We start from the raw sequence: 137,136 nt of genomic DNA, 5'->3' as shown, positions 1-137,136 counted from the left end.
CCCCACTGCTCATGCTCTTTCTCTTGCTTGTTGTCTCTCTCTCAAATAAATAAATAAACTAATAAAAAAAGGTTTGTGAATGGAAAAAAAGTAAAATAAAAATGAATAAAAGTTTGTGAATGGCCAAATAGATTTAAAAGGTTTGTGAATAGTTTAAATTATTAATATAAGTATAATTTAACATGATATAATTGTGGATACACTTTAATAATTTAAGTATAAGTAAATTATGAAAAAACAAAGGAATACAATTAAGTCATTAGACTTAATTAGGTAGCTCTTTAAAATACCATCACAGAGAGGTGTCTATAATAATTCTGAAGTAAAAAAGGTAATTTTTTTTTGGTAATACAATTTTTATTTAAAAGAATCCTGTGGGGGCGCCTGGGTGGCTCAGTCGTTAACCGTCTGCCTTCAGCTCAGGTCATGATCCCACTGTCCTGGGATCGAGCCCCACATTGGGCTCCCTGCTCTGCGGGAAGCCTGCTTCTCCCCCTCCCACTCTCCCTGCTTGTGTTCCCTCTCTTGCTGTGTCTCTCTCTGTCAAATAAACAAAATCTTAAAAAAAATAATAAAAATAAAAGAATCCTGTGTAGGGAGTGACATTAGCATCATGGCAGCATAAGATATCCCTTACTTTTGTTCCTCTTACCCCAACAAAAAAAATTTGGCATCCATCCATGGATAAAAGTGCCTTTGAGGGAGCTGTGGGAACCAGCCCCAGATGCCAAGGGCCCCGGGAGGCATCTCGCCCACCTGTGTTTCAGGTACTAGGCAGACAAGCATTGGTCCCAGCTGTGGACCCCACAGTGGCCTATGAACCATCTCCAATCACTCTTGGCTGCTGTGCCCTCTAAAGAACACTGACTTAGACACTCACTGTTGAGAGAAACTTTGTGGACATCTAGGTTTCCAGAGGAAAAGTTCCAGCATTCCATTGAAGAAAAAAACAAAACAAAGCAAATTTGGAAACATTTGAGTTGGTAAGAGGAACAATTTGACTTTGCCTGCATTACTCCTACTCCAGGGTGGCCCAGCTCAGGGTCAAAAAAGATCTTTCTCCAACCTGTGTTTACCCTGTGGGAGAAAGAGAAAGCGTGGGAGTGAACGCTCAGTTTCTCTAGCTGTGTGGGATGCTGCCAAAGGGGCTCCCTTCTCTCTCACCTCCTTCAGAGTACTGAATTGTGAGCTACGTGACTGGGGGAGGGTGGGGTGGGAGGAGGCTGGGAGAGCTCTTGGGGGCAACTATGTCATAGATTCCATCAAGAAGCCCATCCCTGACCAGTGGGAATGTCCACTGGCCCATGGGCATCCCCAGGGCTCTATGTCTCACCCACACATTCTCCCTACCCTATGGCCAGCTCCCTGTGTACACTTCTGATGGCAGCATGAGCAGGCTGGCTACTGAACAAGTGCAGAAAGTCAGCCAAATATGTGGGCCAGAGAGAGCTACAAATTTGAGCCTTAGTGTCAGCTTTGGAAAAACAAGAGAGGCTGTCAGCACTTGGCCTCAGATGTTCTCTGAGACTCCAGAGAAAGCATACTAGCTTAAGAATTCTGCCACAGAGGGAGCCAAAAGCATGAACAGGTACACACTTACAAGGTCCGAGATTGCCTCAGCATCCCCAGCAGGGCTGACGGAGAGTATTCCTATCCTGAAGGCAGTTAGCAAAACTGGAGGAGATAACTGCTATTTTTGCAAAACTTCAAAGAATGTGAAAAATCAAAGGAACATGACACCACTAAAGGATCACAGTAATTTCCTGGGAACCAAACCCAAAGGCATAGAAATCTACAATTTATAAGATAAGGAATTTAAAAAGTAAAAAAAGACGAAAGAAAACAAATGCTGGTGAGGATGTGGGAAGAAAAAAGAGCCCTCACAAGCTGTTGGTGGGAATGCAAACTGATGTAGCCACTCTGGAAAACAGTATGGAGGTTCCTCACAAAGTTACAAACAGCTACCCCATGATCCAGCAATCCCGCTTCTGGGTATATGTCCAAAGGGAATTAAAACCATCTCAAAGAGAAAGCTATACCACCATGTTCACTGCAGCATTATTCACAATAGCCGAGATATGGAAACGACCTCAGTGTCCAGTGATAGTTGAATGGATAAAGATGCACAAACCCTCACCCATACACAGACACACACAATGAATTATTATTCAGCTGTGAGAAAGAAGTAAATACTAAAATTTGCAAAAACATGGGTGGACTTTGAGGGCATTATGCTAAGTGAAATAAGTCAGACAGAAAGATAAATACAGTTGATCCTTGAATGACATGGGTTTGAACTGCACAGGGTCCACTTATATGTGGATTTTGTACAGTACAGTACCGTAGAGATTGATGCTCACCTTAAACTTATATAATGTTATATGCCAATTATATCCCAATAGGGCTGGGAAAAAATCCTGTATACGTGTTTCTGTATACATAGGGAAAATTCTGGAAGGATATATAATGAACTTTTTTAGCTTAGTGAGAGTCAGGATCCCATTCATGGGCTCCATCCTTCCATTCTTCCCAAAGTAACCACTGTACGGACTTAAATAGGAATCACTTCCTTGCATTTCCTCATGGCAGTGGTTCTTAAAGCGTGGTCTGCAATTTCCAGGCGCCCCCACACCTTTCTGCGCATCTGCAAGATCAAAACCACTTTCAGGATAATCCTAAGACATAATTTGCCTTTTTGCCATGTTGACGTTGGCACCGCTAATGCCAGGGAGGTGGTGGGAAACCTGTTGACACCAGCAGCCCTGGCAGCCCCTATACTCCTCAACACCAGGCATACGAGGTTTAAAAAAAAAAAAGCCAGCTTAATGTCAGTTTAAAAATTTTATTAAATTTTGAGCCTTGAGTACATGAATTTTTAATATTCTGTAAAATCAGTTTATTTTTTTCTGAATATTAATTTAATATTCTGGAGAAAATGAGAAAGTGTGCTTAAAGCACTTCTGCTGCTTACTGAGGTATTGTGTTTTTCCTAAAGAATAGCTCATCAGCAAAAGCCCTTTAGGGTTCTCGATAATTTTTAAGAGTGGAAAGGGGTCCTGAGACCAAAAAGTCACTATATGTGAATCCCTACACACTTTAATCTAGCTTTCCCATTTTCTAACTTCATGCACATTTTAAGCTTCCCCTCCTCCTTTTTTTTTTTTTTTAAAGATTTTCTTTATTTATTTGAGACAGAGAGAATGAGAGAGAGCACATGAGAGGGGGGAGGGTCAGAGGGAGAAGCAGACTCCCCGCTGAGCAGAGAGCCCGATGTGGGACTCGATCCAGGGACTCCAGGATCATGACCTGAGCCGAAGGCAGTCGCTTAACCAACTGAGCCACCCAGGCGCCCCTCCCCTCCTCCTTTTAAAAACAGGTCTAACTGACAAAATGAACTTTGGATGGTTTCGTAAGTTTTGACATATGTATCTACCTGCGAAACCACATTCACAATTAAGATCATGAATTTATCCCCCAACACTAAAATCTCCTCATGCCCCTTGATGATCCATCCTCCCCAGCTCTCTACACCCTATCCTTCCCTCTGACCTCAGAGACTCACAGGTCTGCCTTCTGTCACTGTACATTAGTTTGCATTTCCTAGAATCTTCTGTAAATCTATCATATGGTAGTGTAGTCTTTTTTTTGATCTGGCTTCTTTCAGTAAGAATAAATTTTGAGATTCATCCATGTTGTGGAGTATTATCAATAGTTCGTTCCTTTTATTGATAAGTAGTATTCCAATGTGTGTGTGTGTGTGTGTGTGTGTATAACAGTTGTTTATTCATTCCCTTGTTAATGGACATTTGGGTTGTTTCCAGTTTTAAGCTATAACAAATAAGGCTTCAATGAATATTTATGTATTAGTCTTTGAAATTTCACTTTCACTTCTTTTAAGTAAATACCTAGTAATGAAATGACTAGATGACAAAGTAGATGTACGTTTAATTTTTTAAGAAATTGCCAAAAACTGTTTCTCAAGGTGATTGTACCATTTTATGTTCTCACCAATGGTGTATGAGGGTTCCATTTCCTCCATATCCTTGCCAACACTTGGTGTGGTCAATCTTTTTACTTTGAACTGTTAGGTGTGTGTTGGTATCTCAGTGTGGTATTACCTTGCACTTTCCTAATGACTAATACTTAGCATTTTTTTTAATGTGCTTGTTTGTCTTGTATATATTTTTACTGGTAAAATCTGTGCTTAAACCTTTTTCCCCATTTAAAAATACTGAGCTATTTTCTTACTGAGTTTTAAGAGTTCTTAAATATTCTAGATGCACGTCCTTCTACTAGGTATATAATTTGCAAATATTTTCTCCTAGTCTGTAGTCTTTCCATTGTTTTAACAGTTTCTTTTGAAAGGCAGATATTTTTAAAGTTTTAATCTTGCTGAAGTATTAACTAGGCTTTAGGTCAGAGTTTCTTAAACTTTTGTGTACATCTTTATCACCTGCAGGGCTTGTTAAAACAGACTGATGGGCCTCATCCCCAGAGTTCCTGATTTTGTACTCTTGGATGGGGGCCAAGTATCTGTATTCCTAACAATTCCCAGGTAACATTGATGCTGTTATTCCTGGGACCACACTATCAGAACCAGTCATCTGGATCAGAGTTTCTCAACCTTGATACTAATGACATTTTGGACCCAATAATTCTTCGTTGTGAGGGCCTGTCTTATGTTTAGGAGCATCCTCAGCCTCTACCCTTTGGTAGAGATAGCACTCTCCTCCTGAGTTGTGAGAATCTAATATGCTTCCAGACATTGCCAAATGTCCCCTTGGAAGGAAAAAAAATCACTCCAGTTGAGAACCACTGGTCTATATCCATGGTTCTCAACCTTGTTGCACATTGAAATCACTTGGGGAGCTTTAAAAACCATTGAGGACACCACCTTCAAAAATTCAGATCAAACTGGCCGAAGTGGAGGCTAGGCATCAGAATTTCTTTAAAGCTCACAGGTGATTCTATTGTGCAACCAAGCTTGTGACCACAGTCTAAACTCTAATCCTATGGTAACCATAGACCTTCAAAAAGAAGACAAAGAAGTATCAGAAAGTGACACCCCACATTCTGAAGGGCTCCCCCCAGAGTAAGGACTTTGATTACATCAACAATTAATGGGACTCTCACCTTGCCTACCTACTCCCCATAGGCTCTCTGAAGAGGATCCCTTATGTTCCTTTATAGAAAATAAAAATACAGTTGACCCTTGAACAAGGTGGGGGTTACAGGCGCTGACCACATGCAGTGGGAAACCCATATAACCTTTGTCCGCCCCCCTCCCCGGCAAACTTAACTACTAATAGCCTACTGTTGACCAGAGGCCTTACTCATAACAGTCAATTAGCACATTTGTATGTTATATGCATTATATACTGTATGCCTACAATAAAGTATCTCGAGAAGAGAAAATGTTATGAGGAAAATCATAGGGAAGAGAAAATGCATTTACAGTACTGTACTGAAAACAATCCCCACGTCGGCGTGCACCCAGCGGTCCCTCAGATCTGCCTCTTGCTTCAACGGTGTTTGGGCAGAACAGCCCCGGGGACGCCCCTCTTCCAGCCTCGCACCACCCGCCAACCGCTTTTCCAGTCACAACCTTCAGAACCATCTTCTCAGCCACCCTGTGCTTACAGGGCGAGCAACACCGTTTTCTGGGCTTGGCTTCTGATTGCCCATCAACCATGAGGCCCCAGATTCGTCAGAATTACTCCACCCAAGTGCAGGCCACCCCCGCCAGCCGCCTGGTCAACAGGCATCTGCCGGCCTCCGACACGCACCTCTCTCTGGGCTCCATTTCCACGGTGACTTTGTGACTCTGGAGGGCGTGGGCCGCTTCTTCTGCGAGCCGGCTGAGGAGACACACGGGGGCGCCACGCCCTGTCCCAGGACTGCAGAAGCTGGCCCAGGACAACGGGGGCAAAGCCCCAGATGCCATGGAAGCCGCCGAGGTCCTGGAGGTGAACCTGAACCAGGCCCTTCTGGAGCTGCGTGCCCCGGCTTCTGCCCGCGCAGACCCCCATCTCTGTGACTCCCTGGAAAACCACTTCCTGGGTGAGAAGGTGAAACTCATCAAGAAGATGGGGACCACCTGCCTCACCTCCGCAGGCTGGCCGGCCCCCAGGCTGGGCTGGGCGAGGATCTCTTGGAAAGGCTCACCCTTCCACATGACTGGGAGCCTCCAGGGCCCAGCAACCCTTCAGGGGACCCTCTGGCATCCTCCTGGCATCGGAACTTCTGTCTGAGTCTCTCCTGCAGCCACTAGGCAGCTTTTTAACCACCCTGGAGCCCTCTCCTAAGCCATAGACCAAATGGAAATAATAAAGCTTTCACAAGCAAGGGAAAAAAGACCCTAGGAAATTAAAAAAAAAAAAAAAAAGTATAAGTGGACCCATGCAGTTCAAACAGGTGTTGTTCAGGGTTAATTAGCATCTTGAAGAATGTCTATAACTTAGCAATTAGGTAATAAAGAACTATATTTTATTCTAATTTTTTAGAAAGAGTAAAACTTATGCTAATTACTCAGTAGACCACATATGATTCAACTTGATATGTGGACAAAGCTTTGCATTTCTGGGGTAGGAGTCTGCACTTCCTCTAATTCTTTGGGTAATCTTGGGTAAGTCATTCAGCCTTTATGAAATGTTTTCCTCTTCTGTAAAATAAAGGAGTTGACTGAATGACTTTGAGAACATTTAGGTCATACCAATTCACCACTGCTCATCTTTTTTTTTTTTCTTCTTCTTTTTTTTTTGAAAGTGGGGAGGGGTAGAGGGAGAAAGAGAGAAGGAATCTTAAGCAGCTCCACGCCCAGCCCAGAGCCCGACATGGGGCTTGATCTCAAGACCCTGAGATCATGACCTGAGTCGAAATCAAGAGTCAGAGACTTAACCATCTGAGCCACCCATGGGCCCCTCACTACTGCTCATTTTATAAGTTAAATGATTAGAGGAAAATCACTTAAGGGGAAATAGATGGTTTTTTGAATGCTGGATTTTCCCTCTTCTGTTTTATAACACAGGGTGACTTGCTTTTTCTACTTCTACAAATTTCATTCAACATGAATCCAGTAAATATAAAGTGTCATGTGTCTGGTCAATCTAAGGTTATGAACCCACATCATATATATTTTTTAAAAACAAAACTTCTCTACCAGATGTGTGTGTGTGTGTGTGATTGTGTGGAGGGAGAGAAAACTTACCTCCTTTATTCCCTTTCCACGGTTTTCAAATGGCAGAGAAATTAATTTACCAATACGTTTAAAGTATATGATAGTTAGAGGGATTCCAATTGCAGCAAAGACAACACAGAACATCTATCCACCAGCAGTTCTAGGAAAAATTGTCCCATAACCTGATAAAAGAAAAAAAAAATGCAATGCCCCTCAAAATATGACATCTTGGTATAATTTGCACATTTGACATTGGGCATTGAGGACAAATTTTTAGTCATTGGTATTCTAGGAGCCCTAGCATACATAGCACATATTAAAAAACAAACAAACAGAAAACCCAATAACTCTTATTTCATCCTAAGAAAACAATCAAGAAATGTGAGTGAAAACAAACAAGATTTTTCACAGTATCAGTATTTCAAATTAAAAAAAATTGGAATCAGTGTAAGTTCAGCAATAAAGGAGACTGATGGTGGGCAATCTGGTATATCAATGTAATGAAATATTGTGATATCTTTCAGGACAATAATGAAATATTTATGACTAGAAAGATACTCAGGAAATATTGCTCTGAGAAAGCAGTCTAAAACTGAATACTGTCATTTATAGATGAAGAACTTTCTATCACAAAAGGTTGATAGTTAATGTGTGTGGAACTGTGCGATTACACTTACTAGTTTAAAAATTGTGGTTTTCTATGTAGCACATTCTACTCTTGCAATTAAACAAGAAAGTGAAGAGCATTCACTCTAGGAATCAACTAATTTTTAAAATGCGTGCTGCTGTTTATGACCCAGATTCCTTTGCCCCTTCTGGTACACTCATTCCCATGTGCCATAAGTATCAACTGCTAAGGCAGGACTTCCTTCTCTCGAGACTTGCCCTTAGCCCAGTGGAGCCGCAGCACCTGGGAGGTTTGACCACACCCCTTCTTGGGAGGCAGAGAAGTAATCATCTGAGCCACCCAGGGTCCCCTCAGCCGACTGACAGAGGGTTATAAAAAACCATTTGTGGGAGCGCCTGGGTGGCTCAGTCAGTTAAGCGGCTGCCTTCAGCTCAGGTCATGATCCCAGGATTCTGGGATCGAGCCCCGAATTGGGCTCCTTGCTCGGCGGGAAGCCTGCTTCTCCCTCTCCCGCTCCCCCAGCTTGTGTTCCCTCTCTTGCTCTCTCACTCTCTGTCAAATAAATAAATAAAATATTAAAAATAAATAAAAAAATAAAAAACCATTTGTGGTGCAATCCGTGCTTCAGAGCTACTCTGTTGGATGAGACTAATGTATATGGATTACATCCATTTGTTGATTTATCAATTTTAGGTATTTTGTAATTGAAAGATGGGGATTCAATTCCTATAATCACCTTCTTCCTGCTCTCCAAGTTTGATATTTATATTGCCTCTTTTCATTCTTCTATATTTGCCTTTGTACTTTAAAAAAATATTCTTTTTTTTTTTAAAGATTTTATTTATTTATTCATGAGAGATAGAGAGAGAGAGAGGCAAAGGCAGAGGGAGAAGCAGGCTCTCCGTGGAGCAGGGAGCCTGATGCGGGACTCGATCCCAGGACCCTGGGATCATGACCTGAGCTAAAGGCAGACGCTTAACTGACTGAGCCACCCAGGCGTCCCTAAAAAAATATTCTTAACCCATTTAAATATTCTTTATAAATTCTCAATTCTTAATATTGTACATTAAGGAATTTATTTATCTCCCCTATTATTTTTTCTCTCTCTTTCCTTCCCCTCTTAGTCATTTCACATTCTGGTTTCCTTTCTATATCATCCTGTGATAATATTTGCACCCTGCTCCACAGCTCCAACCTACCGCATTTGGGGAGCTCCTTATTCTTTTTTTTTTTTTTTTTTAGTATTTTTTTTTATTATGTTATGTTAATCACCATCCATTACATCATTAGTTTTTGATGTAGTGTTCCATGACTCATTGTTTGCATATAACACCCAGTGGGGGAGTTCCTTATTCTAAGAACTTTTTTTTTAAACCTTTCTCCTGGGTCCTTTTTTGTCCAAGAGTTGATGACACAGCTTTGCGAGGAGTGGGAGAAGAGAATTAAGTCCCATTTGACTTATTTGGGAACATTTTATAGCTTTGAAATCTTTTTTGTTGAGATGGAGTCGGGGGGGACAGCTTTTCTTACTCCCCACACTTTCTGGTCCAGAGAACATAGTCTTAAGCCAAGATTTTAAGAGATCGAAGTGTAGGGAAAAAGAAAAACAATGTCTTTTTCACAGAGAGCCAAGAATATTGACAGCTTCCCTCCTTTACCTTAGTAGACCTAGTTCTGGAAGGGTATCTGGTCCTTTACTACTTTATTTCATTAAATCTAAGATACCAACCATACAAAGGTATGGGCAGTATGTAGGCAGTCCCATATGCAAAACATATATAAAATATTTAACATCCTAAGTATAAAAGAAAAAGCACAATAATTACCTACTATGGATACAATAATTAAGGATGTCATGAAAGAGTTTCTAAACGTCCAAAAGGAGGCATAGTCTTATTTCCTAGGGGAGGTATTCCTGATAATATTAGAGAAGTCATCATCTACAAATTAAGAAAAAAAACAAAAACAAAGTTTGGGGTTGCATAATTTCTATTTCTTCAAGTAGAACACTAAAGAAAATTAGTTCCATTTAGCTGGATTAAAACCAAACCCGTATTTAACTGGGTCAAATTAGACATTTGCCTTAGGACCAAGTGAAATAGAAATGTTTATGATGAGAACTTGTGATGGAAAACCTTGTTTGTTTTAGCGGCGTATGGGTTAGAAGTTGTGTATGGGTTAGATATGTGACTATAACAATAGTCTCTGAGGAAATTTGGGAGAGTGATGTATATAAATTTAGCATAATGATTAAAATGTTAATAAAGTTCAATTATTTTCAAGTACTTAGCAAATCTGGGTCAGATAGCTATAGAGAGACTTCTGGTTTAAGTAAACCGAAATCATGAGAGAGAATAAGAAAAATGATAGAGGAGCACAGTAATTTTATCACATCATTGGAGAATAAAAAAGGAGTTAATGACAGGGCCAGCAATTTCTGGAAAGTAAATTATTTTTTATTTTTAAATTTAATTTATTATTATTATTTTTTAAGTAGGCTCCATACCCAACATGGGGATTGAACTCATGACCCTGAGATCGAGAGTCTCATTCTCTACTGACTAAGCCAGCCAGGTACCCCTGGAAAGTTCAAAATACATTTAAGTTTGTTGGTGAAAGAACCTTGGCCAAATAATTTCACAATCTAAACAGTAACAGTAGCAGCCTCTTCAAGTGGTCAATGCCTTAATTCTCTAAACACTCCCAAGAAACTGCAAATACAAAGTCAAGGAGAAAGGAATATGGAAGTGGAGAGTGGTACAATGAGCAGAATAATTAAAAGATTTTTTTCTGTGCTTCCTGATTCTTTATGGAATGCTTAGAATGAAGCTGATACTAATATGTCAAAAGCAGACATGAATAGCACAGGTATAAAGGAAGGAAGGAGGGAAGGAATGAAAGAAGGAAATTATACACTGCCTATAAATATAGAATCCAAAATTCTAAATAAAATATTATTAAATAAAATCTAGCAGAATTATAAAAGGATACATTATGACTAAAAGAATGTACTAAAGTTTAGTAATAGGAAATCACTAAAAATATAATAAAGATGAAAGCATATGTTAATCATTTTAATAACTACAAAAATAGATAAACTGAAATAGTTTTAGGGAAATATCTTGTAAGTTAGAAATAGGAACAAAACGTTTTAATTTTTTTTTTTTTTTTTGAGAGAGAGAGAGAGAACACAAGAGCAGAGGGGGAGAGGCAGAGGGAGAAGCAGCCTCCCCACGAGCAAGGAGCCCAACGTGGGAATCGATCCCAGGATCCCGGAATTACCACCCGAGCCGAAGGCAGATGCTTAATGGACTGAGCCACCCAGGCGTCCCTATAAGAGGTATTCTATTTAAAGTCAAAAGCAAGATAAGAATGCCGCCACTATGGGAGTCACAGATGAATCTAATAGGATTAAAATCCTAAAATTTCAAATATTGCAGTAATTGGACACAGAATATAAAATATGTTTAAAATGTTTAATGAAACAAAAAGAATTAGAGACATGTAGGAATACAATATTATCAAGAAACACTACACAAATTTAAAGAGGATAAAATAGAACTTCCAGAAAGGAAAAATATAATTATTAAAATTAACAATTTAAAACATAAGAAGATGGAGCCAAAAAGAAAATAAGGGAAGATATATCTTATTGTATTACTGAAAATATAGCAAAAAAGACAAAATAGTGGAGAATAAAAAGAGGGGTTAAGAGATGACAGAGGAGAGAAATAATAAGCCAATCATATTGGTCATTTTAAAAAAATTAATGAGTTTCCCAGAATTGATAAGAGAAATGGCTATGAAGATTCAGGAGGCAAACCCCAAGCAAAATAAAAACAAAAGTTACATCTAGACTGTTGAATTAAAACAGTGAAATAGCAGAGATCAAGAGAAGTTCACAGAATCAGAGAAAGTCTCTGATGCCAGAGAGAAAAGATAAATCATCTACAAAGTATAGGCAATTAGATTGACAGAAAGCTTCTTTTTTTTTTTTTTTTAAGGATTTTATTTATTTATGTGACAGAGAGAGACACAGTGAGAGAGGGAACACAAGCAGGGCGAGTGGGAGAGGGAGAAGCAGGCTTCCCGCCGAGCAGGGAGCCGGATGCGGGGCTTGATCCCAGGACCCTGAGATCATGACCTGAGCCCAAGGCAGTCACTTAACCGACTGAGCCACCCAGGTGCCCCAACAGAAAGCTTCTTAAAAGCAGCTGAAGGAAGCCATAAAATAGTGAAATAATGTCTCCCATGTTCTGAAAGAAAGCAATTGTCAACCTAGTATTGCATACTCTGCTAAAATAAATTTCAAGAAAAAATATGAGATGAATAAACATTTAGACCAAAACAAAACAAACTAACAAAAAAAGAGAAAGAGTGTTTTCAACTAGCAGACTCTCACGAGAGAAATGTATTAAAGATCTATTTCACTAGGAAAATTATCCCTGGAAGAACCTCTGAGATGAAGAAAGAAATAATGAATACAGACACCAATAAAATGTGGGCAAATCAAAACAGAAACTAAGTGTACAATAATACATATGGGAGTTTTAAAAATGAGATTGAACAAAACCACTCTGGGATGACATGCTAGAGAGAACAGGGGTGATGGTCATCAGAGGTACAATACCCTTAGAGACAGGCTGTAATCACTAAGAAGGGAAGCAAATGAAATGAGCACTACCACTGCCCAGATTGTTTGGAAGTAATTTCTAGACTGAGATATAGACAGGGGGGATCCCAAAGAGCATAATAATATTTCTGAGTTGGGGAGACAGAGATGGGAGCTCAGTAAAGCCGAGGTGGCTACAATTTGAGGGCAGAGTTTCACAGAGGAGGAAGCTACACAGAGAAAGAGTTCTAGAAGTCTGCACTGAATCTTTGGCTGAAAAACATTGTGCACATGAAAAAGATGAAACTTTGTGAGGCTGGTCAAAAACAATTTCCCAAGCATGGCAGACAGACTCTCAAAGTGGCCCCCATGGTCTGGTGTTTGTGCCCTGAGGGATTCCCTTCCCTTTGACAGTGGGTGGGACCTGCAATTTATTTCTAGTGACACAGAATATATCAAAGGTGGCAGGACAGCCATGATTCCACTTATGGTGATTAAGTCATATGAGACTGTGTGCTGATCTTGCTAGTCTCTCTCTACCTTGCTGGCTTTGAGGAAGGAAGCTGCCATGCTGTGAACTGCCTATGAAAGGACCATGTGGAGGGACCTGGTGGTAGCCCTGGCAGACAGCCAATGTGAAACTGGGGTCCTGGGGAGGACTGCCTGAAGGAACTAAATGCAGTTAAGAGCTACATGAGTTTGTAGGCAGGCTTTCCCTCATTTGAGCATCGGATGAGACCACACCCCTGTCTGGCACCTTGACTATAGTCTTGCAGAGGACCCAGCTAAGCTGTGCTCAGACCCCCGACCTACAGAGACAGATAATAAATGTGTTTTAAGCTACTAAGTTTGTCTTAATGTTGTTACTCAGCAATAGCTAACTGATGTATTGGGAAAAAATATTCCAGTTTACAGGCCAATTACTGTGGCCTGTAAACTGGAATATTCCTAGAATTCATACCAGGTTAGGAACCGTTTGAGCTTTCTCAGCTAGGGTGAACAGACCTCACTGTATGTTCAGGACATTCAGGAGAGAACCCAAAAAGGCCGTGACTGAGCAGTGCAGCAAAATTCACTTCAGAAAAAGGGCTACTTTAAGCCTGAAAGAAGCCTAAGATAAATCTTGAAAGGATTAAAGTAATGTTTAAGTAACTTACTTAATTGCCTGTGAGAAAAAGTTAAGGAATTTAAAGGAATATAATAAAACCAAGCACCTTAAAACAATTCACAATGTTTATTATCTAATTTTTAAAAATTAGTAGACATACAAAGAAGCAGGAGAAGGTTACCCATTACCAAAAGAAAAATCACTCAAGAGAAACAAACCCATAAATAACAGTTTCATTAAAATGGTGGAATTACCAAACAAGGACCTTAAAAGGGCTAAAATAAATATACTCAAAGATAAATCATTAACATAATGAGGAAAGAAATGGAATATTTAAGAAGTAATCAAATAGAAATTCTAGAAATGAAAAATACAATATTCAAAAAGGAATATTTCACTAGATGAGATTATCAGCAAAAGAAAAGATTAATAAAATTAAAGGTATAGCAGTGGATTTTATCCAAACTATCATAAGCTATGGAACCCAGAAGACTATGGAACATTTTTAAAGTGCCAGACTAGAATTTTATATCCAATGAAAATGTCCTTTTAAAAAAGGCAAAACAAAAACTCTTTCAGACAAAACCAGAGAGGATTTATCACCAGATTTTTGTGGTTCTTCATATGCTCAGTCCTTCTGGATTGTATCCTCGACATTTTCAATCCTATGTTATGAGACTGTGAGTCTAATTCAAGTCCTATGGAGAATGTTGATATTTTCACGTTGGCAGGCAATCTACCTGTTTAGATTCAGACTGCAAGTTCCAATTCACACTCTGTGGAATGTGTTCAGCTCTCATGGCCTCTATCATTCGGACCTGTCCCACACATCCATCACTCTGGTCAATCTGAGATCTAGATTCAGGCCTACGCACTAGTTCCATCCTCAAAGTCTTTGATGTGTGAATTAGGGTCAGATCCATGCATGTGCAGGTCAGGGTGAGTCCAGAAGATCTTAAGCAATCTTAAACACTGATTGGAAAAGATACATGCATCCCTATGTTTATTGGAGCATCATTTACAATAGCCAAGATATGGAAGAAGGCTAAGTGTCCATCAATAGACAAATGGACAAAGAAGATGTGGTATCTATCTATCTATCTATCTATCTATCTATCTATCATCTATCTATCATCTATCTATCTATATAACCGAATATTATGTAGCTATAAAAAAGATGGGATCGTGTCATTTGAGACAACATGGATGGACCTAAAGGGTATCATGCCAAGTGAAATAAGTCAGACTAAGACAAATACCATATGATTTCACTCAAGTGAAATATATAAACAAAAACAAAAAAACAAATAAGCAAAAAGCAGAATCAGACCTATGAGTGCAGAGAATAAATTGATGGTTGCCAGAGGGGAGAGGAATGGGGTTTTGGGAAAAGTGGGTGAAGGGGAGCAGAAGATACAGGATTTCAGTTACAGAACAAATAAGCCACAGGAATAAAAAGCATAGCATGAGGAATACAGTTGATGATATTGTAATAGCGATATGTTGACACAGATGGTAGCTCCTTGTGGTGAACATAATGTATAACTTGTCAAATCACTATGCTATACACCTGAAACTAATGTAACGTTATGTGCCAACTATCTAAAAAGATCCCCAACCTTCCCTGAAACCAAACCAAAATCATGCTAAGTGGAAGAAGCCAGCCACAAAAGATGATGCATTACATGATTCCTATATACTAAGAGATTCCATTTTGTGTTTAAGAATACTCAATATCGGGCGCCTGGGTGGCTCAGTTGGTTAAGCGACTGCCTTCGGCTCAGGTCATGATCCCAGGGTCCTGGGATCGAGTCCCACATCGGGCTCCCGGCTCGGCAGGGAGCCTGCTTCTCCCTCTGACCCTCTCCTCTCTCATGCTGTTTCTCTCTCGCTCGCTCTCTAATAAATAAATAAATAAAAATCTTAAAAAAAAAAAGAATACTCAATATCATCACATAATAATTCTCCCCAAATTCAAAGAAATCTCGATCAAACCCCCAGCAGAGTACATTATGGAATGTGACAACCTGATCTTGAAATTCATACAAAAGAGTAGGAAAATTTATTCCAGGACTCATTGCAAGGCTATTGTAATTCAAACAGGAGGGAATAGAATTGAAAGCCCAGAAACAAATTAATGTACAAATGAGAACCTGGCATATGACAGAGATAACACTAAAAATTAATGAGAAATAATGAATTAATAAATTGTTCTGGAGCAATGGGATCTTCATATAGAAAAATATGTAAAGCTAGATCCTACTTTACATATACAGATACACACACAATCCAGATTAATAATCTAATTAAAAATTAATGATTTAAATGTAAAACAAAATTTTAAAAATTTTTAGAAGAAAGTTGAAGAATATGTCTTTATGACATTAAAGTTGGGAAAGACAAACTATACAAACACTCAAGGAAAAGAGGAATCAGAATGCCTGCATTAAAATTAAATTTACTCTACCACAAAAGGTAGCATAGGGAAAATTTTAAGGACAATGTGTCCAGAATTTAGAGCATGACAATCTCTGGAAAAAGTGGAAGGGAAATAAGCCAGATTTCCTGCCAAATTCTTATCTCCTTTTCAGAACATCTGTCTGCACTTCATCTGAAATAATGAAAAGGATCATTTCAATCAGAATATTTTTAGTTTTTATCCTCATGTAGTGATTGGGTTGTAATCTGTTCCTTCTCTGACTTTCACCTCCTTCCACCTTCTTATCATCTGCTGCCTTCCTTCTTCTTTCTAGTCTGCATGATTTCTTATTCCCACTCTTCCCTGTCTGGCTCAGAGCTAAAATGAAGTTTCCTGTTTGGGTAAGCTATCAGTAGTCTCAATGAAGGAAGTTATTTCACATAATTTCCCATTCAAAGCCTTCTCTGCATCTGAAAATAACCATATCTTCATCTCTTATCTGCACAGAGTTCCACATCTTCTTGAGTCAGATTAGAACAATTTTTCAGAAAAGCAATTTCTGTATTAACTGCCAACTGGCACCACTGTACCTCAAAGTCTTTCTCGAAGTCTTGAAATATCATTGCTCCAAGCACAAGGTACAATATGTAGGCAAGCGAAAGCGTGCCCTTCTGGACTTTGGTGTTTGTCTCCTCTTCATATAGTGGAATGAGGGTCAGAGAATTCACATCACTTCAATGTCCTCTAAAAAGAAACCCAATACAACAAAGCAAAACAAAATTCTCAGATACAGAATGTGAACTCACTTTTATTTATGAACCTACCTTTAAACAGCTATGCAAAAGAGACCAATCCTAAATAGTCATGACAGCAAAAAATAACTCCACTTTGCTCCTGACTTTAACTTCTTTATTTAAAAACAAAACAAAAAAATGATGGGGACACCTAGGTGGCTCAGTCAATTAAGTGGCTGCCTTGGGCGCAGGTCATGATCCCAGGGTCCTGGGATTGAGACCCACATTGGGCTCCTTGTTCAGCGGGGAGCCTGCTTCTCCCTCTGCCTGCCGCTCTCCCTGCTTGTGCTCTCTCTCTGTTTCTCTCTCTCTGACAAAGAAAGAAAGAAAGAAAATCTTTTAAAAAAATTTTAAAAAATGATGAATTGTGCTATTTGGGGAGATAGGGAAATATTGCAGGGTCAAAGTTCGTCAAATGACTCGTCAATTACGCCCGTAGAGGAAATGTTACTATGGAGTTACATTTTGAAGTACATCCCAAGTGTACAATGTTGATGCTTTAATTGTCTGATAAACTGGATTAAGTCAGATCATTCACCCTCTACCTGTTATTAGTGGTATGAATATAGGCCACTTCTATATCCTTGCTGTGTTTCGGATTCTTCTTCTGAAGTTACTCCGGAGGGTTGTTATAGAGATTAAATGAGTTAATATATTTAAATCCTTGGAATGAGGTCTAGCAAATAGGAAATGCCAAAGACATCTTAGCAAGTGGTTGAAGAAGTGGTGGTGTTTGTACGAGCAGTAGTGATATGAGGAGGAGTATCTACTCTGCATCCCGATTCCTCTACCCCTTGGCTCTGCAAGCGGGAGGCAGAGAGGAAGAGCATGATTGCTGGCAAGATGAAGGAGACTCTTAACTGAATGAGGTCAGATTCTAATATTAAGAAAGGGGAAATCCGTGTGTGTTTCCTATGACTCTGGGATCTGGCTTGGAGACAGGCCTTCTCCACTTGGAAGGAGCAGCGCTCCGCACTCGAATCTGCCTCTTCACAGACTCTTCCACTTTAAAGAACAGGGTGAACCTCAGTGGCACCCCCACCCCTTGGGTGAACTTCCTCTCCCAGTGGGATTTTTAAAAAGAAAGCACATTATGCATTTTGTATGTGATGCTCAAAACTATGAGAATTCATTACAATAATAAGCATGGTTAAAGTCCATATGCTTAGAACATCCAATATGTAGCCTAATACAATATTATACAATTAAATATATCATAGTCAGTTATTAATATACATTTCCAATGTCAAATAATAAATTTAATCATACTGAATGTAAATAATTCAGAGGAACAGTGAAACAGTATGGTCTCCCCTAAGTAGCTCTTTTCCTTTCCATTTCCACCAGAATAATCATATGCTTTTATGACCTGCTATTTTCATGTTTAAACTAACTGTAAATACTGGGACTAAAACAGAAGACATCTGAGTTGAACTGAGTCTTCCTTAGGTCTCCCTGTCTTCAATAAAATACTGTGAAGAAGGAGCAATCAAATAATTCTGGTGTACACCTAAAACTAAAACAATGTTATATGTCAGTTATATCTCAATTTAGAAAAAGAAAAAGAATACTTTCAGGAACCATTACTTAGGAGAGCATTTACAAATGCGTCTAATTTGGCCATGTTTCGTAAGTGCACTTTCATTGATCTGTTGGGATAACACACTGCACTGGAAGATTTTGAACTTTTGAACTTTTCATTAACACCCCAACATTTGGGGGGGTGTCCTCTCCAGTCATACTACCAAGGCAAGGCTGCTCCCCACCATCCCCACCACCCAAGACTAAAGGCCCCCACTTTAGCGAAGCAATTGAAGTAATCGTACCGCTAGATTGAAAGTTTTGCAATGCAAAAGTGTAAGTTGGATGGCTGAGAAGGAACATTTTGAGCCTGTCTAAACGAGCCTGTCACTCTACAGCTCCATCCAGAACCTTGGGGATGGCTAGTTCTACATACTGTCGCCTCCCCTGTACTACCACGTCCCTCCTATGGGCTGTGCCCAGCTCCTCTACCCTGTGATTCACCTTCTACACCCACACTCCCCCCACCTGCTACATCTTTGCTGTGACCTCATTCAGCTCACCCTTCTTGTTCTATCAGTCTCCTGCTGATCCCTTTCATGGCAATGACCACCCATCCTGTGGTCAGGGAAACTCTTTATATTCACTCCTTCAGACTGCTTGCTGCTTCAACTCCTGTCCCTTCAGACTCATGCTCAACACTGCCAGACTTCTGCACCTTACCTATGCTCTTCCTACCCTTCTCCACTTGCTGAAATGCTCCTCAGCCTTCCAGACTTGGATACCCGACATCATCTGTGATACCCTCTCTGATCCTACGTAGACAGAAGCTTCTCTGCTGTTAACCCAATTACAGCATTTATTTGTACTGTATTCATGCACAGTCCCCTGCAGAAGGTATAGATAGACTTTACCTTATTCAAGTTAGACCTCGTTCAAACACCTAGCAGGGTTTCACATACTCAGAAATGCTTCTTGGACACAACTGAATAATTTCCATATAACGTGTATTACTGACAAACTTCATATTTCCCCCTCTAGATTATAATATCCAGAGACAATATGAAGTATTGCAAAAATCACAGGCTTCGGAGTTTGGCGGCACTGGGTTTGAGTCCTGGCTCAGTCACTATGTAGTTTGTGACCTTGGATAGCTATCTTCTCTGTTTTCTCATCTGTAAAGTAGATTTCTGTTTTCTCATCTATAATGTAGATGGCATCATTCCCCTGGACTATCATTTTGGATTTGAGTTCCTGTGCAGACTGCCTGACACAAGATAACTTGACTTTATGACTAGTTGTAATAATTGTCTTCAGGCAGAAAGAATCTGCATGGCACATTTTATGGTGACTTCCCTCTAGTGTTTATTTTTTTAAAAAAATGTTTGTTGAGTGAATGGAAAATGTGGTAATGAACAAACTTGGAGATGGAGTCTTGACCAGAAGTTTTTGGGAATTAGTGTGTGAGAAATATGAGTGGATCTTTTCTTCTTCTCTCTCTCTCTTTTTTTAAGATTTTATTTTATTTATTTGAGACAGAGAGAGAGAGAGAGAGCACAAGAGGGGATAGGGTGAGAGGGAGAAGAAGATTCCCTGTCGAGCAGGGAGCCCGATGCGGGACTCAATCCCAGGACTGCGGGATCATAACCTGAGCTGAAGGAAGTCGCTTAACCAACTGTGACACCCAGGTGCCCCTTTACTTCTGCTCTTAAATCCCAAAGAACCAAATAGGACTCTTCTACTAATTTATCCCTGGTTGCTATGAACTAGGAATGAGACAGCCACTTGAGTGTCTGAACTTAGAGTGTGGCTCCCAAACACTCAGGGAAACAGTGGAGGTGTTCAGGTCTTCGGGAACATGAGTGACTTTAAACCTGGACTAACCCAAACAGTGTAGAAGGAGGTCACAGTGTCCCTGTATTTAAATGTCCTAGTGCCAGATCATTATTGAATTGGCAGTGTTACCTGCATTGTAATGCTAGGATACAATATGCATTTTGTATATATATATTTTCATACTCTGGGTAAATACCCAGTAGTGGAATTACTGGATCATATGGTAATTCTATTTTTAATTTTTTGAGTAATCTCCATACTGTTTTCCACAGTGGCTGCACCAGTTTTCATTCCCACCAACAGTGCAAGAAGGTTCTCTTTTCTCCACAAGAAACTTGTTATTTCTTGTGTTTTTTATTGTAGCCATTTTGACATGTGTGAAGTGATATTTCACTGTGGTTTTGATTTGCTTTTCCCCGATGATGAGTGATGTTGAGCATCTTTCCATGCGTCTCTTGGCCATCTTTATGTCTTCTTTGGAGAAATGTCTGTTTGTGTCTTCTGCCCATTTGTTAAATGGATTTTTTGTGTTTTTTTGGTGTTGAGTTGTAGAAGTTCTTTATATATTTTGGATACTAACCCTTTATGGGATATGTCATTTGTAAATATCTTCTCCCATTCAGTGGGTTGTCTTTTTGTTTTGTTGATGCTTCCTTTGCTGTACGGAAGCTTTTTAATTTTGATGTAGTCCCAATAGTTTATTTTTGCTTTTGTTTCCTTTGCCTCAGGAGACATATCTAGAAAGATGTTGTTATGGTGGCGGCTACCATTTTAAATGGCACAATTAGGGAATACCTCACTGGCAAGATAGAATTTGGGCAAAGACCTAAAGGATTAAGGAGGAGAGCTTTGGGAATCTAAGGAGAAGCTTTCTAGGCAGTGGCAGTGGCAAATGCAAAGGCCCTGAAACTGGAATATTTTTAATTCATTTTTATGTGTGTGAAGAACAACGAAGCCAGAGTAGCTGAAGCAGATTTAGTGGGGGAAGAGTGGGTATTCCTAAAAATCAGGGTGTAGTTGCAAAAGAGAGAGCATGGATGTTCTATGATCAGAAACATCATTAGCACATACAGGATATGTGGAGGAAATTCATAAGAGAAATAAATGAATAGAGAATGTCTGTGATTTACCTCCAAGGAGTTGAACTGGAGGTAGGAAGAAAAGGATAGGATGGAATTTATACTTTTCATTTAATATGCTTCTGAGCCACCCAGGCGTCCCTGCTTCTCTGATAATTTTTATACCAAGGTTTATTTCAATTTTAAAGTTTAATTAAACAAGGGAATGAGTATTCATATAAATGTGCTTAAGTGCATGCATGAGAATATTTATTTCTTCATGTTTTGTAATAATAATGAATAGGGAACCGCTTTTAGAAAATGGACTATCCATAGAAGGAAATATAAAGATAATGATAAAATGGATCTACATATTGATTTGGAAAGAGGCCTAAAATCTAGAACTCAAACCACTGGAGTAAGAAATTTATTTTATAGATGTAATTGAATAAGTGTGCCTGTTTATTTGTGTGCCAATGTACAAAATTCCTCCGAAGAGTTGTCCTTACAGCAATAGCAAAACACAATGGAAACTATCTGTTTGTAATTATGGAATTGGATAACAAATTTATGGAGCATTCAAATGCAAAACTGTTTTGTTGTTGTTGTTGTTTTAAATTTGATTTTATTTTGTTAATCACTATACATTACATCATTAGTTTTTGACATAGTGTTCCATGATTCATTGTTTGCGTATAACACCCAGTGCTCCATTCAATACGTGCCCTCTTTAATACCCATCACCAGGCTAACCCATCCTCCTCCCCTCTCCCCTCTAGAACCTTCAGTTTGCTTCTCAGAATCCATAGTCTCTCATGGTTTGTCTCCCCCTCCAGGCAGGATATAAAATCAATGCACAGAAATCAGTGGCATTTCTATACACCAACAACAAGACAGAAGAAAGAGAAATTAAGGAGTCGATCCCATTTACAGTTGCACCCAAAACCATAAGATACCTAGGAATAAATCTAACCAAAAGAGGCAAAGAAACTGTACTCAGAAAACTATAGAATACTCATGAAAGAAATTGAGGAAGACACAAAGAAATGGAAAAACGTTCCATGCTTATGGATTGGAAGAACAAATATTGTGAAGATGTCAATGCTACCTAGAGCAATTTACACATTTAATGCAATCCCTATCAAAATACCATCCACTTTTTTCAAAGAAATGGAACAAATAATCCTAAAATTTATATGGAACCAGAAAAGACCCCAAATAGCCAGAGGAATGTTGAAAAAGAAAAGCAAAGCTGGCGGCATCACAATTCCAGACTTTCAGCTCTATTACAAAGCTGTCATCATCAAGACAGTATGGTACTGGCACAAAAATAGACACATAGATCAATGGAACAGAATAGAGAACCCAGAAATGCACCCTCAACTCCATGGTCAACTAATCTTCATCAAATGCTAAACTGTTAAACAGACATTTAAAATTACTTCAGGGTGCCTGGGTGGCTCAGTTGGTTAAGTGTCTGACTCTTGACTTCAGATCAGGTCATGACCTCAGGGTTGTGAGATTGAGCCCCATGTCCGGCTCTGCACTGGACAATGGAGCCTGCTTAAGATTTTCTCTCTCCTTCTCCCTCTGCCCCTCCCCACTTCTCTAAAAAAAGAATAATAAAAAAATAAAATTACTGCACAGATCTCTATTTAGCATGAAATGATGTGCAAAGTATATTTTATTTAGATTTTAGATTTTATTTATTCTGAGAGAGAGCAAGTGGAGAGGGGGAGGCAGCGGGGCAGGGGGAGTGGCAGAGAGTGGAGCCCAATGCAGGGCTTGATCTCATGACCCTGAGATCATGACCTGAGCCAAAGTCAGGAGTTAGACGCCTAACTGACTGAGCCACCCAGGTGCCCTGCAAAAATATTTTAAATTGATAAAAAGCAAGTTGTAAAATTGTAGCTGTGAAAGAATTCACTTTTTATAAAAGATACTAGAACATAAGCTCCATGAAAGGAAGGACTTTATTTTCAGCACTATATTCTCTATACCTAGTTCCTAGAGCATGGCCTGCACACAATAAATACCTGTTGAATGTTGAAAGAATGAATAAAAATGTACACCCGCACACAAAAACACAAAACCAAAGGACCTATCACAATATTGTAACAGAATTTATCTTAAGGTAATAACATTTAAATGGTTTTTTATTTTTCTTCATACTTATCTGTATTTTCTAACTTTAAAAATTAACATATATTATGTAACAAAAATACCACTTTTACTTAATATTTATTTAGAGGATTAGAAGTCTCAATACATTTCAAGGCTAAGAGTTTAGAAAACATCCAATATTGAGAATAACTATAATTCATCGTTTTCTAGCTCAGGACTCAAACAGAGGGTTGGTTGCACTCAGCAGGACCATTGGCTTCTATTGGGTTGAAATGGCAGTTTTGCAAGTGGCTGAGAAGGGGAGACTGAACAAATAAAAAGTAAAAACAAAGTAGAGTTTCGAAGCCAAAAGAATATCATGGTGCTGCTGGATCCTAGAAGGCATGCAGGGTGCAGACAGTTCCAATCATTTGGGAACTTGGCGAGTACTGTTACTCTTGATTTACTTTTAGATGCTGCACTCGCAAATCGGATAGCTGCCCCTTGTGGACTACCCAGTTAGGATTCACGAAGCACAGGTGTGATTTGCACATGATTCTGTCAATTATGCATTTTCTCTTGAATAATGCTGCCTTTTTATTCAAGAACAAAATGTGGACTTGCCAGTCTGCCAGAGCAGTGATAAGGCAGAAGCTTTGCATTTCCACTGGGGCCAGAAAAGAGCAGTTGGAGCTGGGCCAAAGTTAGTTAGCTGTTTCTTTAACAGAAGGTTAAAAAAAAAAAAAAAGTCTGGAGATACCGTCAGCATGAGCCTATAGCAACACCTTTTCTTATGTTTCAGAATTCTGTAAGAAATTTAAGACATTTTCCGGTCTTCTATAACTTCCACAGCCTAAAGAGCTGTAAACTAAATCAGAGGAACCCCAGGCTTTCTGGAGACATTTCTTCTATTTTTTTTTTTTAATCTTGTTTTAAGTATGTGCACTCAATTGAATTTGTTATATACTATATTTGATCTTTTTGTTCTTCTGTTATTTCTTTTTAGTCTTTACCCATGTACCTGCTGGCATTGCTTTACCCTGTTTATTTTCTTCCTCCTTCTTCAAGTTTTTATTACAATATTTACTTATTATATTTATTCTTTATATTATCTTATTTTTAAAAATATTTTATCTTACCACATTATCTTAATAAATCCTTTTAGATAATTCTATCCCTCTACTTTATAAAAAGGTAATCACCATATTCCGTTTTACCAGCATGATGTGTGGTCACATTTATTTTAAATGTTCCCATGAAGCCACCTGAATCCCACCTGGACCTTCTTACCTGTGATGCCCAGAGCATCAGGAATGCTTCATCTCATCCAGGAGGTTGGTCCCGACCCTCACCCCGATTCATTGTTATGTTCATCCAGGGTGATTTATGCCAAATCTGGTGGGGGCTCCCAATTTACAATGTTACAGTTCTTGGAATACACAGCTGTGTCACCTGAAGGACCAGGCCAAGTTCTACTATTTACTGTATCACCCAAAAGAATTTGTGCAGCAATGTTTGTTGCCTACTCAATGGCCATTTCCCTTTCCCTACATTCTTGCTGGAATTCTTTCTTCCTTCCTTTCTTTCTTTCTTTCTTTCTTTCTTTCTTTCTTTCTTTCTTTCTTTCTTTCTTTCTTTCTTTCTTTCCTTCTTTCTTTCTTTCCTTCCTTCCTTCCTTCCTTCCTTCCTTCCTTCCTTTCTTTCTTTCTTTCTCTTTCTTTCTTTCTTTCTTTCTTTCTTTCTTTCTTTCTTTCTTTCTTTCTTTCTTTCCTTCTTTCCTTCCTTCCTTCCTTCCTTTCTTTCTTCCTTCCTTCCTTTCCTTCCTTCCTTCCTTCCTTCCTTCCTTCCTTTCTTTCTTTCTTTCTTTCTTTCTAAGATTTTATTTATTTATTTTAGATAGTGTGTGTGTGTGCGTGCATGCACAAGCAGGGTGAGGGGCAGAGGGAGAGAGAGACTCTCAAGCTTGGCATGGAGTCCGACAGGGCTGGGGGTGGGGCTCAATCTCACCACCCTGAGATCATGATCTGAGCTGAAATCAAGAGTCTGGCACTTAACCAATTGAGCCACCCAGGCACTCCCCCACTTCTTCTTTAAGTAGGCTCCACACCCAGTGTGGAGACCAACATGGAGCTTGAACTCACAACCCTGAGATCAAGACCTGAGCTGAGATCAAGAGTCAGAGGCTTAACCAACTGAACCACCCAGGTGTCCTGCTGGTGTGCTTTCTTGACCAATGGAGACTAATGGGAAGAATAACCATAGTAATAAGAAATGCATGGGGAAAAATAACTTTTCATATATGTCGAATGTGATTATGTCTATATGTGATGCCATAATGAGGCAATGGAGGGATATATTGTTAACAACATGAAGATGGCGAAGGGAAAGATGGAAAAGTACCAGAGTTCATCACTGCATTGCATTGCTGAACCAAAACTGGAACCACTTTGCCTCTAGACTTCTTTGAGAGATAATAAATGTCCTTGTTACTGAAGCCGATTGTAGTTAGGTATTGTGCTGCTTGTAGCCCAAAGTCTCCTAACTGGGACATGCTGTTCCCATGTGAAGATGTACAACATCAGGAGTCACCCCACTGACCTCATCCCTTTTCTACCCTGATGGTGATTTTCTTTTACAGACCTCAATTGCATTTTACTGCTCATTCTCCCTGACAGGTTTCAGTAACTATGAATCACTGATAGAAGGAGTCAGATGTTAGTTCTTCACCTTCCACCAAATATTTGGGCTACATGCACATCTGCCTATAAACTTCTAAGCAACTGCCAAGTTCATCATGTCAAAATTTCTCACAGAATACAAATGGAAAGTTCCTCCTCACTACATACCTGCTACATAATAACTTCATAATTATAAAGGCAAAGTATATTCATATAAAGAACTAGAAAATGCCAGACAATAAAAAGAAGAAAATCTCAATTTGCCATGCAGAAATCTGTTCAGCTAACATTGCAGTATACTTCTTTTGAATCTTATACTATTGATGTTATACTACATGTATAATTTTGTATCCTGGCTTGTTCATTTAACATATTGTTTTAAATCTTACATTACTATTCCTCAAAAGCATGATGTTTAAAGGTTGGAAACTATCCTATGGTGAGGATGTACCAAAGTGTATTTAATCATTCCATTGCATAAAAAGAAGCTATATAATACATAATAGGATGCTAAAATGATGGGTTCTAGGGTGCCTGGGTGGCTCAGTGGTTAAGCATCTGCCTTCGGCTCAGGTCATGATCCCAGGGTCCTGGAATCGAGCCCCGCATTGGGCTCCCTGCTCAGCAGGAAGCCTGCTTCTCCCTCTCCCACTCCTCCTGCTTGTGTTCCCTCTCTTGCTGTGTCTCTCTCTCTGTCAAATAAATAAATCTTTTAAAAATAAAAAAATAAAATGATGGGTTCTAGAGTAACAATTCCAACTCCACTTTTTAGATGTGTGGTCTTGGACCTCATGGAGCCTTAATTTCTTCATTTGTAAAATGGGTATGATAATAACACCTACCTCCTAGGTTTGTTGTGAAAAACAAATAATGTGGAGGCTTAAAATGGGATCTGGCACAAAGTTAACACCCAACAAAGGCTTATTATAATGAAATTTTTGTGTTGTTTTCCATTTTCTCAAATATAAATAAAACACCCATGTTTTAAAACATCATTAAATATAAATGTTTTTGCTCTGATCATTTTTGGGAATCCTTTCCTAGGAAGGGAATTCCTAGTTAATGTCTATTTATTTTTGATACCTTATCAGAGTTTTATAGCAATAAAAAAGCAGGGAATTCAGGTCTCAAGAGACAATAGTGAGAGGAATACATTTTCCATTTTAGTTGCTCTTTTGGTCCCAGCATTATAGAGTAGATTCACCCATGTCCTCTAAAGCTGAACTTCCTACCCTTAAATTGAAGTAATCCAGTCCATTCACAGGTCAAAACTAACTAATAACAAAACAACATGTCTATTCTGGGGGCCACTCGGATGACCTACTAGAATGGTATCTTCTTTCTCAGTTATGGATTCTCATCTTCCTTTTTGAAGAGAAATGTGATTTACACAAAAATCTAGGCTTTTTCCTCCATATAATTTTTTAAAAGATTTATTTATTTATTTTAGAGAGAGAGAGAAAGGGAGAGCAGGGGGAGGGGCAGAGGGAGAAAGAGTCCCAAGCCGACTCCACACTGAGCTCAGAGTCCAACGCAGGGCTCAACTCAGGGCTCGATCTCATGACCCTCAGGACCCCGAGATCATGACCTGAGCTGAAACCAAGAGTCGGTCGCTTAACCAACTGATCCACCTAGGCACCCCATCCTATTTTTGAAACTCATAGGAGCACAAGGAGTGGGTAAGGGAGTCCTTTCTGGAAGGAGCCTTATTGTAGCCCCCAGGTATAATTTTAATTAAGTAGTTTAATTAACTACTTAATTAGGCAATTAAGTAGTTTCATCAACCAATTGTCAACCTCCTTGAAAGTTATGCTTTCATTCATCCTATGTTTTGATTGAAAATGTTAGTATATCTTTAGCTGCCTGCTTGCCACCACATCAAAGAAAGGCCACAGTATTTGTCCTGAATTCTTAATTACTAATCCTAGAATTCTCTAACCCTCAGAGCAGACAAAGAAAATAATGGAAGGAAGAAAGCGTCTTCTGTTTTTTCCCTACTCAGAAAATCCTTTCACAAGACCCACTTCTCCTCCTTAACTCTTTGAATCTTTAAACTAAATATAAAAGTTATTTTGGATCAAATTATATTAAACTCATGAAAAAATATTTCACTGACTCCCAGCAGTTTTAAATCTGGATTATGCGATAGATTTGTATCTTTCAAAAACTTATGCTTTCTTAAAGGACACTCAGGAACTTCCGTCCGTGATGCTTTTGCTGCCCTCCCGTGGCTACCCTGGATCCTAACAACCTGAAAAGCCTTTTTTGTCCAGCTGCCTGGTCTCACCCTTTGTCATCTGCTTTCTCTGCCAATGAGACTCCTCCTCACCCTCATCTACAGTATCTGAAGGAATTCAGCCCTTCAATGACTCATCCATATTCATGGCTCCATTTTGACCCAAGACTGTAATGTTATCCTCTGCTAGACTCTTATCTCCCTTCCGGCATTGGTTCTCCCATGTGTGACTAAATGCTTGCTTCCTCTTTGATGGAGAGTGTACGTTCTTAGTAATGGTGCATTCGGTTAAGTGATCATTTATTTAAAAATGATACTCTCAGTCCGTGCTTATCATAAGGCCCTTCATCGACCAGATTATTAGGCTGGATGCATTTGTTAGCAAATCTTGGCTTCTTCACTGAACATTTTATAGGCATCTCTGGGTCTACTTTTTCTAGGGGGCCTTTTCCCAGAAGGCTTTTTCCTGGGTTTTTGTCTCTCCTCACCTCAATATGCCTTTTCCTGGTTCAGACAGCCTCACAAAGATTTTATCTCCAATCTAAGGAAGGTTTCTAATTCAGGATCATCTGCCAAAATGAAATGCCTGATGCACTTTATGGGAAATTAATCATTTAGCTTTTCCTGGCACTTTCTCAAGTTTTTGGAAACGATTTCCTCTCCTCCCCCGATGAAAACAGCTTTTTAAAATTAAAATTTAAAAATATTTACGAGTGGGGTGCCTGGGTGGCTCAGTGGGTTAAGCGACTGCCTTCGGCTCAGGTCATGATCCTGGAGTCCCTGGATCGAGTACCGCATCGGGCTCCCTGCTCAGCGGGGGGTCTGCTTCTCCCTCTGACCCTCCCCCCTCTCATGCTCTCTGTCTCTCATTCTCTCTCTCAAATAAATAAAATCTTAAAAAAAAAAACTTATGAGTGAAGACACCAATTTCATTAAAAGATAAAGCCAGCACTAAAAATGGGCTAACAAATAGGGTGACACAAAGATTTCAGGATAAGAACAGTTCCCTACTCATCATCTCTTAGCTAAACACATCAGTACTAAAAATGCAGGTAAACAATAGTAGGTACTAGATATATGACACCATACTGTGATTTAGCAGTTAAAATGGGTACTGAATTCTAGTATTATTCTAGTATTCTCTACTTCTGTGAGCAGGTCACTTAACCAGTGCCTCGGTTCACTCATCTTTAAAATGGAGACAATGCAGGGCATCTGGGTGGCTCAGTCATGATCCTGGGGTCCCCGCTGAGCAGGGAGCCTGCTTCTCCCTCTCTCTCTGCTGCTCCCCCTGCTTGTGCCCTCTTGCTCTCTCTCTGTCAAGTAAATAAATAAAATCTTAAAAAAAAAATAAAATGGAGACAAGACTACATACTTTTCAGTTTTGTTATAACAAACATGTGGTGCTTTTACAAACTGTAAATCAAGATACAAATATAAAATAGCACTGTTTACACTCTATCTTTTGGGGGATAAAATTAAAAGGAAAACAACATCAAAACAGCCAAATCAACAAAGATCCTCCTCTAGTGGGTCCTTTATAAAAACTCAGCAACTCGGAGTGGATAATTCATATAAAAACATTTTATTCTAAAGACAGTTTCCCATATTTTCCTGTCATAAATCTGAGAACATTTGTAGTGTATACAACTGATGGTTTCTTACATTAAAGCAAAACTTCCAAGCACTAGTAGACATTAGGTTGAAATTCATAAAGCAATGAGGTTGGATTTTAGGGAGAAAAATGGGTGATGCCTAGTTAGATACTGCCTGTTAGATATTGGTCAGTCTGAGTCCGGTTGATTTTAAGCAAAACACTGACCTGAAATGGTCGAAGTGGTCCTCCGGCTAGAGAAAACGTGGTCTACAATGCAAGAGGATCATCTTGGAATTAATCAACTCCTCTACAAGACCTGGAGAAAACCCTCAGGACAGGCCACCCCCCACTCAGGAGCCGCTTTCCCACTTCCTATGCTACTATTAGCTTCCGCGTGGGACCCCCTTGTCTGGTCAGCCTTCATTCTGCACAGCTGCTAACCTTTTCTCACTCACTTGGATCTTAGGAAATCTTAACTGTCGCTTTAAGAGTTAGATATTCCAATGGCTTAATTTAAACACTGCAGTCATTTTTGGCACAATAGCCTATGCCAGATAATATTTTAAAAGAAGCAGAACCCCTTTTAAAACCAATCCCACATGGAATTCCAATTTATAAAAGAGTTCAAAGGGAAGCTGGTCCAGTTGAAATAGGAGTTGGAGGATTGTCTAGATTTCTCTGAGATTCTCCTTCAGCTCTCTCTCCAATCTCACAGTGGCTCCCAGACAATTTTCAAGGATTTTTAAGACTCTAGGAAACCCAGGTTGGAAACATTATGTGCTAATGTGACAAGTGGTTTTCTAAATAAGAAATTAGGATAAACTTTAAAATAATGGAAGGCATCATGGGAGAAACCAAATCACTCTCTAGAGAGGAGAATACCTGAGAAGAGCAAGAGAACTTTCTAGAGCGATAGCAGTGCTTTGTATCTTGACGGGGTATAGGTAGGTGTAAGTATTTTTCAAAACTGAACTGCAGTCTTAGGATCTCACAATATGCCTCAATAAAAGAACAAGGCCAGAGACAGGCTGAACCTAGTTAGTTCCTGGATAAACACTGACTCATGTTCACTTAACTAAAAAGATGCTCTGTAACTTCAATGGGTTTCATCTATGAAGGTCAAGCTCATGTTTATGGAGCAGCCACTATGGGCTAGTTAATACTGTAATTCCAAATCAAGTAACACAGTCCAATGCATCAGCTCAATGGTTATAATATGTACCATCGTTTAATCTCTAGTCGATTTATCTTTGATTGAGATAAAGAAGGATGTTACAGTCCTTATTAAACTAATACTTTGCATCACAATTATGGTGAGAGCTAACCATGTAGCACCCTAGAGACCATTCCCAGAAAAATGATTCCATCAGCCTCGTTTCAGGTCAAAGTGAAGTGTTAATTCTCAAGTGGCATTAGGAGTTAGGAGTTTCACTCCAAAACAGTGGTTCATATACATTTTGGCTCTTATACACGTTTGTGAATCTGATGAAATATAGACACTTCCCCTCAGATATGTGCATGCATATGCACACACACACACACATACACAAACACACAATCTAAATGCTGGATACATTTCAGAAACTTAGATTCCCTGAAGCCTATTCATGAATTCATGGTAAAGAAACCCTTCTCTGGGGGCGCCTGGGTGGTGCAGTCAGTTAAACATCTGCCTTTGGCTCAGGTCACGATCAAGTGGGATCGAGCCCCATCCTGGGATGGAGCCCAGAGTCAGGCTCCCTGCTAAGCAGGGAGCCTGCTTCTCACTCTCCCTCTGCTTGCTACTCCCCCTGCTGTGCTCACACGCACTCTCTCTCTCTGTCAAATAAATAAATAAAATCTTTTTTTTTTTAAAGAAGAATCCCTTCTCTGAATATTTTCTCGGCTTCAGAAAGTCTCATTTGAGAATAATCACTATAGTGTGGTAGAATGATAAAAAAGTTGTCCAGGGGGCAATGATTTGTGCTCTGTTCCTGAGTGAGGTTGTCATTGTTATTGTTGCTGAGAAATTTATTTTCTACAAATTGGCTCATGTCTATTAAAGGAATATCTAAGAAGTATGCAGCATTGTTTGATTTTCAGACACTGGCATAAATACCACATGATTTACCTTTACATAATGGACATCTACTGAATTAAATTTTAAAAACATTTTTTTAAGATTTTATTTATTTTTTGATAGAGAGAGAGAGACACAGTGAGAGAGGGAATACAAGCAGGGGGAGTGGCAGAGGGAGAAGCAAGCTTCCCGCGGAGCAGGGAGCCGGACGCGGGGCTCGATCCCAGGACCCTGGGATCATGACCTGAGCCAAAGGCAGACGCTTAACGACTGAGCCACCCAGGCACTCCTACTGAATTAAATTTTAAACTCATGATTTTCCCAACAATTCTAGAAGGTTTCAATCTCATTCATGGATAGGAAACCTCACATATAGAGATATCCAAGGTGAATTGGTGGGTCAGTGCAAAGTTCAATAAAAAAGACCGAATCCTTGCTCTGGTGTTAGCCCCTTTTCTTTCGGCTATGTTGCCAACCAAGTGTTTTAAATAAATAAACAGCAACAACAATAATAGAATAGTTATCATTTGTTGGGCAGTTCCAAGCATGAAGCTAAGAAATGCTCAAAAAAGTCCACTCTGAACAATAAATTTGAAATCAGAATTTTAAACGTGGATTCACACTGAATGATGATCTTTAAAAAATAATGTGAACATATTCTTCATCATCTGGTGATTGTCTTAACACTGAGTGTCGCTACTTCATTTTTGTGTTTGAGCTTGCACTTACGCCTGCCATTGTGCTCATGCTGTGTGAGAGCTAAATAATTTCATGGCATCCTACACAAAGAAAGGTTTCTGGCAGTTCCACTGGAGAAATGTAATGACAGATTTGTGTTCACGGAGCACAAAGTAGTTTGAGAAATGTGCTCAAAAAAAAAAAAAAAAATCCCTGTTGTTGACTGAATACTTAGTCTTCAAAATAATATTTAACTTTTCTTCCACAATACCAGTTTAGCAGTAAGTGTTATAATAAAGAAATTCTGTTCCCACTTTCAGAAATAAATGGATTAAGCTCCCATTTAATCTAGATTTCAATTCCCTAAAAATATTAACCTTAATGCTAATTTTTAGTAATTAATAAAACTGGCACGTAGGAATTTCTGGCTTGCAGAATTTTGACAAATTATAGCATCTGACTAACCTGAACTATCAAACAAAATCCTTGGAGTTTTAAATTTCATTTTGTACAGCATATTTATGCAAGTAAGCCTTTTCTGCACTGGAAACGGTGAAGCCAGGATGCTGAGAGTTATAGAACCTGACATGAAGCCTCATCACTTTAATATTAAATTCAACATCAGTGTCAGTAAACAACATTATCTGTCATGTCAAATGAATATTATTAACTTAGACTGTGTTTTTATTTGATTCATGTGTTTGTGATGATTTTAAAATATTTATTCTTGAATAGGGCCTGGAAGTGTGTAAGTTACTTATTTCTAGTTTTAGGTTTTTATGCTTGACTAATACTACAATAAAAATTTTAAATCAATATTGGGGAGGTCTATGAATATATATTTTCTTTAAAGGGGGTCTACATATATTAATCAAGTCTGAGAAACACTGGTCCGGAATAGCAGTGGTTAATTTATCAGTATTCTTGAGACATGTTTTTATCACTCAGTGATCCAATTTCTCAGGCGATACACTGAGGATACCATGACAAAGTTTGTCAAGTACTTTGATGAAATCAGTACATTTTTGGTGCCCCTTTAAGCATTTCTGGTACATTTTTTAGCATTCTGGTGATCTTTTCATTTAGTGATGCTATTAAAAAAATAAATTTTGGAATAAAATTTAGGGGGTAACTTTGTCTCTCTGGAGACTCAGGAAAAGCCATATTTGTTTCCTCTGATTCACTCTGGAACCCATTCTTCACTGCAGAGAAGACAGAAGCCAAAATGACACTTTGGGAGCTTTGGTATCATGTGGCAAGCTTAGGAACCGAGTGCTTCACTGTGCTTCAGATAGGAAAGGGTGATAAGGGAGAGACGGTCCCAACACTGGGGGATAGTGTCCACTCTCTCCTTCTCTTTTTCGGTAGAAAGAGTGATGGTGCCTCTAGTGGGGGCAAAGATCTGCCTGTATGTCAATTCTCAACTACAAGTGGCTGTGGTGTTCTGCCTCATTCTGGAAAGTGGTCACATCTACCCATCCTAGGTGCTGAGATGGGGATTCTATTACAGCTTCAGACTCTAGTCTCTGCTGGTTTCTGGACACAGAGGCCACATGGACATGAAATTTCACCTCTGTTTTCTGGTTTTCTTTGAGGCTGTGGGTGCCCATGGAAACTGTCATCCATGGCTGCATATTCTAACTGACCCACTGACCCTAATTCTGCCCAGTTCCTATTCCAGCCTGTGATGTACCACGGCCATTCTAAACCTTAGAACTAACAGAATTCCCAGACAATTTTATCTCTGCTAGCTGTAAGGCCTGTGAGGGCAAGAACCTAGTTTCTTTTGCTCATCTTCTTATTTTGAGCATCGAGCTTGGTACCTAGCAGATAATTGGCTTTCAATAAATATTTATTAAATGAATGAATGAATAAATGAATGCAAGCCTTGAAACATGTCCAACCCTACCAATTAAACGGAGACCTGAAGCATTTTCTCCCACTTCAGAAATACAAATGATTTTTTTTAAATCCCAGGTTATTTCATTTGTGTGGTCTCCAAATCCATCAACTCTTTCCTTGTGGTCATCCTAGCTTTTAAAGGACTGAAACGAAGTCTTTCCTCACACCTTTCTCAATCATGGAGCAGGAGGAAGTGCAATATTCCCAGGGCCTGGAAGTCGGCACCCTTTCTCTTCCAGGAGGTTAAGGAGAGAGTCCCAGCTGTCCAAACAGTGGAGGCAGAGACCTCTCTTTTACCTCAAGACTGGAGGGAATTTTACTTTATTCTGCTCAGAAGTCCAGAAGTCCAATGTGAACACAAAATAGGATTTAAAAATCTATGTCCAGGAAAACTTCTGTGGTTACAAGAACCATACTGCTTGCTCTCATTCTCTGCTTCAATAGAAACACTCCCCCCTCCCCAACCGCTTGCCCTTTGTCACACATGAGGAAAATGTATCCATCTACTCAAGTAATCTTATTTTTTACCTTTGCTTGAAAATGCACCAATAATGTTTGCTCATTTTAATTCTCATTTCAAATAAATTTTCCAGAATGAAAGGGCATGATTATGATCTAACTCTTGAATTTCAACTAGAAATTCAGATTACTCTCCAGAAATCCAGGACCTTTTCACACCAGAAAAAAACTAATTTCTTGCTATAAAAGGTCACACTGACATTAAATAATGACATATTTGAGGAGAGGTAACCTAACCAGAAACAGAATGATTAATAACACCTAGCCAACACCTCATCTTAAAATAAAAATTATGTCAAATTTTCAGTATCCCATATGTGCCAGTATGGTAAATAGTATTTTCAAAAGAAGGCCACAGCCATATTCCTGGTCCTGCACACCACTTTTCTTCAAGGAGTAGAGTCTATTTTCCTTCCCCTTGAAGTTGAGTTGACCTTTGTGAATGAACGTCTGCCTAAATGATTAGAATATGGTGGAGGCAACACCGCAAACTTCCAAGGCAAGATCAGAAGAGTCCAACTGGCTCTCCATTGTGGGATGTCCACTCTTGGAACCCAAGGATGACATTGTGAGAAAGCTCAGGTTACAAGGGGAGGCCACGTGTAAGCATCCTGTCTGGCTGCCCCTGCTAGTCTCAACTGAGAGCGACATCACTCCCAGACCTGTGAGTGAGTTGGTCTTTGGGTGATTCCAGGCCTTGATTTTGAACTACCCCAGGTGAAGCTCAAAGGAGCAGGAACTGTGCTCCTGCCTCACTGTGCGCTGCCTAAACAGCAGCTCTCTGAGCAAAATAATTATTGTGGTTACATCAGGCCACTAGGTTTGGGTTCTTTGTTATGCAACAGTAGACACCCAGACTAATCAAATGCTATATTATCTCAATCCTGTGTTCATTTAACCCTCATAAGAACTGAAAGGTAGGTATGATTAATTCCATATTGCCAATGCATAAACAGGCACTGTGCTGAGCCCTGGAAATACGTTAGTGAACACAGCAAACATATTTCCTGCCTTCACAAGCTTATAGGGCGCAGTGACTGTGTTCCTTTCCTTTAGAACCATGAGCCATTGGGGGCGCTGCTGACCCTTCACTATACATAGGAGAACAAAGATCATGCGTTCCCTAAGCACTGTCTTAATCATAATATTCTCCAGCAGGGATAAATTAAATCATGTGTTTCTCTTGGCTTCAGATGCAGTGTGTGTGTGTGTGTGTGTGTGTGTGTGTGTGTGTGTGTGGTGATCTTACATTAGAATTTTATAGACTGAGTCTTAAAACTATGATGGTTGGCTTTCTATTTTTCACTTGATCCTTTTAAATATGTTTTAAGCTTTCTTATTATTCAATCAGAATAAAGATATAAGTAAAGATATACTTATAAAACCTAAAATATAAAACATAAATATATGTTTATTGAAGGGCAATTGGAAAATATAATTAATGAAAAACAAAAAATATACAAAAGTGACAATATAGACATATAACCGAAATATTTTAATAAATAGGCTTCCAGGAATTTGCTATTCCTATGTATGTATATTTCTGTCAAATGATAGGATATTGCTGAGGACACACCAGACTTAAAATGTCTTGCCTTTTAACCTCATTCACATTGGTAGAATGAAATGATAGATGTTTAAAATCAATGCAAAAAAAAAAAAATCAATGCAAGTAAGATCAGCTTGGCTTTGAAAAGTGTGTGATGAATCTAGAGAGCACTCCCTTCAAATATTTTTTATATTCTCTCACTTTAGGAAAGTAAGATAATTCAACTAAAATAGAGTACCTTTAAATGTTTTAGGATTTAGGACTCCTCAACTTCTTGGCTTATGCATGTTCCTATATATTTACAATTATCTCAGATCTCCAGGGTCATTAACACATTGGCTGTGACTTTGATGCCTTGGCTATGGAAAATGTACTTCACCCATTAGCAACATCCCACATTCTCAAATGGCAACCTCTGAATTTTGGTTTTAGCTGATTGTGGCAATCTGGGTTTCATTATTTAAGAGAGATAAGATGACAGATTGGGCTGGTTCCCACTATCTCAGAATAGCAGCCTTAAATATTTGGAAAATGTGAACACAAAAATATTTAGGGATTTGAAGAGTGTATGCTATTTGCTGTCTGAAAGAGAAAAAGCAGAAGATTATCACCCAAACAGTTTTGATATTGGGTTTTATCTTCCTGAAACAAGCAGACTATGGTTGAAAGAGTCTGTTGCCATTTACTGTGAGACTGTGGACTTACTCATATCTCTAGCATCTCTCATTTGTTTTTAGCTTCATGTTTAGTTAGTAACAGTGGAATCTGGGTGCCAACATGTTTTTAGCAAATACTGTCCAGATCTGCCAGCGATTTCAGCTGCTCGTGGCCATGTAGAAATACAAAGCAGGAAATGTAATGAAGAGGAACAGAGCTTTCAATGAGGGAATGTTCAGAAAGTTTTCACAGGTTAGAGTTCAGCTTCAACTGTGAGTTTCAATTTACTGCACCTTTTCTTTTCTCTCTTATAGTATTCACGCCTGAAGAAATGATCCTGGAAAAGAAGTCATTTTGGATTATCTTTTTCATCACATGGAGGGATATTTTTAATAGCCAATGGTTCATATCTTGGGATCTTGACTTCTCAAAAGAATTCTATTTTCAACCACTAAACACGGCTCTGCAGTTAAGAGACCGCCTTCCCTCAGCAGTGAATGGAGGCCATGCACATCAGGCCTTAGCTATGGCAAAGATCAGTTCCCAGGAAGCCTGTATTCTTGCCATCCCTCATATGAACATTCTGCATTTAAATTAGACCACCCAAATGGAATAGAAATGTGACCAGCAGTCATCAGTGTAGTTGAAAATATAAAGCCAAAATTGAATGGCCCATGAGATATTTGCTGTTTATATTATCTGCTTCCTCACAGTGTTACACAAGCATAAATAAAAGTACCAAAGAAAGGAACAGGAGGCCAGACTGAACAGCTGGAAAATGTATGATGAATCTACAGTCCACTCACCTTCTGATTTCATTCCAGTTCTTTGCACCAAACGGTTTCAGTTCTATAGCAATTCATAAGCTTATGGGAGAGTCATTATCTTGCTCTGCAATGCTAACTCATTTGGGGGTGAAAGAGGCAGTTAGATTGCAGGAGGTTACAAGAGTTGAACAAAGGAAAGCCAATTCAATATTATTTTTATCTGACTGGGCATTTTAATGTTACTGAGAACAAAAGAGTTCTCCTCTTCCCTTTTCTTAACTGTGTCCATCAAGGAAGACTTAGAAATGTTCTTATAATTGTGGCTTACATTTCATAATTTCTTGATTCCCTGGAGTATATAGAAAATGAAAAGATAATGTTTTACCTTGAAAGACTGAAATGGAAAAACCTTCTGTTCATGGAATCTCTCTGGAATGTAGTGATTTGTGTGATTGCAATCACAGAGCCAGCTAAAATAGCATATGAACTCTCCAAACTCTTCCTTCTGTCAAAAAGAACATTTCATTGAAACTACCTTTATAGCCTGGGATGACTGTCTGCTTTCCAAAAAGAGTTCTAAATGGCTATTAAGCAACCAGTAACTCTGCCTAAATGTAGAGCAATTAGAACCATTTTCAAAGTTTTGAGAGATTGTTCTAACCTCGTCCCTTCCTTTGCCAAGACTTAGATGGAATCAAGAAAATAAGCAGCCTGGAGATGAAGACTGAAGACGTAAGTGAGTCAGCACTATGTTTGAAAGTGAAGTGTGTCTGCACCTTTGGAGCAATTTTTGAATTTTTAATTATTATGATTAACTCTGGAGAATGGGATGCCATAATCACAGAACACCTCCTCCATTAAAAAAACAAAAAAACAAAAAAACAAACCTAAAACATTGCATCAACCCCGACCCACATCATTACACATTTGTGCAAGGCCCATCCTTTCAAAATTATTTTTCTCTACTCGATTCCTTATCCCCACTTTATTCTCTGCACCATAGTCATCTTTTCCAATGTGCTCGACATGCGTCCATAGTATGAACAGATTCTTATAAATATACATTGTGTGTCTGTGTGTTGACTTACATAACAGCATTGTGGTATAGATACTGTTTTGTTTCTTACTTTTAGAAAAGTTTTTTTTTTAGAGATTTTATTTATTTATTTATTTGAGAGAGAGAATGAGAGAGAGAGCACATGAGAGGGGGGAGGGTCAGAGGGAGAAGCAGACTCCCTGCTGAGCAGGGAGCCCGATGCGGGACTCGATCCCAGGACTCTGGGATCATGACCTGAGCCGAAGGCAGTCGCTTAACCAACTGAGCCACCCAGGTGCCCCGGAAAACTTTGTTTTTAAGATCTATCTCTGTTGTTCTATATGCATCACATGCATTGTTCCTGATACCGCACAGCTGTCCATGGTGTGCATTCCCTACTTTCTCTTTATCATTCCCCACTATGGACAGTTAGGTGGCCTCAATCTCCACACAGTAAGCAACACTTGATGAAGATCCTTGTACAGTCTTTCATAGATCTGTAAGAGAATTTTTCTAAGGTATGGATCCTGGAGTAGGATTTCATGGTCATATATGCATAGCTGATTCTACTGAGGACTCTAGGATCTACTTTTGCTCTCTAGGACAGCCAGACCAGTTTGCTCTTCCACCAACAGTATACAGTTTGTCTCCTCACATTCTCATTAATATTTGATAATGTCTTTCTAATTTTTGATCATTTAATGGGAATAATGTAGTATCTTGTTGTTTCAACCATGTTGAATTTTGCAGGGAGGTGAGTATATTTTGCTTGTATGAGGATAGTTACATTAAGTAGGAGCATGGTGTCGTTTCAAAGTTTGAGACTGGGAAAGAGAGTCTGTATGGATGCTGATCTGAAGGACACGTTATAGACCCATGTGGATGCTCAGCTTAGTTTGTTCCGTCAGCCCTCCCAATGATTCTGTGAACTACACATACCATTTAATAAACCCCTTTCTGCTTAAAATAGTTAGAAGGGATTTTCTTGTTGGCAGCTAAGAGGCTGGTTTATATAGTAATTGGTACCGTAAGTGGTTGCAAACCCTCAAGGAATAAAATGGGAATCTAGGATAGGTTATTCAAATAGTTTAAGTTTGAAAGCTGAGGATCTGGTTCCCATTATAATACAGGTCACCACAGGATTTTATCTGTGGACTTTTATTTTTCCATATATGTTTTGGAATTGACTTGATGAGTCTCAAAAATGCTCTTGGATTTTTATTAAAATCCTATTGAATTTATAGAATAATTTGAGGATAATTGGCATTATTAAAATATTTTTGTCCATCAATGAACATGGTATGGTTCTCTATTTGGGCTTTCTTTTGTGTCCTATAATATTTTTTAAATTTATCCATAAAAGTTTTGTGGATCTTTGTTAGATTATTTCCATTTCTGGGTGATGTCCATTTCTCCTCTAGTCCAAAAACAATCCTGTTTGATATACAGGAAATTATGAACTACATTTTGTTAACCATTATAACTACATTATATGATGACTATAAAATAGAAAGGGAATGGCAGAGGGAAAAAATTAAAAAAATTTTTATTATGTGTAAGTATCTACTTTACAGGTTTTTTAATACTCTTGTGGATGATGCCTGGATTTCTAATGCATTTTCTAGTTGGTTATTGCTGGTGTAAAACATAGTATGGGTTAAGGATACTTGCTACACTCTCTTATTCATTCTATCAGTTTCCCGGTTGATTCAGCTTTTTTAAACATAGATTGATCTTATCATTTTCAAGTAGTGACTTTCTTTTCTTCCCTTCTAATCTTTAAACTCATTTAGTTCATTGCCCTATTTCACTGACTAGGACTGTAACGCTATGTTGAATAGGATCAATGACAGAGAAAGTCAAGTCTTGTGTCCAATCTTAAAGGGAATGCATAATAAAAGAAAGATGACGACTTTGCAATTTGGCTTCCCCATTTGCCACCACCTTTTCCAAGAACTGTCTCCCTTACTTGTAACTACTTGTTGTTGGGGTGTACCATGGGAGACAAGGAGGGAAGATGGGGAAACCCAAGCCCTGCTCAATTGTTTGCACTCCTCCCAAACCCTACTGGGCTCAAAGACCACTTTGTGTTAATCTCACTGATCTGCACTTCTCATTTTCTGCCTCAAGTTTAGACAGAGAAAGCAAGAGCTGTTCAGAGCTCTCTTTCTATGCCCATGTTACCTTCCATCTGTGGCTACTCACCCCTTCCTAGGCTCTTACTTCATCTGGAACTCACTCCAGGGACTTTTCAGTTTTTCCAATATTTTCTTAGATCCATCTATTTTCTTTCTTCCTTCTGCGGCATCTTCAGGATTGGGTTTAGAGTGGGGATCCAGAAATTCATTCAAGTAATACTTAAATTTTTGCTATTTGGGATTGTTGTCTAAAAATGAAAAGAACAGAGATGAAACTTGGTTGACCATGTAATAAGGAAGTAGCACAACCTGCACACCTACCATGAAACAGTATCTATGAAATACTACGAAAGTTGGCCTAAGACTCAGAAGGAGACTAGAGCTGGCCAGACCTTTGCATGCCTCAAACTGAAAACAGATTTCCCTAAAATCTTGAAGGTTTTAATAAAATCTAGAATCACAATCCTGAAAGGCATGTCTTGATCCTTTACTCAGAGGGAGAATAACAGGGCAGGTGGTTGCAGCTGAAGAAGAAGATGTACTCATATTCTATTTACACATGTCTAAAATCCAACTTTTAGTCTATGGGGCTAGATGTTTGAAATTGGGTAAGAGAAGGAGGGAAGGTGAATGGGCAGATCACACACAAAAAAACTGTGGCCAGAGATCTTTGCCCTTGAACACCAAAAACTAAGAGGAGTTATCTCCCAGGCAAAGGAAACAAACAGATGAGATGGCATTTAGGATAAACCTAAAACAAAGCTTTGGACTGCCCATCTTGGGCCTCCTCCTTCTTCCCCACAATAGTCTCTAATATGAAATGAGTACTTCTCCAAGATGAGCAATCATCAGAACAATACTGACACTGGACCTGTGCACAGATATTAGATCTAAGTGGAGAGGAGGAAAGGAACATAAAGAAAAGACAAATAAAAAACTTGTATCATAAAGAAGCTTTTAAAATGAAGACATAATTGAAGAAAGAGTTCAAACCTCAAAGCAGTTACAAATCACATTCCATTCCTTACAGAGACTGTTCCAACAGAGACTGTTGCTGTTGGAGTCCCTTGCTTTATGTGATTCCAGTCCTGCTCACTTTCTTGATCCACACCTACTCCAGGGGAAATACCTTCCTTGCCTAGCTCCTGGTGAGAGTCTCATTACCTCCCAGTGTCAGCCTTTCTGCTCTTTCCCAGGCTGTTCTGTTTTTCCCATGCATGAGCCAGCCACCAGACTCTTGAAAGGTCCAAATGATGCTCACATCCTATGTCCTCCATTAAATTCTCTTTTGGAAGTGGAAAAATTACCAAGTAAATATATATTGTATAAAAAATACAAATTTTGTGAAATTTGATTTTATGTAGGCAAAATATAACCATAATTGCATGTATTAAAAAACCAGAAGGATGTTTACATATCTACAGGCAAATAGGTACCGTTCCAGTAGCATTTAGTTTTCTTTTTTAAAATCTGGTAAAAAATCATAAAATTTTAACCATTTTAAGCATACAGTTCAGTGGCATTAGGCACATTCCCATTTTTGTGAATCATCATCACTATCTGTCTCCAAAACTTTTTCTTCTTTTCACACAGAATCTCTACCCATTAAACAATAACTCCTAATTTCCTCTTCCCCTCAACTCCGGATAATCACCATTCTACTTTTTGTCTCAGTGAATTTGACTACTTTAGGTCCCTCGTGTAAGTAGAAGCATTTAACATCCTTAAAATCGAATAAATCATTTTATTTGTCCATTACCTCTACTTTGCACATTCAACATTCTTGTTACTTGTTATTCTCCAAACTGATTAGAAAGAGGTTTAAGTTCTAACTGATTGAATGTAACCATGTTAACAGGGGGTTTTTCTTGGTACCAATAGGCAAGTCTCTCTAAGCTTTGAAGGTGCCAATACTAGAGAAAATTTATTCTGATGGAGAAATAAAACTGAAGGAGAAAGTTGAGAGAGCTGAGTTATACACCGAAGAAAGATCACAGAAAAGACCCAAATGACAGAATTCAGTGTCTCTTTCAGTGGGTTGTGTGGGTTTTAATTTAGTCAGTAGGTAAGTGTACCAGCTGGCTTGAGACCACAGGGCTGGACATATTGGTCCTGGACTGGAATAGAAGGCAAGGTATCTGGTTTTGGTTCATCACATGAGCTCATTCATAATTCAGAAAAAGAAAACATAGTCAGGTGTTTGTTCTGATTCTTGGTTAGGAAACTTTCAAATGCTGCAATTGTTAAGAATTAATAAGATGATATTTCTGATGTTTAAAATTGATTCACTGGCTTTTCATAATAGATAAAGACTTCACATTTAAATAGTTATTCCAGAATGGCCTTTTATAATTGACCTTTGTTTAGGTAACATTCTAAAAGGCATTACTCACTAATCATCAATCATTTAAAGACTCTCTGCGGTGTTTCAGGCATAGTGCTATGCACTGGGGTAAAAAGTACTACGTTCAAATAATTCACGACAAAATAGTGCTAGGTGGGAAGGCAGGTAGGTAAGTAGCTAGCTACATAGATAAATAGAGACAAGGGTGAAGAAAAGAGAGATAGGAAGAGAGAGAGAGACAGAGGGAATAAAAAGCGATGTGGCAAACTAAGGATCGGGTAAAGGGTAAATAAAAGTTCTTTGTACTATTCTTACAACTTCAAGTTCAAAATTACTTTTTAAAGGTGCTACAGAAAGTAAGAAGATAGACTATAAAAGTGATAACTAGTTCATTTAAAAGGTCACGTTGTAAAAGGGTCTTCCAACCTTATTTTTTTTTAAGGAATGATTCCTTATCACACTAATAGAGATTTAGAGGAAAATGTAGTTCCACAGGAATAAGCTTGCAAAATACTACGCTCCTCTCCCAGACAGTCTAGTGTACATTTTAGCATATTCAAAGATCAGAGAAGTCCCCTAGGAAATAAAGCCAACTACTTTATTCTATTTAATACAGAATATCCCAGTGTATTTGACCATAGAACTCCTTTTTTTTTTTTTAGTAACATCTACTAAAATAGAGATTTCAGAAATGCCATTGTAAGATAAGGAACATTATCTCAATTTGTGTACAAATTCAATTAGAAGAAGGAGTCTACATGTAAAGCATGGTATGCTCCTGAGTTTACACAGATACAGTTCCAATTGGTCCTCAGATACCTTTGTGTGAAGGTATAGACGTGTGGCCCTCCCTTAATTAGAAACTCTTATCCTTAATGTGGTATTTATTGAATTTCACACTGAGATAAATAGTTTTTGTTTATGCAATTTCCCAGGACTAATTGCTGAGTTTTTAGAACAGTCTTTCACTAAGCTTTAATGACTACAATTAAATGAACCACTAAGATAAAACAAATTATCAATTCAGCCACCTATTGTGAATTGGTTGATCTTGAAGTACCTGAGGAAAACATGTGAGATTGTTGGCCTTTTGCCTAAGATTGCTGGAGACAAGATTATCCAGGTAAGTTCTCCTTGTTCCCTTGAGTCTTTTCTCAAAATTCCCCAAGAGTAGAAGGTGACTTCAGAAATATAACATCTGATTTTTCTCTATATCAATAAAGAAATCCCTGTTAACATGAACTCTCACTGTATGCTTCGTTAGTAGAAAAGTTTGCAAACGAATACTTGGAGAAATTTTAAGAAATAGTTGAGAACAATTTTTCTTTTTTTAAAAAAGATTTATTTATTTATTATTTTAGGGAGAGAGAGAGAGAGAGCACCAGTGGGAGGGACAGAGGGAGAGGGAGAGGGAATCTCAAGCAGACTCCCTGCTGAGCATGGAGCCTGCCATGGGGCTTGATCTCATGACCCCAAGATCACAACCTGAGCCGAAACCAAGAGTCAGTTGCTCAAACAAGTGAGCCATCCAGGCGCCCCAGCAATTTTTCTTCATAAAAAAAATTCCCAATAAAAAACTTGAATAAGCTGTCTCATGTCTTAAGTGATAAAAACACATCTTGGAAGTGAATTCAGAGAATGCTAATTTTTATTTTTTACTTTTTAAAAGCTTTACTTTTTTTATTTTAAAGATTTTTATTTATTTATTTGTCAGAGAGAGAGAGAGTGAACACAAGCAGGGGGAGCGGCAGGCAGAGGGAGAAGCAGACTCCCCACTGAGCAAGGAACCTGATGCAGGACTCGATCCCAGGACCCTGGGATCATGACCTGAGCTGACAACAGATGCTTAAACGACTGAGCCACCCAGGCATCCCAGAGAATGCTAATTTTTAAAGTTTACAAACTAAATGTGTATTCAGTTGCTACTGATTAACTCTAGTATTCTGTTCCTTTCTATATATATATTTAGGGCAAATGCCCAATACATGAACAAAAACAGAAATACTAATCCAGTTATAAGAAATATAATGAATTATCTCCACGATAATAATGTATATTGCTAGTAATAATGTTATATTATTAATATTATAGCTAGTAATAACAATGTAATTGCTAATATTTATAAAGATATTTTCTAACTGAAGTAGGTTTTCTTCATAATTATACATGTAAAGTCATAGAACAGAATGCAGTGATTCTTTTTTTTTAAAGATTTATTTATTTATCATTTGAGAGAGAGAAAGCAGGGGAAGGGGCAGAGGGAGAGAAAGAATTTCAAGCAGACTCCCCACTGAGTGTGGAGCCCATTGAGGGGCTTGATCCCATTCCCTGACCTGAAATCAAGAGTCAGATGCTCAACCAATTGAGCCACCCAGGTGCTTCCAGAATACAATGATTCTTAAAGAGCAAGTATCGATCTAATAATGCACCAATTCTCATTTAATTAATGGACTACATTGCTAAAAAAGTAAGTGTATTAGTGTAAAACCTGGTATTACTAAGTAGATAAAAGGAAGAAAAAGGATATAATGCCAAATAGATGGAGCTTCAAAACATCAAATTATCATTTTCCAATGATATTCCTAATTCACATATTTCTTTACAGTTCTTTACAACTATGCTCAGCACACTGTGTAAACTGTCATTTAACCATGTTAATTATCTTGAATTCTTTCTTTAAACTTGTGCCTTGGGTTATGTGAAATAATGAAAAATAAGAGAAGAAAGAAAGATTAAATGAAGAGAGACAAAAGAAGAACCGAACATTCCCTGTGATGGTTTTTGTATTAAAATATAAAAGGACATAATTTTATTTCTAATGGTGGATTATTATGTGGAAAATGCTAATTATTTTTTTTCTTGGTTAGACCAAAGGTAGAGAAAATGGGTTTTAATTATTTACAAAAGAACTACAAGTTAGAGATCCATTAATTCATTGAAACACTTCATAACCACCTACCATTCATTCATTTAATTCAGAGATTTGTGAACAACAGCCCATGGGCCAGCCACCAGGATTTACAAAGTTTTACTGGAACAAATCTATGTCCATTCATTATATTTTCTATGGCTGCTAAAACAGCTGAGTGGAGCAGTTCCAACAGAGACTTACTGGTCCACAAAGCCTAAAATATTTATGAATGGGCCCTTTACAGAAAGATTTTGTAGACTCCTGATTTAAGCAGGACTCCTCATTTGTTATCATTTAACAAGTGTTTTTTTCAGAGTCAGTCTGGCATTGGTCTCCAGGCTAAGACTCCAGCAATGAACATACAGCTATTAGCTCTGCCCCACGGAGTTTATACTCTAGTGGAAGAGACCATTAAACTGCAGCATAATCAAGTCTAGAATAGGGGAAATGTGGCCAGTGATGGGAACACAGATCAAAGGCACCAAACCTGGAATGGAGAAGGGTGTATGCAGTAAGGGTAACCCTGGAAGGAAATGATATCTAAACTGAAATCTGAAGGGCAACAGTCAGTCAGGAAAGTAAAACCTGGGGCTGGGAGAGATGAGGGAGAAGGAGGGAGCTGGAGGTAGGTTGTGAGTGTTGCAAGGAGAAGGACAAATGTTGAGTCCCATGGATAAAAGAAAGTGTGGCATGAGTGATGTCTAGTCCAATCAGAGCAAAGGCTTCTAGGGAGAAGTAGTAAAAAGAAAGCTAGAAAAGCAAGCAGAACCCAGATTATGAGACTTATAAGGATCTCATGCCAAGGAAAATAGAAAGCCATTGAAGGATTTAAATTATGAGATACGATCATATTTATATTTTAGAATGATCATTTAGACTTCAGTCTGGAGCTTGGAGGGGAGAAAGGCTAGAGTCAGAAATAACAATTAAGAAGCTGTTGTAACAGGGGTGCCTGGGTGGCTCAGTCATTAAGCGTCTGCCTTCGGCTCAGGTCATGATCCCAGGGTCCTGGGATCGAGCCCCGCATCAGGCTTCCTGCTCAGCGGGAAGCCTGCTTCTCCCTCTCCCACTCCCCCTGCTTGTGTTCCCTCTCTCGCTGTGTCTCTCTCTGTCAAATAAATAAATAAAATCTTTAAAAAAAAAAAAAAAGAAGCTGTTGTAGACATTTGGGCTCTTTCCATAATTTGGCTATTGTTGATAATGCTGCTATAAATATTGGGGTTCATGTATCCCTTCAAATCAATAAAATTACTAATTTGTAAAAACACTATTTCCAGGGGATACATGCACCCCAGTGTTTACACACACACACACACACACACACACACTGGAATATTACTCAGCCATAAAAAAGAATGAAATCTTGGCATTTGCACCAACGTGGATGGAGCTTGAGAGTATTATGCTAAGTGAAGTAAGTCAGTCAGAGAAAGACAAATACCATACAATTTCACTCATATGTGGAATTTAAGAAACAAAACAAATAATCATAGTGAGGAAAAAAGAGAAGCAAATCAAAAAACAGACTCTTAACTATAGAGAATAAACTGATGGTGACCAGAGGGGAGGTGGGTGGGGGGATGGGTGAAACAGGTGATGGGGATTAAGGAGTGCATGTGTTGTGATGAACACGAGGTGACGTATGGGAGTGTTAAATCACTATACTGTACACCTGAAACTAATATTACACTATATGTTAACTAACTGGAATTTAAATAAACACACACACACACAAAAAGAAGCTGTTGTAGAGATGGATTCCTGGTTACAGACAAGTGAGGAGATTGGCAAATCCTCTACCTGAAAAGCAACTATAAAGCTGGAAAAAAATGGCAAACAAATCATCCTTCAACATTCTGAAAATTAATAAAAGCATGCAACAATCTGAGAAGCATTTGTATTTGAAAAGCTGCTTAACTTCCCAAGTGGGAACATGGGTATCTGTAGTGCTCTGGACTTGGGCCACCCCCCTTCTCCCCCAGCTCAGTGGACAAGGAAATTTTCCAAGGCAGGGCAGGTCACAAGGACCAAGTAGCACTTTCTCCCTAACTGGTGAAGGGGCTTGCTCAGTGCGGTGTGGTGGGAAAAGACTGCAACCAACAGTGTTATTGGTAAAAGTGACAATCACAATAGTTGAATAGGAAAGGCTCACAGCTCTGCTAGGCTGAGGTTGTAGCCATTGTTGGAGAAGGCATATTTCTTGCTTGTCTGTGTGTATGTGCCGCTTACACTGGAGAAAACCCAAAGCAGTTACAAGGCCTTGCTGACCCTGAAGCTGAGCGCATGTGCAGAGGAGAGGCAAAAGGGCCCAGAGTAGAAGCCTAGGCATACTTGAAAATGGCATGAACTCTGAATGTCGCCCACTTCACCCTGGTACATATTTATCCAGCAGAGAACAGAAGCCTTACTGGCTTACGTGGTTGAGTCCTACCTCTACCCAACCTCTGTCTAAACGAAGCAGTGCAGACCCAGTGGTGACTTTAAAGAAGCAAGGTTAAAAATAAAAACAAGACTATTTAAAAAACCAAAAAACATGAAGCAGAGACATCAGTAGGCACAAACCACAGAGGAGATAGATTTCACAGATCTTGCCAGGTAAATTACTCCACAAAGAAATAAACAAAACTGCAACCAAAACAATCTTCAGTGGGTAGAAAAATCAGAATCCAGAGTTGCTTTAAATGTATTACCTAAAATGTCCAGATTTCAACAAAAACTGCTGCTAGACACTCAAGGCAACAGGGAAGTGTGACACAGACTCAGGAAGTAAAGGAGCTTAATAAAATTTGCCACATGTAGCCGAGTTGTGTTCTTCGGCGGTTCACATCCTCTAAGAAGCAGACCCAAATGAGATTAGACATGCAAAAGATTCACTGGCAGGAATGCCTGTGAATATGAAGGGAGAAGGGAGCAGAAATAGGTAAGGAGAGCCCTGGGGCCCCAGTGCAGGTCTGAGACCTTGGCAATGAGAGCAGGAAAAGAAGGATCGGCGAGGGAGACCCTAAGTTGTAGTGCAGTTCTGAGACAGTCTCGGCTATCCCTATTAGAGAAGCCCAGTGCTGGGCAGGCTCAGCTGTGGTACCCACACTAAGTGACTGCCTGGGAACAACGAGGAGAAGTGTGGTCTCAGTCTGACCAACAGATGTGAAGATTCAGCTGCTCAAACATACGACCTTTTGGCCTTCCGTAATACATCCATGCCTGCATGCCCACTCCCAGCAGCCTCTTTCTTCTGTTTGGCTCTCCTCTTCTGGTTTGCCAGAATAACTCAGGCTTCTCCACTTTACTTGGCATCAGCCACCTCTAGTCTTCTGAGTTTCCCTAATCCCCTGGGGCCTCACCAGAGCCTCCAAAGTCAATGAATTCTCACTTAACCATTCTTTTGTTCCAACCCCCTTGATCAAGAACCCTCTAAAACCAATTCCAGGGATAATCCCTTCATTCTGCTTCTTTTTTTTTTCTAGATTTTAATTTTTTTAAGTAATCTCTACACCCAACTTGGGGCTCAAACCTACAACCCCAGGATCAAGAGTCACAGGCTCCACCAACTGAGCCAGCCATGTGCCCCATAATCCCCTCATTCTTCATGGTACTTGCTAACTAATTCTTCTAACTCTTTTAGGGTGTAATTTCCTCCTTCCCAGCACATACCTGCAAGGTCACATGAAGATTTAACCCTGATCATCACTCTGGCAGCCAGGAGAGGTGGTGGGAGCAGCTCCTGAGGGGGGCACCTGTTGCCTTGCAGGGGAAAGGTCTCTGTAATGGCAGCTTCAGGCAGGAGGAGTGATAGCTCCTACTAAGGAAGGGTGACCACGTCTGCAAGCCCAGAGAGTTCTGGGTCCCAGGGTTTGCCAGCCAAGGCCCTGACCTTAGCCTGGGAGACCTGCCTCGTCTGAACATTTCAACATCGCCAGAGTTCTGTGGCTCTGGCATAGCTTCTTCCTGCTACCAGGCTGTTTTTACTCTTCCTTTTTAGAAGTTAAAGAGCTCTTCTTGAGCTGTCAGAGGCCCTCTGGCTCGCACACCTAGGCTTTAATTGTTTGTTAACTGCCCTCAATTTCTCATTATCCCATCGAAGGACATCAATATAGCTTATTAAAAAATAAGGCAATTCTACTCCCTGTAGGCATTACTCCCTGATATCTTTCACATGTCAGAATCACTGCATTTCTCTCTAATGGGACATTTTCTAAAAATCTTCAGCATTTGGGCTCTCACCTTGTACCAAAGACTATATCATGTCCTCCCCATTGTAGTCAGGATAGGGTCCTTGGTGCTGGCCAGCCAGTGAGTGAGCCAGTCCCAAGCCCCATCTTACTGTCAGTTTTCTCAGACCCAACTCTTGGGACCACCTGTGTCAGTTTAGTTCCTTCAAAAAATAGACACTAAGGTGTGTTAGCCATGCAAGAGATTTCCCAGGGGAAGGATGAGGGGAGGGGAGCAGGAGGAGGTATGGAGAACCCTCAGGTTGCAGTGCAGGTCTGACTCCTGAGGAAGGAGAGCGATAAGGAAGGATTGGGTGGGAAGAAGCTCAGACCGCAGTGGAGTTCAGAGAAAGTCTCAGCAGGGCTGATGGAGGGCCCAGAAAAGACTGCCTCTAGGAGTCCCAAAGCAGGGAGGCACAGCCCAGCTCGAGTACCCACACCGTGCTCAGACACTGGCTCAGGTATAGCCCTGGGAAGTGTGGCTTGGGGTGTGAGTGCTATGTGGCTCTAGGTGAGGCAGCTGGAAGCTGTCAATCAACAGTGACCCTCAGCAGTCCTACTGAGTGATGATATGACAAGTGTAATTCTATCCTCTACACGTGTCTTTTGCCAGTGTTTCTGAGGATCCCCAGACTAGAGCATTTCCACAAATGTCTCCTTTTGTTTTGAATTCCTACTTCTGTGTAAGTGATCTGTCTCCTCTAGTGATATTACCACTTCTGAAAACCTCAGTGCTCTCTTGGCATCTATGCCCCAAATTCAAAGATCTCACTTCATTCCCCAAAGTGGTACTATCACAGTGCTATGATAGCTATCTGACATATGAAAGATTTGGTGATAATGAGGGAAATTCCAAGAGAGAGACATGAAACACTTAAATTTTAATTTTAGATGCTATCATGCTTAAAGTCCACTGACCCTTGTCCCCTACAAGGAATCTCTTACTAGGCTTTCCCACCCTCCCTCTTCCTCACTTGTCTCTTCCTGAGAACTTTTCCCCATCCATTTCTTATTTCAGTCTCAATTTTCAAAATTCCCCTTCTCTTGGGTTGTCTGGAAGGGCAAAAAATAATAAATATTCCTGTGTTTTGCATTCCTGCATGTAGTTTGTGGACAATGTGTATCTTTTATCTCAACTACTACCTGAGATGAGGCTCTGGAGTCTCATTGGGCATAACCAAAAAAAGGCTTATTAAAGGGTTTTTATTAAATATTGTAGTCAATCCCAGACTTCTGGTACATTCTCATATCTTGGTTTTGGCCACTTCTCACTATATTTTTATCTGCTAATAAATTATTAAAAACTGAATCTCAGGTTAAACAGAAGGTTATGATAGACCTCATGCAAAGATACAAGAAAACAAACAGCCATAAGCCACAGACTTTTCTATGCTATTCCTCATCTCAAGTTCATTTTCCAATCTATTGGTATTTTCATCTTTGAAGGAGGTAACATTCAGTAATGGCAAATGTGCATTAAAAAGACTACATATCAATTTATGAACAGATGTAGGCATGTAGCCAACATGTATAAAAGGAAAATGTTTTAGGAAGCTGATTCTTTGATGTGTATGTTCTTTTATAAGAATTTTTCTTTATCTCTCCCATAAAAAAAGAAGCCAAGTTCAAAGCACAATCAGTCTTTCATGGTAAGAACAATGGATGGAAGCAATTTGAAGCAAATGCCCTTTGATTAAATAGATGACTATTTGACTTCTTAATAAATAATAAACATCAAAATAAAAACCTAGATCTTTTCAAGTTCACATGGCTATGGCTTATTTTAGCAGAATTAAAATGGTATATGCACTTTGAACTCTGTAGCTTAAATATTTTTTAAAAGACTCCTTGGAAATGATTTTAAAATAACCCAACAACGTTCATGCACCAAAGCATGGAAAACTGAAAGCAAATCAAGATCCCCAGAATATATATTTGCCTTTCAGCATCACCTTGTACCTGTGGCTTTGGTTGCAAAACGACCCTTGCACGTGTTTATTTTGAAGTCACTTTTGATAGGAGGAGGCATGTGCTGCAATATACAGATAAGCAGGAAATGAACCATGGATGAAAAATCTATTAGTTCCAAAACTCAAAGAGAATAGTGGCCTCAGCACTGCATGCTTGTCCCTTTGCTAATTTAAAATTTTCTCTGTTCCCAATGATGCCACCTAATGGTCCCAATTTTGAACCAGCCTATCTTGCATTTGTACTAATTTATCAGTACGGGGAATTTATTTTCTTACCCACAAATTCTGAGGAAAAGTGATCCTTTTCTCACGTATTCTCTGCTGGGATGCCCCAGCAAAGGTAGCTATGGTCATACCACTGGAAAACCAGTTGCCCTTCTGTTGACAACACCAGCTGGCTCTTGCTTCAATCATGGCTGTCCCTTTAAAAGGTCAGAATTTTATTTTCTTCCCCACGGTTGGGAAAATGTGTTCCCCCTGGTGAGTCGGAGATTCTTTCCCTCCAACACACACAAAGCATAAAAATACAAAATAATAGCTCTACACCCAAGCTTAATTCTAATTACGTAGCTCCCTGAGAAGGCATTAGCTGAGAAAAAAGACCGCAGCATATCTGCTTACAACCTGCTTGTCCTTTTGACTACGGCGGAGAGATTTTCTAAACGGTTACAGTTATTAGAATAGAACTACTAATAAGCTAATATTAGCTTGTTAATTTTTTTTAAATTTTAAATTAATTTCAGAAGTGAGAATAAAAAGTATAAGTTGCCTTCATTTCCCCCTGCCTGGTCGGAAACTTTTCACATTGGTATCATGTAACAGTTTGCTGTGTATTCTTCGTGACCTCTTAACACATTTACATATATACTTACATGTATAAGTATATGTAGCAGGTGGAATAGCGCCCCCAGAAAATTCACATCCACGTGGAACCTCAGAATATGATCTGATTTTGGAATAGGGTCTTTGCAGATGTGACCAAGGTAAGGAAGGGTCTTGAGATGAGCTCATCTGGGATTAGAGAGCGCCGTAAATTCAACGAGGACTGCCCTTACAAGAGACAGAAAAGAAGATGCAGACACACGGAGGAAAAGATACATGAAGATGAGGGCAGTAATTGGAATGGCGCCCTCCATAAGCCAAGGAGCACCAAGGATTATTTGCAACCAGAAGAGAGGCCTGGAGCAGATTCTCCCTCAGAGCCTCCAGAGGGAACCAACCCCGCTGACGCCTCGATTTTGGACTTCTGACTTCCAGAATAGTGAGAGAATACATTTCTGTTGTTTTAAGCCATCCAGTTTGTGGTAATTTATTGTGGCAGCCCTAGGAAACTAATATAGTACATATTTACACACATGCACACAGATAATTATTATCTTGGAAAGTTTCCATAAGAATCAGTGGTTCTGGAGCGCCCGAGTGGCTCAGTCATTAAGCGTCTGCCTTCGGCTCAGGTCATGATACCAGGGTCCTGGGATGGAGCCCCGCATCGGGCTCCCTGCTCCGCGGGAAGCCTGCTTCTCCCTCCCCTACTCCCCTTGTTTGTGTTCCCTCTCTCGCTCTGTCTCTCTCTGTCAAATAAATAAGTAAAATCTTAAAAAAAAAAAAAATCAGTGGTTCTCAGTGGAGGCTGTACTGCCCCACACAGAAACACGTGAAGGTAGTTTGGGTTTCAGATAATTGGAGGATGCTATGGGCATTGAGTGGGCAACGTTCATACCAGTCCCACACAATGAGAAATTCTTCAACCTTCTGCCTGACTTTTGAATATCTCACCAGACATTTATGTAGGTGAAAAACCCATTTACAATTATTTGAGGCTAGGACCTTATGTTGTTATACAGGTAAACACAAGCCATAGTTTTAATATGCATACATTTTCTGAATTTTCAAAAAATATGATTACTGTAAAGTGAGAGAACTCTGCATTTTCTTTTGTTTGGAATCATGTCTGTGCAACTTGTCCGCATTGGTACCCGTCTCAAAGGGTCCGATGGTACTATTTTACCTGTTAATTTCATTGTGCCTGAACCTTTACATAATTAAATGGATACTGTATTCATCAGGGTTCTCCTGATTAATATGAAGAGGTTTATTATAAGGAATTGACTCGTGTGATAATAGAGGCAGACACGTCCCAAGGTCTGTAGAGTGAGTTGGAGACACAAAAAAGCCAATGGCATAGTTCTTGTCTGAAGGCCAGCTGGCTTGGGACCCAGGAAGAGCTAAGGTTTCAATTCAAATCCAAAGGCAGGGAAAAGAAAACATGCCACAGTTTGAAGGCAGTCAGGCAGGAGGAATTGCTTCTTACTTAGATGAGGATCAGCCTATTTGTTCTAGTCAGGCATTCAACTGATTGGATGAGGCTCACCCACATTAGGAAGAGCAATCAGCTCTACTAGATCTACTGATTTAAATATTAATCTCAGGGCACATGGGTGGCTCAGTCGTTAAGCATCTGCCTTCGACTCAGGTCATGATTCAGGGTCCTGGGATCGAGCCCCGCATCGGGCTCCCTGCTCAGTGGGGAGCCTGCTTCTCCCTCTCCCACTCCCCCTGCTTGTGTTCCCTCTCTCGCTGTCTCTCTCTGTCAAATGAATAAATAAAATCTTTAAAAAAAAAATGTTAATCTCATCCAAAACTTCCTCACAGACACACACAGAATAGTGACTGGCCAAATAGGTATCTAGGCACTCTGTGTCCCAATCAAGTAGACATATAAAATCAATCATCACAGATATTAACACACATCTACCTCATATTTTAGTTAAATGTTATATTGGTTTCTAAAACACTAATTATCTAAGGTTATATTATCTATGAATTTTGTTTTACAATAGTAAAGGGGGGGAGCACGCTTGGGTGGCTCAGTCGGTTAAGCATCTGCCTTCGGCTCAGGTCTTGATCCAGGGTCTTGGGATCAAGGCCCAGTCAGGCTCCCTACTCAGCGGGGAGTCTGCTTCTCCCTCTTCCTCTGCTCCTCTCCCTGCTTGTGCTTTCTCTCTCGCTCTCTCTCTCTAATAAATAAATAAAATCTTTTAAAAAAATAAAATAAATAAAAAATAGTAAAATGGGCATTAGAAAATATTCAGTATAAAGAGAAGTCATTGGCTATTAGAGGGTCAAGAAGCACCCTTGGCTGTGCTGCTTTCGACTGCAATGGTTTAATAATCCTCCATATGTGGACATATAATAATATATTTAATTAACACTTCAGTTGTTTTTTTATTTTTATTTTTTGCTATTACCAAAAATATCATGAAGAACACCCTCATACATGTATCTTTGTACATTTTACAATATTTCTGTATAATAGATTCCTCAAAATAGAATTCCTCAAGAGCATACACATTTAAAATGTTAATAGAGGGCGCCTGTGTGGCTCAATCATTAAGCATCTGCCTTCAGCTCAGGTCATGATCCCAGGATCCTGGGATCAAGCCCCGAATCGGGCTCCCTGCTCAGTGGGAAGCCTGCTTCTCCCTCTCCCACTCCCCCTGCTTGTGTTCCCTCTCTCACTGTGTCTCTCACTGTCAAATAAATAAATAAAATATTTAAAAATAAAATAAAATGTTAATAGACACTGTAGCAGGGGGTTTCAAGACTAGAACTCTCTCTTCAATGGAAATTATATACCAAAGAGTATAAAACAGATATATGCAGGGATGCTTTTGAAATGAGGATGGAAATCTGGAAGCCCCACCCATTCCTCTGTGGGCCAAGGTAGTTCTTGGGCATCTCCACAGGGCTCCTCAGGTGTCAGGAGCATAGTTTAAAGACCGCTGGCCTGAGATACAATTTACCCCTTTCTTGGTGGCTTTGGCTTTGTAGGATAGCCCTATGAGGCTCCTCAATACCTGCTCCTCACTCTACCTGACATCCAGGTCATTATCATCAGGTTAAGGGTCAGCCCAGTCATCAGGTGTATAGGCTAACCAGCTAGAATCCCCAGGCTGCCTTTATTATTATTATTTGTCTTAAAAATATTTAAAATACGCATACTAGAAAGTACATAAAATGTAAACATACAGTTTAATAAAAGAGCATAATGTACATACCTATATAGGCACTACCCAGATAAAGAAATAGAACCCTCCTAGCGCTTCATGCTAAACACAACCACCTCATTCCACCCCAAACATAACCACTGTACTGACATTATAGGAATCACTCCCTTGTTTTTCTTTACACTTGTACTCTAGTAAATACTATTATAAGTAAATACACTATAGTTTCTTTTTTATGGTTTGGGGACTTCATATCAAAGGGATAATACTGCAGCCATTTTCTATTCTTTGGTGCAATATTATTTTTGTGAAATTTTTAATTTTTATGTGCTATTGCGTATGGTTATAGTTTTTATTTTTTATTGCTATGTGACATTCAATTCTATGAATATACCATAATTTAATTATCCATTCCATTGTTAATGGGCATTTGGTTGTTTTCAGTTCAAGGCTATTATAAATAATGCTGCTATGAACTTTTCCATACATATCTTCTAGTTCACGTAGTCTTGCATTTCTATTTCACAAACAGCTAGAGATAGAATTGCTGGGACATAGGATATGCACCTGAGCTTTCTAAGTAAATGACCAGTTCTACTGGTTTTAAAAAGTATTTTTACCTGTAGATTACCTGATATCCACATGTGGTTGCAATAATCAGTTCTCAGATATTTTCCATTATATTTTATAAAACATGGGATTGCATAGGGTTTCTTTTGGGGTTATGAAAATATTCTAAAGTGAGTGGTTATGATTACACAACACTAAATAGACTAAAAACCTCTGAATTATACACTTTAAAATTTTATGGCATGTGAATTATTCTCAATTGTTATAACAAACAAACAAACAAACAAACTTCCAAATGACAATAAGAATTCAGGATTGTTGATGACAGAAGCAATGTAATAGGGGACTCTTTCTACCTCCAACCAATCTACCAGGAATTATGTGTTGGGGGAGCGGGGCAAGGAATGGGGAATGGGGGGGTAGGTAAAGAAGGAGAGGGGACAGGGATGCCTGGGTGGCTCAGTCGGTTGGGTGTTTGCCTTCGGCTCAGGTCATGATCCCTGGGGTCCTGGGATCAAGTCCTGCATTGGGCTCCTTGCTCAGTAGGAAGCCTGTTTTTCTCTCTCCTTCTGCCTGCCTCTCTCTCTCTCTCTCTGACAAATAAATAAAATATTAAAAAAAAAAAAAAAAGGAGAGGGGACAGCAAAAAAGTGGTAGGTTTAAATGGTAGCTTAGAAAAATGTTATGCTATCTTGTATTATCTGATTATGGGAAATAAGGAAAAGAAAATGGAATAGAATTGGTAGAGAACTTTAAGCAACAATTATGTTTAAATGTGCATGATTTTCTGATCTGCAAATATCAGCTCTCCACATCTCAAGGAGTGTTAATATGTTCACAGAATACACGAAGAAAAATGAGTTTTAGAGATAAAATTCAGGGTCACAGGGTTAATATATATAAATAATAATAATCATAACAATCACAGCTAACACAGTATTTCACATTTATTTTGTATTTATTATAAGATTTCAAGTCCCTGCTGTATCACTGACTATCTGTGTAAGCTTGAGGAAGCTACTTAGCTTCTCTTGACCTTATTTTCTTCATTCACTGAGCTGCTATTGTCCATTTCAGTTCCAGAAACGATGTCATGGGATTTGCCATTGTCTCTCCCCTGCTTTACTTTAAAGGAGGGTGCACAGTAGTAGATATGCGAGTTAGAAGGAGTGTATACTTATCCAGCTCTTCCCCATGCACACCCCCAACATAATCCCCTTAATGAGGTAAGGCTGCTGGCAAGAGACGAGAACATCCTCTGGGTCAAGAAAACACAGAAAACTGCCTTTCTGCTTGAAACTAGAGAAAAGGGGAAAATAAGAAAAATAATGTCTCAACAAATCATCCTGTCACAGAAGCATCCGACTAGCTGGAGAATTCTAAGCAGCATAACTACAAAAGCCCTTGTTTGAATTGTATGGTATTCTGTGCCTCTGAGGATACAGTATGAGAAATAATTTTTTTAAGTCCATAAATGATTCTTTCAAATACATCTTTTTACCTTTTTTTTTTTTTTTATAAAGTGGGGGATAAGCTCATTTTTGTTAACAAGTACAGGTAAGTAACACAACTCATGTCAGTTTTGTTCATTTTGAAGGTTTAAGGACATGTAAAGTGTCCAGAAAATTCCAACAGGCTCTTCCTATCAAACGAATCAAGATGGCTTCTTCAGCAGCTGAATATCACTCTATATAACACTTTTCTTCTATAAATGAAGGCCTTGTTTTACAACTGGCCTGGATGCTTCTGATTTTATTGGAACTATACTAAGAAGCTGGGCTGCTGTGAATTCCTGCCTTGTGGCTAAAGGTGCATAAAGTCAATACAGTGCCTTAGCTATTGCGAGGTCTCACGCCACCCACGTCCCAGGTGGAATTAAATGTCCTCAAGTAGGCTACTTTGAAATTCTAGTTTTTAAAGCATGCTTTTCAGAGCAGCAAAACAAGAATGTCTGTGTGTATATTTACTGCACTTTATGCATCCCACATATAAAAGCAGTATTGAACATTTATGAGGGTTCTCCTCTGAAAAACTGCAGATCATAATAGAAAGTATGTTTTTGCATTTTTACTCAGACCTCAGACTCCAATAGACTGAGGGCCTGATGAAGCCAACTAAAAAGAGGGAGTTGGTTACCACAACATACAGTTTTCCTGGCACAAATAAATCTGTCTCGCTCACTCAGGCCTTGAGGCAAAGGAACAAAAGAACCCAAGCAGTTCCAGAACGCTTTGCCAACCACTGCCCGTGCCCCTGCTCTTCTTCGGCAAGCGAGGGGGAGCAAGTGAGGGGAAGAAGTGAAGCAGGCGGCGCCCGTCTGCTCTGCAAGATGGGGTGAAAGGCAATACTAGGAACCTCTTCATCTTTTTCCTCCGCATATCTCATACCTTTTCTTCAACTTTCAAAATTCAAAACTACTGTACACTGTTCAAACAGCAAAGATCTAATTATGAGTGGCTTCCCAAGGTTTGCGTTAAGCAAGTCACCTTGTTTCCAAGGTAATCTAGTACCAAATGTTCACTGCATTTATTGTTTGAAAAGTATTTAAATATACTTAATTTCTTCCCAACCACCTACTGGTCATAGTCAGGGTCCAACAAGGAAACCACTCTCTCTCTTTTTTTTTTTAAGGGAAATCAATGCTTGGCAATAGTTACAAGGGTGATAGAAGAACGGGAAGCCAAACAAGAGATAGTGAGCGCAACCAGAGATTAACAACAGCAGAGAGGCAAAGGGGAAAGTAGTGGAGTTTCCAGAGCCCAGGGCCAGGGTCACCATACAGGGGCTGACGCCACAGCAGACCTGTCCAGTGGGGGCTGAGTCAAAGGGAGGATGCAGCCACTGCTGAAGAAGCCATTCAAAGCAGAGAGCTGCCCTGTGTGCACCCTTCCTCCTGCATCTTCACACCCCCCTCTCAACCCCACCTGCAACCTCTTGCCAGCATCTTGCAAACACCCAAAAGCCAGAAGCCAACTGACCGGAGAGTGTGGGAATTAGCCTGCGGGCAGGGTTGAGCCCCACCACCATGGAGAGCAGAGAAGGGGCGGGGGAATGAAGCTGAGGGTACACGGAGATCACATTTTTCTTGACCAATCTCTGGCTTCTCAATGCTAAAGAAGAAATATCCTGATATGAAATCTCGAGCTTCCTGGATAATGGCGAAGATACAGTTCTAAAGGCCGCAGCCACCAAATCAACCCTACCTCCCGCCCACCTGCTAACTCAGGACCACTCCCCTGTCATCTCACCAGGCTCTGTAGCTCTTCCAGCAAAAGCTCTTGTCCAGTGGGAACCATTGCAGACTCATCCAGAGGAACAATTAATTGCTTTTTTCTTGAATTTCCTGACATTGTTTCAGTATTATCTCATACTTAGACAGGAACTCTTCTACAGCATTTTATGAGCGGCCACAAAGAAAAATGGGTGTGGGATGAGTCCACGGCTGACAGGGTGCTTTTGCTACGTATGTCTTCCAGAGCTTTGAGACAAAGGGAGAGAGAAGGAGGAAAAAAACTAATGCGAATGAGTGGTGCATTTCATCTCCTGTCCTCTTTTCTAGGCTAAAACACCTTTTTCCCTTTCTTATTTTTTTCCTCCTCCTTTTTAAGAAGAAAGGATATACCTAAGAGAAATATCTGGGCTATCTAAGGGTGGGGAACAAGGGCAGTTCATCCAAAAGCAGCTGGAATGTATCTGCAATGGGAGTGGACCAAAAAACGCTCTTTGTGTGCCATCAGTGAATTGTTGCTGTGAGAAAGGCAAAATAGCAACCTCTTTATCTCCAAAACAATTCTCCCTGAGGCCAGTTCCCAGCTTAGGATGCATACCCAGGACACTTCCCAGCTGTCTGGCAGGGCTGAGCTGTTGTCCACTGACCCGGAGCCTCAGATCACCAAGGAAGCTGCCATGCCCCAGGACTTCACATCACATGCAGTAGGGAGGCACAGCAGGTCTGGGCAAGTCCTGTGAGATAAGACACTGCACGGGTCAGTCTGAATACAGAAGGAAAACTTGTCTTTAACGTGTGACAGAATTGGCATCTATTCAGCACTTGCTGCGTGCCAGGCTCTGTGTTACCTTACTGAATCTTCACAACAGCCCTTCGTGGTCACCATTCCTATTTTCCCCATTTCATAGATGAGGATGCTGAGGCTTTGAGGTTGGGTGATTTGTCCAGCATCTCACAGCTAATAAGGGGCAGATTTGAGACTCAAACCTATGTCCATCTCTCCCACAGATCCAAGGATCTTCATCAGTTTTACTAGTGTGCATATCAACTCTAAGGGAAACTCAATGGAGAGTTTGCACATTCGGTGTTAACCAGCCTCGCAAACGATCACTGACCTCATCACCCATGATTTATGGAAGAGATAATAAACAGAATCATTACTTGTTAGTTTTCTCTTTGTAATATCTGAATGCAAATGACCAGTGAACTCTTGCTATCTATTTAGTCTTAATGATTGAGTCATAGGATAGCTGCTGATGTCCTAGAGGCTTCTATGTTCTGAATCTCTCCAGCTATCCAAACCCTAGAGAATGAATGCTCCATTTCTACAACTTTTCTTCCCAGAGACTTTTCAGCTGGAATCCTAAAAGATTGGAATCTGTAGGCTGAGATCCTGGCCAGTTCTGGAGTGACTCCTAATCTCATCTTCAGGGAAAGTCATTTATCTTAACAGCATTTTGCCCAAGATCCATTGTATCTGTGATGGATATAATGAATTTATACTCTTCTCCAGCTGGTATGGCTAGACTTTGCTCTTATCTCTGCTACATTGCTGGAGTCCACATGGCTCATGTCTAGTGTATAAACTCTTCTCCCTAGAAGTTGACCCTGTTCTTTGAATTCTTACATTTATAGAAGTAAAAGAGCACAGGATGACAAATACATTGCATACATACTGCTACTTCCCTTTCCTGCACCCATAGTTAGGGTGATCATTTAATTTACTGTCTGAACCAGAATGCTTGGAGAGTGAAAAGGAGGGCTAAATTCCATGAAGACAACAGGTGTCAAACAGGGCATCCCACAGTAGACAATGTTCATCAATCCTGTCCTTCTCACCAGTGATCCAGGCAGCCCTTCAGAGATGAAAACTATAGGTAATCATATAATTGATACCTTAGGACACTTACTGTTCACATGTGCATGCAACTCATTTCATTTTTTCAGCATAAATTTGAGTGTTTATTCTGCAAATTTACAGATGAGGAGCTATTCACCTTCTAAAGAAAAGACATAATCCTGCTCACAGATTAGAATCTAGTTTTGAAGAAAAGACAACATAAAATAAATAACTTTCTGAGTACAAATATTCTCTTCTATGTATGAATTTCCCTGGGTGAGTGAGAAGACCAGGTAGCACTTTGCAAGGCAAGTTAGGCTTGAAATTGAATATTCCATTGGGTTTCACTTGGAAGTGATATGAAATACATTCAAGATTTTAGAGTCAGAAAGTCCTGGATTCAAGTTGTGAAACTGCATTTACTAGTGTGTGGGGGAAAAAAATGGAAAATTGAAAGCAAGCGCCAAAGGAGGGATAATTATGCTTTAAAAGTGGAGAAAAGGAGGAGAATACTTCTGTTTAGAGATGTCTGTCTTACTGTGCTCCTTTATATAATTTCTTCCTAAAAATAATATTTATTGGGTTAAGAATAGCAAAGAAGTACAAATAAGAAACCAAAAATAAGGGGCGCCTGGGTGGCTCAATTGGTTAAGCGACTGCCTTCGGCTCAGGTCATGATCCTGGAGTCCTGCATCGGGCTCCCTGCTCGGCAGGGAGTCTGCTTCTCCCTCGGACCCTGCCCCCTCTCATGTGCTCTCTTTCTCATTCTCTCTCTCTCAAATAAATAAATAAAATCTTTAAAAAAAAAAAAACAAAAAACAAAAATAAGATCCGGGGCGCCTGGGTGGCTCAGTCGGTTGAGTGTCTGCCTTCGGCTCGGGTCGTATCCCAGGGTCCTGGGATGGAGCCCCGCATCGGACTTCCTGCTCGGAGGGGAGTCTGCTTCTCCCTCTCCCTCTGCCTACCGCTCTGCCTACTTGTACTCTCTATCTCTCTGTCAAATAAATAAATAAAATCTTAAAAAAAAAAAGAGAGAAAAAAGAGTAAAAAAAAAAAAAGATCCACAATCCCATCCTAGATCACCAATTGCTGATATTTAAAAACAACAAAAGAAATATAGATACATGATCACAAACTTCAAATAGTACAGAAAGACATAGAAACAAAAGTCTCTTTCTCCATCCCTAGAATTACTCCCTGAATTACTCACTTATAGCATTTTCTTGCACACCTCTCATAGAAAAAAAAGGCATTTATCTGCATGTACATATGCTGTACCTTGCTTTTTTCTACTTAATAGTATATCTTGGAGGCCTTTCCATCTCAGCACATACAAATCTTTATTCCTTTACCAAGAGGAAGAGTCCATCATAGAGATTATAATTTATTTAACCAGCCCTTTTCATTTATTTATTTTTGCTACTATAAGCAATGCTGTGGTGCATATGTGAGCCTCTTTAACAGAATGTAGCTTAACCTCATAGACTTATTAAAAGTGAACATTAGAATATGCTACAGGTATTTGCACTTTGTCTCCAGAGTTTATTCATTGTCTCTCATTGTCCATTCCTGCCAGCTCTCCTCACTTCTAGTTTCCTGTGTGCTTAATCCCCTGATTTCTGGCAGGCCATCCTATGTCTCACGGTTTGCTTAGCTCCCTTGATAGTTGAACTTCCTTTGGACTTGCTGTCCTGGCCTTACCCTCAGCATCCTCCCAGGACCCACCCACCTGTCAGCATTTGCCCTCTGGCTCCACAACCATCAAATGCAATTGGGAAGCACTCCACTTGGACACTTGTGATATTGTGATTTATAAATTAGAAATACATATTTGATTTTCATCCTGGTTCTGGCACAGAGCTACTTAAAACCCTTGGAATTTCCTAAGTGACAAGAGCAGTGAAGGTGTCTTTTGTTATGTTAATAAGGTGACATTTGGCATCTTCTTAGATCAGCTAAGGATGTGATCTAATGACTTGGTCATCAGAGGAAGCAACTGTGTGATTAGTTGTGGAATTTTCAGTCCCACACCCCCTCACCTCACCCCAGGGAGAGGAGCAGGGCTGGAGATTGAGTTCAATCACTATTGGCCAATGATTTAGTCCATCATGCCTATGTAATGAAGCTCCCATAAAAACTCAAAAGGATGGGGGTTCGGAGAGCTCTAGACGGTAAACACAAGTAAATTTGGGAAGAGTGGTATACCTGGAGAGGGCATGGAACTCTATACTCTTTCCCCAAAACTTGCGCTATGCTTCTCTTCCCTCTGGCTGTCCCTGAGTTATTTCTTTTTATAATAAATTGGTAATCTAGTAAGTAAAATGTTTCTCTGAGTTCTGTGAAATGCTCTAGCAATTAACTGAACCCAAGGAGGGACTGATGGAAACCTTCAATCTATAGCCAGTAAGTCAGAAGCACAGGTGATAACCTGGACTGGTGTCTGAAGGCAGGAGAGGGGGTCAGTCTTGTAGGATGGAGCCCTTAACCTGTGGAATCTGGCCCAGTCTCCAGGTAGATAGGGTCAGAATTGAGTTAACTATAGGGTACACAGTGTCTGAAAATTGCTTGGTGGGAGAGGAAACCATGCACACACACGCACGCATGCACGCGCGTGCACACACAGACACAAATTTGGGTGACCAGAATCATTACTACTTGAAACTTACCAAGTACTCCTATTAGGTGAATGGGAATTTGACAGAAAGTTTTCCAAGAGTGAGGCTCTGTGTGTCCTGTTAAAAGACAAGACAAAGTCCTCAGGGGAGGACTAAACAATTACTCCAGATACTATGCAACGCATGACTCTATATAAGGCAGGTATTCTGTGAAAAGTCAACTAGTTTAGCAAGATTCCTCCAAGTGCCACATTAGTACCTGGAGGCCAGTTTAATGTGAATTAAATTGCAGTGAATATTCTCAAGCCAGACAAACTGTCTGCAAGATTATTGAGGGCCCACAGAGTGCCACAAGGACCCAGAAACAGAGGCCCAGGGGCAATGACCAGGAGCTTGTCTAGAGCTGGTCTCTTGGGAGGATTCAGATGCAGGGTTAAAGATTTTATGAGAATTATGATTCTCAGTGATGAATGAAGAAAACTAGAGCAAAACCACCCCACCAAAAATGATAGAATGTCTTAAAGACTTGACAACAGTGGCAGCTCTGCCTGCCAATGCCGTAGGATAATTTATGAACCACACAGCAGTTCAGAGCAGTTTAACAATTGCTGGATGATGAATACATACTTGGAAATGCTACTATTTCTGCAATAGCATAATGATATCCAAATTAACAAATTCTGGTTTATCCTATCTGAGGGTATGAGGATGTAAATCAATCTGTTAAATACATACAGGTACAAACCTACTTGTTGAAGATCCCAACTATAAACACCTTCTGAGTAACAACCTCCTATATCTGGAAAAATGTAGAATCTACATGACCAAGGATGGATTGGCCTAGTTTTCATATTTACCTGCTGTGGTAGGAAGAATAATGGCCCCCCAAAGATATCCAGTTTCAAATCCCCAGGACATGTGAATATGTTACCTCACATGGCAAAAGGGACTTTGCAAATGTAATTAAGTTTAAGACCTTGAGATAGGGAGATTAACTTGGATTATCTTGGTGGGTCCAATGTAATCACAAGGGTCCTTATAAATGAAAGAACGATGTAATAAGAGAATCAGAGTCAGAGAAGGAGATGTGATGACCACAGAAGCAGAGGTTGGAGTGATTTGAATAAGGGGCCGTGAGCCAAGGAATGCAGATGATTTCTAGATGTTGGAAAAAGGCAAAGAAATGGATTCTCCCTTAGAGCCTCAAGAAAGAACACGATTCTGCCAACATCTTGATTTTAGCCCACTGAAACCTGTTTTGGACTTCTGACCTCCAGAATTGTAAGAAAATAAATGTTTTAAGACACTAAATTTGTGGTAATTTGTTATAGCAGCAATATAAAACTGAGACACTTAATATCTTTCATTACTGTTTTCTTCTTTTCTTTGCCTCGTAAATTCAGAGAGCCCAACAGCGAAGTCCAATACTGAAGGAAAATTCAACAAAGCCTATTTAACAAAGCATGAGAAAAATGTCATATAGATCCAAATGAAAGAGAGAGAAATATAGAATAATACTATAATTTTTATGCCATATTAGCCTAGAACCACCTTTGGCTAGTTGGTAATTCAATTCATTTAAATATTTTCAGTGTCTCTTACAGATTCATATTAAATTCACCACAGTCCCAGAAGAGAAATCTCTTCCATGTATTTCCTGGGTATCTTAATATTTTAAATAAATTTAAAATTTTAGGATTTCAAAACTTATATTTAGATGTTGTGATGGATCCTTTTGAGGATTCTCCTTTAATTTCCCCGATAATTTCCACATCTTTGGGAATTGCCCCTTGATCTACAGGGCCTAAATTCAATCCTTCCTTCTAGCCAATATGAACTGGAACAAGGAAAGGCCAAGAGGAACTCCCGACCCAAGCTAGGCCAGTTATTTCTCCTGGAACCTAAAATCTGAACTGCAAGATTCGGAGTCTGGGAATTGGAAACAGAGTTACTTTAAGGTCAGAATGGAGAGAGAAGTTCCTTAAGTTCAATAGGTGAATATTAAGGCTTCCTAGGCCTGGTTGTTAAAGTCTTCCTTGGATTCTGTAAGATGCTCTATGTGGCAATATGATTTGTGTAAATAGCAGCAATTCTCACCCCTCACTGTACCAACACTGTTGTCACACTCTTGGGATTTGCAGCTCCTCTCAGTGGTGGAATAAATTTACCTATCCCTTGAATCTGGGATGGCCTTATGACTTGCACTGAATGGTGGAATGTGGTGAAAATGATACAGAAGTCTCCACACTTCCTCAGTCTGTGTCTGTCTCTCTCTCTCTCTTTTCCCTTGCCTCCTAGGAGAAGAACCTCAGTGTAGCCTTCAGGGTAATTAAATACATGTTACCCACCCACAGGCTTAGTCCCAGTCCCAAAGAGCCAGTCAACCACTGGACATGTGAACGAGGCATGAAGGATATCCTAGACCTGCCAGTCCTCATTTGACCTACCAGCTGATCACAAATATATGAGCACACCCAGGCAAGATTAGCCAAACCTCGCCCAGATGAGTAGATCCATCCATATGACTCATAGATGTACAAGTAATTTTTTCATCATTTTAAGTCAGGTTTTGGGTGATCTATCACGAAGCAATGTGTAGTTGATATACCCTAATTTATTTGTTTGCCTGTTTCTTTTCTTATTTATTTTAAGAAATATTTGTTAAGCATCTAGTAAATACCAGATAAGTTCTTATGCTAAAAATATGAGACTACTATGACATTACAATAAAACATAGTTCCTACCCTCATCAAGCTGACATTCTAGTGAGCATTGTGGGAGAGGTGAGAAGACAGACGATAAACAAATAAGACAGTAAAGATACGGTATAACATGTGGAAAATTAATAAAACAGTATTGGAAAAATAGGTATTATGGTGTCCAGGGAAGAAATGAGTATCTTCTAAAGAACACAGATGAAAGGTATCTCTATAAGTTGACATTTGAGTAGAAACCCGAGGGGAGTGAGTAAGCCATACAAATATCTGAAGAAAAAGCATTCCAGATAGAAGAAATAGCAAGTGCAAAAGCTCTGAGGCAGGAGTGAGCTTGGCATATTTGTGAAACAGGAGGTAAGTTTTCTGGAGCAGAGAGGTAAGGGAGAGAGGGACCAGGGAGAGGTCAGAGCAGTGGCCAGGGCTCCCGTCATGGGAAGCTTAAGAGTGGTGATAAGGATTTTGTGGATTTCACTCTCAGCAAGATGGGAGGCAATTAAAGAGCTTCAATCACAGTAAGTAAGCAAGAGGAATGACATTTTAGAACACTCCCCCTGATGACTGTGTGAATAAGCTCTAGATGGACAAGGGAGGCCAAGCGGAAGGCAGCTCCGATACTCTGGTGGAGGTGATAGTGATTTGGACCAACGTATTTTCTGTTCCTACAGTGGTGATCACAGAATCTACAAACGTTTGATTACGGGGTGTGAATGAATGAGGGAGAAGGGATCACTGTAAGGTTTTGGCCTGATAACGGAAGGGACAGATAGGCATTAATGGGAATGGGGCAAAGAAGGGGATTAAGGAAAATCAGGACTTTGGTTCTGGACATGCCAAGGTTGAGAATGATTCTAGCAGCCACAAGGATAACATCAAGTAGACAGTCAGCTGTATGACGCTGGAGCTGAAGTCAGAGCACTGAATTAGAGACAAGAATTTGGGAGTCATTTGTGTATAGTTGGTCTTGAGAGGTCTGAGTCTGAGAGAAATCCTCCAGGGAGGATAGAGAACAGAAGAAGCCCTGGGGCTCCCTAATGATTATATCCAGGAAGACAGGAGTCGACAAGGTACGAGAACCAACAGGGGTTTCTGCCAATAAATTCCTTTCTCTTTAACCGAGCTTAAGCTGGTTTCTGTTATTTATGTAATGGGATAATACACAGAGATTTTAAAAAGAGGTTTTCCTTTCTGAAAATTATCCCCGTTGCCCTGTGGCTCTCCCCACACTGGATCAGAGCATCTGTGACTGCACAGGGAAGGCAAACACAAAGACTTCCACTGACTAAGTGATTTCTTTTTAAGTCATTGCAGGCCATAAGAGTCGAAAACCAAAGCATTTTTTATTTGTGAGAGCTAAGAGTATGAGAGAGAAGTGGTTTTGTTTTGATTTCTAAAAGGCTTGATGGAAGAGTTAGCCTGAACCTAGGGTAGAGGGTAGAGTCCTGTAGGAAATAATGCAGGATAGGGATTAGTGGCAGTTTCTTGCCCCCCCAGGAGGGAGATAAGATCGATTCCTGAGCAATAAAAAAGGCTGGAGAGAGAAATCAGGAGCTCTGAGATACTTGTGAGGAGCCTTCCCAGCCTGCTCTTCTCCACCCTCCACCCGCCTCAAGATTGAAAGCCCTGCTGGGGAGGGGCAGACACCCTCAGGCAAGTTTGAAAATCTCTCAGCTAAAGGACTTTGTTCTCAGTCCCCTGGGGCTCAGTCGGTGGAGAGCTCAAAGCCCAAGCCACAAGGAAGCCTCAGCTGAGGCTTCGATAAGCAGTGCTCACAGTGAGAAGCACAGGGCCATCAGCCTGAGTCAGATGAATTCTGTTACAGGGAAATTCAGTTACATCTGAGCTCTGGTGATACATTTTTAAAGCAGTTACACCTGGAATGGAAAAATCCCTGCTTAATCTAGGTATCAAATGCTAGTTGTACATTCTGCATTGCTTATTCAACAATGAACCAGATATTCTGTAAATTCTACTGAAAATATTTTGGTGACATTTTGTCACTAATAATAGAGTGCTCCCCAGTTGGTGGTTTAAAATTTATTTGTCCAGGGGCGCCTGGCTGGCTCAGTTGGTAGAGTATGTGACTCTGGATCTCAGGGTTGTGAGTTTGAGCCCCACATAAGGTGTAGAGATTACTTAAAGTAAGATCTTTTCAGGGGCACCTGGGTGGCTCAGTTGGTTAAGCAACTGCCTTCAGCTCAGGTCATGATCCTGGAGTCCCGAGATCGAGTCTCACATCAGGCTCCCTGCTCGGCGGGGAGTCTGCTTCTCCCTCTGACCCTCCCCCCTCTCATGCTCTCTCTGTCTCTCTCTCTCTCTCTAATAAATAAATAAAATCTTTTTTAAAAAGATCATTTTATAGTGGTGTTATACATAGTGGTTAGTTTCCCATATTAGTTCACTAAGTCTATGTAATCCATAATACAGTTGAATTGTAACTAGTCTGGTTGGTGCCAGGGTGGGATAGTGAAGGGGTGTTTCAAATCCCTGGCACCACTACTCACAGTGGACCCTCAGCTATACACTTAGCTTAATCTGGGCCTCGGTTTCCTTAAATGTAAAAAGGGGAGGTTTCTTGTAGGTTTTTTATAAGAATTAGTAACAATTTCCCTAAGATACCCAAATCTTCAGTCGTAAGAACTACTAACAATTTCTATAAGGCACCTAAACAATTTCCATAAGATACTTCAAGTCTTAGCATTTGATTTTGGCTCAGCATTGGGAAAAACAATCTGATTGAATAAATCTATTCTAAGCTATGGATTGTTCATGCTCCCTTAATCCTCATAGAAGTATTTGTACTTTTAAGTGAGAAAGATTTCTAATTTAATTGAATTCTAAATAAAGGGATTTTTAGTAATTCTTTTGATAACACATTCTTTTAATAACACATTTAATAATAAAATTTAAAGTACCATGAGGGAAAATAGTTTCAAAGAGATGAACACCCTTGAAGCAAGGTGGATCTACCTGTTCAAGCTAGCCTAGTGTCCTCTCTCTTAGGATTAGTTTGGGCTGCATATACTAGAAAAGCCTTAACAGGTTTAAACAAGATAGAAGTTAATCTCTCTCATACACATAAAAGGAATCAGGAAGTTAGCAATCCAGGACTAATATGGTTACTTTACAAAGTCATCAAGGTCCACAGCTCCTTTCCCACCCTTGAGAGTGAGTGGTTCTTGTCCTTATCGTCCAGTATGGCTGACGGAGCACCAGCCATCATATCCACATTCTGAGCAGCACGATAGAAGAAGGGGAAAAAAAAACAAAACCAAAACCAAAAACCACTTCTTGGAAATCCCCACATAATAATTTCACCTGCATTTATTAGCTAAAATACAGTCACATGACCATGACCATATCTATCTGCTAGGAAGGTCAAGAAACATCCTTTAGCTGAGTTTTGCCTTCCAAATAAATTTAGGGTTCTATCACTAGGAACAAAAGGAAGAACAGATGTCAAAAATAAGCAACCAGCAGTCTCTGTCACAGCACTATTGAAACTGTTACTTAGCTCTTGTCTCTTAGTTGCAATTTCCCCCCTTAATACTCTGCGCTGGGATGATGGAGTTGAGACCCTGCAAACTCCACTCTGCCTTGCAGGGGATTCTGGAGAGAGACAAGAAGACTTGAGGAGGAATGATGCTGTCCCTTTCTGTGTTACCCAGCTCTGCTTCTGTGGCCTGGCATTGACAGCTCTTTCCAGAAGCAGTTTGCCATTTGTCAGCACTCACAGACCAGCCTCCCCTCCCCTTGCTTCAGATATTCTGGTGCCAGGCCAGCTAGAACCCCTACTGTGGACTCAACTGTGTCCACTCGAAGCTCATGTGTTCATGCCATAGCCCCCAACGTGACTGCATTTGGAGATGGGGCTTTTAGGAGATAATTAAGGTCAAATAAGGTCATAAGGGTGGGGTCTGAATCCTAATCTCTCTCCCTCTCTCTCCACTAGCATGTACTCAGGAATGGCCATGTGAGCACAGCAAGCAGGTGGCCACCAGCCAGCCAGGAAGAGAGCTCTCCTTAGAAACCACCTAAGCTGCAAAGACATTTGGGAACCATGGCAACAGGCCCCTCCCCCAGAAGATCAGCAAGAACAGCCAGGCAAGACCAAGTTTACCGATCAATGAGAACGGCAGAACTCCAGCCCTAGGGGAATACAGCACATAGAATTCATGGCTTTTTTTCCCCCTGATTCTTTAGTCTTTCAAAGTTAATTTTTTTAATTTTCTATTTCTTTTTCTATTTTTTTTTTGAATTTTTCTTTTTCCCTTTTTCAACCAACATCTTATCAATCCCTTTTTTAAAAATCTTTTTTTATTTTTCATTTTTAGAGTCATATTCTATACCTTCATTGTAGTTAACCTTATTTTTGGTATGTATATAAGTTGTTCTCGCTTTAAAATTTTGGGATACGGTTTCTTCTAACAGACCAAAATATACCCTAAATCTCTAGTGTATGGCTTTGTTCTAGTCTCCTGCCTGATCACATTCTCTCCTTTTTTTTTTTTTTAATTTCTCTTCTTTTTTTTTCAATCAACTTCTTATCAATTCCTTTTACAAAATCTTTTATAATTTTCATCTTTACAGTCATATTCTATCCCTTCATCGTATTTACCCTTATTTTTGTACATATATAAGTTTCTCTTTCTTTAAAATTTTGGGAGGCAGTTTCTTCTAACAGACCAAAATACACCCAAAATCTAGTGTGTGGCACTGATCTATTCACCAGCCTGATCATATTCTTTTTTTTTTTTTTCTTTTTCTTTTTTCTTTCTTTCCCTTTCTTTTCCCCCGGTTTCAGGTCTCTTCAAATTTTTTTAATGCACATTTTTCTGGGGTCGTTGTTACCCTGTTAGCATTTTGTACTCTCATTCATCTATTCTCCTCTGGACAAAATGACAAGATGGAAAAACTCACCTCAAAAAAAAGAACAAGAGGCAATACCGACTGCCAGGGATCTAATCAATATGGACATTAGTAAAATGTTGGAACTAGAGTTCAGAATGACGATTATAAAGATACTAGCTGGGCTTGAAAAAAGCATGGAAGATACTAGAGAAACACTTTCTGGAGAAATAAAAGAACTAAAATCTAACCAAGTCGAAATCAAAAAGGCTATTAATGAGGTGCAGTCAAAAATGGAGGCTCTAACTGCTAGGATAAATGAGGCAGAAGAGAATTAGTGATATAGAAGACCAAATGATGGAGAATAAAGAAGCTGAGAAAAAGAGGATCACGAGGGGAGAATTCGAGAGATAAGTGATACCATAAGATGAAACAACATTAGAATAATTGGGATCCCAGAAGAAGAAGAAAGATGGGAGAGGAGCAGAAGGTATATTGGAGCAAATTATAGCAGAGAACTTCCCTAATTTGGGGAAGGAAACAGGCATCAAAATCCAGGAGGCACAGAGAACCCCTCTCAAAATCAATAAAAATATGTCAACACCCCGACATCTAATAGTAAAACTTACAAGTCTCAGAGACAAAGAGAAAATCCTGAAAGCAGCTCGGAATAAGAGGTCTGTAACCTACAATGGTAGAAACATTAGATTGGCAACAGACCTATCCATAGACACCTGGCAGGCCAGAAAGGACTGACATGATATATTCAGAGCGCTAAATGAGAAAAATATGCAGCCAAGAATACTATATCCAGCTAGGCTGTCACTGAAAATAGAAGGAGAGATAAAAAGCTTCCAGGACAAACAAAAACTAAAGGAATTTGCAAACACGAAACCAGCCCTACAAGAAATATTGAAAGCGGTCCTCTAAGCAAAGAGAGAGCCTAAAAGTAACATAGACCACAAAGGAACAGAGACAATATACAGTAACAGTCACCTTACAGGCAATACAATGGCACTAAATTCATACCTTTCAATAGTTACCCTGATTGTAAATGGGCTAAATGCCCCAATCAAAAGACACAGGTATCAGATTGGATAAAAAAACAGGACTCATCAATATGCTGTCTACAAGAGACTCATTTTATACCAAAAGACACCTCCAGATTGAAAGTGAGGGGGTGGAAAATGATTTACCATGCTAATGGACACCAAAAGAGAGGTGGGGTGGCAATCCTTATATCGGACAAATTAGATTTTAAACCAAAGACTGTAATAAGAGATGAGGAAGGACACTATATCCTACTTAAAGGGTCTATCCAACAAGAAGATCTAACAATTGTAAATATCTATGCCCCTACATGGGAGCAGCCAATTATATAAGCCAATTAATAACAAAATCAAAGAAACACATCGACAACAATACAATAATAGTGGGGGACTTTAACACTCCCCTCACTGAAATGGACAGATCATCTAAGCAAAAGATCAACAAGGAAATACACTTTAAATGATGCACTGGACCAAATGGACTTCACAGATACATTCAGAACATTCCATCCCAAAGCAACAGAATACACATTCTTCTCTAGTGCCCATGGAACATTCTCCAGAATAGATCACATCCTAGGTCACAAATCAGGTCTCAACTGGTACCAAAAGATTGGGATCATTCCCTGCCTATTTTCAGACCACAATGCTTTGAAACTAGAACTCAATCACAAGACGAAAGTCGGAAAGAACTCAAAAACATGGAGGCTAAAGAGTATCCTACTAAAGAATGAATGGGTCAACCAGGAAATTAAAGAAGAATTAAAAAAATTCATGGAAACCAATGAAAATGAAAACACAACTATTCAAAATCTTTGGGATGCAGCAAAGGCAGTCCTAAGAGGAAAGTATATAGCAATACAAGCCTTTCTCAAGAAACAAGAAAGGTCTCAAATACACAACCTAACCCTCCACCTAAAGGAGCTGGAGAAAGAACAGCAAATAAAGCCTAAACCCAGCAGGAGAAGAGAAATCATAAAGATCAGAGCAGAAATCAATGAAATAGAAACCAAAAGAACAGTAGAACAGATCAACGACACTAGGAGCTGGTTCTTTGAAAGAATTAACAAGATTGATAAACCCCTGGCCAGACTTATCAAAAAGAAAAGAGAAAGGACCCAAATAAATAAAACCATGAATGAAAGAGGAGAGATCAAAACCAACACCAAAGAAATACAAACAATGATAAGAACATATTATGAGCAACTCTATGCCAGCAAATTAGATAATCTGGAAGAAATGGATGCATTCCTAGAGATGTATCAACAACCAAAACTGAACCAGGAAGAAATAGAAAACCTGAACAGACCTATAACCACTAAGGAAATTGAAGCAGTCATCAAAAATCTCCCAACAAACAAGAGCCCGGGGCCAGATGGCTTCCCAGGGGAATTCTACCAAACATTTAAAGAAGAATTAATACCTATTCTTCTGAAACTGTTCCAAAAAATAGAAATGGAAGGAAAACTTCCAAACTCATTTTATGAGGCCAGCATTACCTTGATCCCACAAACAGACAAAGACCCCATCAAAAAGGAGAATTACAGACCAATATCCCTGATGAACATGGATGCCAAAATTCTCACCAAAATACTAGCCAATAGGATCCAACAGTATATTAAAAAGATTATTCACCACGACCAAGTGGGATTTAATCCTGAGCTGCAAGGTTGGTTCAACATCCACAAATCAATCAACATGATACAATACATTAATAAAAGAAAGAGCAAGAATCATATGATCCTCTCAGTAGATGCAGAAAAAGCATTTGACAAAGTACAGCATTCTTCTTGATCAAAACTCTTCAGAGTATAGGGATAGAAGGTACATACCTCAATATCATAAAAGCCATCTATGAAAAACCCACAGTGAATATCATTCTCAATGGGGAGAAACTGAGAGCTTTTCCCTAAGGTCAGGAACACGGCAGGGATGTCCACTATCACCACTGCTATTCAATATAGTACTAGAAGTCCTAGCCACAGCAATCAGACAACAAAAAGAAATCAAAGGCATCCAAATCGGTAAAGAAGAAGTCAAATTCTCACTGTTTGCAGATGATATGATACTTTATGTGGAAAACCCAAAAGACTCCACCCCAAACTGCTAGGACTCATAGAGGAATTCAGTAAAGTAGCAGGATATAAAATCAATGCATAGAAATCAGTGGCATTCCTATACACCAACAACAAGACAGAAGAAAGAGAAATTAAGGAGTTGATCCCATTTACAATTGCATCCAAAACCATAAGATACCCAGGAATAAATCTAACCAAAGAGGCAAAGAATCTGTACTCAGAAAACTATAAAATACTCATGAAAGAAATTGGGGAAGACACAAAGAAATGGAAAAACGTTCCATGCTCACGGATTGGAAGAACAAATAATGTGATGATGTCAATGCTACCTAGAGCAATCTACACATTCAATGCAATCCTTATCAAAATACCATCAACTTTTTTCAAAGAAATGGAACAAATAATCCTAAAATTTGTATGGAACCAGAAAAGACCCTGAATAGCCAGAGGAATGTTGAAAAAGAAAAGCAAAGCTGGTGGCATCACAATTCCGGACTTCAAGCTCTATTACAAAGCTGTCATCATCAAGACAGTATGGTCCTGGCACAAAAACAGACACATAGGTCAATGGAACAGAATAGAGAGCCCAGAAATGGACCCTCAACTCTATGGCCAACTAATCTTCAACAAAGCAGGAAAGAATGTCCAATGGAAAAAAGACAGTCTCTTCAACAAATGGTGTTGGGAAAATTGGACAGCCACATGCAGAAGAATGAGACTGGACCATTTCCTTACACCACACACAAAAATAGACTCAAAATGGATGAAAGACCTAAATGTGAGACAGGAGTCCATCAAAATCCTAGAGGAGAACGCAGGCAGCAACCTCTTTGACCTCAGCCACAGCAAATTTTTCCTAGAAACATCACCAAAGGCAAGGGAAGCAAGGGCAAAAATGAACTATTGGGACTTCATCAAGATAAAAAGCTTTTGCAAAGCAAAGGAAACAGTCAACAAAACCAAAAGACAACTGACAGAATGGGAGAAGATATTTGCAAATGACATATCAGATAAAGGACTAGTATCCAAAATCTATAAAGAACTTCGTAAACTCAACACCCAAAGAACAAATGATCCAATCAAGAAATGGGCAGAAGACTTGAACAGACATTTTTCCAAAGACATCCAAATGACCAACAGACACACGAAAAAGTGTTCAACATTGCTTGGCATCAGGGAAATCTAAATCAAAATCTCAATGAGGTACTACCTCACACCAGTCAGAATGGCTAAAATTAACAAGTCAGGAAATGACAGATGTTGGCGGGGATGCGGAGAAAGGGGAACCCTCCTACACTGTTGGTGGGAATTCAAGCTGGTGCAGCACTCTGGAAAACAGTATGGAGGTTCCTCAGAAAGTTGAAAATAGAGCTACCATACAACCCAGCAATTGCACTATGGGGTATTTACCCCAAAGATACAAATATAGTGATCTGAAGGGGTACATGCACCCCAATGTTTATAGCAGCAATGTCCACAATAGCCAAACTATGGAAAGAGCCAAGATGTCCATCAACAGATGAATGGATAATGAAGAGGTGGTATATATATATATATATACACACAGTGGAATATTATGCAGCCATCAAAAAAATGAACTCTTGCCATTTGCAAGGACGTGGATAGAACTAGAGGGTATTATGCTAAGCAAAATAAGTCAATCAGAGAAAGACATGTATAATATGATCTCACTGATATGAGGAATTCTTAATCTCAGGAAACAAACTGAGGGTTGCTGGAGTGGTGGGGAATGGGAGGGATGGGGCAGCTGGGTGATAGACACTGGGGAGGGTATATGCTATGGTGAGCGCTGTGAATTGTGTAAGACTGATGAATCACAGACCTGTACCTCTGAAACAAATAATACATTATATGTTAAAAAAAAAAAAAAGGAAGATAGTAGTAAGGGAAAAATGAAGGGGGAAATCGGAGACGGAGACAAACCATGAGAGACTATGGACTCTGAGAAACAAACTGAGGGTTCTAGAGGGGAGGGGTGTGGGGGGATGGGTTAGCCTGGTGATGGGTATTAAAGAGGGCACGTATTGAATGGAGCACTGGGTGTTATACACAAACAATGAATCATGGAACACTACATCAAAAACTAATGATGTAATGTATGGTGATTAACATAACATAATAAAATATAATTAAAAGAACCCTTTTTTTAAATTAAAAAAATAAAACTTAAGAAACCACCTATGCTGGCGCCTTGATCCTGGATGTCCAGTCTCCAGCACTAAGCAAATAAATTTCTGTTGTTTAAGCCACCCAGTCTGTGGTATTTTTTCTATGGTAGTCCAAGCGGACTAACATGGCTCCCTCCTCAAAAGTCTGTTTTCAGTCCCACGGGGCCCATTCTCCAATCCCTTCTTTTGGTCTTCCAGACCCGGGGGCAGGTAGCTATTTTCATTAGTTGCCACCTTTTTTATAATTTCTGTTCTATTTTTGCCTTTTAAGTTCTTCAACATCTAGTCAATTCTTCATATTAATTTTTTCAGCTACTAAAAACCACTCGTTGTGGTTTCTGACTCTTGACTGGACCTTGACTGGAACTTATGAACAGCTCCAGATTATTCCCAGCTACAGCTACACATCCCTTCTAGAAATGCCAGTGGCACATTTCCCAACTGTCATCTGCCCCAAACACATCTCTACAAACCCCATCTGCCACTTCATATTTCTGCTCATTCCCAGACACCACTCTTGCCCCGCCGTGTTCCTCTATCTAGATTCTTCCTCCCTTTACCCAGCTGGATGATGTAGCTGGGTTTTGGTTCTCTTCCTCCATAAAACACAAATTCCTATATTCTTGCCTAAGAACTGGGCTTGCACTGTTTCCCTAAGTCCCATGTTTTCCTGGATGGGATCAGGGTCATAATCTAAAATTATACACCCAAACCAACTCCCTTTATCAAGCTGCTTTTTTTTTTTTTCCCAAAGGTTTAGAACTTTCTACTTTTGTAGCCTGCAAGTTCTTATTATAGTTCCAATTTGTTCTCCTGATGGCAGCAGAGGAAATTCCTTGGAGAAGGTGGGACACTTAATATAAGAAAACTAATTAATTAGTAAGGCAGGTTATTTTATGTTGGGAGCAGCCTGAAATAACTGAGTACTTAGCTGTGCAGTTAAAGAATAATTTCGAGGTGATACAACATCTTCACCCATTTTCAGGTTGCTTTCACATACTCAAGACTTCTTTTCTGCCTCATCTTTTCAATGCTATATTTAAATTGTTCGTGTGTTCATGTATTGTACATCAATAAAAAGTTTTTGGAGAGTTTATCTTTCCTTCCACAATACTCTTCCATTATTTCTGCTTCTCCTCTTAGGCTATCTGGTTTAGTTTAACAGAGTTTCCTTTCTTATCACTATAAATCCCACAATCACTAAAAAATGCTAAGGAATAAATAGACTCTCTCAAAGTACCCTCTTATCAGGTTATCTTGTATAAGATAATAACATTTTAGGCCCAATTCATGTCAAGAATCTTGTTCGCCTGAAGAATACTTCTTGTAAACATGTTTTTATAGCCTTAGGCATGGGCGAAGAGGGAAGCTGGAGAACTAGTCACTGATTTAAATTTCCTTACTTTCTCTGTGGCTGAAGAAAATGAAAATCCTCATCTATGTTGTAACATGAAGAGCTAGATTGCAATATGCAGACATTTTCAAAATACCTAGAAAGTCTCAGGACTGATAATGATCACATTGATTCAACGCGGTGATCATTGTAGCCTCTGCCAATGTCTGTTTTTCTGTGTTCCTAGAGGACACTGGCATCCATACCCATGGGGGCTATATTTTTTAAATCAAAGAACAAAAGACACCATCACATCGGTTTAAATTTCCTCACATATACATATGAGGGTAGTAGAGAAATAACACTGGACAGGACTGTCCTAGGAAACTGTATTATGGCTGCTATATCCTTACAAGTTGGGCAAAACACACTAGGCAAACCAACAGAGGCTTTGTAGAAGTTTCGTCTTACTTTAAACACATGAGTTGGCATACTTCTATAAGGGGCCAGAGAGCAAATATCTTAATCTTTGTAGACTACATGGTCTCTGGGTTTTTATTCTATTCTATTCTATTCTATTTATTTGAGAGAGAGCATGTGCACAAGCGGGGAGGGTCGGGGGTGGGGAAGGGCAGAGGGAGAGGGACAAGCAGACCCTGCATTGAGTGCAGAGCCTGAGGCCCTGGCCAGATCTCACAACCCTGAGATTATGACCTGAGCCAAAATCAGGAGTTGGATGCTCAACTGACTGAGACACCCAGGCACCCCAACATGGCCACTGTTTTAACTACTAAATTTAGCTGTTATAGCACAAAAGCAGTCATAGGTAGTATGTAAATGAACCAACCTGACTGTGTTCAATTAACACTTGCTTTTACAAAACAAGCAGTGGGCCATTTCAGCCCATGGATCATGTTTTGCCAACCTGTGTTCTAGGATATGCAAGAACCCACAGAATGGGAGAAATATTTGCAAATGACACTACAGATAAAGGGCTGGTATCCAAAATCTATAAAGAACTTCTCAAACTCAACACCCAAAAAGCAAATAATCAAGTCAAAAAGTGGGCAGAAGATATGAAAAGACAATTCTCTGAAGAAGACATACAAACGACTAACAGACACATGAAAAAATGTTCATCATCATTAGCCATCAGAGAAATCCAAATCAAAACCACACTGAGATACCATCTTAAACCAGTTAGAATGGCAAAAATGGGCAGGGAAAGAAACAACAAATGTTGGAGAGGTTGTGGAGAAAGGGGAACCCTCTTACACTGTTGGTGGGAATGCAAGTTGGTACAGCCATTTTGGAAAACAGTGTGGAGGTGCCTCAAAAATTTAAAAATAGAGCTACCCTATGACCCAGCAATTGCACTACTGGGCATTTACCCCAAAGACACAGATGTAGTGAAAAGAAGGGCCATATGCACCCCAATGTTCATAGCAGCAATGTCCGCAATAGCCAAACTGTGGAAAGAGCCAAGATGCCCTTCAACAGATGAATGGATAAAGAAGATGTGGTCCATATATACAATGGAATATTACTCAGTCATCAGAAAGGATGAATACCCAACTTTTGCATCAACATGGATGGGACTGGAGGAGATTATGCTAAGTGAAGTAAGTCAAGCAGAGAAAGTCAATTATCATATGGTTTCACTTATTTGTGGAACATAAGGAATAACATGGAGGACATTAGGAGAAGGAAGGGAAAGATGGGGGGGGGAAGTGGAGGGAGAGATGAACCATGAGAGACTCTGGACTCTGAGAAACAAACAGGGTTTTAGAGGGGAGGGGGGAGGGAGGATTGGTTAGCCCGGTGATGGGTATTAAGGAGGGCACGTACTGCATGGAGCACTGGGTGTTACACGAAAACAATGGATCGTGGATCACCACAACAAAAACCAATGATGTATTGTATGGTGACTAACATAACATAATAAAATTAAAAAAAAAAAAAAAGAATACACTTTTATGTAAAAAAGACACATGCTACCAAAAAAACCTATGCTGTTTTCCCAGTATTCTACGTAATAATCTACACATGTTATACCTGTGAAGACACAAAATGTTGCCCTTTTTCTTTCAGCTTCCTGAATTGAGACGAATATTTATGCCCACCGAGAAAGGAATTTTGTCATTTCTTATTTGCTAGGGTTGTATATCAAGGCAAGACATTATAACTAACGGATCATTTATGGGCAAGGCCCGGGTTCTAACTTAACCTCTTCCAAAAGGGTAAGTGTAAGAGCATTCCAGGCCATTACAAACCAAATAACCCAAGGAAGACAGGTGAAGGCTAATACCTCTAATGGTACTCAGGAAAATCAATCAGCCAAGACAAATAGAGAAGACTCAGTGTTACCTCGACGAACTGGTGGGTGGTTAAAGGGAAAAAAAGGGAGTGGGCAAAAGGAATATTTAGAAGAGCAACAAAGGATGAAATTCTTTCTAGACCCTTGAGGCAAAGGTTCAAGTTCAGGGTTGAGGTTAATGGGGTTCATAGAGAATAGGCTTCATCTACTGGATCCTAATGATCCAGTTCTTATGGGATTTTTTGTTGTTGTTGTTAATCACCAGGTTTTAAAAACCTAACCTTAAAATAATTGCACTTGAAGTCCTCAGTGGGGAAAATAATATTAATAGATAATATTTGAGTTCTTGCTCTCCTCTCGTTTTACACATTATCATATTTAGTACTTATTAGTATACCCAATTTATGGGTGAGGGAACAGGCTCAAAATGGTTAAGTAATTTGCTCAAGGACACATGGATATGAAGAGGCAGGACCAGAATTTGTAAATGGGTCTGTCTGACTTGGAAGCCCATATTCTCAATCTTTACATTATCCTCTCTTCTCTCCTCACTTCTTCTTGTTGATGGCTAAATCTTCAGGTCACAAAAGATTCTGAAAGTAATTTTTAAGTAGATGGTAAACTAAGTTCTAATGCTCATGTTTCAAAGACACCCAAGACCAAATTCTGCACCTACTGAGTTGCTTAAAGTTCTGTTACTGAGAGGATGGTATCTTAAATTTGGAAATTTTTATGCTGAACCAGAAAAAGAAAGGAAAAAATGGGAAAAGGAAGAGTTTAGTAAGTTTAATATTTACTTAATTTCATTAAATATTTAATTTAATCAATTTGTTCCCATAAAGGTTTGGACAAAATATTTTAGGGCCAGCACATTGATGAAAATACAATAGAAAATGCCAGGTTACATAAGGTGCGTGATGGTAGTGAATGAATTCAGTCAGACAGAAATAATGAACAATCTGAAAAATGAATATATATATGTGTGTATATGTATATATAAATTTTTAAAGAGTATTCCCATTATTATGCCCAGTTAGTCTCTGGAAGGAGCATTTATTTTCTTAATCAGGCATTATTTCTTCTTTTCTGCTACCTAACGCATGTCTTACAAGTCCTAGTTACAAATTTAAAAAATTAATATGGTAGTTGTATCACCTCATTCTTTGAGACGGTTTTCATCTCTGACAGATAAATCCTGCTTCTTCCTTTTTATCATAGAATTTGACATATTTAGGTAACACTGAGCCTGAAGTCCAGTGCTGTTTTCCTAATTTGTCTTTATTACTTTATCCCATAGGTTTGGTCAATGGAAGCCACCCTTCTTCCTCCCCACCTGCCCTTCCTCTCTCTCACATTACAAAAGTTGAGAGCATGGTTTCTTACATACTAGTTAAAATGATTAGTCATTTGTTTGTTTGTTTATTTATTTATTTGGTTAAAGAAAGGCAAATAAAGGAAGTCTGAGGTAAAATAGCTCCCTCTGGGACCTTAGCTTCAGCTGCTTCTCCTTGTTTTAATAAAGTCACTTTTGACCTAAATGTTTTGTCTCCAGAAAACCATGCAGAACTGAATTGATTTCAAAATATTAGGCATATTCTAGTGCCCAAGACCCCGAGGAGTTAAACTGTCTACAGATCATTTAGACCACCCACCAGCAATAGATGCAGGATCTGTCTAAACTCCACAGAAAGGCAAAAGCCTGCCTCTTGCTGTCTTTGCAAATTGTGCCCAGGAGGCTTTGCTCCCCTTTAGAACTGCTGAGCTGGACAAGAATTTTACTCCTCTGGCCTAGTGTCACTCGCAGGTGGGAGGGAAAGGAAAATTAAGACACAAATTCCATTGCTAGTGAATAAATGTTGGACCCAGGAGACAGGTTTATCTAAAACTGGGGAAGGGAATTTTGGGCTTCACATACTTATGCACTGTGCTTCCATTCAAATGATTCTTTCTTTCTTTTTTTTTCTCCAACACATCAGTTCCCATAAAAAGCATTCTCTTTTTAGTAGCCTAATCAAACATGAAATAAGAAAACTTCCATGTTGAAATTACTTTCAGGGCACCTGGGTGGCTCAGTTGGTTAAGCGACTGCCTTCGGCTCAGGTCATGATCCTGGCGTCCTGGGATCGAGTCCCACATCGGGCTCCCTGCTCAGCAGGGGGTCTGCTTCTCCCTCTGACCCTCTTCCCTCTCGTGCTCTCTGTCTCTCATTCTCTCTCTCTCAAATAAATAAATAAAATATTAAAAAAAAAAGAAATTACTTTCAAATCTTGTTTATGGGTCATGCAAACAAAACACTCATATTTCTTTGTATTCAAATCCAGATTTTAATGAAAAATTGATGCCTCATCTTATTCACAAAATGACTTTTGGTTGTGTCCAAAAGAGCCGATTCACTCTTAAGAATTTGGCACTCCTAGTGGCATTTAAAAGAATAGAGGCTGTGAAAGTGTGGTAGGCAGAATTCTAAGAATGACCCCTAAAGACTCACTTTCCTGTGGATACGATGGCACATCACTCCTGTGATCATGCCACATTGCACGGCAAAAGGAATTTGGAGGATATAATTAAGGTTTGACCTTAAAATAGAGATCACTTAGGTGAGCTAGGTCTAATTACATGATCCCTTGAAAAGCAGAGAATTTTCTCTGGCTGGTGACAGAAGTCAGAGAGACCCCCCCACCCCCACTTAAGAATGACTGGACACACCACCGCTCACGAAGATGGAGGGACCACATGATGAGAAACGAGTGCAGCCTCTAGAATATGAGAACGGTCCCCAGCTGGCCACCAACAGTGAACTGGATTCTTAAATAGCCTGAATGAGCTTAAGAGCTGATTCTTCCCTCTAAGCCTCCAGATAAGAACCTGGCCAAACCTCACAAGGACTTCTGACCTACAAAATGGTGAGCTAATAAATGGGTGTTGCTTTTAAGCCAGTAAGTTTGTGGCAATTTGTTTTGTAGCAATAGAAAACTAATATGGAAGGAGGTGAAGGGGATCTTTAAGGGACATGAAGAGTCCCAAAGTAATAAGTGCATCCCTGGAACAAGCATCTGCCTTAGAAGGGGAGGAGATGCTCGAGCTGGGAATATCGTGCAGATATATTAATTCTGAGGTAATTCCTAATATGTTATTTGATAGCCATGTTCCATCTGCTGTTTTTGAATCTGCTCCTCAGAATCCACTCCTCCACTCCAAACCCACTCTAGGAGGAGGACAAAGAGATTGGTGAGCCTCCCTGACCAGGCCAGCCACATGCAGCACTTTGGGCACATTTGTCCCTTCCTGTCCCACATGAGTCCTTCTGCCTTTCAGGAGATGAAGGCTATGAGACTGTTCTCTCCTGGATACCTGCTCTTGCCACACCATCAGTCAATCCCGACTGGCTCCTCCAGCCCCACTAAACATGCTGTTAGTTGATGGACCCACTTTCTCCCCTGTCCAAGGAAGTGGAAACGAGAACGACCCAGAGAGGTCCTTATTAGACTTCATGGAAAGGGTGTTACTGGTACCCCCAGGGGAAGCTGAGATCCATGACCAGGGAATCCAAGGAGAAAAACAGCAGGAGCTGTGATCAGTAGCCAGAAAGCACAAGCTAGCCAAAAAGACAGTCCCAGGAGACGGTGGGTGAAAAGTAAAGACACAGACCAGCCCAATCTCATTTTGTTGAGAAGATCATACTGGGCTGAGTCACTTTAAAAGATGAGATACATACCTATTGGACCTGGCACTGTGCTCCCATGTATCACTTTGAAATCTCATGCACTGGAATTTCAGTGTTTTCAGTCTTACTATGTTGACATCTTTTTTGCACTGACACTGTCACACTCTCTCTTCATCTCAAAAACTTCTCTTAGCTTTCCTGGTATCAGCCTCTCCTACTAAATCTCTGGTTTCTTCTCTTTTTGAGATTGTTTGCCTCTACTCACCCTTAAAATTGGCATTCCACAACGACCCATCCTTGCCCAGCTTCTCACTCTCTCCATTCATCCTAGGTTGTTATTTCATTCACTCCTATGGCTTGGTTTCAACACCCACGGATCTGATGACTCCTCCATGTCTATCCCTAATCCATTCCTGTCTTAAGTTTGGGAAATATACATACAACCATCTCTTGGACACTGCAAGCTGGATGTTCTATTGGTACCTCTAACTCAACATGCCAGCTCCCCAAACCATGTTCTTCCTCCTCGTCCCTTATCTGGGATCTAGCATCACACACTGACTGTTAATTATAAATCTATCTGTTCTGGATGTCGAATTCTCATTCTCACAGCCTGAGACCCAAGTTATTTAGGTTAATAATAAATAGTTAACATTTAATGAAGAACAGTCAACCAATTTATGCTTTAGCTTTAAGCAAAAGAAATAGAGATGGCCAGAAAAGAAAGGCCAGTTTTAGAACATCAATAGCTGGCAGGGACGTAGGTGAGAAGTGTTTCCCTGATCAAATCTATATGCCAATAGGAACAGACCTTTCATGGGGAAAGCTGCTTTAGACTAGACAGTCTGACAGAGAGAGGATAATCTTCTTCTAAAAATTCTCTCAGCTGAGTCATAGGAGCTCATGCTTCTCCCTAACCTGTAAAAGTTTGGTCCTTTGCTGATTCAAAACCAGGATCCTGGTCATTTTCTTACCTGAGGCCACCTCCCTCATAGCTTCAGCTTCCTAGCAAGGTGCCAGGATTTCCTGGCACAAATAGCCCATAGATAGGGCTTCCGCCCACCCCACCCCGCCTACTCCAGTCCACTTCTGCTTATTTCTATCTTTTCACACAAGCCAGGAAGATAATTTACACACACCTCTTGTTACTATTCCATTTAATTATAATATAATCCTACATATGCAAACATGACAACAGCAATCATGTTTTATTCCAAGTTGTAATTGCATGTAGCAATCATATGCTTTCACTAAATTATTTCCATCAAGCATACAGAGCACCATCATCTCTAGCATACCAGAAGGCCCACCTGCAGCCTCCCACCCCCATCAGAAAAACCCATTTGAGTTTCACGTACTTGCTTGGATGTTTCATCCAGTGGTCCTTCCCCTCATCCCCCCCGCCCCCCCCGCCACATTTCTACATGCTGAATCTGTGTGAATTCAGCTCCACTGTTCCTTTTTCTTTCTCATCAGCATCAGAGACCCCGAGATATTGAGTGGTCTGCTCACCACTCCCCTCTTGCTTTTGTGCATAGGAATGCTCTCAGCTGGGCTTTCTCCTTTCCCTATGTTCATTCTGAATCTCATTTCTCACTCTAGGAATTGTGCATTCTTTGCTTTATTTTCCCTCAACTCCTTTTCTACATTACATCATTGGAAACGAGCCTAGAAATTAGTCAAGTCATGTCCATAGACATGAACACTAGAGAAAGAAAACACGAGATAGTGAGGTGGTGAATTACTAAGCACTGGGGTCAGCAAGTGTCTGAATTTTTGCTTCTGCTCTTCAAAGTTTTTGCTATTGGGTACATTCCAAGTTAGGCCTCAAGCCATTACCAGAACAGGTCATCTCAGTAGGTTTTTCTTTTACTTTTTTCCAAAGATGTTATCAATCAAGCTTTCCCAAAGGTTCACGGGCTGTTAGCAAAGCAAAAGGGAGCCTCAGTGTCTCAGACACAGGATTACCATCTGCTACAGGAAGCAGGGCTGAAACCAGGAGGATTTGGCCTTGCACTGTGTCTCTGTGTTTGAGAAAAAGCCTGAGAGAGCTCTGGGGACCTGAAAACAACCAGCATGACATGACCATTTGAAAAAGAAATCCTGGAGCATTCCAGAGACATGAAGACAAGCTCAGTACTGTGCAGCCAAAGGAGATCACTCCTCGGGGACTGGTTTGCGGAATTGAGAGAAATGACTTTTAAGAAGTGGCTGTCTGAGTGAGAACAATTAGGGACTTTCTTTTTCTTTTAGGACTGAGCTGCATGCTCACTAGTCTTAAATGCAAAGGTTGAATATAAAATGAAACAGAAAAAAAGAAATATGTTTCCCAACTGTCTGCATGTGGTCAGCTGCCAATCTGCCGAGCCTGGGCGGTGATTCTCGCCCTAAAATCAGCAGAGAGATGGGTCGCATGTTCTTGTTGTTTCTCATCAGTGTTACATTTTAGCCATTTCAGTTGTGAAAGGCTTTGAAGTTTAACAGGAAAGACAACAAATTGTGGTCAGAGTTTGGGATTATAAACTCACTTCTATTCTACTGAGGCAAAAAGGCACACAGTTTCTCCTAGCCTTGGTTTCCGGATTCATAAAGTGAAAAAATAATAATTCTGCTTCAGGGATGACTTCTTACTGTTATTCGGGTCCTGGTTGAAATGTCCCTTCCTCCGAGAGATATCCTATCTGAAGTATCTCCCTCTCTCCAACCACGTGGCCGCTTTCTGTCACATCATCCAGTTCCAAGTCCTTCCTCAAACTCTGCTTTTACATTTATCTGTTGCCTGTCTCCCCCAATTAAACTATAAAGACTATGAGGGTAAAGACCTCTTATCTGTTTTGATTTGTTGATTCATTCAACAATTATTGTTTAGTGGCTTCTGGGCGCCAGACGCTGCTCAGTGACTGGGGATGCATCAGTAAAGTAAGGAGATTAAGATCCTGTTTTCTAACAGAGAATTCAGGCCTTGAACAAATGAGCAAATAATTTACAACATGTCCAGTGGTAATAGGTGTTCTGAAGAAGGATAACGTTTTTAAAGGAATGAAGTAGACCATTGTGGGGGGTATAATTTATACAGAGTGGTCAGGGGTGGCCTAAGGAGATGACATTTTAACAGAGACCTGGAGAAAAGGCAAGAGTAAGATGTGCAGATACCCGGAGCTAGTGTTTTCCGGGAAGTAGGAGCACTAAGGGCAAGAGCCTTGGGTGTTTTTTTTCCAAAAACAGCAAGGGCAGTGTGGCTGGAGACGAGAGAGTGAGGGCCCAATGGGAGGAGATGACAGGGGAGCCCAGCTCATGGAAGCACCTGTGATTTATGGTAAGGGCTTTTGATTTTATTCTGAAAGAGATGGGAAGATGGGCTAGTTCAGGGTAAAAGGGTAACTTCTGTTTTCTTTGGCTCACTATGACAGCTGTGTGGAGAGGAGACTGAAGAAGGTCCTTTTTTTTTTTTTAAAGATTATTTATTTGAGAGAGAGAGAGAATGGGGTGGGGGGAAAAGGAAGAGAATCTCAAGCAGACTCCCTGCTGAGGGCGGAGCCAGAGGTGGGGCTCCACTTGGGCTTATAGTGGGGCTCAAGGCATGGCTCCAGGCAGGGCTCCATACAGGGCTTGATCCCATGACCCTGAGATCATGACCCCAGCTGAAATCAAGAGTTGGATGCTTAAATGACTAAGCCACCCAGGCACCCCTTGAAGAAGGTCTTAATGGAAGCAATGTGACTGTCGAAGTTATTTATAGCAATGATCCAGATAAAAAATAAAGGTGTTTTGAATGGGTGGCAGCAATGGTGGTAGTGGGAAGGGCTTCAATTCCAGATATATTTTAGAGGTAGAGGCTACAGGATTTCCTGACAGATGGGGCAAGCAGGGGAGTAGGGAGAGAGAAGAATCAGGAACGTCTCCCGGGTTTTGGGGGTGCCTAGTTGGCTCAGTCAGTAGAGTATACAAGCCTTGATCTAGGGGTTGTGAGTTCAAGCACCATGTGGGGCAGAGAGCCTACTTAAAAAAAAAAAAAAAAAAAAAAAAAAAGAATGTCTCCCTAGGTTTTGACCTGAACAACTGAAATGGAGATAGAGAGCTAGAGAGGCTTAGCGGAGGAGAAGATTGATATGAGAAGTGTGGAGGCAGGGGTGAATTTGATTTGACATATTAGTTAACTTTGAAATACATATTAGAAACCCAAGTGGAAATGCTGAATCAGTTAGACATACTAACTCAGAAGTTTGAGGGATTCTATAAAGACCGGAGATATAAATTTGGGCAGGATCAACAAAGAGATAAAATTTGAAATCATCTCTTTCATCACTGTACCCTTGGTGCCCAACACAGTATGGACACTCAATAAATATTTGTCAAATTAATGAATGAGTGAGGATAAAATGAGATGATGGGTATGCAAGTGTCTTTCAAACTGTAAGCGCCTCTGCAAATAAAAGGTTAGACATAATATTATAGTACGATTATCTTACAAACAGAAAACCTCTGAATGAGCAATAAAGATTTAGCAAAAGCACAACTAGAAATCTTGCTTCTAACAGAAACAAACTCCAGATGGCTTCTTTCCTCCACCCCTTTTTGAATTTAAAGTTGATACTGTCTAATACTGTAATTAAGGGCAGTAAAGCACCATAAAAAACCCTGAATACTAGTAGAAATATAGCCATGGTTTTTCTCTAATCATGGCTCTTCAAATTGTCAAAAAGATTTTCAAACTGTTTTGAAGCAATTTTTCAAACTGTTTCAAAAGGAGTACTTTTTCAAAAACTACATGGGTTTTGTATGGACTTTCCCACCCCAGATCACGCCATAACTCTAAATTCAACTGGCATTATTTTGCATTAAATAAAAGATAGCCCCGGCTTCTTTCTATTTGCCTTTTAGGTCATAGCCTGATACTTTCACTAAAAAAAAAAGTCACTTGATGGGGCACATGGGTGGCTCAGTTAGTTAAGCATCTAACTTGATTTCAGCTCAGGTCATGATCTCAGGGTCGTGAGATAGAGCCCCCCAACAGGTGTCATGCTCAGTGCAGAGTCTACTTGAGATTCTCTCTCTTCCCCTCCCTCTGGCCCTCCCCCACTCAGGCACGTGCTCACCCCCACTCTTTCCCTCTCTCTCTCTAAAATAAATAAATAAATATTTTTTAAAAGACAAAAGAGTAGTTTGATGAATTTTATTGGGGAAACTATTGCTTTGGGACTTAAGCAACAATCTGGTAAAATTCTCTGGACCTTTTTTTTTTTTTTTTTAAGATTTCATTCATTTATTTGTTAGAGAGAGAGAGAGAGTGCACAAGCAGTCAGGCAGAGGGAGAAGCAGGCCCTCTGCTGAGCAGGGAGCCTGATGCGGGGCTCGATCTCAGCACCCTGGGATCATGACCTGAGCCGAAGGCAGACGCCTAACTGACTGAGCCACCCAGGCATCCCTTCTCTGGACTTTCTAAAGCACATGATAGAAATTAGAAGTTGCAAGTTATATTCCCTCTACTGATTATAGAAATATAACAAAGGTAAGGGTTTTCTGCCTATGAGAGCTGAGCATTGGATATGAAGACTTAAAGTTTCCTGGACCAAGAAAGGAGGTAGTCAGGTAGATGGGTGGATGAGTGGATGGATGGATGGGGAGTAGTGAGTGTTGAGAGAAAGAGAAGCAGGAAGATATGGAAGCGTAAAAGGGAAAATGAGACATTCTGACTTTTAACAAGGGGCCAAAACAATTCAATAGGGCAAGGACAGTCTTCACAATCAACTGGTACAATTGATAACCCTACTAGAAAAATAAACCTGAGGCTTACTTCACAATTTGCAAAAATTAACTTGAAATAAATCATATATATAAATGTAATATCTAAATCTATAAAATGTATAGAAGGAAACAGAAGAAAAATTTTTGACTTTGATTTAGACAGGGTTCTTGTGACATAAAAAGCATGAATCATAAAAGAAAAAATTATATATTAAACTTTATCAAATTTTTAATAGTTTTCTCTTTGAAAATCAATAGTCAGAAATTGGAAAATCATGCCAAAGACTGGGACAAAGTATTTGTTAAACATATATCTGATAAAAGGCCTTCTACTTGGAATAAATAAATAAACAAACAAATCTTACAACTCAAGAATTTTTTAAAAATTTTAACAGACAAATATTTGAACACACTTTTCAGATAATATGAAAATGACAAGCATATGAGAAGATGTTCAACATCATTCATCATCAGAGAAATTCAAGTTGAAATCACAATGAAATACCACTCCATACCTAACAGCAAGGCTCAAATTTTAAAAACAACAACAAAACAAAACTGACAGTGACATCTATTCTTTAACCATGAGGAAATAATAGGGACTAAACTGGAAACTGGTGAATAGAAAAACTGTGGCAGGTTCATACACATACACCTACATATTACTCAGCTGTAACTACTGACACATGGCAGAACATGGATGAATCCCCAAAGCATTATGCTTAGTTAAAGAAGTTAAACACACACACACAAAAACTCTTTTCTGCTTAATTCCATTTATATGTTGTTATTTTTTTAAAGGCAAAACTACAGAAACATAAACAGGTCAGTAGTTACCAGGACCTGGGGGTCGTAGGAGGAAAGTGACTGCAAAGGGGCAAGAGAGAACATGTTGGGGGGACAGAAAGGTTCTATATCCTCATTGTGATAATGACTACATGTCTGTATAAATTTGTCACAACTCATAGAATTGTACACTTAAAAATTGGTAAATCTTATTGTATGTTAATTATATCTCTATAAAGCTGACAAAAGATATTCATTTGATGAGATTAAGACATACTGGACCATCAACAAGAGAGGATCAGTAAACTAGAAGGAAAATCAATAGAATTTATCCAAACTGAAACACAAAGAGAGAATAAAGTTTTAAGAAATGAATAGAACCTCAATGACTTTTGGGCCAGGAACAAGCATTCTAACAGAAAAGTACTTAGAGCCTCAGAAGGAGAGGAAAGGGTGAAGAAGGCAGATAAAAATATTTGAACAAGTATTGGCCAAAAATATTCCAAATTTAATTAAAAATATCCATCAACAGATGTCATGAGCTTAGTGAACCTCAAGCGGATAAATATAAAGAAAACCAAAACAAGGCACATCATAATCAAGGTGCTGAAGGCTCCAGATAAAAGCAGCCAGAGGAAAAAAGACATATGACATTTGTATTAAGAATGACGGTTGACTTATTGGAAACAACGTAAACCCAGAGAACAAAACTTCCAAGTGCTTAAAGAAAAACTGGTCAAGCTAGACTTATATGTGCAATGGAAATGGTCTTCCGAAATCAGGGCAAAATAAAGACATATCCAGATAAATGAAAGCTGAGAGAATATGGTCCCAGGAGACTCACACCCATAAGAACTCAAAGAAGTTACACAGAGTGAATGGAAATGACACCAGATTTACAGGAAGGAATATTAACACACCAAAGATAGTAAATATGTGGTTAAATATAAAGACTACTTTTAGTTAACTTCTTTAAAAGATCATTGACTACATAAAGCATGTGACATTATAACAATGTAACAAATATAGAGTTAAATTGACAACACCATTATCACAAAGATGAGATGGAAGGTAATGGAATAAGGGTGAATATTGTAATCCCTAGAGCAACCACTAAAACAAGAATACAGAAGTTGTAGTTCAAAATCCAGTAGAGGACCTAGAATACTATAATAAATAACATTTTGTTAATTCATGATAAGGCAGAAAAGAAGGAATAGGGGAAGAACAAAGGGGACAAACAGAAAGTAGATTTATACCCAACCATATCAATAATTTATATTAAATGTCAATAGACTAAACACTTCTGTTAAAGACAGAGCTTATCTAATTGGATTAAGAAAACCAAAACCAAATACATGTTGGTTTCAAGTGATGCACTTTAAATATAAAGACTCAGATAAACCCTTAGTGAGAAGAAATTGAGGAAATACACATCTTCAATATCAGGAATGATAGAAAAGACATGTCTACTGATCCTGCTGGTATAAAAAGGACCAAGCCAGTTACATTCATATTGAAGGCTTACAACCTAATATTGTATGTATCCCAACTGGCTAAATATTCATCAAGCCACAGATTGTGCTAAACAGTTCAGGTACATCCTTTTATTTAGTCCTCTCACAATCCTGTAGTGTAGATATATTTTTGTTCAAAATTTATAGATGAGAGAAATCAAGGCTGGCAGAGGGTAACTGACTTGCCCAAGGTCAGACAGCTTGTTACTAGCAGAACCACTTCCTTACTGAACTAACATTTTCTGGATATTCCTAGCCTCATAACTGTCTCATTAGAATGAGTTTTAAAGTATATATTATATTTTAAAGGAAGAACAGGTCTTGTTTTTATTTATTTATTTTTTCTGAAACAATCTTACAGCCTGAAGGTCTTGAAGGAAGAATGGAAAACTACTCACTGACTTGCTGCCACTGTTGCCATGGGAACCTGAAAAGAGATTACATACACATCAATGTTACAACTCCATCTTTTAATAAGTGCAGAACATAACCACAGGCTGCTGACTCCTCGTGGAAAACTCCCTGAAAAATCCATCTAATCAAAAATCTCCACAGCTTTTCTAATACAAAAATCCCAATTCACACAGTAAGCTGAACTTTGCCAGATGGGGTGGATAATGATTCTCTTTTCCTAAACTGCTGTCCATCCTCTGCCTATTGAGAAGTGAATCAGACAAAAAAACAAAAACAAAATTAAAATAATACTGAAAAGCATGAACAGGGGGCTACAATGCACCGGATGATTATGTCCTAAGAGCCAGATCAAGGGGTGCTGGAGAGAGAGCTATGGGCACTGATTTAAAGCAATGGTAAACGTTACTGAGACAAATGGGCAAATGTAAATTAGTCTCTGACAATGGAGGCAGCAGCTTCCACTAAAATCACAATAAAACATTCCTTGGCAGTGCAGACTTATCTCTGTTGACTATTTCTATGATGCTGAGGTATAGACATTGTCAACTCAAAGTCGGCTGTCAAAGTAAGGATGAAATTCTTAAATTCAATAAAGCATATGTCTATTTATAAAGAAAGAGTGATGTCCTTTTTTATCTAAATTTAGGCTTTTAATATTCCTCCCCAGAAGCTGATTTGAAAAGTCACAAAAGAAAACTGAAGCAAGAATTGTAGGTACAGAAAAGTAAGATGTGATTTGCCAATTTTTTTCATGACATATGACTCTGGCTCAGCCAGCAGAAATGATTTAGAAAATATGTTAATTACAGTTTCATTTGGTTGCAAATGGCAGAAGTCCTAAAGTAACAAGGGTTTGAACAACACAAAATTTTATTTCTCTCTTATTTAAAAGTCTGCATAGATCATGTAGGGCTGATATGGCAGCTCCACAATCATCAGAGACCCCGTCCCCCCCCTCCCTTTATTGTTCCGCCATTCCCAACCTGTGCTCCAAGATGGTGATTGGAATGGCAGACCACACATTCACAGGAGAGCCCACAAGAAGGGGAAAGGAATGAAGGCTGCTCCCTTTCCTTCTAAGGACACTGCTCTTCAGTGTCAGACACTTCTATCTATACCCCACTGGTCATGTCAGGTGTGACTGGGCCCACCCCTATGTGCCACAGACAAGCGGGACCTCACGTGTTGAATAAAAACAGCCAGAGGAAGAATCGTTGCTCCCTGCAACTGCAACTCCTGGGGACCCCAGACTCAGGTTTGATTGATTTATTCATTTGTCATATATTCATTCAAGACACAATTGTTAGTTGTACTGTATATGTCAGGCTTTTTGTGAGATTCTGGAAATAAGAAAGACAATAGTGACACATAAATCATTTCAACACAATGTGTAAGGAATTTCATAGGGGTAAAAAAGTAGCTAACTGTTGCATTGCAAAGAACCCTTTCAAGGAAAATTTCACAGAGGAAATGCCACATAAGGTAAGTCTTTTAAAAAAATGACCTTGCCAAGTATACTGGTGGAGGAGAGCTGGGGTGGGGGTGGGGAGATGAGAGTTGGAGAGTGTTAGAAAGTGGAGAAGGCATTCCAGGCAGAAGGAGGAACAGATGCAAATGTGACAAAATATGGGAAAGTATGGTTTGCTAGGGAGCTCTAGGCACTTCCATAGGACTTGGAATGGGGATGAGGATGTAGGAAGGGAGCCAGGGAGGTTTGGTAGATGAGACCAATGGAGACAGGTTAGAGAGCTCATGCATCATTCTGTGCTCTGTAGGAAGCTCTGGAGAGATCTAGGAATGAGAGGATCACAATGAGTTTGTGTTTTGAATAATAACTCGAGGGTGTGTGGGTCAGTGGAAGTCTAACGGAAGATGGGCATAACTGAAAGCAGAAAACGTGTTCATTTATCAAACATTTCCTGAGTGTCATGTCTGCACTACAGGAAGTGCTAAGGATACCGAATGGAGTATAATAGACAGAGGAGCCCTCCAGGACCCACAGCAGAGGAAGTGACATGAACCAGTGTTACCAGTCCTCTGCAACATGTGTGACCATGGGAAGGTGAAGGATGATCTGGGAGGACAGTAAAGAAAGTGCCTAACCCTGCTGGGATGGGGCCAGAAAATTACAGAGAAAAGTGAACTTTAGTTTGTAAAGACTGACTAGAATTTTGACAGGTAGTCCAGGACTGTAAAGGGCATTCTTGGTAGAGAATGTGGTACCTACAAATATAAAGAGGCATGAGGAAAAACTAGAAGTAGTTCAATGTAGGGGCTCAGGATGCAAGTGTGGGTGGAGGCATGGAAAATTAGGCCCAGATCAGGATGTAGACAGCTGGAGAGTCCCATGATCAGACCTGATAAGAGATTACAGCAAATGTCTAGTTAGGAGGAGATGAGAGCCTAATATAAAGTGGGTGGAAAGAGAAGTCACGGAGCTGTAGATCTTCCCTTTGCTCCCCCAATCCACACCATGCCCTCCTCCACTCTGCTCCATTGCCCAGGAGGCTGAATTTCGTGGATGGCATCAATCCGCTCTCTTGTCCTTGGACTTCCAGCTGAGTTTGGCCAACAGGGAACAACAGAAGGACATTAACAGGGAGGAGAACTTGAGAGAGTGAGGTCAGGTTCCCTGCCTGTAAGGTGACCCAGGGTTGACTTCATGCTCCTGTTCAGGGTTCCCATCTCCACGGTGCTCTCACGTTTTTCCTCTCTGCCCCAAAGCTTTGGCTTTCTTTTGTTCTCTTTGTCCTCAGAACCATTCCTTGACCTTCTCCACTTGGGCATGGGAGGGGTAGCAACCCACTATAACCTACTACGGCCTGTGTTACACTATCCCTGTGGTTTCCCTACACTGTGCCCTTTGTGAATAGTCCCTTTATTAAGTTCTCAAATTATGCATTAAGTGTGCCAACTGTTTCCTGCCAGGATCCTGACTTATATAATCAGTAAACATCACCCTCAATTAAACCATTTCTTCACAACTCTTGTGATTTTTCTGTGAAATCTGAAGCACCCAGTTTTCCAGGGGGGGATGATCGAACCCCCAAGAAGGTTCATGGCTCTCATAGCACATTTAGTTAATTTCATATGTCAAGGATCACAGTATGGTGGGTTCAGATGAATTCGGGTGAATGGAACTAAATTCTTGCTACCAACCAGTTCACCAGTTGGGGGGGGAAGATAAACTTGTATATAATTAACAGTAAAACCCACCAGACTAATCTCTGGCCTACTTCCTCAGCATAGTAGAGTTTAAGCAAATAGTCCAGCCTGAAGCAAAATCATTTCCATGGGGATATATTGGTCAAAGGGTACAAACTTCCAGTTAATAAGATTAACAAGTTCTGAGGATCTAATGTAGGGCATGGTGATTACAGCTAGTAATACTGTATTGTATATGCAAATATTGCTAAAGAGTCAGTCTTAAATGTTCTCACCACAAAAAAGAAATGGTAATTATGTGATGGGATGGAGGTGTTAGCTAAGGCTGGAGGGGCGGGAATGATTTCACAATATTTAAATATGTCAAATCAACATGTTGTACATCTTAAACTTATCCGAGTTATATGTCAGTTATATCTCAATAAAACTGGGGCTCATAAAACTAGGGTTAAAAAAGCACCTAGTTTAAGGATAAAGAAACAAAGTCTCAGGGAGCTGCTAGATCTTGTACATGTGGGAGGCAAGATGTGAACTCCAAGGCATTCAAAAACAGTGGCAAACCCATGTTTGTTCCACTCCATCTCCCTCCCATGCTAGAACTGCATGCCCCGGAAGCTGTTCATCAACATCTGGTAAATAATTTTTTAATGGACTCTGATTGTCCATCTAAACTGGGTATTCAGTTCTCATCCAGTCAGGGTGGCTTGCAGTATGAAGAGGCTGCCTGCAAATTCAACACTCTGTGGGGAGAGGAAGTTTCCAGAGAAAGGGTACTGGTGTAAGATGAGCAGACATCCCTAAAAGTATTGATTACACTAGATCGTAGGCCCTGGTTAGTCTTTTTATTTTTATTTTTTTTTAAGAGGCGGAGAGGGGCAAAGGGAGAGTGAGAGAATCTTAAGCAGACTCCACGCTCAGGTGGAGGGGCTCAATCTCACCAACGTGAGATCATGACTTGAGCTGAAATCAAGAGTCTGATGCTTAACCGACTGAGCCACCCAGGCGCCCCATTCACTGACTGAATGAATAATTCATTGTTAAATGAATAATTTCATAAGGCAGATTGTGATATGCCAAGAAAGACTGATTTAAAGTCCATCTTGTCTTAAGGTATTTTAGTGCTTTTTTTTTTTTTGAAGAGAAGGAACAATAGCATATTTACAACTCAATTACATTTCTATTATTCTACTTCTAGTCAAATTAGACATTCCTTGGTTCCACAGTGATTTTTGGGGGGGAGGGGTGTTGTCACACCTGCCACACAGCTGGGTCCAAGGACTGCCTGCATGCTCCCAGCATGCTCTGGGGTTAGTTTCCATGCCAACCGGTCTAGGAGTGTTTCCACCCTATCTACCCGCTCCAGGACAGACATTAATAGAATAGGCATGTATGAGAAAGAGTAAGAGACAGGTTGAATAAGTGTATGCAATTATTTTTATAGCACTGCATTCCTAAATTATTCCTTATGCTAGTCCCCTTTATAACACAAGATAATTGGAGAGAGATTACGATGTCTTTCCTGCTAAGTGCTTAGAGCTCTTTCAAATACGCTATCACATTATCGTCACAGCATCCCTAAGAGATAAGAAAGGTCTTATTCTGTAGGTTGGGAAACTAAGGCATAGAATGGTAAAATGTCCATTCTACACACATAGGATGAGGTGATACTAGCATTAGAATGGAATTCAACAATCCGACCTGTAAAATCTGCCTTTTTAGATTCTTTTGTGCTCCCCTGTCTCCAATAGCTTTAAATCCAGAGAAAATCAAACTCAATACAATTTTTGATTAAATCTCATCCTCATTATAATAGTTTGTGTAAACTGTAAAAATAACAAAAGTGGTAGAGGAGGTTAAATGGGGAGGACAACTGAGTAAACTATTAAAGAAAAAGATAGGTGAATACAAAGATTGGGAAACAGGAAAGCAAGTATATATGTTTCACTTAAGCTAAAATATTTCACCTCAATTTTCCCTCAAGGAAAGGAAACAACCACTGAGCTTTGGAATAACAGAAGGTTAATTCACTGGCATGAGGCATATTTGTGACTCAAGGAAACAATATGACATCAATTATGGCCAAGCTAATAAGAGACACCTCAGAGTGAGAGGGAAACTCAGGAAGATGTGCCTCCCTCTCCCCAAAATGAGCTAAAATGAGCCCACTTTTCACCTTTTCTGGGATTCTGCCTTTGGCCTCCACCACCTCAGGAGAAGAGACCAGGAATGCGTCATGGGAAGGGATTAGAATTGCCCTTGTGAGATGGAAGCTGAGGACACATTAAAACCTAACAAAGTGCTGACTCTATTGTTTGAGAGACCCTGAAATTCATTTCACCTCATTACTCCATGTGAAAAACTACAACCAAAAAAGACAGCACTCTAGCCAGTGAACGCAGAAGCACCAGAATGTAATTTCTTGACCCTGATGTTTCTCCAAAGCAATAACCAATCACTCCAAAAGTCAACCGCCAGTGACACGCTAGTGTCAGGTGCTTTATGAACCCAGAGCTTTGGTACCCAATATACTTATTCCGAATTCATATATGCATATGCATGCACACAGACATTTACATTTGTTTCTTCCCTCTTTTATTTCCTTATCATGCAACGTAAGATGTATTGACTTTATATCATAGTATTTAAGTATTGTTAATTTTAAATCATAGTATTTCAGTTACAGGATATCAGCGGGGAGAGTACATATCGCTCAAGGGCTTTATCTCCTCTTCTGTGGAAGTGATTAGCATGTTTTTGGTTGTATACAGGATAGTTGTATCATGGTAGGTAGAATTATGACCTTGTTAATGTCTTTATTTGGAGATTAGGTATGGCTTAAGGAGTTGTGTATGGGTGCCAAGTTGACAAGGGGTGGATTTGTGATGGTTAATTTTATGTGTCAACTTGACTGGTTGAACATTATTTCTGGGTATGTTTATGAGAGTGTTTCCAGAAGAGATTAGCAATTTGAATTGGTGGACTGAGTAAAGAAAATTGCCCCCCATGATGTAAGTGGGCATCACCAGCCTCTTGAAGGCCATATGAGGGAGTGTTGATCTCTCCTGACTTCTCAGATCCAGGAAGTGTTAATTCACTCACATCACTTTACCCTATGTCCAGAATCTTTTTGAGGAGTAGAATACTAGCCAGGACTGTCTTCTTTGTCTCTCTCCTGAGTATTTTCTTTGTCTCTCTCCTGAGTACCATCTCTGTGATATCCACTGTCTATGTGCCTTGGGGCAACAAGATCCAGCTGGACTCCCCACCCCATTCCATCCCCAAAAAGAGGAGCGGGCTTTGGAGTAAAGCTTAAGAGGTTCAAATCCTGGCTAATGGTGGACATTCTGTTGACCAACAACATTTATAGTAAGTGAACATAGGCAATGTTACATCTCCTCTATGACATTTAGGGTTTCTGTCTATAAACTATGATTATTAACAATATCAACCTCATATGGATATTGTGAGAATTAAATGAGATAATCCACATAAAGTTTGTCTAGTGACTAGAGCACAGTCAGCACTTGACACCTGTTAGCTATTTATTAAAACAACTCTCCAGAAATCTTCTCAGCAAGGAGCTGTGCCTTTGCTCATCAGACAGGCCTTTCTATTGTACTCAAAGAGGGTGAACACAAAGGAAAGCACAGAAAACTAAGGACTGGAAAATGGTGAGGTTGTGGAGGTAGCCAATCAGGAGGAGCCAATTAAGTAGTTGCCCGAAGCATGTATAAAGGGTCTCTCTGGACAGAATGGAGTATAGTGTGTAGAAAGCAGTTAAATGGGCACAGTTTAAGCCTCTTAGGGCAAATCTAAGAAGGGACGTATTAAGTGTATTCATAAAAATAGACAGACTTTGGAAAATATACTTAATTAAATGAAAGATTTGCATTGAAAACCAGTCTTTTCCCAAGCTCATTAGAATGGCAAGTCAGTGATCCCTTAACAAATTTAGAATTTTGCTTCTATATGGTGGGAAGATTAGGAGACTGAAAAAAACTCAATACACTAGCAGTAAATCTGTGCCATGCCCAGACCTCAAGCAGAACTCATGCATTTTAGGTGGTGAAAAATTAGACCCTATAGGAGAATTCAAGAGACACAAGTGATATACTTAAAGTATTCCAAATGTATTTGCAAAGAAAGATTGATTCTTTGCTGCATTCAGTATATTGCCTGGAGCAAGAATAATCTCTTCCTCACGTCTCTGGTTCACACTGGTTTTCTTTTTTACATGCTGCCCTTCATTTGCCACACAAAGATATTTCAAATCTGTCATAAACACAGACACTCCCCGTGCAGTATAATGATAAACTAGCTGTTACAAAGAGCTTAGAGACCAGACAGAGTGTTCCTACATATCTAACCCAAGTTATTTTCTGTGGCTTAACATATTTTCAATAGCAGTTCAACCACATGCTTAACTCTAACATAGAATTCCTTTCACCAGCTACAGAAAAAAATAATCAAAGAGACTATTGCTTCTGTGGAAGTTCTTGTACATGACTCCGGGGGAGTTATCCTTTCCCTCACTCCAACATGCTTTATGAGGTTGCCCCAAGCTGGCTACACTAAACCCCCCAAACGTATGACTCTGCGTGCACCACAGCCGTGGAGGCTGGAAGAGTCCCAAGGGTCTCAGAAAGACAAGAAAGAATGCTTTAAAGCCCTGAGACCATTAATTATCCTGCAGAGCTCCTAAACAGGCAAAGCATTTCCCCTCCATGGTCTGCATTATTCCAGTCCCTTTCAAAGTACAGTAGTCCCCACTTATGAATGGCGGATACATTCCAAGACCCCCATGGACACCTGAAACTGCAGATAGTACCATACACCATATGGACTATGTTTTTTGCTATACATATATACTTATGATAAAGTTTATTTTATAAACTTGGCATAGTAAGAGATTAACACAGTAACTAATAATAAAAGAGAACAATTATAACACCATACTGTAATAAAAGTTATGTGAATGTGGTCTCTCTCTCAAATATCTTATTGTGCTATACTCACCTTTCTTCTATTGATGACGTGAGATGGTAAAATGCCCACGTGATGAGATGAAGGGAGGTGAATGATGCAGGCATTGTGACATAGCTTTAGGTTACTACTGACTTTCTGATGATTTATCAGCAGGATCATCTGCTTCTGGACCACAGTTGACCACAGGTAACTGAAAGCATGGAAAGTGAAACCACAGATAAGCGGGGGGTGGGGGGGCTGGGGGGGGTGGCGCTACGGTACCATTCCCAGCAACTGTGACAGCCTCTATCCTTTGGAACTTCTGAACATCCTCTGCCCTTCCACCTGGATCATCAAGCTTCCGACCAAGGAGACAACATGGCAAAATGCCAGCAGGGCTTCAACACAGGAAATAGCCGGCGTTCAACTCTAACTCAGCCTACTGCTGCCTCACTATGTGATTGAGAGCTTGGGCTAAAAAAAAAAGTTAGGGTTTAAGGTAGACTGAATCGGGTTTGAATTCTGACTCTACCTCTCACTGGTTCTAAGACCTTGGACAAGTTATTTAACTTTTCTAAGCCTCAATTCCTCATCTATCAATTGAAAAGAATGATATAGCCACCTCTCTGAGTGCAGGAAAATTAAATGAGATAATTTATGTAAAGAATTCAATAAGCACAATAAGCAGTCAGTACATAATAGCTATTGTCAGAGAATCCTACTTTGGAGAGGCAGTCTGACCTTCCCTCTCCCAAACATTCCTTCATTCATTAAATGATTACTGATCCATTTCGGACTTTAGAAAGCGCTCCTCCAGCTAGATGTATGAGAGCTCTGGGTGCAAACTACATACAAACATTCAAATTTGAGATTTGTATTCAATCTAGCAGCAGATTATCTTTTCCTGACCCCTAAGAATTATTCCACCAGACTGCTGGGCTCAGTCACATGAAAACCCAGTAAGAAAGTCAATCAGTAATTTATATAAGAAGATAAACAAATTACCCATAAATACATTAAAAGGTTTAACTTTACTAATGATTAAATGAATTAAAAATAATCCAGTAATACCATTATACCTATCCAAAATGTGAACATTTAAAAATGATAATATTCAGTGTCATCAGAAGCAGTATGAGATATGCTGATAAGAATGTAAATATCTGGAGTATTTTATTAATATGTACCAAAGACCAAAAGTTGATATCTTCTGACCAATATTTCAATGTCTGGAAATTTATCCTGAGAAAGTACCAGAAATACAAACAAAAATGTATATATGCAAGAATGGTCAAAGCAGTATTATTTTGGGGTGCCTGGGTGGCTCAGTCAGTTAAGCAACTGACTCTTGATTTTGGCTCAGGTCGTGATCTCGGGGTCCTGGGGTCTAGCCCCACGTAGGCTCCCCACTCAGTGGGGAGTCTGCTTGGGATTCTCTCTGTCCCTCTTCCTCTGCCCCTCCCCCAGCTTGCTTCTCTCTCTCTCTCTCAAATATAAATCTTTAAAAAAAAGCAGTATTATTTTAACAGCAATTAATTAAAGAGCATAAATACCCAACAATAAGGAATTGCTTAAATAAATTATAACTCAATACAATAATATACCATGTACCCATTAAAAACCATGTTTTCAAAGAGTATTCAATGCCATAGGAAAGCACTTACAATATAATGCTATTTAAAAAAAATTTTTAATATAATGCTATTTTTAAAAGTTGATTATAAAACTTCCAAATTTGTAGAGAAAATTAATAAAAAGAAATATGGTAAAATGCTAACTCTAAGTATCTATAATGAAGGAAGTGGAATCAAGTTTATTTTCTTTTGTACAGTTTTTGTATTTCAAATTTTCTGTAATTAACATGCACTCCTTTTATGATCAGTTTTAATGTTTGTATGTATGTTCCAGTTTCTCAGAGACTTATTATTCTCCATGGATTTATTTACACTTAAATGTAACCTTCTGAAGAAACAAATCCTCAGCCCCAAAGAATAACCCTACTCTAAAACTACTAGTACCCAGGCTGCTCTGACCAGTAGAAGAGATACTTGAGGTAGTCAGTGATTCCTTATTCACCCCTCCCTGCCCAAATCACAGTCAGTAGGAGGGGAGCCTTAGGCTCAAAGGCTGGTGGGAAAGTGACAAGGTAGCAGAGACAAGCCAAGCAAGCACAACCATCTTCATCAGAGATCAGGCTCTGGTCAGGAGGCTGTCACTGAGTTGGCTACGATAACATTGATTTATTTCTATATAATCAATAGGCTGTAGCTATGCAAAACTGATCCTCATTGCTATGAAGGTGGAGGAGTACAGAGGCTGAGAGTATTTTCAAGCTAGTCTTTCTCAGGAAGGGCCTGATCTCAGAAGAGAAAGTATGGCAGAACAATCAAGGCCCTTTGAAGTCATCCTTTGACTCACTGTCCAGCACGGGCTCAGGATGTGAAGGACAAAAAGAGATACATATTGTGCTGGACCTCATGGTTTCTGAAGGCACGTTCTATCAACTTTGTGAAACTGTAGTACTGTTCATTGCTATTATTTAGCACCCATAGAGTATTCTATTATTCTGGGGCATCTTGCCAACAATAATTAGTAACTTTTCTCATCACTCTGAATAGCATTATTAGCATCATTATCCTCTGAAATATACAAGAATATTATGAAAGCTGATGCCACAGCAGTCACTGGCAAAGCCAAAATTAAGCTTATTTTCTGGCTTCTTGATTAATAGTTAGAAGTCTCATATAATATAGAATTTTCCTACCAGAAGTAAAAGAGGCATTATTTATATGTAAGATAAATAAGTTGGTTGTGATTTTTGCTCCTCTCAAATAAAAATTACTGTGTATTCTTTTAATTAAGTAATACAATTATACTGTCTGAGTTGCAATTAGTGTCTTCCTTCTCTTGCTTTCCTAGGAGGGCCTAGCCTCTATTTTAGTTTCTTCTGATTATTTGTGTCCATGGCTCTTGCTGGCTTTCGTGTTAGCCATCTATTGCTGCATAACAAATTACTCCCATAATTTAGAAACTTAAGACAACAAACATTTATTATGTCACATAGTTTCTGAGGGTCAGGAATTTGAGAGTCATTTAGCTGGGTGGTTCTGGCTCAAGATCTCTTTATGAGATTGCACCCAAGCTGTCACAGAGGCTGTGGTCATCGGTAATCTGATAGCTTAACTAGGGCTGTGGCTGTTGGCCTCAGTTCCTTGCTGGCTATTGGCAAAAGGTCTCAATCCCTGTCCTGTGGGCCTCCTCTTTAGGCTACTCACAACATGGCATTGAATGGCTTCCCCCACATTGAATGATGCAAGAAAGAGCAAGATTGCAAGACAGCAACCAAAATGGAAGTCGCACAGTTTTTAATAGCCTATTCTTGAAAGTGACATAACATTGCTTCTATCATATTCTTTTGGTTACACAGAGCAACTCCAGTAAAATGTGAAAGGGAACCATACAAGGGCATGAACATTAAGCAGCAGGGATTGCTGGCAGTGGGGAGGGTCATTTTGGATGCTGCCTACCACAGCTTTTTTTTTTTTTTTTTAATTTTTATTAGGGAGAGAGAGAATCTTAAGGAGGCTCCATGCCCAGCATGGATCCAGATGCAGGGCTTGATCTCACAACCCTGAGATCATGACCTGAGCCAAAATCAAAAGTCAGACCCTTAACTGACTGAGCCTCCCAGGCACCCCTACCATAGCTTTTGAAGAAAGTGTGATTTGTTTGTTTGTTTATCCAATGGTTTCTTCTTATCTCAGTGGTGGCAGCAAAGCCTTTCACATTCTTTCACAACCTAATCAGCAGCAGGATAATGGCCAAGAAAATTCATTTAAAATACAATCTTCCAAAATAACTCTTGTCTTAACTTAAAAACATTTTTTAATTAAGTAAGTTTTGATCATTTTAATTAGCTTCACTGGCCTTAAGACTATGGATCTGTCATGCTGACATCATTAGAATTTTGGGTCCATTTTTCTTGAAGTGGATTTCCAAGAGAAAATAGTAACATTATTCTAATAGGAAAAGCCATTTGAGAGACTAGAAAGGCAATGAAATATAGTAATTAAGACTCCATTCCTGAGTCATGCCGGCCTGTGTGCTCACATCCTTGTTCTGCCCTGTCCTAGCTATTTGACTTTGGACAAACTGAGCCTCAGAGTCTCAGTTTCCTTATCTATAAAATGGGCACATCCCAAGCTCTGTTGCCTGAAAACCGGGCAAGTGCTTAGCCAAGTGTGATCACTGTCAATAATGAAGCTTTCATGTTTCAGCACAGTATTCACATAGGGCAAAAGGGTTTTTAGGAAGTTATTTCCAACTTCATTGACCCCTCCCTCTCCTTTCATCTTAAGGAATTTATTCAATCCTTTTTGCTTTCTATAGAAGGTAGATGTTTCTTAAGAGATTCTTCATTTTTAATTTTCAGAGGCTGCGACCAGCAAGGGAAAGTAGTGAATAGGTGTTTTATTTAATTTTTAAAATTAATTTCAAGAATCTGTCAGAGTCAGGCATTTGGAAACTAGACTATTATGGACTTTGAAGTTTGTTCCCTCACCTTTCCCCTACTCTGTGCCCTGTCTCCCAGCATTGAGCAAATACACGACCTGAACTGAGATGACAGCTTTCACGTGGAGAGCTAGCATAGGAGGGTCCCAGGAGAGGTGAGTGGCTGCGGTGTAATAGGAGGCCTCTATTTGTTACCAACGACACCGATTCTCCCTGCTTGAGTCTTGAGCGAGGTCATTATTCTCAGCTGGTGATACATGGGTGCAAGGCAGGCCTAGCTGACTGTGCACGATCCATTAGTATTCTGCATGTTCCATCGGCTAAATTTGCCATTTCATTTAGAATGCTTCTGATTGCATAGTTTTTATATTCCTGGACTCCTCAGAGAAATGCATGCCACTGTTAGTGATCTGACAGGCAGCAGAGCACGCAGCGACGCATTTGTCATTAAACTAAAGGGGAAAGTTATTAAAACACTTGGCTGTCAACCATGAATTTGGTCAGAATCATTTAAGTTATAAAAGTACTTTTACATGCAAGAGCCAAAAATAAATAAGTAAATCAAGGAAGAATTGTGGAGAGGGGGGAAAAAAGATTTTAATAGTTAGAATTTACCAAAGAGACTGGCTTTCTTCTATAGTTATGTCCAAATAGAAGTTAAATGAATGCAGACATTTTTTTCAGGCTACAGAATCATTTTCCAGCCATTGAAACTGATATCTCCTCAAGGCACATTTGGCATCGCACACTTTGCAAACCTCAGAAACTATGTTTTAAAGCATGTACCTTTAAGAGATAATTAATATTTACATTTAATTATGGTCTTCTCAATATTTCTTAGATGGGATAGGCCAGAAGACATCTGAATTGCTATTTCACAAGAGAAATAAATGAGGAGCATTGTTTTATGGGCTGTGAAGGGAATGTAAAATTTGTACTCCATCAGCAGAGCTACTAAAAAATGGAAATTTATGATTTTTGCCCCCCAGAAAAACCTCATTAAGCTCCTTGAAGAAATGGAAACCTCATGAGCAGTAATCAAAGCATATGAAACCTCCTGAGTGGTTAACAGAACCCACTTCATCAGACAATTCCACTGAGGACAGAGTTGCTCAAGGACATGCTTCTTAGGGAATGTATTATGAATTAAAATTCAGCTGCATAGAGTGACTGAGCTAGAAAGCTTGAACACTAGACTGGATCCATGAGAATCTTTCCTGAGAACCATACTGGCCTTTCATCATTCTCAAATCCCCAGGAACTATAAACAAGCAAGAGGCAGATTGATGTGCCCCATTCAGGGCAAATCCGTGAACAGAACGTTCCAGACAGACAGGCAGTGGAAGGCCCCACCACTGGAGGCCAAAGCAGCTAGATATTATAGCTCTTCAACACAAGTCAGTGCGATTTAGAACCACAGTCTGGGCATGTGTCAGCTTGTCCTAAGCATGCCTTCCCTGTTTCCACGAAGACAATTGCTTTTACATGAGCCTAGATGCTATTAGGCTGAGGAAGGAACATCTGACAGAAAACATATTAAAAATACGTTGCTTTTCAGGACATCCTGTGGGACCATGTATTAGTTTCTTAAGGCTGCTGCAACAAAGTCCCACAAACCAGGTACCTTCAAACAACAAAAAATTGTCTCGCAGTTCTAGAGGCTAGAAGTCCGAAATCAAGGTGTTGGCAGGGCCGTGCTCCCTCTGAAATCTCTAGGAGAGAATCCTTCCTTGCCTCTGCTCGCTTGATATTTGCTGGCAAGCCTTGGCATTCCTGGGCTTAGAGATGCATCCCTCCAACCTTTGCTTCCATGGTCACATAACTTTCGTCTCTCCATGTGTCTTTGTCTTGGCATGCTGTTTGCTTTTTTTTTTTTTTATGAAATGTTTTATTTATTTATTCATGAGAATCAGAGAGAGAGAGAGGCAGAGGCAGAGGGAGAAGCAGGCTCCCCACTGAGCAGAGAGTCCGATGCAGGGCTCGATCCCAGGACCCTGGGATCATGACCTGAGCTGAAGGCAGATGCTTAACCATCTGAGCCACTTAGGTGCCCCGGTGTTTGCTTTTCTTATAGGGACACCAGTCACACTGAATTAGGGCCCACCCTAACACCTCATCTTAACTTGATTACATCTGCTAAGACTCAATTTTCAAATAAAGTCACATCACAGGTACCAGTGGTTAAGACTCTGCATATCTTTTAGGAGACACTATTCAACCCACCACAGACCGCTTTGGTTGACGGGGGCTGAAGCAATTCATTTAGATGAACAGGATGCAGACTCTGAGGGAATTGGTTGCAGAAGACAAGGGATGAGATTGTTAGAAGACTGTGGCAAATAGTAGTGGATTAACACATTAAGTAAAAGCTAAGTATCCACTGGATTTAATAGCAGGGAGGTTTGTGTCTATAGAGTGGTGAGGACAAGGACCATATTGCAATGGGTAACAGAGTGAGTAGCAAATAAGGGCATGAAGACCATGAGTGTAGGTAAGTCTCTTAAGACATTTAGCTGTGCAGAGATAAGAGACAAGAAAGCTATTGGAGAGAACACTGATTCTATGCAGGGCTTCTAGTGTCAAGAATTTGGAAGCACATTACATTTACTGGTGCTTCTCTATACTGAATGGCCACTGATTCATAAACCCTTGCCATGCCTCCACATCGGTGGCAAAGATTGTATTTGAGAGCATATTGCTCCCTGCTTATAATGGGATGGGCAAGGTGTGTGAAAATGTGGTTCGAATTGGGAGGGGCTTGGTAAGCATCCTGCAGTGAGGACCATGCTTTCCTCTATAAATTGTCATGAAAGCTGACTCTTAGCGGCATGTTTGGCTAAGTCCGTGACACTTATTTGCATTAAGGGCCCAATAAACTCTCCTACAATTTGCAAGTCACCTGTCTCTTTCCTTCACTACCTGTAGCAATCAGGGTTCTCCAGCAAGAACCAACAGGATGTATATGTACATCAAAAAGATTTATTTTAAGGAATTGGCTCATAGGATTGTGGGGTCTGACAATTACAAAATTTGCAGGGAAGGTCAGTAGGCTGGGAACTCAGGTAAGGAGCTGATGCTGCAGTCTTGAAATAGAATTTCTTCTTCTCAGAGAAACTTCAGTTTTTCCTCTTAAAGCCTTCATCTGTTTGGATGAGTGAGACCCCACCCACATTATCCGGGGTACTCGCCTTTACTTAAAGTCAACCGATCATACATGTTAACCACACTTACAAATACCTTCACAGTGACATCCAGATTCCTGTTGAATTGAACAACTAGACATTATAGCCTAGCTAAGTTGATACGTGAAACCTAACCATCATATCCTCCTCCTCCTCCTCCTAAGGACCTCTGAGAGGCCACAGCTTCTGAAAAGGCATACCAGTTCTGACCGCAGTGATCAGGCAAATGTCCACTTTATAGTTAGAGGCTTGGATTTAGGCATTTATAGAACAGTATTTTTTTTTTTAAGATTTTATTTATTTACTTGACACAGAGAGAGTGAGAAAGAGAGCACAAGCAAGGGGAGCAGCAGAGGGAGAGGGAGAAGCAGGCTCCCTGCTCTCTATCCCAGGACCCTGGGATCATGACCTGAGCCGAAGGCAGACACTCAACTGACTCAACCACCCAGGCGCCCCTAGAACAGTATTTTTGTAGCAAAATCTATATGGTAAATGGAGTTAGCAGCCACAAATAAAACTATTTAAGACAATTAGTTCACAGAATGAAAGATGCTTGCATTCTTTCTAAAAGCAAAATTTGAACTATGATGTGCTTTGCTTATTCATGGTATAAAAACACCAGGACCCAGCCTGTGGCAATTAGCTCATTATCTTATAGTAACACTACCTATTACTATCTTGAGGTGTCATTAACCCCCTTTCTCCTTAGAGGAGAATTTAATACAAAGCAGCTCTGTCTCTCTTGCCATTCAGTGGAGCATTTAATTATCAAAGGATCAAAAGCATCTTGTTAGAATGTTGCTGTGCAGTGTGGACTTCAATGGAATTATGAAGGACAATTTAAGTGTAATTTCCTGAAAGAAAGGGCTATCAACAAAAATATTAGAGCACAGAAGATGACAGCTTCAGAACCATAACATGTCTATTTCTATATTTCTATCACAGAAAACTCTATTAAGATGACTTACAACAGGAAAAGCATCCAAACAAAGCAAGAATGTTTCTCTTCTACGTGTACTGAGCATTTGAAAATGTCACCAAAAGTGCTTACTCCAGAATGTCATATACTGTTATTAGCCTTTAACATTTTAGTTCAGGTCATGTATCAAAAGACTGTTGTAGATGGTGAAACACACACACACACACATGCACACGCTTCTCCAAACTCCCGCAATTATATGAGGTTTAAGAGCCTTCATTCCCTAATCATCATATTCCTTCCGCTCAGAAATGATTTTATTACAGCTTCTCTTGAGATTTTTTTTAAATTGAAATGACATAATATGCCAACAGAAAGATAGAAAACTCACAGTTGAATATAAAGAGGTGTCATTTATAACTCATCCTTCTAAGACAAAACCAGCTCACCTTCGTATAAAACCTTGCCGGGTTCGTGCCGGGCTAAAACAATGCAGACAGCCATTTAACGTGAGTATTGGAAAGAAACCCTGGAGCCGCCTTTTCTGTTTATATTTCCCATCCCCAACCTGCACATAGGATTAAAAGATGGCACTCAATTACCTTTCAATTCTTCTGCCAGCTATAGTCATTACAAAATTTCAGAAATGTTCTGGGAAGGGTCATTTATTGAATGGATGTTAAATTTGCCCTTAGAAATTGCAGTACCCACCAGCACATTTTGTTCTCTCTCAAAGATCATTCATTTCAAAATACTGTGTTTTTGATAAGTGGACTGTGTCTGGGACTTTAGTGTATCATAGAGAATATAGTAATTCCTTCTTACAGTGATGTAAATGCTTTTATTATTAGACCTTATCAAGAAAAAAATGTGGGTTATATTAGTGAAGGGCATTATTTTTTATTACATAAATATTTTATGATATCTATTTTCCATTTCTTGCCCTGACACTTTATTACTACCCACTCTTATTAATTCCATGCTTGATATAAATTAAATGTGAGATTTTTGATGTGTGTAGTTGCAGGGCCTTGAGGGCATAAAATCCCTTCTCTAAAATTACAATTACTTAACTCCTCCTAGGATTAATATGCCTCACCACAGTCCCTGAGCTATCCAAGAAAGAGATAATTTGGAAACATAAAAGCAGGCTTCAGATGTGATAACTCACAACCTCCTATTTATGCAGTTTGTGGGAAATCCAAGACAGAGTTCACCAGGAAATGTTTCATAAAGAGCTTGTGAAATTGAATCCAAACTCTCCATTGTTCAGAGGCTGGTGCTCTTGCCTGGGGACCTCATTACTTGCTGGCACCTCTGTGTGAGGCTAGATTGGGCTCAGGAAGGTGGAGAAACTGACCCACACCATGGTCACCACTTGTTAGCAACTCGCCGGAAATGTGGGCATGGCAGCTGAAATATGCTCTACCTTCCTCGGGGACTCAGCCAGGCTCTCCTCTAGGTTACATTACAAAATTGATTGGGCTACTGTTATTTTTCCAAGTTTCTCCCAAAAAGAAAAAGGATAAACACAGTAGAAATGCTTAAACCAACAGGATATGATCAGGAACAAGGAGGATGACAGAGTAATAGGGTAAAGAGAAATAACCCAAGAAAGATAGACTAGACCGGATGTCAAAAAGACAGGAATCTGAAAAGTGTGGATGTTTTTGCAGGCCCTAGTTCTTAAGTAGCTTACAAATGCCTTTTTAAAGGAAATAATTACTGAGTGCCTGGGTGGCTCAGTCGTTAAGCATCTGCCTTCGGCTCAGGTCATGATCTCAGGGTCCTGGGATCGAGCCCCGCATCAGGTTCCCTGCTCTTCAGGAAGCCTGCTTCTCCCTCTCCCACTCCCCCTGCTTGTGTTCCCTCTCTTGCTGTGTCTCTCTTTGTCAAACAAATAAATAAAATCTTTAAAAAATAATAGAATAGGGGCACCTGGGTGGCTCAGTCGTTAAGCGTCTGCCTTTGGCTCAGGTCATGATCCCAGGGTCCTAGGATCGAGTCCCGCATCAGGCTCCCTGCTCAGTGGGAAGCCTGCTTCTCCCTCTCCCACTCCTCCTGCTTGTGTTCCTGCTCTCGCTATCTCTCTCTCTCTGTCGAATAAATAAATAAAATCTTAAAAAAAAATAATAGAATAAACAATTACCCCAGTGTTAACTTATTTCATGATATATATATATACATATATGTACTATATATATACACACACATATGCATACCCATATATACATATACACACATATGTAAAATATATGTATATATAAAAATTCCCCAATCATGTGTCCTGTGTCTTTCGTGGTTGGCTGAAGCTCTTGGTTAACCTTGTATAATCTTCATTCTGCGGTCCAGGCTGAAGAAGAAATCCCTTTCTACAATATTGCTGGGCTCATGCCAGAGAGAAAAAAGGGAGAGGGTCGGATAGGCAGTGGCTCTGAAAGCCTCCACTTGAAAATGGCACATTCACTTCCACCCGCATTTTCTTTGGCTAATCAAGTGGTACAGCCAAATCTAAAGTCAGGAGGATGGGAAGTATAATTTTCCCACAAGAAGGGACCCTGTAGGGAGAGACAGGAAATACTTTTGAAAAATAAGGGAATTTCTTTTTTTTTTTTTTTAAAGATTTTATTTATTTATTTGATACAGAGAGACACAGCAAGAGAGGGAACACAAGCAGGGGGAGTGGGAGAGGGAGAAGCAGGCTTCCTGCAGAGCAGGGAACCTGATGCGGGGCTCGATCCCAGGACTCTGGGATCATGACCTGAGCCAAAAGCAGACGCTTAACGACTGAGCCACCCAGGTGCCCTGACAAATAAGGGAATTTCTATGTGAAATAGAAAACTTGGCCTAATCTCTTTTTGCTTATAGATTTCATGGGAGTCTAAAGCCTTAATAATTCCATAGGAAATATAGCAAACCAATAGAGTTCAAATTAATATTTATTTATTGTGCTAAATGTTTTACTGAAATGAAAACACCATGTGCTATGAGAAAACTGTTGTCTTGTTTTGGTTTGGTTTTGTTATTGTTGCTCATGTTTGTGAGTTAGTTAGGCATGCCTAGTCTGGGATGGGACATGTAGCAGCTACATTCTCCCCACTTTTTTTTACTGGAGCCATTGTACCGAAAACCTGCCTACAAACAATTTGCTGTCACATGGATATCAAACTCATTACAAATTAAGTCCACTTCTGTTCATTTTTCATTAACGTATGACATTTAAAGTTGTGCAACTTGGCGCCAACAAGATCATAAAGATATCTGCAACCCTGACAGTGAAATTTTATGACGGTGATAAGACAGTCCTTTAGATGATCTGGAATAGACTTATATTATTTTTTAGTGATTTTTGTGGTTGTTATTAAAACACAAAACTCAAAAAACTCCTAGACAACCTAAACATGACCTCCTTCTTCCCACAAGAATGTCACCCCAGGGGTCTGGGGACACTGCTATATCGGAGCCATTGGAGAATTTGATGCAATGGACTCTTAAAAATCAAATTTATTTCTGAGAAAGATCCTGCTTAAGCAACCAACGGGCACCAGTTAGGAGGCATGACAATATGTTGACCAAGGAAAACCAAAGGCCTGACCTTAAAAGTGGTTATGAACAAAATGAAATGAAGATCTAAAAAAAAAAAAAAAATGAAATGATGGAAACTAAATGTTTAACGTGCTGACTATGAAATCTGGAGAAGAAAACGTTGAAAAAGCAGGAAGAGCTGAAGGGGGATAAAAAGTTCACCTGACTTCTGGTGCATAGAACTTCCACACCAATCTCCCAAAACAAGAGAAACTCATCACTAACAAATATGTGGGTATATGATTAATCACAAAAATGTGAAGAACACTGAACAGAGTTAAAGAAAAAAAAAATTGAGTTGCAGTTTCAGATTTGCCACTCAGTAGCCATGTCATTTTGGGGAAACAACAATCTGAGTTTATAAAGAGAAGATTCATGAGCATTTCACAAGTGGTTTAGACAGCAATCTACAAGGAAACACATGAAAGCAGTTTTAAATTCAGCTCAACAAACACCTCTTAGGTATCTACTACACTGAGGGAGGAACCTGGAAATGTGTCAAGCGCTGTACAAATATCAGTTATCATGTCAATTTTCTTCCCTGTTCCTTCTGTTCCCAGAGCCTGGAGAACCCAATAATAAAGTACTAAAATGGAAAGTTTTGTATGGAACTCGTCTGAACAGGAGCCAGATGCTCTTTTAGCATAATAAGGTACAGAACATAAGCTAGAAAAAAACTCTTGCATCCAAGCAATCTGATTTCCTTTCAAGTCTGCTCCTTCCTGTTCCATTATACCCTCTGTGCTTGGGCTTCTGCATGGCCCCATCAAGCCTCATAACAGAGAATGGGCACCCATGCCAGAGGCTGTGACACAGGAGGATGAAGACACTTCAAAGGAAGAGAACTGGCCCCAAGGCTAAGGGACTGAGCTGAGGAAGCAGGGAAAGAAAGAGCAAGTGTGTCAAAGGGGGTGTTTTCTGCTTCCGAGGGGAGCAGCCCCCACCTGGAGAGCCCATGAACGGAGCCCCAGACCTGTGGACGAAACATAGACAAGTCAGTGAGAGAAGAGGCTCTGCACTGGGCAGGTGGTTGCATGTCCTTTGGGGGTCTGTGCATGCATTGACTCAGCTGGGGTGAGGCCTAGCCCATGGCCTTCACTCCTCCTCATTCCAATCACCAGCAGATGCCTGGATTCTGACGGGAAAAAAGACCAGGAAGCAAGTAAGTCATGTGGGATCAATCATTAGCTGACCAGTGAAACGTTCTTCTGACCTTCTCATTCCCTCCCACCTATACAAGGAACACAGTGTCCATCTTACACGATTATTTTAAAATCCACCCCCCTGCATGGTAAACTATCCTCCAGGAAGGTTCAGAAACTGCTAAACATTGACTTAAGCAAAGAACAAAGAGCTTCTTGTGGGAAAGCAGGTCTTAGACTAGATTTATGATTTATCACTGTTTGATGAGTTTTATCTTCTATATTTTGATTCCTGACTTTTCTGCAGTTTTCTGAGATTTTTAAACTGAAAGTAAACATGGGTTATTGGCTACTAAGCCTTGTTAAAGGAAGTATTAAAAGGAACTGTGGTTAAACTACTGGTCTTCCATCTCACAGAGGGCGATTCAGCTACATACAAGGACACATTGTGAACCTCAAGTAAATCAGATTCAGCAACTTTTTAAAGGTGGATTTGAAATCTGCAATGGTAGCCAGGGAAATAAAACATTGGAGAATACTGAGGCCGACTCAGAAATCATAATATTTATCAAAAACCTTATGTCACCTTATCCTTCCAGTACAAAAGGTCATATACTATTACCCTTGTGTGAGAGAGAATGTTGTTCAATATCTGAAATGAAACATGAATAGGGTTATATGACTTTGCAGGAGTTTCACAATTATTATAACAACACTCTTCTCTTGGAACGTTAAGACCATTCTTCCTTTTCATGGACAGGCAACTTAAAGGACTATATTCTTTGTCAATACCTTCCAAAGCCTCGAGACACTTCCCCAAATTGTGTAGGTCCCAGTGTATCACTCCAGAAACCGTTTCTGATTACTGTCTGCAATGGCCGGTGAGCACCTGTGATTGCAGGAATGCTGGACACCCCGTGAGGTGACTAACTCACCAATTGTTACTATCTCTTTTCTAAAAGAGAAGATTGGATTAAGAGAAGTTGAGTGTGTTGCCAAAAATAATTGAGCAGTTATTGAATGAGTTGTGAGTCGATCTAGTTTTTATGGTTCCCAGACGGGTACTTCATCTACTGAGATAAACCACACCTCCAGCACAGAACTGCATTTTAAAAGATCAGACGCTACTATCACAGTGAAGGGAGGTAATTCTAAGAGGTATCAATTTTAAAGTTGGAAGATTTGAAACAAATCAAAAATATTGTGGATCCTGAAAAGATATGAAAAAATCTAAGTGAATCCAATAAATGTAACTAGTGTGAGACTACTGACTGAATAACATGGCTCTCACTGTAATATGTGTGTATATTTAACTTCACACGAATGTGTCCCTCTTAAAATTTTTATAGATACCATTTTTTTAAATTTTATAAATCAGGTTGTATTTCAAATATCCAAGAGAACTCACTATTGAAAGAAGGAAGACTGTGTAAATCTTTTGTACATGTGTATCCTTTTTAGAATTTGAGTCATCACTCTCTCATTTAGAGGCTTTATAGTCTTAGATTCAGTACATTTGTGTTTCCTGATAGCAGGGCTTGCCGAAAGTTTAAATTAATAGGAAAATATTATCTTGTAACAGTGCACATTCGGCAGATGTATGAGGGTAGAATATATTCATAAAAGGCTTTTAGTTGTATTGTAGGCAATGGTATGAGAGTAGCAATTGATACCAAGGCAACATTCTTTTTTCTCCTAAATAAAATCTCATAAACATATTTTTAGACCATACCCATCTGCTCCCATGGCCTTAAATTGTTAGGCATGTCTTATATGCATGGGTTGGCTCTCAGAGAGTTATCTTTTTCACAGATATCAGTCTAATTGGTAGCAGCTGTTAATCAAGCACATTGTCACAAATCCTGTAGTATAGCATTCATCCTAAAGGTTTGTGGTTTTTTACATTTTGAAGGGAAGCCATATGCCTTAGGCTACATGGAATGGAGTAGATTTCAAGTAATTATATTGAGTCAATGTAATTTGGCCTGAAATATCTGATTTGAATGTTTATGTTGATCAGACTCCCTGGAAACTGTCAGGCCTTATCAACACTTTGTGCTATTCACACATAACCCAGGAGGAAATGTCCCTTAAGCACTCTGGTCCTAGGCCTTGGGAACAAAGAACTGAAAGGCAGCGTGCTCTAAGTGGAAGCTTGGCTTCAGCAGACTGGGGCTTTCTATCATTAATTCTTTACATTACTCAGCCACCTTTAAGTGTCTAGACACATGTCTCACTGTGCTAGACGCTGGGATACCAAGGAAAATAAAGCATAATCTGGCCTCAAAGGCTCCCCTCTACTGGGGGCCGCTTCAATCACCAGGTACAACAAGACCAGGCTCATGCTCCAAGACAACCAAGCCCATAGGCCCCTATATCCTCCAAGCCCTCAACCCTAAAATCTCTGAGACCAGGTTGAAACGACTTCAAGTTCATGGAACCAAAATATCCACTCTTGGGTCCAGTGCCCACCTTCCAACAGGAGACTGTCAGAACTGAACCCATTCATTCTTCTCATCCCTGTTTTTATCAGTCAATGCTCCTTTAATCTCATTGGCAGGCACTACTGTCACTATAATGCTCATCCTTCCTTATCCTCAAATTAATGACCTAACCTCTCCTTCCCCTGAGCTCCCTGAGTCCCCTCTCTGTTATCAGACTGCTTCCTACCACCTCAACCTCCCCTACAGGGCTTCCTCCACCTCTTTGCATTAATTGAAAGCTGACTCACCTCAAGGATATCCACTTCTACATCATTCTTCAAATGAGGCTTTTTATCCTAGGGTCGGTGGTATGCTTTTTGCTCCCCAATGCCTTAGACCTTTAAACTCTTAAGCATCGTCAACCCCTGTGGCAGACTGCATTTTCCAAAGGTGGCTACAGCAACATCCCCCACTCCAGCTGGGTGACCTTGTCTCATGGATGGGAACTCCCTCATCCTCAGCAAATATACTTGCATCTGCCTCACCTTCCTTCCATCTCCTTCTATCTGGAGTCCACTCTTATATCCATTCTCTTCTCATTCCTGCATTTTAGGCTTGTCCCCTCTAATAGATCCTTCCAAATGTCAGTAGTATTTAAGCATTTTCATGTTTTTACAAACTAAAGGAAAAAAAAGGTACTTGATTGTCCTACCTCAAAGATAGCCTCCCTTTATAGCCATATTTGTCAAGAGTTGTTTATCCTTGCTTTGTCCATTTCCTCACTTCCTCCCCACTCCTAAGCCTGCCCCATCTGGTTTAGGTCCTATGAATTCACCAAAATAACACTAACTAAGGAAAATATAGACCTTCGTAGTGCTCATTTTTGTGGATACTTTTTTGTCTTTGTTATAAATGGTGTCAGAGCTAAGGATATAGTTTTAGGGGTAAAAAAAAAAAAAAGGATAGGGATCATTCAAAGTAAAAAAAAAGGATAGGGATTATCACTCCTGAGTATCAAGAGAGACAGGGGGAGGGAGAGGAAGAGAGAGAACATCAGAGAATGCTAACACCTGGGAGGGATAAGAGAAAGAATTCTGAAGAAGACTGAGAAGGCATGGTTATAAGATAAGTAGAGAACAAGTATTATGGAAGCCAAGGGAGGCAAAAGTTTCAAGTAAATAATAATACATGTATTGTTGATCATATATATTCATGTAGTGTTCACGTATGACTGAGACTGAAAGTGTCCGCTGGATTTAGGAATTAGGAAGTGGATGGTGACCCAAACACCACAGAATAGTGAGGCAAAAGCCTGATTAAAGAAAATAGGAATGGAGACACTCTTTTAAGAAGCTTACCTACAAAAGAAAAGAGAGAGATGAGGAAGCAACTAGAATTCTCTCTGCACCTGTTTTCAATTCTGTTAAATAGAGATAGCAATAACTTACCTTGCAGACTTGTTGTGAGGACTAAACTAGAGGAGGAATAGATGTATGGTATGTAGAATATGCCATATAAATGATAACCATTGTTATTAAAGGATGAACATGAAAAACTGAGTATATTTCTAGTTGGCAGGAAGAAACTAACAGGGAGGGGTTGAAGATAATGGATATAAGAGAAAAATGATAAAGAAAGGTCCTGTGACCAGACTAAACAAGATCAAGCAGCTAGGTGGAGAAGCTGTCTTGACCAGGAAGAAGGAAATATCATGGTCCCAGACTGAAAAGGAGGAGGGAGGGACAAATGTTGATACAGAAGGTGGCCTCTGGAGAGAGAAGAGCTGTGAAACTGATGAAGTCTGTGACTGAAAACCTTGATCTATTAGGACGGTATGAGGGGAGATGATTTGCTGACAGTAAATGTGTTGGAGGCAAGATAAGGGATGTGAGAAGGATAGTAGCCAAAAGGAACAGGACACAATGCCAACCAAAGACAATTTAAGTAGGTCAGCTTTGCTGAGGGGGTCACTGAAACTGGAACCCAAGATGTGCAATGGGCCCAACCTGCACAGCTGTGAGCTTTGCTCTCTTTGGCCTGGGTTGGTCAATGTATTTTCCATCTCCCTGACAGTAGAATATGTGTTGATCTTGGTCACCACTACGTCCAGTAATTGGTGCATAGTAGATGCTCAATAAATAGCTATTAAAAGAACAAATGAATTAATGAATATAGAAATGCAAAAGGAAAATCATAAAGTTGGGTGAGTTTTGGATGTGTAGAATGGAAGAATTAGAATGGAAAAGAATTGAGGGAGCATATAAGAAAAAAAAAATTTTTTTTAATTTTATTTATTTGAGAGAAAGAGAGATGGAGGAGGAGGGTCAGAGGGAGACTCCCTGCTAAGCAGGGAGCCCGATGGGAGGCTCAATTCCAGGTCTCTGGGATCATGACCTGAGCCGAAGGCAGACGTTCAACCAACTGAGTCACAGAGGTGCCCCGAGCATATAAGAAAATTATGAGAATCACATAAGTGAATCAGACTATCAATTAGGAATGAAGAGAAGCCACAAGACAACTGCTAAACTGAGACAAAATGGCAATACCCTACTAGGCCAGAGGATTTCATTAGTCAAAAGAAGATTCAGGGGGCACCTGAGTGGCTCAGCCAGTTAAGTGTCCAACTCTTGATTTCAGCTCAGGTTATGATCTCAGGGTCATGAGATCAAGCCCCATGTCAGGCTCTGTGCTAGGCATGGAGCGTGCTTAAGATTCTCTCTCTCCTTGTCCCTCTGCCCCTCCCTCCCTAAAAAAAAAAAAGAAGATTCAGTGGATTAAGAGAATACAAGAGATCTGATTGGTTTTTTAAACTTCAAAGGTAGAGCTATTACTGGAGATAACAAACCTAGGATATGTCCAAGAGATTGAAAAATTAAAAAAGAAATGGAGACAAAAGTCAAAGGAGCTAAAGATCAAGGAACTATGAGATCAGAGTAAAGTTTTAATTTTTTTTCTAGCTTTGGTACTATGAAAGAGACTGAAAAGAAGCCATACTGGATATCTCTCCTCCCAGGGTTATTTTTACACTTCCTACCTTCCTGGAGGGTGGGGACTGCACCATACTCATTTTAGCTCAATGGTTTGCACATAGATGAAACTTTGTTGAAGTGAAGAAAAGATAAGGGAGAATTGCCTATTTCCCTTCACTCATACACACCATTAAGCCAGAACTGTCAATCAAAAGCAATTCTATGAAAATCTGTCCAATTCATGCTCCAAGGGAGGCTAGCCAAATGTTAAAAAAAAATCAGAGATCAGCAATTAATTTAGCAGTAGAGATGATGTCAATGACAGATTGCCTCAAATATCAGTTATATAATCTCTCCCTTTAAATGACTGTTAAACGTGAGATACAAAAAAAAAAAAAAAGTTTAAAGTTTTACAAAAATCTAATCAAGAAAATACACCTGGGATGAATGATCTCAATTATCAAAGTGCCCAGCCAATTGGTCAGCATGTCCCATCCTCTCTCATCCTCAGTTTTCTCAGATACAAAGTAGGGGGTGAACATTCTCCCTCTAGGATGTTTGGATGATTAAATGAGATTGTCTTTGTAAAAGACCTTAGCACAGGGCCTGGAACCTAGTAAAAATTTAAGAAATGAGAGCTATAGTTAGAGTTATCCATGAGAATGAAGCAAATCCCAGGCCTCCTAACCTACCTCCATATACCCAGTCATCCACAGGGATAACAGCTCAAGAGTAACTCTGGCCTTCCATAAATAAATAAATCTTTTTTTTAAAGTGTGGGGGGGTGCTTCTAGGTGGCTCAGTCAGTTAAGTGTCTGACTCTTGATTTTGGCTCAGGTCATGATCTTAAGGTCCTGAGATGGAGGCTCACGTTGGGCTCCCCGGAGTCCACTTCCCCTCTCTCTTCCTCTGCCCCTCCCCCCACTCATGTTCTTTCATGTGCTCTTTCTCTCTCTGTCAAATAAATAAATTTTTGAAAAAAGGAAACTCTGGCCTTCCAGTTCAAGTTGAAAGACAGAAAATATGCATTGACTTCCCCTCCCCCAAACCCACTGAATCACAGTAAAGAAGCATAAGAAGAAATTCATGTATGATGCCCTAAAAATGGATAGAGTATTAGTTTTCTAGGGCTGCCATAATAACGTATCACAAACTGGGTGGCATAAACAACAGAAATTTATTTCCTCACAGTTCTAGAGGCTAGAAGTCCAAGACTGAAGTGGCAATGGTTAATCTCTTCTGAGAGCCTCTATTCTTGGCTTATAGACAACCATCTTTTCCCTGTGTCTTCACATGGTCTTACTTCTATGTCTGTCAGTGTACAAATTTCCTATTCTTTTTTTTTTTTTAAAGATTTGATTTATTTATTTGAGAGAGAGAGAATGAGATAGAGAGCATGAGAGGGGGGAGGGTCAGAGAGAGAGGCAGACTCCCTGCTGAGCAGGGAGCCCGACGTGGGACTCGATCCCGGGACTCCAGGATCATGACCTGAGCCGAAGGCAGTCGCTTAACCAACTGAGCCACCCAGGCGCCCCGAATTTCCTATTCTTAAAGAGACCCCAGTCACATTACATTAAGGCCACTCTAATGGCATCATTTAACCTTAATCACTTCTTTAAAGACCCTATTCCCAAATACATTCTGAGGTACTGCAGGTTAGGGCTACAACATATGAATTTGGTAGGGGGATACAATTCGGCCCATAAAAGGAATACAGGCAAGAAGCAAAAAAAGATATAGATACATTTTTGGAAAACAAAATACAATTGGAAACCAACCGATGGATAATCCAGAGTGGAGATAGACATGGGTCAGAGAGGGTGACTCCAGAGGATTCAGAGATAATTCATGGGAGAGGAAATAAGAGAAAGTAGAAATGAAAAAAAAAAGAAATACAGAAGCCAAGGAAAAAATTTTTAAGAGGAAAAAAAACAGGGCACTTGGGTGGGCTCAGTCAGTTAAGTGTCTGCCTTCGGCTCAGGTCATGATCCCAGGGTTCTGGGATAGAGTCCCATGTCTGGTTCCCTGCTCAGCAAGGAGTCTGCTTCTCCCTCTGTCCCCCCAACTTGTGCTCTCTCTCTCTCTCCCCCCCCCTCTCTCTTTCAAAAATAAAAAAAATTTTTTAAGGAGAAAAAAAAGAAAAAGGAAGGAAACAAACCAGGATAGTCAATAGTGTTCTAACAGGAGTTCCTGAAGAAGAAGACAATAAAAGCAGAGGGAGGGGATTATTAGAGAAACAATAGAAGAAAAATCTTCCAAAAGACCAGTCTTCAGACTGAAAAAGTCAGACAGTACTGAAGAGAATGGAAGAAAAAAGATTCACAAAATTCTGGAACATCAATAATGATGAACAGATTGCCCAACTTTTGAGAAATAAAAACCAAATTACTTACAAAGGAAAGAGAATCAGGTTACATGATACTGTCTATCAGCAACCTTGAAAAAGATGTAAAAGATGGATCAAGGCCTCTAAAGTTCAGAAGAATGGCCTTAAATCTAGAAAAATTCTAATTGAGTAGAAAAGTGAGATACAGACTTTCAGACATACACACTCAAAGTCTCCCTCCATGGGTCTTTTCTTTAAAAAATAATTTTAAAATACTTTTTTTAAAAAAAGATTTTATTTATTTATTTGACAGAGAGATAGAGCAAGAGCACAAGTAGGCAGAGCGGCAGGCAGAGGGAGAGAAGCAGACTCTCTGTGGAGCAGGGAGCCCGACGCGGGGCTGGATCCCAGGACTCTGGGATCGTGACCTGAGCCAAAGGCAGACACTTAACCGACTGAGCCACCCAGGCACCCCAATTTTAAAAGACTCTTAACTATAGAGAACAAACTGGTGGTGACCTGAGGAGAGGTGGGGGTAGGGGATAGGTGAAATAGGGGATGGGAATTAAGGAGCGCACTTGTGAGGAGCACCGAGTGTTGTATGGAAGTGTTGAATCACTATATTGTACACCTAAAATTAATATCACACTGTATATTAACTAACTAGAATTTAAATAAAACCTTGGAAATTTTTTTCTTAAAGGTGAGGATGTTTTTGTGCAAAACGAAGAATAAAAACCGTAGGCAGAGAGGGGTAGAGGCAGAAAGAGCTGCAGGAACATGAATTGCCAGTGTTAGCTATTTTTAAATCATTAAGTAAATGTAATAAATCAAGATACAGACACTTAACTATATGGTTTGAAATTATGAAAGTTGCCAATAGAATACCTGAAAATAGAAACACAAGTAAAAATTAAATTGGAGGCAGGGCAGGATTACTCTTAGCTAAACTCCTCAATCCAAAACAGGAAGATAATAAAGATAAATGTCTATTATGTGGCATCGTGCAGTTAACTACCAAAAGAAAAAGACATGAAAACAGGAGAGGTTATCTTTGAACTTGCAAGGATAAATTGAAAATGGGAGAGGGGGCATGGGTAGGTCAGCTTGGGAAGACTTATTTTGTCCTCTGCACTATCTCAAACATCATCCTCTTGATCCACAGTTCAATCCACTTCCATTGGGCTTAGGGACAATTCTTCAAATAGCTACATGCTCTCCACCTGGAAGAGCAGTAAAAAACTGGACACTTTCATGTTTAGCAGTTTATCTTATACAGCCTTTTCCCAGCTAAACAATATTTCATAGAATTTTGATTGTGGTTCTATTCTCTACCCTACCCCCACTCCTTTTTTATTCACATCTTTCCTTTTTTCTGGTCACGTTGCTATGAACTCACACATTCTGTGTAATCTAATTACAGAATTTCTTCTCATGAATCATTAGCACCTTTAGCCTGGAAAATACATCAAATCTATATCTTTCTAATGATAAAGTTAACACATGTGATAGGATTTTTTAAATGCTGTATTTCACATCTATAAGGTGGCTGTAATTTCCACTGTAAGAGTAAGTGAGTACTAAAGGACAGCCTGGAATAACGCTTTTATTTAGGACTTCAAATTGAACTGCCACTTCATCACTGTCGATTCATTCTCCGTGCGTAAAGTGGAGGGCAAAGGTTGAGTTTTCAGAGGTCCCTTTGCTCATGTTTGTGCCGGTTCCTCTTGCCCATCTTGCCCAAGAATCTTACTAATAAGGGTCATTTTTCCACTTGCCTATTGTAACACTGTCAATAAACTTCAACCTCAGAGTAAATAAACTGAGGTCTCTAGGTTTCTAATACCCTGAACAACGAACAAGTGAGCTTTAGACATCACTTCCTTGAACTTCATCTCATTGAGAAAATGCATAAGCATAATATAAGACTTTTGTCTTGTTGACTTATTGTATCTGTTTTCTACTGTTGTTATAGCAAGTTACCACAAATTTAGAGGCTTAAACAGGGTACCTTTATTATCTTACTGTTCTGTAGATCAGAAGTTGATATAGGTCTCACTAGACTAAAATCAAAATGTCAGCAAGGTTGCATTCCTTTCTGGAAGCTCTAAGGGAGAGTTCTTTTCCTTGCCTTTTCATCTAGAGGCTGCCCATATTTGTTGGTCTATGACTCGCTTCCTCCATCCTCAAAGTCAGTAATGGATGAGTGAGTCCTTCTCACGTTGCCATCTCTGACTCTTCATAGCTGAGAAATGTTCTCCACTTTTAAGAATGCATGTCACTGATTGGGCCCACCTAGTTAATCTGGGATAACCTCTCTTTTTCAAGGACCTTAACCTTAATCACATTGGAAAAGTCCCTTTTGCCATTTAAGTAACATACGCACAGGTTCTGGGGATTTGGGTGTGTATATCTTTGGGGGACCACTATTCTGCCTGCTACATTTATCTATTGTTATCTTTTGATTCCCTAGACAGATCATTCCTGTGAATGAGAATGAAAGCATGATCTTGATTTAGGGAGCAACATTTTAAGTCCTTCAAACACTCATCAAAATTACATATTGATAACCAGGGCTCTCAATGAAGTAATCTACAGTTCTAGATCGTATAAAAGAAATTCATATACCAGACCTGATAACTTACACAAATATAACCTAAAAGGGTGTGGCTTCAAATACATGGTTTCTGTTATAGCAAAGAAATAAGCGAGGCTCATGTCAAGGACTCAAATACATTAAAGAGTTTGTGGGGCAATGAGATACCACCTCACACCGGTAAGAATGGCTAAAATTAACAAGTCAGGAAATGACAGATTTGGCAAGGATGCAGAGAAAGGGGAACCATCCTACACTGTTGGTAGGAATGCAAGCTGGTGCAGCCACTCTGGAAAACAGTATGGAGGTTCCTCAAAAAGTTGAAAATAGAGCGACCCTATGACCCAGAAATTGCACTACTAGAGATTTATCCCAAAGATACAAATGTAGTGATCTGAAGGGGTACCAGCACCCCAGTGTTTATAGCAGCAATGTCCACAATAACCAAACTATGGAAAGAGCCAAGATGTCCATTGACAGATGAATGGATAAAGAAGATGTGGTGTATATATACAATGGAATACTACACGGCCATCAAAAAGGATGAAATCATGCCATTTGCAATGATGTGGATGGAACTAGAGGGTATTATGTTAAGCGAAATAAGTGAATCAGAGAAACGCAATTATCATAAGATCTCACTCATATGTGGAATTTAAGAAATAAAACAGAAGATCATAGGGGAAGGAGGGGGAAAATAAAACAAGACAAAATCAGAGAGGGAGACAAACCATAAGAGACTCTTAATCATAGGAAACAAACTGAGGGTTGCTGGAGGGTAGGGGTAGGGGGATGGGGTAACTGGGTGATGGACATTAAGGAGGGCATGTGATGTACTGATGAATCACTGAACTCTACCTCTGAAAACTAATAATATATTATATGTTAATTAATGAATTATTTATTTTATTAATTAATTCATTATTTATTATTATTATTATATATCATAAATTCACATTCAATAGATAAGAATTAATAGCAATTGCTGTAATACCACCACAATAAAATCCCCAGATATCACATTTTCTACATTAAGACTAAAGATTATTTATACTCAAATAAATAGTTTTTAAAAGCCTAGTTGAGGGGTGCCTGGGTGGCTCAGTTGGTTAAGCGACTGCCTTCGGCTCAGGTCATGATCCTGGAGTCCTGGGATCGAGTCCCACATCGGGCTCCCTGCTCAGCGAGGAGTCTGCTTCTCCCTCTGACCCTCCTCCCTCTCATGCTCTCGGTCTCTCATTCTCTCTCTCTCAAAAAAAAAAAAAAAAAAAAAAAAAGACTAGTTGATTCTCTCCTCTCCTAGATCTATCCCAAACTGTGGGCCACTTCTTCAATACCTAGCTTGGTATAATACCTCAATACCCCCAGAACTGACTTGCCCAAAAAAATAAGCAGTTGGTAAGAATATTGAAATGTGACCATATTGAGGCCCTTACAACAACAACATAAAGATTTACTGAGTATTTCTAATGTGCTTTTTTTTTTTTTTAAAGATTTCATTTATTCATTTATTTGAGAGAGTGAGAGAGAGAGAGAGAGCACATGAGACGGGGGAGGGTCAGAGGGAGAAGCAGACTCCCTGCCGAGCAGGGAGCCCAATGTGAGACTCGATCCCGGGACTCCAGGATCATGACCTGAGCCGAAGGCAGTCGCTTAACCAACTGAGCCACCCAGGCGCCCCTCTAATGTGCTTTATTAACTCATTAAATCTTCACAACCACCTATGGAGTCTGTGCTATGGCCACTCCCATTTTACAAATGAGCACAAGGAGACACTGAGAGCTTATGTGCCTACTTAGGTCACTTGGTTAGTAAACAGCAGTTCTGGCACTTCAGACCCTGGCTCTCCACTTCGATTTATTTTCCAGCATCCATGGAGCCCCAGGATGCTTTGCTCCTTGCCTCCGGTCAATGCAACATCAGCCAGAGAAGAGGACTGTCACACATGTCCCACCCAGGAGTGGGGGTGGGGGGAGGTTGCAGGGTATCAGCTTATGCTTTGTCTTCAGCCAGCCTTCTGTTCCCTCATCGGGTAGGCTCAGAACAGTTCTGGAAATGGGAAGAAGTTGTACACTGAGTGAAGGAAAGGATCTGCAAAAATACTTTTAAATGACATCAGAAGATGGGAAAAGGTTTATATTGTGATGAAGATCACCTGGGAATAAAAGAACAAAGGAGAAACACTATACCTATTCAGTTGGGCCGTGTAAAGTCTCCTCTGGACAAAATGACAAGATGGAAAAAATCATCTCAACAAAAAGAACAAGAGGCAGTACCGACTGCCAGGGATCTAATCAATATGGACATTAGTAAGATGTTGGAACTAGAGTTCAGAATGATGATTTTAAAGATACTAGCTGGACTTGAAAAAAGCATGGAAGTTATTAGAGAAACCCCTTCTGGAGAAATAAAAGAAATAAAATCTAACCAAGTTGAAATCAAAAAGGCTATTAATGAGGTGCAATAAAAAATGGAGGCTCTAACTGCTAGGATAAATGAGGCAGAAGAGAGAATCAGTGATATAGAAGACCAAATGATGGAAAATAAAGAAGCTGAGAAAAAGAGAGATAAACAACTACTGGATCACGAGGGCAGAATTCGAGAGATAAGTGATACCATAAGACGAAACAACGTTAGAATAATTGGGATCCCAGAAGAAGAAGAAAGAGAGAGAGGGGCAGAAGGTATATTGGAGCAAATTATAGCAGAGAACTTCCCTAATTTGGGGAAGGAAACAGGCATCAAAATCCAGGAGGCACAGAGAACCCCTCTCAAAATCAATAAAAATAGGTCAACACCCCGACATCGAATAGTAAAACTTGCAAGTCTCAGAGACAAAGAGAAAATCCTGAAAGCAGCTCAGGAGAAGAGATCTGTAACTTACAATGGTAGAAACATTAGATTGGCAACAGACCTATCCACAGACACCTGGCAGGCCAGAAAGGACTGGCATGATATATTCAGAGCACTAAATGAGAAAAATATGCAGCCAAGAATACTATATCCAGCTAGGCTGTCACTGAAAATAGAAGGAGAGAGAAAAAGCTTCCAGGACAAACAAAAACTAAAGGAATTTGCAAACATGAAACCAGCCCTACAAGAAATATTGAAAGGGGTCCTCTAAGCAAAGAGAGAGCCTAAAAGCAACATAGACCAGAAAGGAACACAGACAATATACAGTAACAGTCACCTTACAGGCAATACAATGGTACTAAATTCATATCTTTCAATAGTTACCCTGAATGTAAATGGGCTAAATGCCCCAATTAAAAGACACAGGCTATCAGATTGGATAAAAAAAAACCAAGACCCATCGATATGCTGTCTGCAAGGGACTCATTTCAGAACCAAAGACACCCCCAGATTGAAAGTGAGGGAGTGGAAAACGATTTACCATGCTAAAGGACACCAAAAGAAACCTGGGGTGGCAATCCTTATATCAGACAAATTAGATTTTAAACCAAAGACTGTAATAAGAGAAGAGGAAGGACACTATATCCTACTTAAAGGGTCTATCCAACAAGAAGATCTAACAATTGTAAATATCTATGCCCCTAACATGGGAGCAGCCACTTACATAAGGTAATTAATAACAAAAGCAAAGAAACACATCAACAATACAATAATAGTGGGGGACTTTAACACCCCACTCACTGAAATGGACAGTTCGTCTAAGCAAAAGATCAACAAGGAAATAAAGACTTTAAATGATGCACTGGACCAAATGGACTTCACAGATACATTCAGAACATTCCATCCCAAAGCAACAGAATACACATTCTTCTCTAGTGCCCATGGAACATTCTCCAGAATAGATCACATCCTAGGTCACAAATCAGGTCTCAATTGGTACCAAAAGATTGGGATCATTCCTTGCACATTTTCAGACTACAATGCTTTGAAACTAGAACTCAATCACAAGATGAAAGTCGGAAAGAACTCAAAAACATGGAGGCTAAAGAGTATCCTACTAAAGAATGAATGGGTCAACCAGGAAATTAAAGAAGAATTAAAAAAATTTATGGAAACAAATGAAAATAAAAACACAACTGTCCAAAATCTTTGGGATGCAGCAAAGGCAGTCCTAAGAGGAAAGTATATAGCAATACAAGCCTTTCTCAAGAAACAAGAAAGGTCTCAAATACACAACCTAACCCTACACCTAAAGGAGCTGGAGAAAGAACAGCAAATAAAACCTAAACCTAGCAGGAGAAGAGAAATAATAAAGATCAGAGCAGAAATCAATAAAATAGAAACCAAAAGAACAGTAGAACAGATAAACGAAACTAGGAGCTGGTTCTTTGAAAGAATTAACAAGATTGATAAACCCCTGGCCAGACTTATCAAAAAGAAAAGAGAAATGACCCAAATCAACAAAATCATGAATGGAAGAGGAGAGAGCACAACCAACACCAAAGAAATACAAACAATTATAAGAACATATTATGAGCAACTCTATGCCAGCAAATTAGATAACCTGGAAGAAATGGATGCATTCCTAGAGATGTATCAACTACCAAAACTGAACCAGGAAGAAATAGAAAACCTGAACAGACCTGTAATCACTAAGGAAATTGAAGCAGTCATCAAAAATCTCCCAACAAACAAGAGCCCGGGGCCAGATGGCTTCCCAGGGGAATTCTATCAAACATTTAAAGAATAATTAATACCTATTCTTCTGAAACTGTTCCAAAATAGAAATGGAAGGAAAATTTCCAAACTCATTTTATGAGGCCACCATTACCTTGATTCCCCAAACCAGACAAAGACCCCATCAAAAAGGAGAATTACAGACCAATATCCTTGATGAACATGGATGCAAAAATTCTCCCCAAAATACTAGCCAATAGGATCCAACAGTACATTAAAAGGATTATTCACCACGACCAAGTGGGATTTATCCCTGGGCTGCAAGATTGGTTCAACATCTGCAAATCAATCAACGTGATACAATACATTAATAAAAGAAGGAACAATAATCATATGATCCTCTCAATAGATGCAGAAAAAGCATTTGACAAAGTACAGCATCCTTTCTTGATCAAAACTCTTCAGAGTGTAGGGATAGAGGCTACAAACCTCAATATCATAAAAGCCATCTATGAAAAACCCACACCTAGTATCATTCTCAATGGGGAGAAACTGAGAGCTTTCCCCTAAGGTCAGGAACGCGGCAGGGATGTCCACTATCACCACTGCTATTCAACATAGTATTAGAAGTCCTAGCCACAGCAATCAGACAACAAAAAGAAATCAAAGGCATCCAAATCGGCAAAGGAGAAGTCAAACTCTCACTCTTTGCAGATGATATGATACTTTATGTGGAAAACCCAAAAGACTCCACTCCAAAACTGCTAGAACTCATACAGGAATTCAGTAAAGTGGCAGGATATAAAATCAATGCACAGAAATCAGTGGCATTCCTATACACCAACAACAAGACAGAAGAAAGAGAAATTAAGGAGTTGATCCCATTTACAATTGCACCCAAAACCATAAGATACCTAGGAATAAATCTAACCAAAGAGGCAAAGAATCTGTACTCAGAAAACTATAAAATACTCATGAAAGAAATTGGGGAAGACACAAAGAAATGGAAAAACGTTCCATGCTCATGGATTGGAAGAACAAATATTGTGAAGATGTCAATGCTACCTAGAGCAATCTACACATTCAATGCAATCCCTATCAAAATACCATCAACTTTTTTCAAAGAAATGGAACAAATAATCCTAAAATTTGTATGGAACCAGAAAAGACCCCGCATAGCCAGAGGAACGTTGAAAAAGAAGAGCAAAGCTGGTGGCATCACAATTCCAGACTTAAAGCTCTATTACAAAGCTGTCATCATCAAGACAGTATGGTCCTGGCACAAAAACAGACACATAGATCAATGGAACAGAATAGAGAGCTCAGAAATGGACCCTCAACTCTATGGTCAACTAATCTTCGACAAAGCAGGAAAGAATGTCCAATGGAACAAAGACAGTCTCTTCAACAAATGGTGTTGGGAAAATTGGACAACCACATGCAGAAGAATGAGACTGGACCATTTCCTTACACCACACACAAAAAGAGACTCAAAATGGATGAAAGACCTAAATGTGAGACAGGAGTCCATCAAAATCCTAGAGGAGAACGCAGGCAGCAACCTCTTAGACCTCAGCCGCAGCAACTTCTTCCTAGAAACATCTCCAAAGGCAAGGGAAGCAAGGGCAAAAATGAACTATTGGGACTTCATCAAGATAAAAAGCTTTTTGCACAGTGAAAGAAACAGTCAACAAAACCAAAAGACAACCGACAGAATGGGAGAAGATATTTGCAAATGACATATCAGATAAAGGACTAGTATCCAAAATCTATAAAGAACTTATCAAACTCAACACCCAAAGAACAAAGAATCCAATCAAGAAATGGGCAGAAGACATGAACAGACATTTTTCCAAAGAACACATCCAAATGGCCAACAGACACATGAAAAAGTGCTCAGCATTGCTCAGCATCAGGGAAATCCAAATCAAAACCTCAATGAGAATTCACCTCATACCAGTCAGAATGGCTAAAATTAACAAGTCAGGAAACGACAGATGTTGGCGGGGATGCAGAGAAAGGAGAACCCTCCTACACTGTTGGTGGGAATGCAAGCTGGTGCAGCCACTCTGGAAAACAGTATGGAGGTTCCTCAAAAAGTTGAAAATAGAGCTACCATATGATCCAGCAATTGCACTACCGGGTAATTACCCCAAAGATACAAATGTAGGGATCTGAAGGGGTACATGCACCCTGATGTACATGCAGCAATGTCCACAATAGCTAAACTGTGGAAAGAGCTAAGATGCCCACCAACAGATGAATGGATAAAGAAGAGGTGGTATATATATACAATGAAATATTATGCAGCCATCAAAAGGAATGAAATCTTGCCATTTGCAACGACGTGGATGGAACTGGAGAGTGTTATGCTGAGCAAAATAAGTCAATCAGAGAAAGACATATATCATATGACCTCAATGATATGAGAAATTCTTAATCTCAGGAAACAAACTGAGGGTTGCTGGAGTGGTGGGGGGTGGGAGGGATGGGGTGCCTAGGTGATAGACATTGGGGAGGTTATGTGCTATGGTGAGCGCTGTGAATTGTGTAAGACTGTTGAATCACAGACCTGTACCTCTGAAACAAATAATACATTATTTGTTAAAAAAAAAAAAAAAAAAAGAAGAAGAAGAAGATAGCAGGAGGGGAAGAATGAAGGGGGGGAATCGGAGGGGGAGACGAACCATGAGAGATGATGGACTCTGAAAAACAAACTGAGGGTTCTAGAGGGGAGGGGTGTGGGGGGATGGGTTAGCCTGGTGATGGGTATTAAGGAGGGCACGTTCTGCATGGAGCACTGGGCGTTATACACAAACAATGAATCATGGAACACTACATCAAAAACCAATGATGTAATGTATGGTGATTAACATAACATAATAATAAAATAAATAAATAAATAAAAAATAAAAAAAGAAGCCAGAGAAGATAGATATTAGAAAAACTGCATCTACATCAAACTATAAAAAGGTCTTTAGTGGTATCAAAATACCAATAGCAGCTTAACTTTTTATGAGTCCTAATTGGGAGCCATGCACTGCCAGACACTTTATCTCATTTAATTCAAACAACCATTTCACGAGGGAGGAACTATTACTGACATCATTTAACAGATGAGGAAATGGAAACAGAGAAGTTCAGTAACTTGGCCATGGCCACACAAGAGGCAGAGCCAGATTTCTACCCCAAATCTCAAACTCCTGGGCCTGCCCTGTTGGCCAATGCTCTTTACTTGATTCTGTGCTTGTCTCAGTCCTGTTCTGTAATTGTATGCACATGGATAAAGATACAAAAGGCACAGCGATCCACCCCTTCAAGATTCAAAATAAAAACCAAAATTAAACTTGACAGCCTGGAATAATGTACAAAAAGAAGAGAATGGAGATGTCAAGCCATGCCCATGGGGCCTCAAAATAGTTCACCACGCTATGGAACCTAGGAGAAGCAGGAACCGAGGAGGGCTACTGAAATACAAAGTCAATCTGAGACAAAGATAATTTGTGCCTGCAGAGGAAAGGGGTGGGAAGGGGCACAGTCCTAAGCTAGGGAGCAAAACCAGAATTCTCATAGCTCAGTGGTGTGCAGAGCACTCCCCAAAAATCTGGGCACAAGGAGACTAGAGTATATATCATATGAGAGAAGTCTGGGGAAATGGAGAGGGGGAAATCAAATAAGTAAACAAAAATAGAAAGGTTATAAGAGCTGGTTTTAAATATTTGGAAGACCAGCTATTGTGTATATGTGGAATTAACTCCAGGGAGGTGACGTAGGATCAACAAATACATTCTAAAGAGATCTGAAAGAGGAGGTAGATTTGGTTGAGCAGAAGGAAGACCCTGCAAACAAAGCTGTTCAAAATGGGAATTGTGGTTGTATCCTCCTCACCTGGAGTACTCAGCCACAGGCTTCATGGCCGTCTGCCAGGAGTGACATAGAGGGCCCAGTGAGTGTGTATATTGGGTATTTGCTTTATGTTTATTGTCATCTCCACCCCTCTGATTCCATGAAATGGGCACCAGCAGCTATAGCCAGGAGGTAAGAAAAAGGAGGCAGGACATCAGAAACGGGAAAACACGAGGAGGACAAGTTTCATAAAGATGAGAAACTTGATTTCTTTCAGTCCTAGTCTCCTATCCACTACTAGATTTGCTCAGAGTTTTGTTTGTTTGTTTTTTAAGATTTTTAATTTATTTATTTGACAGAGAGAGACACAGCGAAAGAGGGAATACAAGCAAGGGGAGTGGGAGAGGGAGAAGCAGGCTTCCCCATCGGGCCGAGCAGGGAGCCCAATGCGGGGCTCGATCCCAGGACCCTGAGATCATGACCTGAGCCGAAGGCAGACGCTTAACGACTGAGCCACCCAGGCGCCCCCGCTCAGAGTTTTTTGTTGTGGCTTCCATCTGAGAGGAGGAAGAATTTGATGTTACTTTCTTTTTCTCAGGAATTACATTTCTGCCTAACAAATTGTCAACCTGATTATTAGGTTGTAAATATGTTTCTACTTGTGAAGTAAAAGTACATTTTGATGTACTTTTACATCACAGTAATGAATGGACTATAATGGTCCTACAATACCTCCAGGCTGTGGGGAGGAATGGAATCTCAGAAAAGGTGGGTGGCCACTGGAGATTTGGAAAGAAATAAAACATCTTCAGAATCCCTGGGATCTGGCCTTTGGATAGTTGTCAAAATTATACCTTTGAAATGCAAAGATTTTATCAGGGGTTTAGTTTTTGTTCACTTTCAATGACTACAACAAAAAATTAAGGCAATGCATTCCTTTACTGAAAGGGTATAATTTGCACATTATTGTCTGGCATTTTTGATACCATATTGACAGTGAAACCAACCTCATGTGTAAATGTGGTTGTCTATACACCCAGAACACCTTTCACACTGGGCACACATGTAGTTTTGCTCTGCTGAGTAAGTGACTACATGTTTCTAGGGTTTGTCTGGTTGGCAGCTCAGTCCGTATGTTTTGTTTGGTATATATTTCCTTTGTTTAACCTGTGCCACATATTTCTGATTATTGCATGGAAATTAGGCTGCAAAACAAAAATTCCCTGCAAATGTTTATACCATATAACCTGAGGCCATGCTGAAACATGTTTTTCTTACAATTTTTTCTACATTCTTCTTTTGTGGTTTTGGAATCATAGCTTGCCACTAAGTAATTAGCTCAAAAGTCCTATTGTAATCTGTCCTCCTTCTTTGTCTGGATCAGGGGAAATGAATTTAACTGAGTATGGTTCTAATTCCAGCCAACGTGCATGTCAGAAAGTCATTGCTATGATCTCACTTCATGGCAAATGGCAAATAAAAGGATGCCAGTAAAAAAAAATGACTCACTGGGGCACCTGGGTGGCTCAGTTGGCTAAGCATCTGACTCTTGATCTTGGCTCAGGTCATGATCTCACGGTGTTGAGATCCAGCCCCATGTCAGGCTTCGTGCTCAGCAGGGAGTCTGCATGAGATTCTCTCTTCCTCTCCCTCTGCCTCTCCCCCTCTAAAAAACTCTCTCTCTCTAAAAAATAGATAAATAAAATAAAATGGCACTCACATTTGATGGTAATATCAATGCCCCCATTAGGTTTTTGGTCATAAAATGAATGAGTACCTAGAGCTGTAGTGAAGCTTAAATATATATAAAGTACTTCCATGTTTGTCACATAATAGACACTCAATAAAAGGCTTATTGCTAAAACCAACAACTGGGTTTAGCATCCTTGTTTTACATATCCACAGACTTAACCTCTATCATAGAGCTTTTCACACTAATGTGTTTAGCTCTGTTTACTTATCTGTCTCCCCATGCAACTAAATTTTATATCTATATCCCAAGCATATAAATCAATGTAATTTGTTGAATTAAAAATTGTAGAATACTTGCCTTTGGACTTTTAACTTAATCAATAGTTCTGCTGGCATCTAACTCCACTGGCTCTTAAAAGATTAGTAATTTTTCTTGTTCACATTTTCTAAGTATTCTCTATTGATGCAATCAAAACATAAATCAAAGTTTTAAAAATGTATTTGGATATAATTGTACTCTCACTTTCATTAATGAAATAAGGTTCACAGATTGATTATTCTGGAACAGTACAGTTCTACAATGTGTGAGATATAAGGTAGTTGACCATGTACACACAACTATTATGTCAAACCACTGAACAAAGAATCTGAATGAGAGACTTCCTTCATGGTCAGATCTCGGGAGGCCATGGAGAGAAAATTTAGAAAAAGTCACAGAAGCTGGAAAACAGCTTATAGGGAAACTAAGAACAAAACCAACGATTCCTTAGCCTTCACCTAGGTATTATAGATAACCCAGTGGCAAAAAAAAAAAAAAACAACACAACTCTACTAAAGTTTTAGAATGCTCAAGTATGTCTGGACAATCCTTGGTGACTCTATGTTTTGCTAAGCCCAAAACTCTTTCAGCTTTCCCAAAAGCAGTAGAAGCAAGTGTCATTCACAAAGGATGAAGGTTGCAGAGCTTTACTAGATGAAAGCACCAACTCTGATTTCCTGAAAGGCTGATATAGAATTAGATCTTATAAAATGTGGCAGATTCAGTATGCAATGGTGTTGAAGCAGGGTGGGGAGAGGGGGCATGATTGGGACAACAAAAGATCCCGGTTATGCCAACAAAACCCCAATTCCACTTTGACCATTAGCTCACATGCCATTAAAGACTCTAAAGAAGAAGTGCATATTTTCTCAAGTAGAGAATTTCAATCCAAATTTTTGAGCCACAGGTTTTCTCATTGAATTCAAATGAAGACCATTGCCTGTTTTTGAAAATAATACCATGATTTCTGTCCTGTCACTCTCAGCCCTGCCTTAGCAGAAAGACAGAGACCAAATCCTACATGCCCAGTACCATTACCCAATCCTGGTTCACGAATAGATACAGACAAGAAAAATTTTAGTCCTTTGTGGACTAATATAAATTTATAATGATCAAAAATATTTTTAAATTCAAAATCCTCCTAACATTTTTAAAATCAAAATACCTGTATAATTTATATTCAGTTAGTCACATGTTATTTAATTGCCTGTCACAAAGAGGAGATTGTGTTCTCAAAATGTAATTTCCAGAGGATTACAAAGTATGGCAAGATGCCAGTCACTGAGTCGGTTTCCCAGTAACCAGTAGCAGGCTCATGATTTTACAAGGACAATTATGCTTCCCAAGGCCAGTCACCTACCCCACAGAAAAGCCTGCCATTCCCAAACAGCATCCATAAGTCATGCTCTGCTTTGTTCAACATATGTGCATTATGCACCCACTATGTCCTTGACTCTGCACTGAGCAATGGGCACATAATTGTGA

The 137,136-nt window shown here is 39.7% G+C and overlaps 1 long non-coding RNA gene across 1 annotated transcript; it reads right to left on the bottom strand.

Annotated features, from left to right (window-relative positions):
• Positions 1-16,407: 16,407 nt before the first annotated feature.
• Positions 16,408-93,428, bottom strand: LOC123861646 (uncharacterized). Its single transcript, XR_006795080.3, has 3 exons — positions 93,405-93,428; positions 41,140-41,320; positions 16,408-16,688 (listed from the first exon to the last, which is right to left on the bottom strand). It is a non-coding gene; the product is annotated as an uncharacterized LOC123861646 (long non-coding RNA).
• Between the last annotated feature and the right edge of the window lie 43,708 nt (positions 93,429-137,136).

Source organism: Mirounga angustirostris, unplaced genomic scaffold (genome assembly GCF_029215605.1).
Source record: "Mirounga angustirostris isolate CCGP_5_RB_7025 unplaced genomic scaffold, mMirAng1.0.hap1 SCAF_9, whole genome shotgun sequence".
Classification (NCBI taxonomy): Eukaryota; Metazoa; Chordata; class Mammalia; order Carnivora; family Phocidae; genus Mirounga; species Mirounga angustirostris.
Note: the sequence above shows the minus strand (reverse complement) of the source record. Positions and strands in the feature narration are given on the sequence as shown.